This window comes from Crocuta crocuta, unplaced genomic scaffold, assembly GCF_008692635.1.
Source record: "Crocuta crocuta isolate KB4526 unplaced genomic scaffold, BGI_CrCroc_1.0 scaffold31, whole genome shotgun sequence".
NCBI classification, from domain to species: domain Eukaryota; kingdom Metazoa; phylum Chordata; class Mammalia; order Carnivora; family Hyaenidae; genus Crocuta; species Crocuta crocuta.
This window is the reverse complement of record NW_027528362.1, coordinates 6,192,140-6,312,626: the sequence shown is the minus strand read 5'-3', so window position 1 is coordinate 6,312,626 and position 120,487 is coordinate 6,192,140. Positions and strand designations below refer to the sequence as shown.

The window sequence follows — 120,487 nt, the reverse complement described above, 5'->3', positions numbered from 1 at the left end:
GGCTCTGAGCTGGCAGTCAGCACAGAGCCCGACGCGGGGCTCGAACCCACGAACCGCGAGATCATGACCTAAGCGAAAGTCGGACGCTTAACCGACTAAGCCACCCAGGCGCCCCATTGTGACTTTTTTCTTTCATAGTTGGGTTTTTATCAGTTGTTCTGATACCAGGAAGACATTTCAATTTGTACACAATTCTTAACATACGTACCAAAAATAAAAAAGTCGTATAGCTGTGATCCTTTTCTAAGTTATTCCAGTGACTTTCCAGCTTAAAATCTGGAGGCAGATTTTCCTTAACAGTATACCAAGTACCAATACTTCAAATGTTGATACACTGTTAGGTTATTATGTCACATTAATTCACAATTTAATATCATATACACTACAAATACAGATTTACAATCCTGCACAGCACATTAACAAAGTTACTAGGAAAACAGACCAAGGTGTTACAGAATGTACAAAATTCTCACAGGGAGAGCCAAGATCAAGGAGTGATTTTCTTTAGGAAACAATGTTTTAAATGTTCAAGACATATTAAAGGCATGACTGACTCCTTACTGCCAGTCAATATCCTTGTATTGTAGAATAGAAAAACCACCCCATCTATGAACGGTTGAGCTGATACCCAAGATAGTCAAAGCCTCCCGTATCTAATACCCCAATATTTTCTGATCGTTACAGAAATAAATAAATAAATAAATGAGCAAATGATTCCACCTTTAAAAACAAAAAAGCCTTGACACTTAAAAAATGGGATGAAGTCTCTCCTTCTTAAAAATGGTTCTAGGAGCACCTGGGTGGCTCAGTCAGTTAAGTGTCTGACTTCGGCTCAGGTCACGATCTCATGGTTTGTGGGTTCGAGCCTTGCATCAGCTCTGTGCTGAATGCTTGCTCAAAGCCTGGAGCCTGCTTTGGATTCTGTTTCTTCTTCTCTCTCTGCCCTTCCCCCGCTCACACTCCGTCTCACTCTGTCTCTCAAATATAAATAAAAAAAAATTTTTTTTAATGTTTCTAGAGCTGCTAATAAACTTGCATTTACAAAATAGTTGATAGGAGTGCCTGGGTGGCTCAGTCGGTTAAGCGTCCGGCTTTGGCTCAGGTCAGTTCTCACGGTTTGTGGGTTTGAGCCCTGTGTTGGGCTCTGTGCTGACAGTTCAGAGCCTGGAGCCTGTTTCAGATTCTGCGCCTCCCTCTCTCTCTGCCCCTCCCCCACTCATGCTCTGTCTCTCTCTCAAAAATAAATAAAATATTTAAAAAAAATTTTTAAATTACTCTGGATTGTGCAAGGAGGGAGCCGGGGATGACTGATAAGACATGGGATATATGATATTAATCAGACTTGGCTTCTTTCTCTCCTGCTTCCTCAGGGGTGGGACTCTGCTCGTTTTTAGTTTCTCCATTTTCTGTAGGTAAGACTTCTTCTGTTTCTTCGTTAGCCACTTCAGCCTTGTTTCCCTTTGCTCCCCTTTCTCTTTGTTGCACTTTTTTGTCTGAAGATCTATCCCTTCCTTCTTGGCCTCATTTCCATTTTTGCAGAAGCAGATTGGCTAAAAACCTCCCCCATCTCCTTTTGGGCTCCTACTTTGCACCTCCTTGGGCTGAGCTGACCTTCCTCTTCCTGAGGGCTGGCTGGGCAGCACACAGAGAACCTTCTCCTTCTTGACGCCTAGCTGACTGGCCGCTGCAGCACCTCCTGGCCCAAAAAATGATGATATCAACATTGGTCTTTTCTTTAATGGCTAGTGCTTTTTGTAACTTGTGTAAGAAATCTTTCCAGGGCACCCGGGGGGCTCAGTTGGTTAAGTGTCCAACTTCGGCTCAGGTCACGATCTCGTGGTTTGNGTGGGGGGGGGGGGGGGAAGAAATGCTTCCAAATTGCCCCATCACTAAGTGGGTTTCCTATGTTATTTTCTGTGTGTTTCCTAGGGTTGCCGTGGCCAATTATTACAAACTTGGTGACTTAAAACAGCAAAAATTTTTCTCTCAGAGTTCTGGAGGCCAGAAATCTGAAATAAAGGTGTTGGCAGTTTTGATTCCTTCTAGAAGCTTTCTCTCTCCATGCCTCTCTTCTAATTTCTGGTGGTGTCTAGCAATTCTTGATGCTTCCTGGCTTGTAGACACATCACTCCCTTCTCTGCCTGGGCCTTCACAGTAGTCTCCCCTCTGTGTGTCTCTGTGTCTTCTCCTTTCCTGCCTCTTATAAAGACATTAGTCCTTAGATTTAGGTCCCACGCTAAGACCAGGATGATCTCATGTTTAGAACTTTAATTATATGTGCAAAGACCTGATTTCTAAGTAAGTACATTTCACAGCTAGGCATGTCAGGGCTTGGACATATCTTTTTTGGGCCACTAACTATTATGCCCACTACCTCTTCTAAAAAATCCGTCTTGAGGGGCTCCTGGGTGGCTCAGTCAGTTAAGCATCTGACTTTGGCTCAGGTCATGATCTCGCAGTTTGTGAGATTCCCCCCTCCCCCCTCCCCCATCAGGCTCTGTGGTGACAGTTCAGAGCCTGGAACTTGCTTCAGATTTAGCCTCTCTCACTCTCTCTCTCTCTCTCTCTCTGCCTCTACCCTGTTCACATTCTGTTTCTCTCAAAAATAAAGAAACATTAAAAAATAAAGAAATAAAAAGAAAAAATAAATAAAAACATTCTTTTTGAAATTAAGAACAAGAGGATTCCCACTAACACACATGTTCAACACCATTCAACATATTGCTAGAGGTCTGAGCTGGCACAGCTAATCCAGAAAAGAAGTAGAAAGTAAATAGTAAATAAAATTGTCATTAAGAGCATATAACCAGCTTTAGTACACAGAAAATCCAAATGAATCTACAGATAAATTGTTGGCATTAACAAGAGAATTTTGCATTTACTAAATATAAAACCAACATATAAAATTCAATTGCATTTCAATATACCAGTTCCTAACAGAAAACAAAATAAAAATGTTTAAGATAAAATTACAATAGCTTTGAAAAGTTATGAAGCACATATTTGAGGAATTGAATCTAACAAAAAATGTATGGGGCTTGGGGCGCCTGGGTGGCTCAGTCAGTTAAGCCTCCTACTTCAGCTCAGGTCGTGATCTCGTGGTCAGTAAGTTTGAGCCCCGCGTCAGGCTGTGTGCAGACAGCTCAGAGCCTGGACCTGTTTCAGATTCTGTGTCTCCCTCTCTTTTTTTGCCCCTTCCCTGTTCATGCTCTGTCTCTCTTGCTCTCAAAAATAAATAAAATATTAAAAAAATTTTTTTAATGTATGGCCCTGAAAAGTACAAGAAAAAGTAAACGCTCTTGAGGACGGAGGAATTGTAAGAACTTTCCCCACTGTGCAGCAAGACTTTTTATAATACTATAGTATTTATGACCATGTGATATTGGTGCGGGGATAGAAAATACAGAACAATAACAGGATTGTGATGCATAAACAGACCCAGACCCATATGTATGTGGAAACTCAATCTGCAGTCAAAAAGTACCAAAAGGTTGGAGAAAGGTTGCACACTGCAGTGCAGAGAGCTGGGATAGTCGGGTGTTAATCTGGTCTGGATCGCTGGCGGAAGAACCAAGCGGCACTCGGAGATCTTGGAAAGGAGGAGGTTTATTTTACACTGGTGCGCTCAGAGATCATTCTCCAGAGGTCTGAGCCCAGAGCATCAGCAGAGGGGATAATTTATAGCCTGTTATTTTCACATTCCTCATTAATGCATGTGACAAGCAGGGTGGGAAAAAGAACCCCGAAGAGGGAGCCTTTGATCAGGGACAGGTATTTCATCAGTCCTGTCGGCCACCTTATAGCAGATTTTTCCCTATCAATTCTAGTGCAAATTCCAGTGGGGGGGGGGGAGGTTCTCCACACCACCAAGCAATTCTTAGACACCAGCTGCGCGTCTTACAATTCAACTCAATTCTGGCACTAGCGACCTGGAGACAGCATCAGATTCCACAAGTTAAGAGCTCAGTCCCATAGGACTGCCCTCCACTTCAGACTGCCATCCCAAATCCAGGTTGTGACCTGTGCTTCTGACCAACTGGCTGTCTATAAATCGTAGATTACTATGATCCCTTCTTTGGGTTCAATTAATTTGTGAGAACGCCTCACAGAAATCAGGAAACCGGTTTACTCACTAGATTACTGGTTTGTTACAAAGGATATCAAAGGATATGAATCAATACCTAGATAAAGAAACACACAGGGTGAGGTCCTCAACAAAGGAGCTTATGTGCTTGGGCCCACTGGCCCCTGATTCTGGTTCACCAGCCCAGTAAATCTCCTAACCCAGCACTTTTGGGTTTTTATGGAAGTTTTATTTACAGAGGCATGATTGGTCAAATCATTGGCCATTACTGACAGACTCAACCTCAAACCCCCTCTTCCCTCCCAGGGAGATTGGGGCTGGGGCTAAAAGTCCCAACCTGCTAAGCACAGGATTGGTTCCCTTGGCAAGCAGCCCCATCCCAAGCTACTTACAAAAGTCACCTCATTGCCATAACAAAGACACGTTTATCACTGTCTTCGAAATTCTAAGGATTTTAGTAGCTCAGTGCCAGAAATGGGAATTAAGACCATTTCTGGTCTATATTTTTCTTATTAAAATTCACAACATCACAGGTATCCATATATGGAAGAAAAGCAATTGGATCCCTAGCACACAGCATACCCAAAGGTCAATTCCAGGAAGATTAGTGACAAAACATAAAACAATATTTTTAATCATCAAATAGGCCATCTCTATATTATACTAGGAGTATAAACTTTAGTGGCTGAAATGGCTGAAGAATTATTATTTCCTTCACTTTGTGGCTCAGATGAATAAAGCCTTCGTAGTCATTACTAAAAAATACCAACCCTAGAAGTTTCTGAAACATGTCTCTCTCATTGTACAAATCTTTTTTCCCCCTCAGTCTGAGAAGATTGTCATTTCAATCTGTCACAATGGCACTGCTGCAGATGACCTGTGTGTGTTCCCTGGGCCTCCAATGACACGTTAGCATAGCAGGAATTCCTCTTCTGAACACCGTGTCTAGCTGTAAAAATAAAAGAGAAGTAGGTGCTGACAGGATGGCTTTCATAAAACACCTCTGCTTGTCTTAAAAATCTTTCGTTTATGTGTCCATGAGGAGACTTGAGATTACATCAAGGAATTCAGGAGGACTGACTTTGATTGCTGAATGCAGAATGTGTGACCCGTTGACAGAAGGTAAACTTGGCAAGTTTCACAGTTCTCTACACCAGACTTTCAGTTTGAACCTTTGAATTAGGGTATGAGAAAGTGAATCAAAAGCTTCATATGCTCATATAAATGTGTATACATTTTTCCCTCTCCAAAAAACCATTTCTGCAACTTACTTTTTCCCTCAACAATACAAGGATCGTGGGAATATATGCCTGTAGTTATAATGCTTCATGCAGTGTGAGGGGGAGAAGTTTGGCGTGTCCCCAGATTTACCCTGTCCATCGAGGACTTATAGTAAAATAGTCCTGCTGTTGACCTCACAAAAAAAGAAGAAGAACAACAAAAACAAATAAGAAAACGACAATACATCATGGATCTCCTTCTGAAGGAAGACTTGCACTACTTCCATTTTGAACTCAAACTTTCTTTTTTTTTTTCATTTATTTATTTATTTTGAGAGACGAGAGAGAGAGAAAGTGAGTGAGCATGAGTGAGGAGGGGCAGAGAAAGAATCTCAAGCAGGTTTCACACTGTTAGCATGGAGTCCAGTGTGGGGCTCAGACCCATGAACCATGAGATCATGACCTGAGCAGAAACCAAGAGTTGGATGCTCAATGGATTGAGCCACCCAAACACCCCTGAACTCAAACTTTCTAATTGATTAAATTCTTCTTTCCAGCTTTCTCTTCACTCAGGAAAAAGACCCTGAGGGCAAAGTATCCCCAGATGTGAACCCAAAGTACTCCCTCAGGCAATAAGGAGTTCCCTGAGCCAAAATGGACCCCAAGTAATTGACTCCAACATGAAGATCTACAGACCTTCACTGCCCACCTGCACATACCACTGACCTTTGCCCCACATTTTCTCATATAAGCCTGAAAATATTGTTGGCACTTTGGAGACAGCCTTTGAGCCATTAGTCTGTGGTCTTCCTGGTGTTGGCCTCACTGAAATACATTCCTTTCTTGCTTCACCACTACTTAGCCTGTGCCTTTGGGTTTTGTCAGTGGCGAGTGGCTGAAGCTGGTCTGTTTGGGACTCCCCGGAGCCAGCTGCTCCTGCAACCCGACATGCCAGCTACATTTCCACAGTCTTACATTACATTTTTCTTGGAAGGAATCTTGGAGATGGAGAAAGGATGTGGTTATAAAGGGTAGTGTGAGGGATACTTGTGATGGGTCGGTCCTATATCTTGAGTATAGTGCTGGTTACCTGAATAGACCACGAGATCAAACTACATAGAACTCCACACACATGTGCATGCACCAATGAGTGACAGGAGAGAGACCAGTTACCATCTGTACTGGGCTTGGGGTAGATTTAGTCATTCAAGAAATACTGATTTGCCAGGCATGATGCCACACAAATGATATTTGACATAAAACAACAACAAAACACCAAGCCTTTATGGAGTTTACAGTCCAATGAGGCAACAGCTACATTCACAGTATATTAGGGAATAAGAGGAGAAAGATAGGAGGTATGGGTGAGGTGGTTACGGAAGGCCACAATGAGAAAGCGACATGTAAGTGAAGACCCCAAGGAGATTTAGGGTTAGCTACTGTGAGGCGGGGAACAAGGCAAGAAGGAAATGGTAGATAAACTTCCTTATAACCTGCGGCCCATTGAGAGGCAGGCAGAGTATGGCTTCTTACTTCTCAGCCTTTTGGCTAAGATCAAGTGAGAGGCAGGCAGAGTAGACCTTTTCTCCAGAACTCCCCACTGTCTTCATGTTAATGCTTTGCCAGAGGGAAAAACAACTTTAGCTTGACAGTAGCTACGCCTCCAGGATCCTGGATCCTGTGAGTCTTCTTTAGCATATGAAAATTCTTTTGGAAACTTCCCCTTGCCTCTACCTCCCCCAACTACCCCATATGTAATCCATCACTCCTCACAATCTGAGGGCAGCTCTTTCTACCCATGGGTCCTTTCCCTGTGCTTTAATAAAACCACCTTTTTGCACCAAGGGCGTCTCAAGAATTCCTTTTTGGCTGTTGGCTCCAAACCCCAACACTTCAAACGTCATCACCTGGAGGATGAACAGCCAGGACAAAAGCCCTATACCGGGGCCATGTCTGGTGGGTTCGGGTGTGAGGATATCAAAGAGGCCTGCGTGCAAGGAGCCAGGGAAGGTGACCAGTAGGAAACAGAAAGCTAAGAAGTGATAGGAATGATCACATTGTTAAAAAGAAAACTACAGTCCCCAAATGGAGTCACTGACATTAAGACCCCATGTCAGCAAGCCAAGACTTAATACTAACTTAACCACAGTTTCAGTCCCTGATCACCACCAATGTAACCTTTAACCAGTCAACACAGAATTTCCTGGTTAGCACTACAGCACTAGGAAGTTTACTGACAGACCCCTCCCATTCCCCTTAGGAGGAGGACCTTGCCTAAAACAATACATTACTAGCCAATAATTTCCTTCTCTCCAACCCCCCCTCCCACCTTTAAAAAGCTTTCTTCTTCCATAGCTTAATGGAGCTCTTTTTTATTTGCTAGATGGGATGCAGCCCAATTCATGAATCATCCAATAAAGCCAATTTGATCTTTTAGGGGCCAAGGACAGACTACCTTAAAATGTGCCACTTTGGCATATTGATTATTTTAAATAAATTTACTTACTATGAGAAATAAGACCACTGACCCAATCAAAGGAGGGATGCGGAGACACAGAGTGCAGTGAAGGGAGGCTTTAATCAACACTCTTTCAAGAACGGGCATCTGATGGACAGGCACACTCAGGGTACAGTTACAGGGGAAAAAGGGCCCAGACACAGAGAGGGTGAAAACAGGGATCTGAGGAACACCTGAGACACACAACTGGAGGTTGTTCCCTTTTCTGGGAGAGCTTCCCAGACAGTGGTAGTCACAAACTCCCCTTTCTGGGGAGAGGAAGTGAACTGGTGCCATTTCTTTCCCCAACCCTTCAAGACAAACTAACTTCAATAAATAGCACATTGTCAGTTCTGGTGGCCTAAATAGCTTACACCAAACCCAGTCCCCTTACGTTCTGCAGCTGCTGCTTTTCTCTGGTAAGTGTGTCTGAGAACCAGTGCAACAGGCCCCTCCCTCAGAAGACCAGCACAAACACCTCCACATGCACCACATCTACTGCCTATAGAGTTCTGCAAAGCTTCAGCTTTAGTGGAAATAGCATCAGGTTTCTTTTAACAAGCAGACCAGAGCACACCTAGTTGAAACTCACCACATTCTGGCCATGATCCTAAAATAATTCCTCACTGTAGGCAAGGAGAATCTCTGCAGGGGACTAACCTGAGGGAAAGAGCAGCCAAAACACAGCGGCAGAGTGCACACAGCATAGGCCAGAGACACTTCCTGGAGTGCCAGGCCCTCCCGAATGTATGACCTCTTCTATATAAGGCCATTACTCTTAGGAGCAGGAAACATAAACAGGCTTTCCTAACACAGAGAAGAAGGCAAAAACTAGACAAAATGCTAAGATGGAGAAACTCATCCCAAAAGAAAGAACAAGAAAAGGTCACATCCAGGGATCTAATCGAAACAGATATATGTATACGTCTGATCCAGAATTTAAAGCAGCAATCATAAGGATACTAGCTGGGCTTGAGGAAAGCACAGAAGACATTTGGCAGGGCCTTAATACAGACTTAAAAAACTTAAAACTAGGCAGGCCAAAGTGAAAAATACAATAACCAAGATTTGAAACATACAATAACCAAGATTTGAAACTGACTGGTGTAATGACCACAAGGATGGAAGAAGCAGAGGAATGAGTAAGTGATGTAGAAGATAAAATTATGGAAAATAATGAAGCTGAAAAGAACAAGGGAAGAAAATATTAGATCACGAATGTAGACTTAGAGAACTCAGTAACTCCATAAAGTGTAATAACATTCATATCATAGGACTCCTATAAGAAGAGCAGAGGGAAAAGGGGGCAGAAGGTTTAACTGAGGAAATTATACCTGAAAACTTCTCTAATCTGGGGGAGGAAACAGACATCCACATCCAGCAGGCACGGAGAACTCCCATCAAAACCAACAAAAGTGAGCCAACACCAAGACATATTGTAGTTAAATTTGCAAAATATAGACATAAAGAAAAATCTTAAAAGCACCAAGACAAAAGAAGTCCTTAGCTTACAAGGGAAGACAAATAAGGTTAGTAGCAGATATTGCCACAAAAACTTAACAGGCAAGAAGGAAGTGGCATGATATATTTAATGTGCTGTATCAGAAAAATATGCAGCCAAGAATACTCTATCTAATAGCAAGGCTATTCTTTAGAATAGAAAGAGAGATAGAGTTTCCCAGACAGAGAAAAACTAAAAGTCTATGAACCAAGATATAAAGATATAGGATGCCAGAATGGATAAAAAAAAACAAGACCCATCTATAAGTTGCCTATAATAATAATATAATATAATAATATATAATAATATAATATCATATAATAATAAAAGGGTCTCTCCAATAAGAAAAATCTAACAATTGTAAATATTTATGCCCACAACTTGAAAGCACCCAAATATATAAAACAATAAGAAACATAAAAGAACTCATTGACAATAAAACAACAATAGTAGTATTGTCCACTTACATCAATGGACAGATCATCTAAGCAGAAAGTCAACAAGGAAACAATGGCTTTGAATGGCATACTGGAACAGATGGATTTAACAGATATATTCAGAACATTTCATCCTAAAGCAGCAGAATACACATTTTTTTTTAGTACACATGGGTCATTCTCCAGAACAAATCACATACCAGGTCACAACTTGGGCCTCAACAAGAACAAAAAGATTGAGATCCTGCCATGCATATTTTCTGATGACAACAACAGTATGAAACTTGAAGTCAACCACAAGTCCAGAAATACATGGAGATTAAAGAACATCCTATTAAAAAGAATGAATGGATCAATGAGGAAATTAAGGAAGAAATAAAAAAACACATGGAAACAAATGAAAATGAAAACACAACAGTCCAAAACCTTTGTGATGCAGCAAAAGCAATCATAAGAGGGAAATATATAGCAATACAGGCCTACGTGAAGAAGCAATAAAAGTCTTGGGGTGCCTGGGTGACTCAGTCAGTTAAGCATCCAACTCATGGTTTTGCCTCAGGTCATGATCTCACAGTTCATGAGTTCAAATCCCACATTGGGCTCTACGCTGACAATGCAGAGCCTGCTTCAGATTCTATCTCTTCCTCTCTCTCTCTGCAACTCCCCTACTCTCTCTCTCTCTCTTAAAAATAAATTTTAAAAAAGAAAAATCTTAAGTATATAACCTATTAGCTTCACCTAATGGAGCTAGAAGAAGAACAACAAATGAATCCTAAAGCCAGCAGCAAGAGGGAAATAATAAAAATTAGAGCAGAAATAAATGATATGGAAACAACTACAGAAACAACAAAAACCACCGTAGAACAGATCAATGAAACCAGGAGCTGGTTCTTTGAAAAAAATTAATAAAATTGATAAACCCCTAGCAGACTTCTCAAAAGAAAAGAGAAAAAGACCCAAGTAAATAAAATCATGAATGAGAAAAGAGAGATCAAAGTCACCCTTCATAAATACAAACACTTATAAAGAGAATATTATAACAAATTATATGCCAACATATTGGGCAATCTAGAAGAAATGGTTAAATTCCTAGAAATATATAAAGTACCAAAACTGGAACAGGAAGAAATAGGAAACTTGAACAGACAGATAATGAGAAAAGAAATGGAATCAGTGATCAAAAATATCCCAATAAACAAAAGTCTAGGGCCAGAAGGCTTCACAGAGGAATTCTACCAAACATTTAAAGAAGAGTTAATAACTATTCTTGTCCAAATGTTACAAAAAACAGAAATAGAAGGGAAACTTCCAAATTCTTCTACAGGGCCAGCATTACCTTGATTCCAAAACCAAAGACCCTACCAGAAAAGAGAATTACAGGCTAATATTCCTAATGAACATGGATGCAAAACTTCTCAACAAAATACTAACAAATCGATTCCAATGCTACATTAAAAGAATTACTCACCACAATAAAGTGGGATTCATTCCTGGGACTTAAAGTGGTTCAATATTTGCAACTCAAATAACGTGTACACAACATTAATAAAAGAAAGGATAAGAACGATATGGTCCTCTTAACAGATGCAGAAAAAGCATTTGACAAAGTACAGCATCAATTCATAATAAAAATCCTCAACAAAGTAAGTATAGAGGAAACACACCATAACATCATAAAAGCCATATACAAAAGACCCAGAGCTAATATCATCTTCAATGAGAAAAAACTGAGAGCTTTTCCCCTATGGTCAGGAACAAGTCAGGGATGTCCACTCTCACTACTGTTATTTAACATAGTAGTGGAAGTCCTAGCCTCAGCAATCAGTCAACAAAAAGAAATAAAAGGCATCCATAGTGCCAAGGAAGAAGTCAAACTTTCACTATTTGCAGACTACATAATACTCTATGTAGAAAGCCCAAAAGACTCCACCAAAAAATTGCTAGAACTGACACACGAATTCAGTAAAGTCACAGGATACAAAATCAACCTACAGGAATTTGTTGCATTTCCATATACCAATAATGAAGCAGCAACAAGAGGAAACAAGGAATTGTTCCCATTTACAATTACACCAAAAAAAAAAAAAAGATAGATAGATAGGAATAAGTCTAACCAAAGAGGTAAAAGATCTGGACTCTGAAAACTATAGAACACTTCTGAAAGAAATTGAAGAGGACACAAAGAAATGGAAAAGCATTCCAGGCTCATGGACTGAAAGAACAAATTGAAATGTCTATAATACCCAAAGCAATCTACATATTTAATGCAATTCCTATCAAAGTACCACCAGCATTTTTCACAGATCTAGAATAAACTATCCTAAAATTGGTATGGAACCACAAAAGACCTTGTATAACCAAAACAACCTTGAAAAAGAAAAGCAAAGCTGAAGGCATCACAATCCCAGACTTCAAGTTATATTACAAATTTATAGTTTTCAAGATACTATGGTACTGGCACAAAAGGATACACATATCAATGGAACAGGATAGAAAACCCAGAAATTGACCCACAACTATATGGTCAACTAACATTCAACAAAGCAGGAAAGAATATCCAATGGAAAAAAAGACAATCTCTTCAATAAGTAGTGTAGGAAAAACTGGATAGCAACATGCAAAAGATTGAAACTGTAGCACTTTCTTACACCACACACAAAAATAAATTCAAAATGGATGAAAGATCTAAATGTGAGACAGGAAATCATCAAAATCCTAGAGAGCACAGGCAGCAATCTCTTTGACTTCAGCTGTAGCAATTTCTTACCAGACATGTCTCCAGAGGCAAGAGAAACAAAAGCAAATATGAATTACTGGGACTTCATCAAGATAAAAAGCTTTTTGCACAGCAAAAGAAACAATCAACAAAACTAAAAGGCAACCTTTGGAATGGGAGAAAATACTTACAAATGACATATTGGGAAAAGGGTGAGTATCCAAAGCTAATTAAATGCAACACCCCCAAAATAAATAATCCAGTTAAGAAATGGGCAAAAGACACAGCCAGCCATTTTTCCAAAGAAGGCTAACAGACACAGAAAAAGATGCTCAACATCATTCATTATCAGGGAAATACAAATCAAGACAAATGAGATATCACCTCATACCTGTGAGAACAGCTTAAATTAACAACACAGAAAACAACAGATGTTGGCAAGGATAGAGTGAAAGGGGAACCCCCTTGCACTGTTGGTGATAATACAAACTTATGCAGCAACTCTGGAAAACAGCATGGAGGTTCCTCAGAAAGTTAAAAATAGAATTACCCTATGATCCAGCAATTGCACTATCAGGTATTTACTCAAAGGATATATAAATACTGATTCGAAGAGAGACATGCACTCTGATATTTATAGCATCATTATGAACAATAGCCAAATTACGGAAAAATCCCAAACGCGTAGTGACTGATGAATGGATAAAGAAGATGTGGTCTATGTATATTTGATGGAATATTACTCAGCTGTAAAAAATGAAATGTTGACATTTGCCATGATATGGGAAGGATCTAGAGTATATTATGTTAAGCAAAATACGTCAGGTCAGAGAAAGACAAATACCATATGGTTTCACTCATCTGTGGGATTTAAGAAACGAAACAGATAAACATACGGGGAAAGAGAGACGCAAACCAGAAAACAGACTCTTAATTATAGAGGACAAATGGAGAGTTTCTGAAGAGGTGGTGAATGGGAGATGGTCTAAATGCGTGATGGGCATGAAGGGGGGCACTTGTGTTGAGTACTGGGTTATGTGCAAGTGATGAATCACTAAGTTCTAGTTCTGAAACTAATACTACAGTATATGTTAGCCAAGGAATTTAAATAAAAACTTGAAACTAAAAAAATATATAAATAATATAAAGCCTTAGTGGTCATTGTATGGCTTTGGCTTTGGTTACGAGACGGGGAAGCTTCTGGAAGGTTTGGAGAGAAGGTGTTTACATTTCACCAGGGTCCAGTTGGTTGCTGAGTTGCTCAAGCAGCAAAGAGGTGGAGGTAAAGGTGGAAACAACAGAGCATTTAGCAGATGATTTCAGTACTCCAGGCCGAGTGCACAGCACGGGGCGGGCTCAGACCAGTCTGGTACAAGTATGAGGAGTGGTTGGGTTTTGTATATATTTGCAAATAGAGTCAACAGGAATGAACAGATTGGTGTGAGAAAAAGAATAATCAGAGTTGACTCCACCTTCATGGCCTGCGCAACTGTTGAAGCGAGGGGGAAAAATAGTGGGGGAGAAGGAGGGAGGCAAACCATGANCGCACCCTGGGCTGCAGCTGGGTGCACGAGACGGGTCTCTCCGGTGCGGGGGGACCCCAGAGCCCCGGGGGGAGCCTCGCCCCGGGCCCGCGCGCCGTCGGCCGTGCCCCCACCCGGCCAGGTCAGGGACCCCCGGAAAGACGGGAACTCCCCCCGCGCGCGGCCGTGGGCAGCCTGGCCGGTGCGCAGGCGGGTTCCCGCCTGCAAGTTGGGGTGGTCGCGATCCCTTCTTGCGCCCTGAGTGTTAGCGGTCGTCGGACGAGCCCTTCTGGAATGCTCGCGAAGCCCCGAGACCACAGATGCCTCCTCCGGGCAGCCCTGTGGGCGCTCCTTTGACAACGGAAGACCCCGAGGCAGGGATGCAGAACCCGAGGTCGGAACGCAGGCTGTGGAGACCGGGCTGCGGCGGGATCGAATCCCGGAGCGGGTTCGTGGTTACGCGGAGTAGCCCGTGGGGAAGACGTGCACGCGCGGTGAAGAGTGGGCTGTTCGTCGGGGAACCTGGAAGGCCCTAGAGTTTTCCTGTTTCGGGATAATCCAGCCTGTTTCGGGATAGTAGCGCATTCTAGGCCAAGATAGTGGATTGAGTACGTGTATCTCCCTTTATTCCCCGCTGGAATCTCACTAAAGTTACGGGAAAGGGGTTTTTCAGAAGACCTACGCTCAAATGGTGGAGAGCCCGGGACCGGAAACAGTAGCAGTCGGAGCGTGGGGTTCTGGAACGTGTTCTTCGCAAACCTGAGCGTGATTCTAAACCTGCAGCGGGGAGCGTTGGGGAACAGCTCGCAGGACACACAGAAACCGGCGGCGCGGGGCGCCTTGGGACCCGCCAGTGAAGGGGGCGCGTTGGGGGCCGTGGGTGAAACGTGTTGGGGAGGGAATTCGATGTCCGCGTCTCCTTCTGTGCTGGCGTCTGGAGTGGTTCCTTCTCCCGCTGCAAGGTGGGGGCTGCTCCCCCGAGAACATAGAGCGGAGCTTTGAACCCCGGGACCTCAGGCGCAGTTAGTTATGGGGCCACGTTTGTGAAAGCAGGGGCGCTGAAGGCCGAAGTCCTCTCTTCTCCTTCGCCCACTGAAGCCCCAGAAGTTTTGGAGCCAGACTAACCCCCCTCAGGCTCAAGTAAGAGAATTTTTCTGCGCACATACACACGGGTGTGGAAAGATAGTTGGTCACAGTCGGGGCACCTGCCAGGCTCAGTGAGTTAAGTGTGGGACTCGATTTCGCCTCAGGTCGTGACCTCAGGGTCAGGGGATGGTGGAGCCCTGCATCAGGCTGTATGCTCAGCGTGGAGCCTGCTTGCGATTCTCTCCTCCTCTCTCTGCTCCCTGCCCCCACCCCCTGCAAATAAAGAAAGCTTAAAAATAATAAGTTGCTCATAGTGGTTATTTCTGGGAAAGGGCACGCGATGGCTGGGGAAAAAGAATGTGAGGAGAGTTAACTATTTACATTTTTGTTCTTTAAAAATTTTGTGCCGTCAGCATATATTACCTATTCAGAAATCAAGTGTATTCCTTAAAAAATATAACCGCAAATGAATATACCCTTTGATACAGCAGTTCCTCTCCCACAAAATTATTATAAAAATTGGTCTACACACAGGAGAATATAAGGTGCGAGCCATTCATTGCAATCTTTTAGCAAAAGATTGGAAACAGTCTAATTGATGGTTGGTGAAATACATAATGCACAACCTTCCCTTGGAATATTCTGCAGCCCTGAAACACAATGAAAGGAGGTCATTGTCTAGGGAAAAGAGTAAACAAAAGATGTATGTTAGGTGGTGGGAGAGTCAGAAAAACATGAGTTTATTTTAAAAAGGGGTGTGTGTATATATGTATAAAATATCTGGAAAGATGTAAGAAGCAGATAATATTGGGTGACTTTGGAGAAGGGATCTGAGTAGCAAGGCAAAAGTGGAATGAGGGACACTTTTCACTATGTATTTTTAGTACTTTTTGATCTTTGAACTCTTAGTATCTATTCCAGGAATGAATGAAAAATGTTAACAGGAAAAAACAGTTGAATAGTGGAGATCTTGATGTTGGTAATACCTTGAATAATAAGAGTTCTCTTCCATAGGAAGGAAGGCTGTGTAACAATCCCCAGATCTCAGTGGCTTAACGTTTCATGCTCTTGGGTTCTTCAGGCCAACATTTCTTGGCTTTTCAGTGGCTTAGATCTTGGCTGGGCTAGGCTGCACTACAGACTTTAGATTTGGGTTCATATCTGCAACATGTATCTTTGTTCTGGGACCCAGGCTGAAAAAGCAAAAATAGCTGGAACATGCTTTTCTGATGACTGAAGGTGGGAGTTCAAGGGGGCTTCTGGAAACTTGCCACGTCTTGGCTCAGAAGTGAGAGGAAAGGACAATTTACAACTTTTACATAAATTTCATTAGTTAATGTAGTGTCACATAGTCAAGCCCCAAATCAGTAGGGTGAAGATGTGTGTACACTACATACTGGGGCGCTCTGCAAAGTCACCTGACAAAGGGTGTGGATATACACTTCTCTCACAGAGTAGGAAGAAGAATTGGGAATGCTGATGAGGAAATATGTCAGTAGAAAGATACTGTGAAATTAAGTTAAAGGTAGTTGGCTGAGAATAAAGATGCTTGGGAAAAAAATACATATATGCCAAGATACAACATTCTACTTTGATATGAACTCTACCTTGATATGAAATCTTAAGGGGCGCCTGGGTGGCTTAGTCGGTTAAGCATCCGACTTTCGCTTAGGTCATGATCTCGAGGTTTGTGGGTTTGAGCCCCGCGTCGGGCTCTGTGCTGACTGCCAGCTCAGAGCCTGGAGCCTGTTTCAGAGTCTGTATCTCCCTCTCTCTCTGACCCTCCCCTGTTCACGCTGTCTCTCTCTATCCTAGAAATAAATAAAAATATTTAAAAAAAAAAGAAATCTTAAGAGATACATATCAAGGTATCATATTGGCTTTTCTTATATAACATCTGCCATCCCCACACCTGGCCCTGTAACCAATTCTGTGTGTCCATGGTTTTAGGAACCTTGAAAGTAATTAATTAAGCAATGCATACGTAGAGGCACCAGTTCTTAGAGAAATGGTTCTATATGTGTTTATTTCAGCTACTGAATGTGTTCATTCATAGTTCTTATGTCATATCCATGTCTGCCAACCCACCTTTCACAACAGAATCTTCTTTTCAGGGAGATGTCCTTTGCTTCTCAGACGTAATGCACTCTAAGTTTGTTATTCAGCAGTGAAAATGAGTCATACAGAGGTAATACATGTTTTCATATATTCTGCATCTTCAGGGTTCTTTTTTTTTTTTTTTAAGTCCTGTGGCTCCAGAGTAATTTTCTTATTTTCAGCTTGTACTGTGGTAGACAGTATAGCGTTAGTGATTAAGAGTAAGGTGTTTTGGAGCAAACTACCTGAGTTCGAATCCTAGCTAGTGGCTATATAACCTGGGCACATTACTTAACCTGCTGTGCCTCAGTTTTCATATCTATAAAATGGAGGTGATAATAGTGCTTGTTTTATAGAATTATTAGGAAGGTTAAATAAGTTAATACATACTTGACACATAACCAAGCACTTAAATATTAGCTATTGTTAATAGTGCTTTTTATTTAGAGGCCATGTGAATCATGGGTCTCACAAAACAAACATAGTTATTCAGTTGTCTGAATAGGCAAGGAAGTAATTTTTGATCCCTTTATTCTCTTGAATTCCAGGTTAAATTAAAAATACCTTTTGGAAATAAATTACTAGATGCTGTTTGTTTGGTACCTAACAAGAGCTTAACATATGGAATAATTCTTACACATGGAGCGTCAGGAGATATGAATCTTCCTCATTTGATGTCACTGGCATCCCATCTTGCATCTCATGGGTTTTTTTGCCTGAGATTTACCTGTAAAGGCCTTAATATTGTACATAGAATTAAGGCATATAAATCAGTTTTGGTAAGAAAATTTCTTTATATTTACTTATAACAATTCTGTTTTAAAATTCTTAATAAATTTAAGACAAATTCTATTAGCAGTCATTTGGTTTATCTTAAAAAGCTTTTAATGAATATTAGAAACTTCAACAGAACATGAAGGCTGTATAATAGATTCTCTTTTTTGCTGTCAGTTTCCATGGAGATGAATGCTCACATCATAATATTCTTCTGTGGTACTGCCAAGGGAAGCTATTTATGATGTAATTTTCTTTCTGGAATTATATAACTTCAGAGTATAGTTCTGAATATTTGCCTACCATACCACAAGTATACAAATATAGCACAGTTTGAAACTAAAATCACTGGATAAAACAAATCTGAAATTTTTTTAGTCCAGATTATTTCAAACTTGATAAATTTTTCAGGGCTTTAAATTAGACATTAGTATTATTAAATTCTGTATTAGTTGGAAGCTTTTAGTAGCTTTTTTGAAAAAATGTAATTCTTTAAAAATATTTAACTAGTAGAATCTTGAATTTTATAGACTGGTAAAGTGATTTTTTTTTCTCATTACTTGCTTATATTACGCAGGATTTGATTTGATAGTGACAGCATGACTGAAAGTGCAAAGAACTGGTTACCTCTTTCCAGAAGAATCCCTTAAGATTTTATGGTTGTCTTTACAATGATTTTCATACATTTCAGTAATGATGAGAAATATATGTTGGTTTTCCAGTGGAATATTTTATAGGAGAAGAATTGATCATTTTTTGGTTGGTTTTTCTAGAATTACCTAAAGACCTTAGGAGAATACAAATTGGCAGGTGTTTTCCTTGGCGGTAAGTTATAATACTTGCTTTTAAATCTACTAATATTAATATAGGAACAGGTAATCAAGAATTAAAATTAACTGATGACAAGGAACTACTTGAAGGATTTTTTGTTTTGTTAAGTCACTTTCTTGTATAACATCAAGGTACTTTATATGTTTAAAGCAAATTTAAACCTGATAGATACATATTGTAACCCAAAGATCTCTCCTTTTATTTATATCTCTGAGTCACCCTCTTTAAATGATTCCTTCACAAGGATCTTTAAGTAGTCTTCAGAAAAATAATTCCTTTTTTTTTTTTTTTAATTTTTAAACGTAGGATCAAGTTTTAGCTCTTTATGAATCCATAGATGTCCATTATGGGTATTGCAGCTTGTTAATTGCCACTTTTTGGAGTTAAGTGATACAGTTATATGGATGAACAGTAAATGAAATCTAAGTTGCCATATTATCACCACTTCTTTATATGAATGTTTATATATCAAACTGAACTTAATTTTAATTGATTTTAGGTCGTTCAATGGGGTCAAGAGCAGCTGCTTCTGTAATGTGCCATAATGAGCCAGATGACGCTGATGATTTTGTTCGAGGTCTCATTTGTATTTCTTACCCACTGCACCATCCAAAGCAGCCACATAAGCTTAGAGATGAAGATCTCTATCGTATAAAAGATCCTGTATTGTTTGTGTCAGGCTCAGCAGATGAAATGTGTGAAAAGGTGATTTACAACTTGATGTTTGTGTAAATGAGAGAGTGAATGAAAGAATTATCTTGGGAATAAGATGTTACCTGCAGCTTTCAGGCTCTTTAAAAGGTGCTGATTAGTCTAATGCTAGTTTTGTGACTTAGTTACCTGTTGCTTTGGAGAACCGAGAAATATAAGCATGCTAACATAATTCATCTCCCTGGAAGAGTGGCTAAATGGTTTGACTCTTACTTGGAATGAAAGATTAATATCTGAATCTCGTGGTTTGGGGATTACTAGACTGTACGTTTGTTTTTATTAATTCAACATTCAAGCAGCTTCTTCAATTATAAAATTGGCTCTTGAGGAAGAGTTAATAACTTGTACATGTTACTATATACTGTCAGTAATGAGTACTTGCTCTGTTCTGTGGTATTGCTGTATCTGAGAGACGTAGACTGCCACTTCTGTGGACATTTATTTGCATATTCCATTGCTTTGAAAGTTGTCCTTAGAGTAGGTATTTAATGAATATTTAGTGAATGGATGCTAGTATAGGCGGTACAGGAGGGGGAGAGAGAGAGAGAGAATCCTTAGTAAACACTAAAAGAGCATTAGTCTAGTATCTTCTTCTTTTTTTCCATTAGAGCTTGTTGGAGAAAGTGGCACAGAAAATGCAAGCTCCCAATAAAATCCACTGGATTGAGAAGGCAAATCATTCCATGGCAGTGAAAGGACGTTCAACAAATGACGTTTTCAAAGAAATAAATACACAGATTTTGTTTTGGATCCAGGAAATCACTGAAATGGACAAGAAATAATTGTATTTAGCTAAAAGCCTTGTTATTTTGAATACAAATATAGTGCATTTGATAAAGAACAGCATACCTCTCGGCATTATGAGAGATTTCAGATAAATTTAATGTTCCCCCATTTTTAAAACATGTTTTAATTGTGAAATTAATGTCCTTTACAAAATAACAGTCTTTTGAAAGCACTGTTATAGTTGTATAAAGATGATGTACAAATATTGATGGTGGTCTAAATATAATTTATTTTCATTAATATAGTTAAGTTTTGAAAAAATTAAACATTTGAATTTTGTTACCGTAGAACTTTTGTCTTACTTTCCATACAGCTGAGAACGTGATTCTGCAGAGCAGTGTCTTTAAAACGGGAAAACAACTGTTACTTCACTGTGGTAAATGTAGTCCATTTTCTACACTGTACACACTCATTCATCTAATCTGTTAATCTCAGTTTAAGAGCAGGAGGGAAGATACGTTTTCATGTATGGGGACCCTGAACCTTGTTTTTCAAATGAAGTAACAACTTTCATTCAGGAAAGGTTTACTGGGGGCACCTGGGTGATTCGGTTGGTTAAGAGTCTGATTTTGGCTCAGGTCATGATCTTGCGGTTCATGAGTTTGAGCCCCGCATCAGGCTCTGTGCGGGCAGCTCAGAGCCGGGAGCCTGCTTCGGATTCTGTGTCTCCCTCTCCCTCTACCCCTCCATTCCCGCTCTGTCTCTCTCCCTCAAAAGTAAATAAACATTAGAAAAATGTTTGGGGCGCCTGGGTGGCTCAGTCAGTTAGGCATCCGACTTCGACTCAGGTCATGATCTCACGGGTTTAGTCCTGCGTCGGGCTCTGTGCTGACAGCTAGCTCAGAGCTGGGAGCCTGCTTCAGATTCTGTATCTCCCTCGCTCTGACCCTCCCCATTTATGCTGTCTCTCCCTCTCTCTCTCTGTCTCAGAAATAAAACATTTAAAAAAAATAAATGTTTACCGAAGGCCTATTACAGGCAAAGCTTGATTGGGCTTGCAGGGATGAGTAAATACTTAGAGCTTAAATATAATGGAGAAACTCGATGTCTAGACCTCTCTCCGAATAAGGGGAGAATGAAATAAGGACTAAATAGTAGGACTAACATCTGGGATGTATCTAGGAAGAGTTAGGGCATTTCATTTTGGCTTAGGAAGTTCAGTTAATACCTCAACTTGACTTAAATAGTGTTGAGTTCTATATTAAAAACATAAGTGTCTATGTTTCCTACAAAGGGCACAAAATGTGATGGAGCTGATGATGCAGAAGTTTGTAGTGAAGGGTGGTTTTCTATAGTAAGATAGTAACTCATTTTTCTGCCTTCTCTACTGCTCTAATACTAGGCCCTTCAGACAGCCTCAGGGTGGACTGGGTAGTTTGCAGATTTTTGAGTTCCCTCATTCTTCTCTGGTGGAGTCCATGGATTTTAATTACTTTTAAATTTTTCTCAATAGTGCACAAAGAACAGAAACCTAGGTAACAGTATCCAAATCATTTATATTGCAGAATGAAATTATGTACCACTATGCAATCAAAATTTCAGTGTCAGTGAATAATACCTTTTGACTAAATTTCTTGAACAAGGCTTACATTTTAAAAAATAGTACATAATCATTGTTTAACATTTGAAACTTTAAAAAACAGTTCTGATATCAAGATAGTATAAACACATAAAACACATCCAGAGCTGACAAATACAATTATGGCCTATAAACAAATATAAGTCAATTGGGAAATACTAATATTACAAATCAAAAATAAAACTAATGGGAAAATAAAAAGGAGAACTTTAATTATAGAGCAGACCATAGTATAAAAAGTACAATGAAGAAATAGATTTAAAAGGTTACTAACCAGGCTATGTATGTAGTTACATTTGTTTGCAAATTAAACGGTGGGTATAACATAAGTGACCAAAGATACTACATCAAATATAGAGATGACCTAGAAGGTCACTGAAAGTTGATTTTTCCTTGAGTTACTTGTAAGAAACTTCCTGACTGATGAAATCGCTTGTCATTTGAGAGCTGTGTACCAGTGCACAGCTAGGGGATGTATGGCTCCTGGAGATAGATGAGCGATATGTCAAAGGCCGAAGTGAACATTTGTGAAAAGGTCCCAGCTGCTCCTCACAGATGGGCCACATCTTGCAACAGAAAAGTTTGAGATTATGGTTAAAGAGCTGTCCTGGCGCCTCCTGTGGCAGACACCCTCCTTAATGGCACAGCCACTACTGAGACCAGTAGTTCTCCACTAGGAGTGATCTGGCGCCCTAAGGGACGTGTGACAATGTCTGGAAATTTCCGGTTGTTAACGACTGGGGTGGCCGTGCTACTGGAGGAAAGGGATGCCGCCAGCAGTCTGTAATGTGCAGGGCCGCAGCCGCAACAAAGCAGGATCTGATCCAAAATGTCAGTGGCTTCCATGTTGAGAACCTTGTGATCATCTTGAAATCCTTTCTCCGTCACCATTAGCTTTCCTCTGCCTTCCAAATCCATTTGCTTCCCGTTAGTTGCCAGATCGTGAGTTTTCAGCGTCTGATTCTGTTATTTCTCTCATTTATGCTGCCATTACTCTTAATCCAGGCCTTCACCAATTTCTCGTCTAACTGCAGTCACCCAGCTGATGTTCCTATTTTGTTGTCTCCTTGCTTCAACAAACCAATGGACACTTTCAAGTCAAAGACTGTGTTGACGGATCTTCAAATGTGACTACTAAGGTTGAAGTCCTTCGTTCAAAGCTCTTCACAGTAGGGCCTATCAATGTTTTTAGCCTGATTTCCCCCACACCGTGGGCCTGTGTAGCACGGTGCTTCAGTTCCACGGACGACACAAAGTTTTGGAACAAGGCTTTCTGCCTCCCCTTCCTGGAACTTTCTTGTTAGTCCTTGCCTGTTACCAAATCCTCCTCATCCTTTAAAATGCTTAAATTCTTTTTCCCCCTTCACAGCTTTTTTTAAAATTACCCCAACCATGTAGCCCTCCTTGGAACCCATTTAGTATTTTCCTCTCTTGTCAATCACACTCTGCCTTTTCAGTAAGTGGTTGGCGTAGTTGCACCATGTCACGAATACTCCATGTCAGGGAATGGTTTCCACTGATCTTTGTATCCACAGAGCCCTTTTTAGTTAGTTGTTCAGTGTCTTAAGTAGTCATTATTCAATATTAGTTGTATTGAACTAAGATATTTACAGAGGAAGAATTTCTAACCATTATGACCAATCCCTGGTTTTATATCGCTGTTTTATATGCCTATTATTGGGACTTTTTCCTGATACATAAAAAAGGAAAATCCGGGGTGCCTGGGTGTATTAGTCGGTTAAGTGTCTGACTTTCGCTTAGGTCATGATCTCGCGGTTCATGGGTTTGAGCCCCGCGTCGGGCTCTGTGCTGACTGCCGGCTCAGAGCCTGGAGCCTATTTCAGAGTCTGTGTCTCCCTCTCTCTCTGGCCCTCCCCTGCTCACGCTGTTTCTCTCTCTCTCCTAGAAATAAATAAAAATATTAAAAAAAAAAAAGGAAAATCCTAGTTTCACAATGTCCAAATAGTGTGAAGAATGTGACATTGGTACATATAATAAATATTTTACAACTTGAACAGAGTTTTTTGGAGTGATCTCTTGTGTCTATGTTCCTATTAGTAATGGAATTTCTCTGGTGTTCATTATTTTTATTTTTTTATTGCCTTCATAATTTTAAGAAATAAACCGAGCTTAGTGCTTTACTTTTTATGCAGTTTACTTGAGATTGACACAAGAAGAGGTTTTTGGTATAAAGGACAGCAGTGTCTGCACTGAGAATTAGGTGACTGTATTTTTCTTTTTTAAGTTTCTTTATTTTTGAGAGAGAGTGTGTGAGTGGGGGAAGGGCAGAGAGAGAGGGAAAGAGAGAGAATCCCAAGCAGAATCTGTGCCATCAGTGCAGAGCCCAACTCAGGGCTCGAACTCACGAACCATGAGATCATGATCTGAGCTGAAACCAAGAGTTGGATACTTAATCGACTGAGCCACCCAGGTGCCCCTAGTAGGCAAGCCCGTAAGTAACAAACATGAGAAAGCCCTGAAGAAGGATACTCTTTCCCTCTTTGCACATTTCCCATCAGCACGAGTGGTTCCTTTTCAGTTCTTACAGAGCTAGTCTGGGGCACACTAATCAGGGATTCAGTGCCATAAAGCTTTGCAGGGTCTCAGGAACTGTAAAGTGTTAAAACATTGAATACCTTTTATAGTAGTTCACGTTAAATGAATTAGAGAATGTCTGCTGTCAGGCAAGAGAAATTGAGTATTTGCCAGCTGCATTACTGGCAGAATAAAATCACCCTGAATTGTGTATGTGGGTAAGGGGGTGGTCAGATAGAAGGATATACTGTATCCTGGAATATCCAGAGGAATTGGCTAAAATTTCTTGAAGAATTAATGAATGCTGGTCCTGCATGCTGGAAGGCTGCCCTTTGCAAAAACAAACCCCAGTATCGTAGGTAAGCCTAAGTGAAGATTATAAATGCCTGTAGGCTATTCTTTAGTGGACTGGAAGGCTATAAACCCTGATGCTTAGGATGTGGCATTGAACTCATTATTTCGGATACTCCAGGAAGGTAAGAGCTCAGTAAATCTTTTCTTGCGTTCAGTTATACTTCTGTGACAGAAGAGACCCGAACAGTTAACTCCAGTGTAAAAGAATATACCTCTTTCCTCAACCGACCTTGAATAAGTGAAGACAAAGTTAATGAAATCTTCAGAGAGAAAATGCTCTAAATCCAAAGTGGGGTTAACATTTTACATGAATAGTCCAGACTGTCTTGTATTTGCTCCGTAAACTTAAAAGCCCACTTTCTAGACTGTGAGGGAAAGGGAGCAGCACATAAACCTGACTCTTTAACTCTGACATCAAGAAGCTTCACAAGGAGTTGTTCCCTGAGGTCACTACAGACAGGATAAAAAAGGAATTCACTGCAAGACCATTCCAAAATCTACCTCTAGTTTTCAGAATGTTACAGCAGATTGTTGTGGAACATTGCTGACAGGACCCTCTAGCAAAAAGAAGTATAAAATGAGATGTTCTATCTCAAGAAAACAAAATCAGGCAGACCCGTAAGAGACAAATAACATCTTACCTAGTGACCGTAAGACATTATAAAACTAAAAAATGACTTGATATTTATCTGAAACTGAAAATTTCAGTTTCAGCATTTCTTTTATTTTTTTGCTTTTTTTTTTTCTAACAACACTACATTCATATTTTCCTAATCAGAAGCATAAAATACAGTAATCCTGGTGGTACTAGGAAATGGTTATGCCCAATTCAAATTTGTTCTGTATTCTTTGAATTACAGGGTAGTAATCACTTCGCTAAGGGATTGTTTATAGAACTATATTTTCTTTTTGTGAAATTAATAAAAGGTCATTTACAATTTTTAAGTTAAAAAAACTACTAAAGCGCCGTACATGTCCCACCAGTGAGCTTCCGTTATTGCTATGGAAAGTTGATGTGAGCCCAGTTGAATACCCTCTATGACACGTACTGCACTTAGGCCCAGACCAGTCCCTGCAGCACTTGATCAAGACACTGAGCAGCACTGGAAAGTTTTTTCTGGCAGAGCATTGCATGGGGTTATGAGATGGACAAACCACCTTTTTGTGTTTTGGAGCATCCAAAATCGAAGACTTCAGAATGAAACATCAGTCTATTTCACATATTACATAAAAATGTCAAGGGAATTTTATTTCTTTAAAAGAGCAGTGCGGAATAGACTGGAAGATGATACATTTTTGACACTGTGGGAACTTGTGGAGTCCTGGACTCAAAATGATTGGATGACAATATTTTTTATAATTTTCCTAGGAATTATTTTTGAGATCATACTCATAAAGGTTTATACATCCTTTCAAAAGAAGCCTGCACTTCCAGAAAAGGGCAGTTCAGGTGCCCAGAAGGTAAGAGCAAATGTTGGGTTTCTTTCTCCTCTATTTTTCAAAGTCACATGAGAATAACTTGTAAAATTTAACTCTGGCATTTGGATTACTCCTTTAACATTTATTTTATTGTCTCCTTGAAATAGAAGAAAGACAGTTGCCTGAAAAGCATGAAATTTGGTAAATATTATATAATTTCATATTTTAATAGGAAACTTGTTCAACCAGAGTTGTTTCTATTAGTGTCCTGACTTCTTTTTTTTTTTTACTTCCCACTTCTCTCTAGATAACTGGTCATTTCATTCCTCATCTTCGGAAGAAAGGTAAGTGACACATTGTGACATTAAATTTAATTTCAGGTTGGTTTTGTTCTATTCAAAATTGCATTTGCATCTGCGTTACAGAAAAGGGTTTTCCCGTATGTATAGAAGACCACAGCTCTCTGATGTCATAATTCAATGTAATGTTGATTTTAATGGCTGCTCTGTTACAAGCTGTGTTAGTGACTTTTCGTGTACTGTTAAAGTTAACCTTTCAAGTAGCTAGTATCACTACTGCTCATACGAATAAGGAAAAAGAAAGTTTACAGAGGTGTAGTAACTTGCTTCCCTATCCAACCTCTTTCCCCAGTACACACACACGGAGAAATAGTAACACCAGTTCTGATCATTCAGTTGAAAAAATATCGGTTAGCACCTTCTGTGAGCCAAGGAACCTTAAGCTAGGTACTGCAAAAGTGACACTCTGTTTCTGCAATCCCAAAGCATCCCAAAGGGTCCTGGGGGCCAAATATGACAGCACTGCTCTTATTGCTCTTAATATGTGAATTGCTCTTATCAAAATCCATTCAACAATCATTAGATATCTCCTCTACGATGAACATTGTGTTTGGTACTGGATTACAAACAACAAGAGACTGTCTGTTCTCAAGAAGCTTACTTTCTTTTTTTTCTTTTAATTTTTTTATGTTTATTTTTGAGAGAGAGAGAGACAGGCAGAGCATGAGTGGGGGAAAGGCGGAGAGAGAGAGAGGGAGACAGAGAATCTGAAGCAGGCTCCAGACTCTGAGCTGTCAGCACAGAGCCCGATGTAGGGCATGAACTCAACAAACCTCAAGATCATGACCTGAGCCGAAGTTTGACACTTAACTGACTGAGCCATCCAGGCACCCCAAGAAGCTTACTTTCCTGTGGAGGAAACATACACATAAAGGGTGATTGCCTTGCAGGTTGGTAACAATGAAAGAAACATTAGAATATTTAGGAGATGCCTAAGCCAGCATAGTGTGTTGGGGAAGTCTTCATGAAGAAGGTTATGCTGGAGCTGAATTGCATTTATTTATTTATTTTAAGTTTATTTATTTATTGTGAGAGAGAGAGAGGAAGAGAGAGAGAGAGACAGGGGGAGACAGAGGGAGAGAGAATCCCAACCAGGCTCTGCAGAGCCTGATGTGGGGCTCGAAGTCACAAACTACAAGATCATGACCTGAGCTGAAATTGGTCCTTTAACCAACTCAGCCATCCAGGCATCCCTGAAGCTGAATTTTAAAGGATAAGTAAAAAGTAGTCAGAAAACGACAGCAGGGGGTGCCTGGGTGATTTCCACTCAAGTTATGATCTCATGGTTCATGGGATCAAGCCCCGCGTTGGTCTCTGTGCTGACAGCGTGGAGCCTGCTTGGGATTCCCTACCTCTCCCTCTCTGCACTTCTCTCTCTCCCTCTCTCTCTAAATAAATAAATAATAATAAACTTAAAAAATAAGTTTAAATAAATAAATAAACTTAAAAAAAAGCAGTTTAGGAGGGTAAGGAGAGCATTCCAGGACATGAGTAGATGAAGGAAATAAGAAAGAGCAGGGCACGTACAATCAATGATGATGATTATAGTGCAGAGATATGGCTCCTACGGTGGACAGCATATTGTAGTGAAGAACCACAAATTTTGAATTTAAAGTAGTCAAGGTTTATATCCTAGTTCTGCCTCTTAATGATACTGTGGCCTTGGCTTCAACCCACTGATACTCCATTTCTTTGCTTTCCAAATAGCAGTTAGAAGAATTGCTCCTTAGTTGAAACAATAGGTGTAACAAAGCACAAAGCAAAAGCACTTTACCCTGGTGCCAGAATTGTTTTGGGGACAGAACTATATTTACGAGGGCACTTCACTTATCCTGAAGTGAAACTGCTTGAATATTACTGGAAGCCCATGCAGAACACTGGTCAAAGTGCATCGCATCAGACACTGAGTGAGTTCTGCCTTGCTTATGAGGTGGGAGAGAAGAGAAAAGTGGAGGGGTGGGCAGAGAGGAGGGAGGAGCAGGGGGGGAAAGAGGTGACTGAATGGCATAAAGGACACTGAAGGGTGAGGCCACCACTCAGTATGTGAGGGCCCTGCTGGCCAGGCATAGTCTTGCCCATCTTGCACCCATCAGGTTTTGGGGAATGGTTTGTTTCAAGGTTGACATCAGCCTTACAAATGTGTTCCTGGGAGAGTCTGCCACCATTATATGACTTTCAAAGCTCGGAGCTGTCACTGACCTGTTGTTTTAGAAGCGTATCTCCCAAAGGGAGTTATCATTGATAAAATGGTTTCAAAACAGATTTCGTATTTGTTACTCTGACTATAGGACTGTCCTGTGACTACAGTCCATTGAATGATTTAATGGATTTACATTTATTGGTATTTACTTGTTATCATGGCTATAGACCTGTCAGTCTTCTTAGGAGGGTGTGGATTTCTTTTTAAAGCTTCGAAGGCCAGTTGAGATTGCTGGGGAGAGGCCAAAGGACATTTCAAAAGTGGAGAGACATGCCTGATGTTCAAGTGGGTGTTATTTGTATTGCTGTAACCAACTTCCCTCCATTTCTGCCTTTAATTCTGAGCCACACTTATGGGTGGTTTGTGTGTGTGGATTTCCGCCCCCCCATCCCTACTTACTGAACTAAAAGAAGGGGTTTGGTTGTGTGTCTGGGTCAGCTTGTTGTGGAGGAGGGTTAGTAATCAGACACCTACAGGCTAAAGTGGTCACTGAGCAGATGCTTACCAAGTGCCAACTATGTGCCAGGCATTGCTATAGGCCCCTGAGATCTATTACTGATACAAAAGCAATGACTCTTGCCTTACATTTTATTTTATAAAGTTTATTTTGTTTTCTTTTTTAAAGTGTACTTATTTATTTTGAGAGAGAGAGTGAGCACACAGGAGGGTCAGAGAGAGAGGGGGAGAGAGAAAGAGAATACCAAGCAGGTTCCATATGCAAGGCTCGAACTGAGGAACTGTGAGATCATGACCCAATTGGAAATCATGAGTCAGATGATTAACAACTGAGCTACCCAGGCACCCCTGTTCTGTCTTATATATTTAAAAATTATTTTTAAGTTTGTTTATTTATCTTTAGAGAGATAGAGACAGCATGAGTAGGGGCGGGGGAGGGAGGGAGAGAGAGAGAGAGAGAGAGAGAGAGAATCCCAAGGAGGCTCCACACCGCTAGACAAAGCCTGATGTGGGGCTCAGACTCACAATACTGTGAAGTCATGACCTGAGCTGACACTGAGAGTCAGACACCCAACTGACTGAGTCACTTGGGCGCCCCATCTGTCTTATATTTTTAAAGGATTATTTTGCCTGTTGTGAATGGATTCTGTTCGGTCAAGGGTCTAAGCAGATGGCAGGCTATCTGAAAGTAATCCAAGTGAGAGATAAAGGTGAGTGACCCCAGGGTGGTAGCAGTGGAGGTGGTGAGAAGCGTTGGTTTCAGGGTATGCTTAGAAAAGTAGAGTCAACAAGGTATGGATGTGAGACAGAGAGGAGGCAGAGATGGCTCCTGAGAGTTTTGGCCTGAGCATGTAGAAAGATGCAGTTGTCAAAAACTCAGATGAAGGAAACTGTGGGTGGAGCAGGTTTTGATGAGGAGATCAGGAATTTTGTTTTGCATTTGTTGAATTAGAGATATCGATTTGATATCCAATGGAGAGAGTGAATAAGTGGTTTGGGAAAGATGTCTGGTCGAGTTAAGATTGGAGGCTGTTGGCATATGGGCAGTATTAAAGCCTACAAGAGAGGATGAGATTTCAAAGGGCCTGGGAGAGGAGAAAAGGAACAAGGACTGAGCCCTGAGACACTTCAAAGGGGTCAGGAAGGAGAGAGGAGCCATCGGAGGACGCCGAGAAGGAGCCAGCAGTGAGTTAGTAGGAAAGGGGGAGAAACGATGGCCTGGGAGCTCACCCAATGGAGAGTATGTAGGGCTGGTGTACAAGATAGGTATCAGACCTATATCCCTTATAAATAGAGGAGCAAAATCCCCAAAAACATACTAGCAACCCAAATCCAGCAGCATATTAAAAGGATTGTACACTGTGATCAAGTGAGATTGTTTCTAAGAAAGCTCGGTTGGCTCAACATATGAGAATTATCTAGCACTGTTTTATTATGTTTAAAAACACAGTATTTTTGCTGGAGTACTTGCATATAAGCTTTCCTCTTTTTCCTGAAAGCTGCAGAAATTAATTTTTTGTTTGTCTTATGTTTTCACTATTTGTTCTACTTTAAGTGACCATCACATTCTTGTCCTGATGAAATTTAATCCTAATTTTGTCCAGACACTGGCATAATTTATTGGGGTCACTTGATTCCCCAGAATGCTTATATAGCCTTCCTGTATCTGTTAGGATATTGTAATTCTCAGGAAACAGAAAACCATGATTCACACTGCCATGCTAAGAGAATTTATGATATTATATGATGGGAAATCCTGAGGTAGTCTAGGCTGCAGAATTGGTTGATAGAGTAGGCCACCAAGTTCATTAAGGTCTTGTATCTCTCCCTTTGTCTGTCTCAGTGTTACTTTTCTCTTGAGGTGGGTGGGAAGGTGGCTACCAGAGTTGCAAAATCAGAACGGCAATGTCCAGAGGAAGTAAAAGGCCATTTTTTTCTGTGTCTTTCTTAGGAACAAGGCAGCTTTCTCCATAAGCTCTTACAAATCTTTGTCCTATGCTAGGATTTGTTCATGCCCGTGCCTAATCTAATCCCTTGGAAATGAAAATGAGATGACTGTGTTAGACTTAGTCTAATCACTTGATGTAGAATAGGCGTTGGAGAGCTCACTTCCATGATCATTATTCCAATCCAAAATTGTACTGAGAAGCACTGGCCTAAAATGTAGGCTTCTCTCTCCGTCAGACATAAACAGCTGTTAAAATAATCAGGACTTATATATAGAAAGCTGCAGTTTATGGTATTGAACATTCTTCTGTTGTATCTACTAAATTTCCATAAGAATATTTTTAATCTTGGGGCGCTTGGGTGGCTCAGTTGGTTAAGTGTCCAACTCTTGATTTCAGCTCAGGTCATGATCTCAAAGTGTGAGAGATTGAGCCCCATGTCGGGCACCTCACTGACAGTGCAGAGCCTGCTTGGGATTCTCTCTCTCCCTCACTCTCTTCCCCTTCCCTGCTCTCATGCACGCATACTTTCTCTCTCTTTCAAAATAAATAAATAAACTTAAAAAAAAAAGAACATGTTTATTCTTGTCAAAACTTTTCATACAGAGAACCAAAATAACAGGTATTTCTCGTAAAAGGTTATACAGTAAAACCTTGGATTGTAATTTGGTCTATGAGTGTTTTGCAAGATAAGCAAACATTTCTTTTTTTTTTTTTTTAAAATGTTTTATTTATTTCTAGGAGAAAGAGAGACAGCATGAGCAGAGGAGGGTCAGAGAGAGAGGGAGTCACAGATTGAAACAGGCTCCAGGCTCTGAGCCGGCAGTCAGCACAGAGCCCGATGCAGGGCTCGAACCCACGAACCGCGAGATCATGACCTAAGCGAAAGTCGGACACCCAACCGACTAAGCCACCCAGGCGCCCCAATAAGCAAACATTTCTAATACATTTAACTTGATAAATGAGTGATGTCTTGCAATACTAGTAGTACTGCACACCAGTGTCACATGAGCACAGCTGAGCCAATGGTCCTTCGGTCCTTCTCTGTCTCTGTCTCTGTCCCTGTCCCTGTCTCTCTCTCTCTGCAGGATTGTGGGTGATCATCTCCCATGCTTGGATGCTCAGTCTCAGGCTGCAGTGTTTGACAGAAAGCAGTGATTTTTCAGAACGTTGGAAGGTGCCCACAACGGGCACTAGTGTATTTTTTGTCACTGCAAAGCACCTATGGACAGTCCTTTGCTCTTCCATACAAGAGTGAGCTTAGGAAGGCTTTGCTTCATTCTAGGGTAGGCTGCCTGCAGGTAGAGACCCTTTCCTCTGCTGCCTTATTGCCAAGTACATTCAATACAGTCTATGACAAGAGTTTATTAATACTGTACTGTAGGCAACATCCACGTGAGCATATACAATGGTCTCCATGCAGAAAAAGATTCCAGTGAGCCAATACGTAGCAGTGATTCCATCAGTGATAGTGAAAGTCATCCTACACAGTAACTAACCTTCCTCTTGTCTCCCTCATACCAGCCACGAAGGTTTTCAAAGGTAAGTGCAGGTTAATTTGTTTATTTTTCTTTATATTTTGTATTTCCTTTATTATTTTGTATTATATTACAGTATTGTAATCATTTTTAGATGAATAGTTTTGGGTTGAGGAATGAATCATCTGAGTTTCCATGATTTCTTATGGGGAAATCTGCTTTGATATTTAAGTGCCTTGGATTACAAGCATGTTTCCAGAAGAAATTATGCTCATAAACCAAGGTTTTACTATAATCTTAACCTGCAACTTTGACTCTTTGCTGTCAAAAGTAGACTTTGGGAGGTGCCTGGGTGGCTCAGTTGGTTGAGCATCCAACTTTTGGTTTCTGCTCAGGTCATGAACTCATGGTTTGTGAGTTCAAGCTCCGTGTCAGGCTCCATGCTGACAGTGCAGAGCCTACTTGGGATTCTCTGTCTCCCTCTCTCTCTACCCCTCCCCCACTTGTACTCTCTCACTCTCCCACTCTCAAAATTAATTAATTAATTAAAAAAATAGACTTTGGGATATGTTTTTGAGGTAAAAATCCCTCATTCTCTGAGAAATGAAAATAATTTACTTCACTTTGTCAGTGGATTGATGTATTAAGTGAGTGGAACTAGGTTATGAATTATTCTGTAATAATAATGTTTCAATTCATCTTTATATTTAGCTGTGTTTTTCTTATACTATACAGAGTTACCTTAAATCTAGAAGAGAGTTCTTGTTCAAAATACGTCCTAAGTGATAACTCATTTACACACTGTTTTCTTAGATTCAGAGTTGATGACTTTTCAGAAAAAACAATAACTTCATCACTTAAAACTGAAGACAATGAAGGCAACTTTGAAGACAGAGTCTCACCAGCAGATGAAGTAATATGGTCAGGTACCAGTGAAAGTAAATATCAAGTAAGTTACGTTGGTGAAAGTCATACACCATCTTCAAATGGGACTAGCTCACTTTTGTCACTGTTTCATTCAGAAGTAAAGGATTTTTTTCTAAGCCCTAGAGGATTTCCAGAAAATGAACATAAAACAGGTCAATTTTCATCCAAGAAATTATTTTCAATAATGAAAACGAACAAAAATAAAAATCCAGAGTTTTCTTCTGACTTTAACTTTTCAAGAAGTTCTAGCATCTCCAGAGAAAGTGAAGATTCCAGAGAAGGTGAAGGTCTAGATAGGGCACCGTGTCCTCCTGCCCACTTATTTCTTTCCAGAGACCAAGTCAGACTTCTGGAAGAAAATGTGAGAAATCAAATTCCTTTAAAATCCAAAACTACATTAAAGAGTAACACTACTCATCCATACTCAATACCTCAAGAGTCCTTGATTCAAAATCAACATTCTGTTGAAATGGATACTTCTGCCCAAGCACAAGATTCTTTTCCAGTACAAAACGCAACTCAGAATCAAGGTTTCTATGAAGCCAGATTTAAGAGTCAGGCTCAACAATTTGTCAACAGCCAGCCTGATGATACGGCCAGATATTTTGCTCTGCCTCAAGATTTGACTAGGAAGCCATATTCCAGCAGCACACAAGACTCCTTTCAGACCCAAATTATGGGCAGAAGCCAACATTTGATCAATGTTCCATATTCTGTTGAGACTCAAGATCCAATCAAGGGCCTAGAGTCTGATACAAAACACTTACATGAGGCCCAATATTCTGTCTGGTTTGAAGATTTAAACAAGACTAAACATTTAATGCAGGGGGAAAATGCTATTTTTAAGAATGCCAGATTTCTAGTTTTAACTGTAAGTCCAAATTCATTTGCAGAAGAGCTACTCCAAATAAGGAGTGTAAAGCCAGAGGGCCAGAAACAAATTGCTTCAGAATTAAACCAGTATTCTGTATATACCTCATTGCGTGTTTCACCTACCCTTAAACGGCAGAAAAACAGGAGAAAAGCATTTCACAGTAGAAGTAAACTTAGTCTCAAAATTTTATCTCAAAAGTCGAAGAAACCACCAACTCCATGGGTATTTCAAATCACAGTATGCCACACTTCAAAACCTGGCAAGTTAGGGTGCAAGTATAATGCTAAGAAGAAAGAATTACATCAAAGAAAAGGTGTATCAGATATAACTTTGCATCTTCTTTATGTTTCCAAGCTTCCTCCTCCTTATATTAAGAAGTATTCCAGAAAAAAACTAGTAAAAGTCACGCCAGGTGTAACAGGATGTAGACATTCTCTGCTTATGCAAAATAAGTCACTGGATGCAGAGAATGTCAATTGTGTGGAGTCTGTTGAGAAAAGAGGAAACTTAGACAATGCTAAAAATGTAAAGCAGCATGGCAGAGAATATGAAGGGGAAAAAAGCATTTCAGCAAAACTTCCACCCCAGCTAGAACAGTCTTTCATGGTCAGTACTTTTCAACTAAAAGCACCTTGTTCTTCATTAATAGAAATGAACTGGAAGAATAAAGAGTCTTTTAAAGACCCAATTACACAAGAAAAAGAAATTGGTATTGCAGAGTTCCATGCCCCCAATAGTAAAAAAACATCTGACCTGCATATTCCAAAGCATGAGACACCTTTAGAAGAAGCTGTATCAGAACCTTGGCAAAAATTTGCTTCCTCTCGTGAAATGAAATCAAACAGAAGAATGGAAACACAGGAAGACCTAAAAAGTACAGAGAATTCCCATCTTCCACTTTCAAGTGGAGACGAGTTACCAACTAGTTTGCCAGAAACACAAAGGTGCTTTCCAAATAGAAATATACAAAAGCAAAAAGATTTTCTGGAAATTGTTCTGGAGACTTCAGAGGTCAATTTGCTTATCTCACTAGGAACTAAAGAGCAGAAAAGCAGTGAGCAATTAGCAAGTGTAAAAACTCAAGAGAGTACAGAAGATATAATTATGAAGGAAAGGAAACCGTTAATACTTCATGTAACAGAATGTGATAACCTAAGTGAAAGTGAGAGTCTGGCATGTAACACTAGAATCAACATAAATATGCAAGATAAAAGAATATTTGCTACATTTCACAATGCCACTAACACGACCATTTCTGAGCAACCTGATATGAAAATGCATAACAGATTGAAAACCAAGACAGATATATCAACAACAGGGTTTAGTCCTTCCGTGGTAGAGCAAGAGAAATTACCAGATGAAATGAAAGCATTAGATGCAAAATACATTGAGGAGAGATGTATATTTAAAAAGCCAGAAGAACATGGAAGAGAGGAAGAGGAAGAGACTTTCCAGGAAGCAGTTTCACAGCTGAAGCAGGATTTCAGGGTCAGCCTGCAGCTAAGGCAGAAGCCTAAATATGTCAGATTTGAAATAAAACAGAACAGTTCAGGTAGTAGAAAAACCCCAAATAAAGAGCAAGAGGTACAACCACAAACTTTTTCTATAGAAACCATTGTGGGGAGTAGTGCATGCCCCACAAAGGATCAATTTCAAGATCAGGTAAAGCAAAGCACAGACACACCTACAGGCAGAGAGACTGAAGATCCGAAGAATCCTCTCACAGTGCGAGAGAACTCACCAGTGGGTGAAGTTTTAATTGATACAACAGAGCGTAATGTCCCATTTGGTGGAAGCCCCAGAAAGATACCAGATGGTCATATTGCAGAGGAAAAGGAAAACTTAAAACGAGTTTTACCTGCAGCTGCCCTGGGGTCATTCATCATCCACATGCTTCCTTTATCATCTTTCAAAAGGCAGAAAATCAGAAGCAAGTTATCAGGAGGAAAAACCATACTCAGTCCCACACTTGTCATTATGAAAGTAAAGAAGCCAGCAAATTTACTGATGCCTTATATCAGTAGGCATGGTATGCCAAGTCTTAGGAGAAAACTGAGAGGCAATTTAAAAATCCTATTTAAACAGATACTGCAAGATAAAATTGTCACTCATGTGCTTGTGAATGATACTTACCCTCACGTGTCTACTGTGCCTCGTCTTACAATTCACAGCAGATTCAATGTGGAGAATCACAGTCATACCAAGCTAAACCAAGAGGAATCAGAGGAGGAAAGGGATGAAAAGTATTCTGCTTTTATTAAGAAAGGAAATGACTCCGGAAACATACTAGAAGAAGCTAAATTGCAAGATGAAGTGAGAAGAGACAAAGAAGCTCCACCAGAAGCAGTCCTTCGTGATCCCTGGAACCTTGGGCTGAATGCAAATCCAAAGAAGGAGCTGAAAACACAGGAAGAAATGCCTCAACCAGTTACATCCAGAGAAAGCCTTGTGGAGTCTGTATATATTCCGATAATGGATCTATTTCATGTTGAGACTATGAAGAAAAGCCTAGCAACACAAGCAGACTTAAAATGTACTGCAGATGCCAAAATGCCTCTTCCAGCATCAGAAAAATCACTGATTGGAGAAGCTTTAAACCAAACAAGAGAAAGTGATGTTGTAGATTACGGAAATGATGCAAAAGAAATGAGTTACTTTTTTGCAGACACAAAGGCAGAATTACCAAAAGATTTACCAGCAACTTATTCAGAGACATTGAGTTACTACATGCCTGTTTTAACTCATTCAAAAGTGAATAAAAACAGAGTAGGATTCTCACACACAGAAAGTCCGGTGAAGCCCAAGTCTGTACCAATGAATACAGTGAAGCCATCAATTTCACAAGTGTTTAATAGCACAGGAAAGAAATTGGACTCCAAGTTGAAGGTCAAGTCGGAGAAGATCAACCACGGTAATGGATTGGTATATGACTTTATAAGTAGCCTTTTTTCTCCCACACGTAGCAGATTACATGGAGAGACAAACAGCTTCTGTCACACTCAGTTAAAGCAAGGGCAATTAGCAGAGGAAGTGAGACCACAGTATGTTGATTTCTTTGATAAGTGTAGTACATTCCACGACCAAGAAGAAAAAGTGAAAGATGGAGAGGAAGTGGAGCAAAAAACTTTGCTAGAAGCAGCTTTGCAGCGTATGGAGCATCTCTGGCCCGATGCATTTCAAGGGAAGGAGACCCACCTTGATGAATGGTGCCCCGCATTGGACAGTTTAACACAGCAACTGCCTGTTAATGAGCAAGATGTGCAGCACCAAAGGTGGTTTGCACAAACTACTTTGCAGACTGGCCTCCACATGGCTCCTAGAGAAGCCGAGGAACTCTGGAAAACCAGCATAACCGAACATGCCCTAACACCCCCTGTGGGTCTGAAGATTCCACTTCCCAAAGCAGAGAACTCGTCATTTGATAAAAGTTTGAACACAGTGACGGAGTGTGGCTTACCATCTGGTGGAGACCCTAAAAGGGAACTAGATTCTTATTTTGTGGAAAACAATTCAGAGTTACCAAAAGATTTGCAGGTGACATGCCTGCATTCCTCTGGTTCCGTTGAGCCCCTTGTTTCTAAATATGAAAGAAAGAAAAACACATTAGAATTAGCAAGGAAGCAAATAACAGTGAATTGCAGATGTAGAGCTACTAGGGGAAAAACGCCATCAGTTTCACATGTGCTTGATGGCACGCAGAGCAAGGGGCTGCACTGCAATTTTAAAACAAAGATGAAAAAGCCACAGCAAAATAAAAATGCAGCAGATACATTTCTCAGTATCATTCAGTGCCTGGTGCCTACTTTGCCCAACACAAAAATGAGTAGCGGATTAAATGTACAGACAAATATGCAGAGGGTAACAGGACTTGATCATATGCAGCAAATACAAGGGAAATTGCTAAATGGAGGGAAAGTATGTTGCCCAGATCATATTGTGAGTTCCTTATCTAACAGTATGAAAGATGGGAAAGAGCAGAAAGGGGAACATGAAGTGTCACCAACTCCAGAGAATAGCCAAGGCTTCCTATTCAACACATATCAGAAAGAGAATGTTGACCTTGTCAAATCAGACGAGCAACCGAAACAACCAGGAGGTCAAAATCTTCAGGTACAACCACAAATACATGGTACACAAACCGTTTTAGGTTCTGCTTCATGCCCCATACTGGATCAGCTTCAATTTGGAAAGCTAGAGAATTACGCTAGGTTTTCACCTCCAAAGTCAGAGGAAGTGAAGAATGATGAGATCCTTTTTTCTGCAAGAGAATATGGTGTTCCATCTGATGCAAATCACCAAAAGGAACAGGCTGGTGGTATTGAAAAGAAAGACACAGTGGCTTTTGATTTCTGCCTATTTGCTTTATCTACACCCAAAAAGAAGAGAAATTTCAAGTATTCAGACAAGGAAATCTTAGTGAATACAAAATATGGACTTCTAAAAGCAAAGAAACCATCAGTTTCAAACATATTCAATACCAAGGTTGCATCTAGCCCAAACCATAGAAAAGAATTGGGATGTAACCCTACAACCAAAATGAACGAGGGGGATCATGGTGAAAAAATGGCAGCTAAAATGTATTCTTTCATGTCTATGACACCTGACATTAATATGTATGACAAGATAGAAAGAGAAAAAGATTTGTTAGGAGAAAGGAGTCTCAGTGCTCAGCCAGTAAAGCAAGCAGTATCAGCACATGAAGGGAATATTACTTCAGATGACACCAACGAAAGCAGTGCTCAGGATGAGGAGGAAGGAAACAGTGAACAGGAGACATTAAAAGTAATTCCACAGTACAGCCAGCATTTCAAATTCTGTTCAGACCAGAGGGAGGAGCTTGACCTTCATCAATCAGAAAACCACGGAAGTGGGAAAATTCTCTTTATTATAGACCAAGACATCCCACAACAAATGCAGCCTACAGATTCAGTGCAGGGAGAGAAGCCAGAGAAGAGCCACCAGGCACACAATGGTGCAGTGTCTATAGTAAGTTCAAAGCTGCCTCCTCCAAAGACAAAGCACTCACTAATTGGTCAGGTTTTAATGGATTCAATGAAGGACGGTGTCCCAAGCGTGGGTAGCCACCTGGGGGAACGGTACCGTCATGGTGAAGAGGAAAATACAGGGTATAAAAAGGATCTACAAGCAACTGTCTTGGAGTCTTTGAAGGTCTCCATACCTCATCTGTCTGAATCGAAAAGGCATAGAAAGACATTTACATGTAGAGCCTTAAAAAATAAAATGAGTCCCAAATGTCTAATTATGAAGGCAAGGAAAACGTCAATTTCACCAATATTTAATATCTCAGGGAATGGTTGTCTAAAAAACTTCCCTCCGAAGACCCTGAAATCACAGATTATTGACTTTTTAATTCATATAAAGTGCTCTGGGGTACTGGAAGATCTTATTGCAGAGAAAAAAGGATTAGCCCAAGAATTACCAGCAACTATTCTGGAGTCTTTGGATTTATCCACACTTGCTTTACCTGCGTTGAAAAGAAGGAGAAACAATTTAAAATATAGAGAGAAGAGAAATAAAATGAGTCTCAAATGGGTAACTTTGAAGGCAAAAAAAGCACCAATTTCCCAGACACTTAATATCACAAAACGTGGCAAACCAAGCCACAGAGGACAATTCAAATGCAACTTGAATTTCACGATGAAACCAGGTAAACCCATGGCAAACATAGCCCTAAATGCCATCACCTCTTCCATGCCTGTGTCACTTGACATGAAAATGCATAATAGAATAAAGGCAGAGTCAGATGTGTCGTGGACAATGAGATTTAGTCATGAACGGCAACAGCAAGAGCAATCACCAGATGGAGAGAGAGCCAGGTGTGCCATTTCCAGTGGCAGGAGGGGCCGTGCCTCCAGAGCCATGAAGGAGGTCAAAGGCCAACATGAAGAAGTAGCCTCACGGAGTTCTCAGCACTTCAGTTTCATTGCTGGTAAAATGGAGGAACCTCACTGTGTGAAATCAGAGCTAGAACTGGAGAATTCAGCAGAGAGAAAAATCCCAGAACCCCTTAACACAGCTCAGGAGCTGCAGCAACAAACACTTTTCACACAAAGCGTATTGCATTGTGTTTCTTGCACTATCTTGAACTCACTTTCACTTGAGAAGCTCCTAAAAAGAACAAAAGCACAGAAAGGCTTAAAATATGCAAAGAGCCCAAGAATTTTATCTCCGGAGCTAGGGAAATCCATTCGTGAATCTTTAATTTTTACAACACAGAGTGACATCCCATCTGAAAGAGGCCCTAGAAAGGAACGTGCACGATCTATTCCAGAGGGAAAGAGAAGATTGCAAAAGGATTTACAAGGAAGAACCTTGAAGTTTTTGGATTTCTCCACACCGGCTTCATCTGAATTTAGAGGGTGGAGAAAGGGAGCACAAATCCCCAAGTCTAGAACAGGGACAGCACAGATGGCATCAGGTTTAAAGATGATCCACATCACTAGGTCTTCTGCTCTTAGCCATGAAAAGGAACAGGACTGTGCCTTGGAAAACATGGCCACAGAAATATCTCAAGGTATGTCAGATATATTTGCAGATACCTTCCTTTCACCTATACCTGTTTCATCTGGCATCCAAAAGAATAAAAAAACAAAAGCAAAGAAAGACACATTAAGGAATAGAAGCAGTATTACACAGCTAGAACAACAGGAAGAGGGAAAACTGTGTCCATATTACTCTAATAAATGGAGCAACTCAAGCAGCACATCAGAATCAAGATGGCAAAGTGGCAAAGAAAGAGAGGGCGTTGGAGTTTTATTTGAGCCAGGTCTACCTTTCCTGTGTAGTATGGGAAGGAGAAAAGATCAAAATATGCTTATTACAGAGCAGGAAGTGCAGCGACAAACACTGGCTTCAGAAAATAAATTGGAGTCTACTTGTTCTCCTCCGATTCCATTTCATACTGAAGAGCTGAGGAAGAATATCCCACCACAAAAAGACATACCACATAGAATCGGTCAAAAGATTCCATGTCCAAAATCAGGGAATGCAGTTTCTGACTACTTTTCAACTGATGGAGCAGATTGTGGTACCAAATCCAATGCGAGCCCTGCAAGGAAGCTGGATGCTTACACTGCAGTTTCCCTACAACCTGAAGACAAGGGGGAAGGCATAAAAACTCAAAATATCCCATCTACCAAATCAGGGAATTCAGTGCTTGGAGATCCAGGTGATGAAAGCTCCAGGAGGAAAATGAGTGGTCACATTGCCAGCAAACATATAAAGTTGCAAAGAGATTTACTAACAATGTCTACAACATCTGTTTTCTCTGACTCTATCAGGCAGGAAAAGGTGTTAAAGTTTCCAGGAAGGAAAAATCTCACGGGACCCAAATGTGTGACCATAAAGGCAAAGAAGCCGCTTTGTTCACAGATGCTTCATACCACTGACCATGATAATCTCTACTGTAGAAACAAACAGGACTGCAACTTAGAATCTATAATAAAAGACGTGCAAGAAAATAAAAGTGTAGCTAATGCATTTTTGTCTCCCACACCTGTTTCAACTGATAACAAAATAGATCTTGAAATGCATAGCACATCAGAAGCAGAGATGAATCAACTAAGAGTAAATCTACCCTGCCAGATCTCTGCAAAGCTAAGGAAATCACCACGTGACAGGGAAGCATGGAAGGCCAGCTCAACTGACACACAAAACAGATCAAGCAACACAATGAAAACAAATGTGCAACATGAAAAGGAAGAGGAAAATATCCAAAGACTGGTATTGGATTCGGTTCCACACGATGGGCAACACTGCAGCTTCAGCACCCACCAAATGAAAAATCCTGGTTCTCACCAATCAAAATCTGAACTGAATAATTCAGAAGTCAGAAGGACTTGGAATTTGCCTTGTACAGCACAAAAGATGAAACAAGAAAAGTGCTTTAGAGAAACTATTTTGGAGCCTGTTTCTAGACACGTGATGAATTTTCTTCAAGTTGAAACAGCGAAAAAACGTCTTCTTTCTCAAGAAGGAATAAAATGTGTGGAAGTTCTAAAGACTCCATTGCCGAAAGCAAGGAAATCAGAGACTGGCTCAATACAATGTGGCCCTCTGTGGGATGGAAATCCTAGGAGAAAATGGGATAATCCTATTATGGGGAAAAAGGCATGGAATCAAAATGACTTAAGAACAGTCTTAAAACCTACAGATTTTTCTAGCCTTGATTCATCTGTACCCCAAAGCCAGAGCTACACGTTGGAGTTTGTAAGCAAGAGAAGTGAAATAAATTCCAACCACGTAACTTGGAAGGCGAAGAATCGACCACGTTCACAATTGCTTAATACCACAAGGTGTATTACAGGAAGCCATAGAAAGAAAAAGGGGTGCACATTTCAGTACAAGATGAAAAAGAGACAGTGGATCGAAAGTGTGGTGGAGGCATCCCTGTCTGCTGCTGAGGGAACTGATATTCCACCACCTAAGATAGTGACTGATAAACACTCATTCGATACAACAGCAAGGAGCACTCTATATAACAGAACACTTCACAAAAATCTGCAGGGTCATACTACAGAGAAAGAGGCAGAGTTAGCCGAAAACTCGGCCACAACTTTCTTGGGACCTTTAGATTTCTTCACACCTATTTTATCTGACTCTGAAAGCCAGATAAACACAGTACAGTTATTAGGAGAGAAAATCACCTTGAATATCAAATGTCCAGTTATGAAGAAAAAGGAGCCGGCAATTTCACAAATACTTAAAATCAGAAGGCAGTTTACCACAAAACACTGGACTAAACCTGGATCCAATTTAAAAACAAAAATGAAACAGATGAGGCAAGATAAAAATGTGGCTAATACATTTCCAAATACCATTGACTTCACACCGGATACCCCTGACATCGAAAGGCAAAACAGATTCAAAATAGGGATAGACAGAATATCAAGGTTCCATCACTCACAGCCAACACATATGGAGTTGCCAACTGAAAGGCTAGTGATTTCACAAATACTTAATGCTACCAGTCATGCTGCTTTAAGTAATAATGAGCAACAGGAAAAGAAGATAGACAGAAAGAGAGAGAAAACTGTATTATATGTGGACCCCAAATCCATACATGATTCTATGCCTATTTTTTCACACATAAAAATGGAGCCGTCACCTAGTACCTGGGGTATCTATGAAGAATCTTCTGAAAAGGGAAATGCCCTAAACAAAACAAATACTAGCTCTGCTTCTGTCTGCACACCTGTGTATCCTCAAATCATAAAACATACAAGTAAGGCAAAAACAGGAGACGTGAAAGACATTATACATACCAAATGGGTAAAATTGAAGGCAAAGAAGCCACCTGTTTCCCAACTGTTTCATACTATAAGATGTAGGACCAGAAGAAACAAAAAGGAACAAACACATAACACTAAGAAACAGAAGGAGTTCCAGCAAGATAAAACTGTAACAGATTCATTTCTGAGCACTATTTGTGATTCTAGATCTGTTTCATCTCAAATTAAACAATTTACAGAAGTAGAAAGGGAGAAAGCCAGGCCAAGAAATCCCATATACAATCCTCCGCTAGAGAAATCACTAAACAAAAGAAAAATGTCATCTTCAGCGTCCAATGATATTAAGAATACTGTATCAAGAAATATCAAAACACTGAAACAATGCATTAGAGTGCAAAAAGAAAATCGCCAAGCTGTTTTACTAGACGTTCTCCAACCATGTAGAGATCAGTTAGTGATTAGTCAAGAAGTAAAGAAGGAGCTTGACCAAGTGAAAATAGGAGTAACGTTGGAAAGAGAAGTATACCCTGGTCTAGCTTCCCAGAAGAGGGAAATCGATTACCCTAGGTTCGACATCCCAAGAATTAGAACACATACAGAATGTGAATTCCTTGTTGCACAAAGAGTGAAGGAAGAAGATGTAGATGCCATTGAACGTTTGGTTTCAATTCCGCGGGGAAGAGAAATATCAGAGAAAACCAATGCTTCATTAAGCTCAAAACGACAGAATATATTTCTTACAGAGTTGGATGCTTCTCAACGGAAGACTTGGAGGGAGCACGAATTGCCAAAACAAGGAAGTATTTCAATGACAAATCTGGAGTCTGTTGCCTACCCCATTATGAAACCTCTTCATTTTAAGAACACAGGAAAGATAGCTGAGGAAGATATGTACACTAACAAAAAAAATACTTCACATCTATTGAGAAGAGAAGATATAAAAGAAACTGATATCTTGAAAGGTTCAAAAGGACAGAAGTTTCTTTATACCAGTCTGGCAGCCAAGCAAAATATATCTGCAGTGCAGAAAGGAGAGGTGAAGCCAGGTGACATTCCTGAAAGTGTTGTGGATTCTGTATCTTGCCCACATAGGGATAACCATTTTCAGATAACACCGGCAGTAAATACAAGGAAAGGAGATGTAAGAATTTCTATAAATTTATATGTAAATCCATGGAGGAAAGAACAATCAAAGCTAACTGATAGTCCAATAAGATTAAATGAACAGAAAATGATTTTTTCTGAGAAACTGATGGCGAAGCAACTAGATAGGTCTAACCATAATAAAGAAAATATCCTGGAATCCATTTCTTCATACATATTGCATCAACCCCATAATGAAACGCTAAAGAAAAATGTGTCAGCAAAAGGAATGAATTCAAAAGTATTGAGTTCAGTGGTAGACAACGCATCAAATGAAGTGGATACTCCACTAGATCAACCTCCATGCTCAGGAGTTAACTTACATAGTAGAAGAAAAGAACCTCAAAAAGAAGGTACATGCAAGGCTCTTCCAACATCTGTTTCTTATTCCTCGACAGAAGTACTTCAGATTAAATTGCCATGTGTAAAGAAAGTATTAAAGGCCCCAATGTACGACACTTCAAATACAGAAGGAATTGGCTTGCCTGTTGAGGAAAAAGAAGAGCAACCAGAATGTATACACCAGATTTCTCCAAAGCCTGCTTCTCACTCTTTGAGGAATATATTTCAGAGTAAGATACTATGTAAAGAGAAGGCATCAAAAGAAGTAGTTAGCACTGTGGATTGCATTCCAAGTACAGAAAAAATTGGCTCACTCATTACAAGAAAAGAGAGCAAGGTGCAGATAGGTAAAGGTAAATCATGTATGAAACTGACAAGCTTGTGTGCTCCCTTACCATCTCTATCACAAAGTAATGTGAATTCAAGAATAAAAGTAGGGCAAGATAAGTCAGGAATACTAAAGAGCTGCCTTCCACCATTAAAGGCCAAGGTATCATCAAATGTCAGGGAAACACTATTTGCAGAGTCAATTAATAGAGATGGTTTAAGCAATGTAATAGAATCAAAACATTTAACACAGGAAGAAAAGGAAGATGGAGAAAATATCATATATGTGAAAAACATAATGGGCCTCAAATGTGTCACTCTTAAAGGAAAGAAAACACCTTTGAAATACATACTGCACGGACAAGAACCACAGGGGAACAACAGAGAACAAGAGGAAATGATGCAGAAAGATAAAAGTGATCTAGACATAGTTCAGAATAAGCGCCATGCTTCCATTCCTTCTTCACCACACCTGGAATGGATTCCTGAAATAAAGGAGGTCCTCATGCGAGGAATCATGGGGTTTTGTCTTCCATCACTGACACTCAAGGAATTATCAGATGCAATGGGAATATGTGAGGAGCCAACTGATGATATTTTAAGCAGTATTAAAAAAGCAAGATATATGCCACAGAAAGAAAGAGTAGAAATGGCTTTGGAAGAAATAAAACAACCCAAAAGAATAGGTTTGAAAGCGAAACAGTCTCTGATTGCACAAGAATTACAGTTGAACATTAAAGAAAACGAGAAAAACATGCAGGAAGACAAAGATAATCAAGTCGGGACTCGGAACACATCTCGTATTTCTACCTCTTTTCCATCTTCCTCAGAAGTGGACATAAATATAAAAGGGGAAGAAATGAGGCTAATAGAAACAAGGTCTTCTTTTCTACAACTAGAACTCCAGGAGTCATCAGATATAGAAAAAATAGCATACAAACAGTCTATTTATGGTGATATCTCAAACAGCATAAATAAAGCCAAAGAACATACAATGCAGGAAGAAGAGGAGCGAGTCAAAAAGGAAAAAGCCGTATTTTTTAGGGAAAAGAAATCACCAATTTCACAGGAAACCCAGCTGGACATTGAAGAGGAAGAGATAAAGATACAAAAACTTAAAGATGAGCCAAATGTCCTTGTGACCAATACCAGCACTTGCATAAGTGCTCCTTCTCATTTAAAACTGGATACAAGAATTAAAGCAGCAGACTCTCCAGCCAAAGTAACGAGATACCCTCTTCCAGAACTATCATACCAGAAATCATCAGATGCAGTGAAAAAAGCAAATAAAGAGTCCACTGATGATGATGTCACAAGTGATGTACAAGAAGCAAAAGAATATATGCCTCAGAAAGAAAAGAATGATGTACAGATATCAGCCGAGAGAGACGTGATGGATCCAAAAGATAAAGATTTAAAAAGAAAGAAAGCACTTTCACAGGACACAGCATTGAATCTTAAAGAGCAGGTGAAAGTGGATGCAGAAAGTGAAGAGCAAGGGGGAATGGATGGAGGAGGTAAAGGTGAACAGGAAGTAGTTTTGCCCACACATTGGGCTTCTGAATCTTCTCTAACTCACCGTGAATTGGGCACAAGAATAGAAGGAGAGGAAGACATCCAGGGAATAACAAGATCTGCTGTTGCACATCTATACCTACAGAACTCATTTGATGCAGGGAAAGTAGCATACACAAAGTCAACTGGTGAGGATGTCTCAAAGGATGTAAGAGTAGTACAAGAGTATGAGCCAGAGAAAGGAGAAGATAGAAGAAAAATAGTAAATATGAAATATCGAATGTATCCCAAGGGCACAGCTTCCAAGGAAAAGTTATTACCGCTTCCACCTGTGCTCCGTACCTCTGGGAGTTGTGGTCCCCAAGGTATAGTGCAGACAAACATGCAAGAAACATTAGGAAACATACGGGAAAGAAGTGAACTAGATAAACTTCTGACAAGAACTTCTCTACTTCAGTTTAAATTAAACAAAGGTATAGAAGGCAAGGAAGAGAAGGAAGGAATAACAAGACCCTTTCTTCCACCCTCATGGCACAAGGAATCATCAAGTGCTGAGAAATTAAAATATACAGTCCCACCTTTGAATGGCATCTCAAGTAATTCAAAAAGAACAAAAGACATGACACAGATAGAAGAGGATAAGGCAAATCGTTTTGAGGGAGACGTAATGCATCCCAAGTACATAGCTTTGAGAGCAAAGAAATCACCCCTTTTCCCTATACTCAAAAAGAAACTGCAAGTAAACCTCAAAGAACAAGCGAAAGTGAGGCAAGAAGATAATGAGGAAACCGTTGTGCTTCTGAGCAAAATCCATCCTTTTATCACGTCTTCAACTCATCTTAAGTGGGACACAGTAAAAGATGAGGGAGGTGAACCAGGAATAAGAAATGATGTGCCACATGTTGAGCTCCAAGAATCATTGCCTACAAGGCAAATAGCACCTGCACCCACAGATTCACCCGATAGCCATGTGAATAAAGGAGAACAACACCCACAACAGGGAGATAGGAACAGAGTACAAACAGAAGCCATGAATGGCTCAATGCAACCTAGTGACACAGATTTTAAGGCAAAGATATCACCACCTCCTCATGTGTTCAGTATTACTGAGCACAATGCTTTGAACAACAGAAAGGAACCACAGTGGAGCATGACAGAGAAAGTAAACCAGGAGCAGCAAAGAACAGGAGACCCCGATGTGGCTCTTACAAAGACTCCTCCTTCCACACCTTCTCCATCTCACCACAGTTTGGACACAAGAACCAAAGAAGACAAAGACTCACTTGCAATTATAGGAGCCTCTCCTTCACAATCACTGTGCCCCACATCATCAGATGCAGGAAAAACCCGACATGCAGATTCCAATGAGGGTGTTAGCTCATCCAATGTAGTAATAAAAGTTTATCAACCTATGCCATATACAAAGGTAAAGAACAGAGTAAAAATAAAAGATGGGGAAGGTAGAAGATTTCCCACAATAATCACTTTAAGAGCAGAGATATCCTCATTTCCACATCTACCCAGTAGAAAGAGACTACCTGTGAATATTAAAGAGCAAGGGAAAGAAGTGCAAGAAGGCAAAAGTGAACCAGAAATGATTCAGAAGGACGCCTGTGCCTCCTTACCTTCTCCATCTTACCTGAAATGGGACAAACAAATGAATGAAAAGGAACACGTGTTGGAAAAAATGCAATTCTCTTTTCCACCATTAAAGATCCAGGATCCATCCAATTCAGGCAAAAAAGCATATACTAAATCATTTGATGGTGAGTTAAAAGAGAAGGATAGACTCAAAATAGATAGTGAAGATAAAATGGTCCCAACATGTGTGGCTCGGAAGGCAAAGGAATTACCCCTTTCACATATACTTGGTACCAAAAAATTGCGGTGGAAAATTAAAGAGCAAGAGAGAAAGGTGCAGAAAAAGAAAAATGACCTAGTTAAAAATCTTGGAAACATGCATACTTCTTTACTTACTCTCCCATATCTTAAATTTGGTACTACAGAAGAAGAGGGGCACAGGGTAAGAATTACAAGTCTGCCTCTCCCACAACTACAGTCCAAGCAATCACTAGATGCAGTGAAAACAGAGTATGCAGAAACAACTGACAGAGAACTTTCAAATGATGTAAAAGAATTAAAAGAACACACGTTACAAAAAGAAGTGAAGGATGGAGAGAAAAACATGGATGTGAATAGTATAATGGACCCCAATGATAGGTATTTAAAAGCAAAGAAATCACCTATTTTACTTAGATACAATCTAAGTGACCATCAGTGGAAAACTAAAGAACAAGAGGGAATGGCTCGGGAAGGTCAGCATGAGCCAGATGGTACAATACTGACTAAGACTTGTAGAGCTTCCCTACTTCACCTTTACAAGAATACCAGAGGTGAGAAAAAGAGAACGCCCATATTAACAAGATCCTCTCTTTCCCCAGTCAACTTCCAAGAATCATCAGATTCTGAGGACATGGAAAGTGTAGAGCCAATTGCTAGAGATATTTTAACCAGCGCACAAAAACGAAAACATCATATACCCCCAAACAAGGAAGGGGATAGAGTAGAAACAGTAAACCTCATGTTCATCAAACATCAAGAAAAGAAGATGCAAGAGAGTAACGATGAACCAGGTGTGGTTCTGGCAAACTCTTCCTTGCCATCATCATCTCTCCCTCACCTCCAGTTGGATAAAGAAGTACAGGTAGATGATGAAATGCTAGTGCTTACAAGGTCTGTTGTGCAGAAAGTATCAAATGCCGGAGAAATAGTACATACAGAAGCAATTGGTGGTGATGTCATGCAAGATAGTCAAAATGAGAAACAGCATGTGCCACAGGAAGAGGAGCAGGATAGGGAAAAAATAATAAATGTGAGAAGTATGACGCATACCACAGGTATAATTTTGAAGTCAAAGAAATCACCCCCTTCACATATGCTCCATAGAACAGAATTGCATCTGATCATTGGAGGGCAAGAACCAAAGAAACATGAAGGTCAAGGTAAACTACCCTGTACAGTGCTCAGAAAAATTTATGTTTCCAAACCTTCAGCTAACCTTACATTGGATAAAGGTACACAAGTAGATGAAAAAAGGCTTGGAATTAGGAGACCCTCTCTACTTCCATGCATGCTTTCAGCATTATCGGGTACAGAGAAGAGAGCAGATACACGGGCAGTTTGTGATGTAAGAAAAAGGAAACAACATACGTCACAGAAAGAAAAAAAGTATGAAGTGAAAACAGTAGATATGAGGATCAGGATGCATCACAAAGAGGCCAGGATTTCGTCAATTTCACATATCTTTAACACAAAGGGATTTGTGTTGAACATTAAAGAACAAAAGGAAAATGTATGCAGAGGTAAAGATGAGCTACCTGTAGTTCTGACAAGGACTTTCCTTTCCATCCCATCAGCACCTCCCCTTTATCTAGACGCAGGGAGCAAAATAGTCAAAGATGTACCAGGGGCTACGGGATCCTCTCCTCTCCAGCAGAATCTCCAGGAGCCATCAGATACCCAGAAAACACCAAGCACAGAGGCAGTTGCTGGTGAGAGTGAAATCGTTGTGAAGAAAACCAAACACTCTCGGCCGCAAGAAGAGACACTGCAACAGTGGACCTCCAACTTCATGATCAGTGCGCAGCGAAGGAGTGAACCTCCACGAGTCAAATCTGAAGGAGACTTGAGGCTGTTAGTTTTAAATTCACGGCATGAGGACATTTATTTAACGGGATTTGGTAACATAAGTGGGAAAAGGCTGGAGTATTTCTTTACAGGGCAAGAGGCTCGACCAGAAAAATACAAAACAGAAGCTTTTACAACATTTCTCTCCTACCCCACAATGGATCCAGCTAAGATGGGAAACCTGAAGAAAGAAGCAGAAATAATGGATAATATAAACCATAAAATGAGTCTTGAGCGTTTAGTTTCACCACCAAGGAAACTATCCAAGGAAATATATGTCACATTTGGTACCCCTGTACGTGCAAAAGGATTTTCTGTTTTAGAGCAAGATGCCCACCAACAAAAAACTCTATCCAAAGCACCTCCAGGATCTTCAGATTCATATACATCTGATAAGTCAGAGACAGAGGTACAAAATCATGATAAAATGAGCAAAATGCTCTCTTCCAAAGCATTAGCCCCACAGACAAAGGGGTCTCTTGAGAAAATGAATATCACAGAGTCAGATACCCCCCCAATTGTAGACGGACAAGAGATTGTTGTGCAAAAGCAAGTGGTGTTACAGTCTGACAGTGGACATAAGACCTGCCTGGACTCCAACTTTTCTCTTAAATTCCCATTTAAAAATGGAAGGCAGAAGACACCATTGGAAACAGATGTACGCAAGCAAACTACAGTGTACCGCAAAATACAAATACGCCCAGGAACACACATGGATATATCAATATTTGATACCCTGGGAGGGAAAAAAGAGCAGGCATTGCCAGAGCCAGAACAAGAGGAAAGCATTCTAGAATCATTTCAGAACTCTCTTTCCTTCCACTGGACTTTTCCAACTCAATCTGAAGATCTGGAGGGAAAAAATAAAACGGACACTAGCACTACTATAAATCTGGAGCAAAAACCATTAGAGATGGAAGAAGGGGAATTAAAAATAGACACAAACATAGTTATCTGTCTGGAAAGGGACAAAACAGAAATGCACAAATGCATCATTGTCGATCTGGAGGAGAACATAAAAAGGGACGCAAGAAATACTGCAAACCAGAACACTCCATCTCCAAAGGCAGAGGAATCTCCAGCTAACACTCAGGTGATCACTCGTCTGGGAAACAGCTGCCCAATAAAACGAAAACATAAAAAAGACCTAGAAGTCCCTGGTGCAAAACAAAACATTCAGCCACAAAAAATGTTTCAAAAACATATTCTGGATTCATTTTATGCCTACATTCCTCTTTCTCTCAAATTTGAAGGCCGGAAAGGCAGATTAACAATAGCAGATTTGAAAAGAGAATTGAGCCCCAAATATTTAGCTATGAAAATCCAAAATCACCCAGTTTCACAGATTCTTAATAACACAGGACGTGGTACTCCAAGCAATCGAAAGAAATTAGAGTATGACTTCAGCAGACCAAAGAAAACAGTTTTGTGGCGTGAAGATACCTCAGGAATATGTATCAGAAGTCTTTCTGTTTCCCCGATGAGTTCATCTCAGACTGAAGAAACAGTAGAATCTGAGACAAACCTAGAAAGAGAAAAGATGCTCTGTCTTTCTGAATTCCAACAGAAATCACCAAACACTAGTGACATTAAGAGGAACAGCGCAAGCATTGGAAAAGAAGGGTGTCTTCCCTTCTTCCCACTGTCAGAATCAGGAGCAAACCTCAGCAGTGAAACAAAGGGAAACATTTTAATTCCACAAACAAAAGAGGAAACCGAGCTATCTGATCCTGATAGCTCAAGGATCAGAAACGAACCTGACTTGATTATGACTGAGGAAGAAGAAAAGGCACCCAAACCCATTCTGATGCTCACAGAGTGTCCACTCATGTCTGATGATCCAAAGGACAGTGAGGAAACCCACATGGAAAGTACCCTAAGTATGACTATTACCCCCCCAGGAGTAGAAGAAACACCACATGGGGCTGAGCTAGTTGATACCATGGAGTGTGCCTTGCGACCAGAACAGGGAGATAAGAGTGAACCCATCCAGGACACAACCCCACAAAAGGTCCAGCAACAGAAAGCTTTTCCAGGAACTGGGCCTGAACCATCCCAAGTTAAAAGTAATGAAATAAAAGTCATGGCAGAGAGTATAACTGCCGAAAGTATACTTCCTCTTTATGAAGCAATTAAAAATATCTTTGAATCTCAGATAAAACATATGATCCAAGACACAATTTGTGAGGATATACTGGAAAAAGTAAAAGCCCATAAAACTGATGCTCAGGAGTTACCATCTTTTGCAGGAAGTCCAGATATAATATCCACAATAAAACCTCCCAAATTGCAGCCCAAACCTATTTTAGAATGTCTTCCTCTGGAAGAAAACAATAAGCTCACTAATCATTTAGAGTCAAAAGCAGTTGAAATAAAACTGAATCTGATACCAGAGGTAGCAAAAAAATCTTTCCAAAAGTTCAGCCTTTATCTAAAACAGTCTATTTCAGAACAGAACAGTTGGAGGCTACATCGAAGACCTAAAAAAGTGTGCTTTTTGCCTCTAGAAGGGATTGATACTATAGAACCTAACTTGAAACAGAAATACCCCAAGGATTCACCTCTTGTCTGCTGTATGAAGACATCGATTGTCAATGTTTCAAGTGGCGACAAAGAGATCATTACAAACCAAAAAAGTGTTAGAAAGCTAGGAAGCGGGGCATTGTCAGTGACTTGTGCTAATGAGATGCCATTGACTCCTATCCTTCAAAACTATTCAGCAGAAGAAAAAGACAAACTTCTCATACACTTTTCTATAAAAACATTAGAGATTCAAATGAAAGCCTTTCCCAGAATTGTAAGAGAATCTTACACAATGGCTGGTACTCAGAATACAAAGAAACCTTTATCTAAATTTGTTACTTCTGATGTCAAAGCACCAAAACAAAAAAACAAAGTTTTGTTACTTTTTGAGGAAAAATCTCTTCATCAAATAGATCTTGATTTGCGATACAAATACCTTCATTTTCTACTGGGGCTTTCAGTCAAAAGTATGTTCTCTAAACCAAATGCACTTCCCAAACATATTCTTAAGTTAAACACAGCTGCAGTTTGTAAAAATATAGAGAACAGGGGAGAAAGTGGAGGTGGTCTTTGCACTGACACAGAACAACAGCACATCTCTTCCAAGAAGCAAAGTCCCCATGGAAACTCATCACTGATGAAAAAACTCCTGGAGCCTACCCATGCGTGTGCTTCTAACCCTAATCAACAGGGCACAGCGCAGAAAGATAGTAGTACAGTTCTTTCCGAGTTAAGATCTCATGTGACTCCAGAAAAAAATAAACAATGTCATGTGTGGTTTCAAGAAACAGATACATATAAATCTGTTGATCCAAAGACTCAGGAAAGTACTCCCAGTTTAGTTGATTCCCATTCAGTTCAGATTTCTGAAGATTTTACTGAGAGTCAGACAGATATTCAGAGTCCAGCCAACTTGGAGGAATGCTCAGCTCTTGACGTATATGGAAGTGAAGAATGTCTGTTTATAGAAGCCAGACCATATTTAAGTCAGGAATCCCAAAACATTCTGTTTGAATTACAGAGAGGCATTCCTTTGGAAAATTTCTACAAGATGAGAAAAAACAAAACTAATTTGAAACCATTTTACAGGGAAGATTCAGGTTCCCATCATCATATTAGAAGCTGTAGAAAACATTCCTCAAGTGTGACACCTTCTTATGAATCCCACAAAAGTGGGAAATATAGGTCATCTGACAAGATGCCATTTCCCGCCTGGTTGTGCCACGGTTCGTTAAGTGCTGTAGACATTCCATCTAAATCATCTTCCATTCCATTCAGTGAAGAGAAACCTTCATGGACCACAGGGTACAGAACCAGCTACTCCTTAGTCCCCTTAACGGAATCAAATATCAAATTACATCTTACAAAAAGCCAAGGCAAACCTTACAGGCATCTTGAAAGCAAAGAAAGAAAGAAGGCGAAATTGGATTTATTTAGAAAGAACAACATGCATTGGGACTGTGATTACAGTTATACACAGAATAAAGAGAAATGCACAAGAAAGAAAAATGTATGTAATTATGAGTTCGAAAAATCGAATCATTACCCAGGCAAACCTAAGTTACCATCAAAACCTCATCGAGAGGACCTCTACTTCCATTTTGAAAGAAAACAAAACCAGCCATTTTTTTATGCTTGTATTCCAGCAGATTCACTGGAGATTATGCCCCAAACCATTCGCTGGACTATTCCCCCAAGAACTTTAAAGAAGACAAACTTCAGAGTTCCTCTAGTGGCAAAGATTTCAAGTTCTTGCAATATATGGACTTCATCCAAAAAGCTCTTGGGGTCTCTCTTGGAGTCCTTCAGCCTAGTTCATCCAAATTGATAATACCATATCTAGATTCACCTGAAGTGGAAAGCTGGTTGTTACTGTGGTATTCTGTGAAAAATAAAATCAGATAAAGTCAAATGTTCTTTTCATGAAGTGTTTTCTCAACTGCTATGTTTTATTTCTGCGGTAGATTTGCACAATTGGTCTGGGAGGATGGGAAGCAAAAGCAGATGACTTTGGGGTTGATCCCACCATGCAGCGGGGTCTCCTTTTAGTTTATGCTGCCTCATAACCCCACAGGGGAGGAGCGGAGACCTGGAAGCCCTCTTTCCATCCCACACCAATGACTGAGGATGAGTTGAAGGAAATGGAGCCTATAAATGAGATTGGCAGAGAATAACAAGAATGTTGGGAGGGCATCGAGGGAGAGCTTTTTAAACAGCAGTGAGGGTTCAGTAATGCCAGACGTCACGAAATACAGAGGTAAGTACTGATTTTGAGAAGCTAGATTCCTATGATGACTTTGTCCTCATCATCTGATCCCCATCTGCCATCACGGGGTGGGGTGGGGGGTGAGAATCAAGTCATATTAGGCTCTCACTCCTGAGCACCTGCCACTTTGCAGGAACATCCTCTGGGAGGGGCAGGAAGTCATTCTGCAGCACCGCCAGGGGGAGGGACACTACCTCCCGGCGCACCTGTGCTGCCTGCCTTCTTACCACCACCACCTGCACACACACTTCCCTGCCCTGGGCCTCACGGCCCCTGGCTCAGGGCTGCAGCAAGCTCACCTGGTGGTAGAGGTGACTGAGCACCTGGAATGTGATACCAACCACATACCTTACCTTTGCCCTTGGGGCTGATGACCCCTGCTCCAACTCTTTTTTTAAAAAATTTTAATGTTTTATTTATTTCTGAGAGAGAGAGAGAGAGAGACAGCGTGAGCAGGGGAGGGTCAGAGAGAGAGGGAGACACAGAATCAGAAGCAGGCTCCAGGCTCTGAGCCGTCACCACAGAGCCTGATGCGGGGCTCGAACCCACGAACCGTGAGATCATGACCTGAGCCGAAGTCAGATGCTTAACCGACTGAGCCACCCAGGTGCCCCAACCCCTGCTCCAACTCTTGTAAGAGGTACAGAAAACCCGAGTCAACCCAGGGGCCGGCAGGAGAACAATACAGATCTGTGGGATTGGGCTGGGGGTGGGGCAGCAAGATTTTGAGCAACAAGTGAATATTTTAAAAATGCATTTGTGCCGGCTTATTCCTCGTATGTGAATAAAGCATTGGTCTCATTCAGAAAATAAATTTGGGGGGGCTCATAAATATTCCATAATGTTAATCATTTTATTATTAAATGACAAGACAGATGATAGCTTTTTATATCACCGTTACATTAATGCTAGGAATAACAATGCTTCCTTTATTATAAATGCTACTTGATCTTTTAAAAACATATATTTACTATATTTGGAATATTTGGGCATGCTTCATAACATAAGCAATTATAAAGCATTCCATTTTTTTTACTAAACAAAGTACATAATTTTATACAGTTTACACACAATTTTTAATGTTAGCAATAGAAATAGGGAAATTATTTCACTTGTTGATATTTAACAATAAAAAGACTTTAACTCCAAAGATATGTACTACAAGCATGAAGTAGACTTTGGCATCAATATGATAGTCTTGGCATCTTATATCAATTATGTCCATGGGGTTTGACAATCAGATTGAATATATTAATACTTTTTATTATAGAAAATTTTGAACATACACCACAAGAAGACAAAATACTATGATGTACTTCTATGTACCCTTCACCCAGCCCTCAAACTTTAACCTGTAGCCAAACCTGCTTTATCTACTTCTCATCTACTTCTCCATGAGTATTTTGACACAAATCACAGACATATAATTTTACCTATGAATATTTTCTATATCTCTTCAAGATAACTTTTTTTAACATAACCATCTCACATCTTAAAAACTAACATTGATGTTTTAATATCAAATAGTCAGAAGATTTCCAATTATTTTCTGATGTCATTTCCTAAGTTTGTTTGAACTGGGATATAAAGAAAGTGACGCTTTGTGGCTGGTCTTTTAAGTCTTTTTTTTTTTAATCTTATGTATTTATTTTGAGAGAGAGAGAGAGAGAGTGCGCTCAAGCAGAGAGAGGGAGAGAGAGAATCCCAAGCAGGCTCTGCTCTGTCAGTGCAAATCCCAGTGCAGGGCTTGAGCCCATGAACCGCAAGACCATGACCTGGGTCAAAATCAGAGGTCAGATGCTTAACCAACTGAGCTACTCACCTCTTTTAAATCTTTATTAATTCATAGGCTTTTCATTCCATTGTTTTTTATTTTTCCTGACAGTTTCTCAAATTGAAGAAACCAGGTTGTTCTGTAGAGTTTTCCATGATCTGTGCTCTGCAGATAGTGTCCCCATAGGCAGATTGAAATAATTAACTGGATTCCTAATTGTTCCAAAGAAAGGCCTTCAAATAGATTACACAATGTGCAGCATTTAATTTAAAAAAAAATTTTAAACATTTATTTATTGTTGAGAGACAGAGAGAGACAGCACGAACAGGGGACGGACAGAGAGACGGAGACATAGAATTTGAAGCCGGCTCCAGGCTCTGAGCTGTCAGCACAGAGCCCAACAAGGGGCTTGAAGCCACAAACTGTGAGATCATGACCTGAGCTGAAGTTGGATGCTTAACCGACTGAGCCATCCAGGCGCTGCATGCAGCATTTTAAATTCAGTGTATTGTTTCAGAAGATTGGCTGTCACTTGTGGCAATGCAAATTTGAAACTCTTAGAGCTACAGAGCTCTCTATTATGTTAAATGTTACATAGAGTCATTATATAGTTAGAGCTTTTAGAGCTGAAATGGTGAAATTTCCTGCCGTAAATGATAGGGACAGACTGAACGATTAGTTCTTACATCGTGAAGACATTTTGCATCATGAGACATCAAATGTCTATTTGTTCATAGAGAAATATTAGACATTTCTGAACGTAAAGGTAGATAGAAAAGGGCATATTTAGAGTAGGAGAAAAATCAGTACAGAGTTCAAATTTTGTAAAGCTGATCAAACCCAAACCGTCATGAATCCCAAAAAGTGACCTTTTTTATTAACTGCTTAATATTTTCTTCCAACATTTTTTTCGGCTACACACTGATCACTTCTTCAAAAAACAATGTAGTAGTAAGTTTTCATATAGAGATCAAAAGTAAACCAGTCTTCTAGTGGTTGGATCAAGATTTATTATTTATTACTGACTATTAAAAAGATTCAGCACTTTGCTGACTGAGTGGCCATTTTGCATACCATTTCCTCTAGAACCACAAGACTTCATTAGAGCATGACACATCAAATCAGTAAGATGAAGGCTGACAGGCTAAGATGTGTAAAGTCTGCTACTTTACATACAGGTGACCTTGCTGTTTGCGGTTCCAGTACAGGTTTGTGACACAGCAACAAACTGGTGAACTCTTTCAAAAAAGAAAGTAAACTAAATGTATCCTGTGTGCTCTGCTCTTTTGAGTATATTCTTGTCAGAAAAGAATATCCTTTTTGACTAGGTGTTGTAGAGACTGGTTTATCAGCTTATACTTTGACACACCTGATGGATGGAAGATTTTCTGCAGTTTTCTATACCTCCCTCCCATGTCCTGTTTTTCCTCTGTAATGGACATTCCTCTTGCCCTGGGCACGGTAGGAAGTTTTCACATGCTCTAGCCCTAGACCTTACCCCTGACTTCATGTCCCAACCTGGGATGTGTCCTTCACAGTGGGCAGAAGGATTCCTGGAACCTATTTCTACTCTGAGATGGTTAGCATAACTATAGACAAAAAGTCAATGTCAGAATGCCTGGTGACTCCATCAGTTAAGCGTTCGACTCCTAGTTTCTGCTCAGGTCATGATCTCACGGTTTGTGAGTTTGAGCCCCGAATCAGGCTCTGTGTTTGTGGCCTGAAGCCTGCTTGGGATTCTCTCTCCTTCTCTGCCCTTCTCCCCCAAATAAATAAATAAACTTTAAAAAACAGTGAATGTCAATCAAAGAGAGTTAGCCCACTGAACCTAAACTATAAGCATCCTAACTCCACTTCCCTGGAGACAGATCCCAAAAAATGTTTGCAGCCTCTCTGATCTCACCAAATATGAAGTCAAATATGGCAGATGGTAAGTCGAACTAGAAAGGCAATATTTTTAACTAATAACAGTTAAAATATCTCATTTATAAATCATTGGGGGCCCCACAGCTTAAGCTTCTTTAGCTTTTTTTGGTACATCTGCTTATGCAAATCAGACAACATTAATTTATTAGTTTCCAAATTCTAGCATCAAACATTTATTCAATGTCTGCCATGTGCCAGGCCCTGTCCTGGGTACTGAAACCTTGACTTCGGAAGCCCCCCATTACAGATCGAGAAGAGACCATCTCTGCAGAGCCGTGTAACCGGCTCACACACACACACATACATAAACATGCATACGTTCCTGTATCTTTGCTGGAGAAAACAAAAGCAGTTTTGAGGTCACAGTTATTTGGCCTGAGCCATCTATCAAGAATTACTCATTTGGAGTGGATTTTGGCAAAACAATGAACACCCAAGCCAAGTCTCCTGGTGACCCATATGGCCTCGTTTCTTTTAGATGCATAAGACTCTGCGGGAGCTGAGACTCGTGTGTTTCCTTTTGGCCTTAAATACCTGAGTTATAACATGCTGATGGTGCATCGATGTGCCACTAAAACTGGGGAGAGAAATTTAGGCTCCAGCTTTAAGGGAATGAGTAATCTTGAGAAGACGCAGTGGAGGAAGGGTTTTCATAAGCACTCCTGTGCAAGAGTTAGACTTAGGTCTGAGAAGTTCCTGGTCCTGCTGCATAGCCACAACCCTCCAGGGCCTTGACCCATTACTTGGAAGAACTAGAGAAAACAACAGGAATTCATCCTTAAGTCAGGGGTTCCCAAACTTTCTCAGTGCCCTCAGTGTCTCTGATTGTACCCCTAGACTGAAATAATAGTCAATCATTCTTCTTTTTAAGTAGCTTAGGTCCAAACAACTTAATTATTCTTCATCTCTTAAAAACTTAGCGGTTGTTTGAAAAAACAATGTAAGTTTACATTTTTTTAGTGTTTATTTTTTGAGAGAGAGAGAGAGAGAGTGCACACAAGCAAGGGAGGGGCAGAGAGAGAGAGAGAATGACAAGCAGATTCTGTGCTGTCGGTGCAGAGCCTGATGCAGGGTTCAAATCCACGAACCGTGAGATCATCACCTAAGCCAAAATCAAGGGTCAGACACTTAACCAACTCAGCCACCCAGGTGCCTCAAAACAATATATGTTTAAAAGTGTTTTATTTTAGAGGTGCCCGGTGGCTCAGTCAGTTAAGTGTCTGACTTCAGCTGAGGTCATGATATCATGGTTTGTGGGTTCGAGCCCCATATGAGGCTCTGTGCGGACAGTGCAGATCCTGCTTGGGATTCCCTCTCTCCCTCTCTCTCTGCCAATCCTCTACTCATGCTTGCTCTCTCTCTCTCTCAAAATAAATAAATAAACTTAAAAATGTTTTGTTTTATTTTATTTTTAAATAACCACAATTACTCGCTGAAGGGATGTGTGCCCATTGGGCACTGAACAACTTTTCAAACTTCAGAATCAGATTGGAAACTCCACACTGATTTTTGTGCAGTGTTTTCTTTTAATTCAGCAAAATCTAGAAAGCTCAGCTTCACAAATAAATCCAGGAATGGAGAGGAAAGTGTAGCACCATCTGATAAATCTGATAACCGTGAACCGCCTTGAGCTCGTAGTTCACACAGTGTCCAACAGATGTCGCCATGCTTCCCTCACAACTAAAAAATATTTCACATGGCCACAGGGCACATGTTTGGAACTGTCACCTCAAGTTTGTTGTAACACTCTATTTTTGTAGTTTGTTCAAGAGCAGGCCTCCAAGAATAATAGGACAGTGAGGGCGGTGTGAGTGAGGCGAAGGAACAGAGTCGTGAAACACTAAAGCTGGATGGATTCATTTCTTTCTCCAAGCAGATAAACCTACTTACACATAGTCACTCCAATTTGTGTCATCTTACTTTATCGGGAACAAAACTCTAGTGGGTCTTAGTACATTTCCATAATCCATTCACTCCCACGTCTCCTAGCTATGTCATATCTTTACTTCTTTCCTCAAACCTCTAATTCCTCCTACCCCATCCTCACAAGCAGATGACCTTGCTTTGTACTTCACTGAGAAGGGAGAAGACTTTTCACTGATTCTCTTCCCATCTGCACCCACCATGGATGGACGAGCCTCACTACCATCTCGAGCCAGTGCCTCTGCCCATTAGATCCCAGTCTTCATCTACTCAAGGAATGATTTTAACATTCTCCCCTCTCCCTACTGCCTTGTCATTTTTTCTCTGTCTACTGGATCATTCCCAACAGCATATATGCTATTATTTCTTCATATAAAAGCAATATACCAACAGATAAAAGTCCCCAAGCCATCTCTCACCCTTTCATCTGCCGCCAGCTACTTTCCCATTGAGTTTCTTTTCCTAGCAAGAAAAACTCTCAGAAGAATTCTTCACTCACTCTCTCATTCCTCTTTTTCATTGTCCTTTAAAAAAATTTTTTTAAACATTTATTTATTATCGAGAGACAGAGAGAGACAGAGCATGAGCATGGGAGGGGCAGAGAGAGAGGGAGACACAGAATCTGAAGCAGCTCCAGGCTCTGAGCTGTCAGCACAGAGCCTGATGTGGGGCTCGAACTCACAGACTGCGAGATCACGATCCGAGCTGAAGTCGGATGCTTAACCAACTGAGCCACCCTGGCGCCCCTCCATTGTCTTATAAATCCACACCAATCTCCTTTTTCCCACCGCTCCACCTAAACTTTTCTTACAAAAGCCACAAGTAACCTCTGCACTATGAAATTTAATCCTTTGAATCTAAATCACAAACATCTTCAATTAGCAATATCTGACCCAGGTGATGTCTCCCTGTTTCTTGAAACAGTTTACTTCAACTGGTTTCCATAATACCACAGACTTTTGGTTTTCCCCTTGCCTCACTGGCTCCTACTTCTCTGTTGCTTCTGCTCGCTCTTCCTCTTCCCTAATTTCTTAATGTACTTGATTTCCTTCCCACTCCCTTGGTGATCTCATTGAGCACCATGTCTTAAAAGAACATCTATATGTTTGATTAGCTCCAAATTTGCATCACCAACTCAAATATCTCTCCTAAACTCTAGACATAGTTATCTCATTGCCCTCTCAGTTTCTCCACTTGTTTGAGCAGTAGATACTTCAAGCTCAATATAACCAAAACTGAGGTGCTGATCTTCATGCAAAAACTGGTTCTGTCCACAGTCAGCCCCATCTTGATTGATGTCACTCTGTTCTAGTTGTTCAGGTCAACAGCCTAAGGTTTGTGTCTTCTGGTTCCAGATGAGATGGCGTAACACCTGCCACCCTATTTCTTCCTTTAGCTAAAAACTCTGGGCAAAATATGTAAAACAAATATCAGAAGGCTCTGAAGGGTAGAAAAAAATAAGGCAAATTAGCCAAGGACTTTAGGACACAAAGAAGGGGATGGAGGTGAGTTCCCGGTTTTATTTATTTATTTATTTATTTTTTCACCTATATATCCTGCTCTGGGGACTAGAGAATACCAGAACCCAGAAACAAAGAGCAGACAAAATAAAGACCTCAAGAAGAGACTTCTCCCTGTAACCGAAGGACCAGGAGAAGGGGAAGCTGAGCAGGACAGAACCCTTAGGACAATACCCACCCTACTCCTGACAAATACCACAAAAAATCTATACCTGCTCCTCTCTCTGCTGAGTACGATGGTCAGCATTGGTGTTGTGGACTGAGCCCCAACTTTCTTCTTGTCCTCTGGTAATGAGGTGACACATCTTCTCCTCCCTACCAGCCTGTGGGTAAGGTTTCCATGGAGACTGTGGGCGGCACCTTGACTTTCATTCAAGTAGAAAGTGGGGAAATGATTACTTAGAGAAAGGAGTGAGAGAAAAGAATTCCTTACGTTTGCATTATGAAGTACTGGGGAGACTCTCAAGCAACCTAGGCATGAAACAGACCAGAATCAAACAGCAAAATGTTTTAGAAGCGAATTAGAAGTGTGAAACGCAGATTGGCCTCTAAGTAGCACAAAAATGGGGCACACCAATATAATGCAGCAAAAGCTTTGAAAACTAAGTTGATATTTCAACAAAAATGTAAGGGGGAATAAAAAGCAAAAATAGTCCAGGATATATGTGCTAAAGCCAAGTAGGGTAACTACCTGCCAAGTTAGAGAAGAGTTAAAGACCTGGGTTCTCACAATATCCAAAACCTCCAGAGCACAATCAAATACTATTCACCACATCAAGAAACAGAAACATCTCATCTCAGTAAGAAAAGACAAGAATCTGTCAAAGACTTTAAAGCACTCATCCCCAAAATGCTCCAATAAGCAATTATAAACAAATGGGAAAAAAATGAAGTCTCAGAAAAGAAATAGAAGACATAAAGAGTCAATTGAAATTTTTAAGCTGAAAATTAAATAAAATTAGCAAGTTCATTGCATGTGCTCAATAGCAGAATGGAAATGATGAACAAAACAACCAGTGAACTTGAAGGTAGGTCAGAAACCTGAAAATTCCCTTGGGGCACCTGAGTGGCTCAGTTGGTTAAGCTTTCGGCTTTGGCTCAGGTCATGATCTCTCAGTTCGTGAGTTTGAGCCCTGCGTTGGGCTCTGTGCTGACAGCTCAGATCCTGGAGCCTGCTTCTGATTCTATGTCTCCCTCTCTCTCTGCCCCTCCCCGACTTGCACTCTCTCTGTCTCAAAAATAAATAAATGTTAAAAAATTTTTAAAATCTTTAAAAAAAGAAATCTGAGAATTCCCAAAGAAATTCATGCCAAGATATCATCATAAACATTTTGAAAATGAAAGACAAAGAAGAACATTGAAAACATTCAGTTCAGAGAGAGATGAAACATTTCCTTTGGGGAAGAACAGTTAGAACAGCAGTGTATTTCTCATCAGAAACCATGAAGTCTTAAGGTATTGGCACCATATTTCCTAAGTGCTGAAGAAAAAAAAGAGCTTTAAACAGAAGTCTATATTTAACAATGTCTTTTACAAATGAAGGTGAAATACACACTCAGATAAAGGAAAACTAAAATGATTTGTCACCAGTAAACCTTCCCAAAAATAATTGCCAAAGAAAATTCTCCAAACGGAAAGGAAATGATAACAGAAGGGAACTTGGAACATTAGGAATGAACAAACAACAATGGAAGAGATGAGTATATGAGAAATATAAGAGACTGGCCTTTGTTGAAAGCAAGATGTGAGTCTCACAAGTGTATTTTAAAAGGGGGACTTATAAAGGGACCTAAATGGCAAGGTTTCTTGTTTAAATATGTTTGTGAAATTTCAGGGAGACTCCCAAATGACCAGTGCATGAAACCAACCAGCACCGCACAAAAAAGGTTTTAGAAGTGACCTATAATGTTGCAAATACCCAGAATCAGATACTGACATCTGTGTGTGTTTTTAAACATTATATATACAATAATATATTTTTAAATTATATATGTGTCTATGCACACACAAACACACACATATATGATATAGTCAAAGTCATCTTCAGAGAAATCAGAATTGATTACCAAATATCTCTTAGGGAGTTCCCCAGAAGAATGCAGGAAAAGGGAAATGGGAGGGAAATAAACACAGAGGGAATAAACATTTAAAAAATATAATAAAATGGTGGCCTTAGGTCCTAACATGTTATTTCAGCCATAAAGCAGAATGAAATCTTATCGTTTGTGACAACATGAATGGATCTTGAGGGCGTTATACTGAGGAAAGTAAGTCCAACAGAAAAAGGTAAATATTGTATGATCTTACTTATACGTGGAATCTTTTTTTAAGTGTATTTATTTATTTTGAGAGAGACAGAGACAGAGCAAGTGGAGGGGGCAGAGAGAGAGAGAGGGAAGGGGAGAGAGAGAGAGAGAGAGAGAGAGAGAATCTTAAGCAGGCTCTGAGCTCCATGTGGGGCTCGAACTCACGAAACCACGAGATCATGACCTGCCCTGAAAACAAGGGTCGGACGCTTAACTGAGTGAGCCACCCAGGTGTCCCTATACATAGAATCTAAAAACACTCATCCCCCTCAAAATGGAGCTCACACTGGTGGTTGTCTGAGGCATGAGGTGGAGGTGGGTAATATGGGAGGGAGGAGTCGAAAGCAATCCGAAAGGGGAAGGGAGACATCAGGAGATGAACCGTGTTACCTGCAGCCCCCAGCGATACCTGTACACGATTTAACATGCCATTTCTTCTAGAATTCGTACCACCAAAGGTATATCTCTATATTTTTCCTAATTTCATTTTAAGATGTGTATAAAATTCATATTTAAGACATTTGCTAGTTTTTTTAAGACACTATCAAAGATCTATTCCCAATCCCTTCTGCACAACATATAAACAATTCCATCCATGGCTTTTCTAGCATCTCAGCTATGCTCCCTAAATATCTAGAAAAGCATAATACCACATCTTAGCCAGCTCATTAGTAGATTTAGAACATACATATCATCATAGAATTATAAGGATTATTACAAAATAAGCCATATCACCTCTCCCCGCTGACAGAAATAGACTAGAACTCTGGAAAGGAAAGCTTGTCCCTCATCTGATGGTGGGCACTGCGTGGTGCGTTTACCAGGCTGCAGCATTACTGTGTTTGTTCTAAGGTAATATGTCATCAGTCCTTCAAAACTCAGCTCCTGCTGGCATATCATTTTCCAAAGGGAGTAAATAAGTTGCAACATACTTTCTGAATATCAAATAATACTGTCCTAATGGACAAAGCAAAGCCATGGGGCCATATGTGAGTGGCCATTTCATTAGGGAGTTCTGTTCCCACACAAGCCAGGAAGAGCTCATCATCCAACACCTACTAAGCACAATGATCCGCATTATATCATGTATTCTTCACACAGACCTGGTATTACTACTCTTCCCATTTTACAGAGGTGGAAACTGAGGCTCAAAGTATCAACAACATGCCCAAAGGGACAGAGAACATGCAATTCACATCACTTTTAAAGATCAGGTATGAGATTTCAAAGGTGGCTGGCTACTTCAGGCTGGGGAGGCATTCGTGTGCCTCTGGTTAGAAAACTTTGGGGGGCTCTGGTCTCCTCTCTACCTCTCCCTGAACCCTGTCCCCCGACCTCTACACTAGTGTTTTCCCAGAGCTGCTGTTCCTACCAGGCCAGCTGGAGCAAACGGGAAAGCGGAGAAGCGTGGAGTTGGCAGCCAGAAGACGTGGGGTTGGGCCCAGTTCTGTTACTATCTGGGCTTTCTTTGATAAAATAAGCTAGATTTGTGATCTCCCCTATCGATGTCCAAGAGCCCTCCCTCCCAAAAAAAGATACTTGACTTTTTAGTTAGCATAATCTCAGCTGTCTCCTGTCAGCCTAATATTCCATGATTTGCAGTGAATTCTCGTGAAGTTTTTCTTGGCAGCTCACACCAGCCCAAGTGATTTCTTCCTTCTCTGAATTCACGGCTCATCATTTGCCGTAGAGTGCTGGCTCCTGACATTATTCTTCCCCCAGGACCTGAGAAGAATTCATAAGGAGACCTAAATACCATGTGTCTAAATATATAAAAGTTATAAATCAAACTAACAAGCTGCTATAAAAAATACGTTCTGTCCTTCTGCTGTGGCAAATAAATCTTCATAATACCCTGGAAGCCTGGGCTCAAATTTAGAATTCTCAGACTTCTTGGAGATCAGCTCTGGAAAGTGACAGTGCAGACAGGGCGAATCTTGGTCTACGACGCTGGCCCACAGCCCACCCCCCTTCCTTCTCAACCTGGCTCCATCCCCTCAAAGAACGTCATGTCCATGGGTGTGGACACATCAGCACACTTATGCAAGCTTCATCAAGCTCTCTACACACACACACACACACACACACACACACACACAGCTGTCCCTTGCCCAACCACTGGGTCCCGTCTTCTGTGTTCATTCCGTAGGGAACAGACTTGGAAAGAAACATGTTCAGACCCCATAAGTTGGCTCAGGTCTGTTTGCACGAGGTGTTGTGCAGTCCCAGGAACCCAGAGCACAGTCCAGAAGAAAGTGGGTGGGCATGACGCTTACTCCCTGCCTTTCTCCTCTTCCCGTTATTCATACTGGGCTCTCCTTGCCTGGAAGGTGGGCTTTGCATGGAACAAAGTTGGGTGCTGTAAGACCTGGGTGCAGAGCAGGGGACCCTCCTGTGAGCATCTAAGGGTGGTACTAACCTTGTGACATTGCTTTTATCTGTTCTTACTTTTATCTCCCCTATTTTCTTCTTGTTAGATAAGATCTTCAGACAGCTTTTCTTCCTGTGGGTCCAAGACTTCGTAACTATCACTTATATAAGATAATTGGATCTTTTACTTCCAGCCTGTTGGCGGAGTTTTCTTTGTACAATACCTTTTCTGTTACATGATTCTTTATTGAGCATTTATGCAGAATTCTAGAAACCTAAACAATCAACCATTTGGAGTTAACCACATATCTCTAGAGTCCGGGCTCAAAAGCATTTCTTCTTCACTTCATACTTCTCCATCTTAAAGTCGATTTTCTTTTTTTTTTTTAATGTTTATTTATTTTTGAGAAAGAGAGACACAGCATGAGCAGGGGAGGGGCGGAGAGAGAGAGGGAGACACAGAATCCGAAGCAGGCTCCAGGCTCAGAGCTGTCAGCCCAGAACTCACAAATTGCGAGATCATGACTGAGGCAAGGTGGGATGCTCAACCGACAGAGCCCCCCAGGTGCCCCATAAAGTCGTTTTCTAATTTATTTGTTTTTTATTGTAACTAGTTTTCTCTGGTATATTCATCACATGGACTATGAGTGTCACAACCTTGAAGCCATGCGTGTCCGCGGATGTGTTTCTGTTGCCACCTGGTTAAATGCTATTTTGGCTGGATATGGATCCTTGGATTGCAACCTTTTTTTAGCCGCATCATAAGCACTATCTGTTTCCTAACCTCAAGTGATGACAGAGGAGGCATTCAGCACTATTCTAAGTCTTTTTCTTCAGTAAGTTTATTTTTTAGTTTGGAAGCTTTTCAGTTTTGTCATTAGCCTTAGAGTTCAGAGATNTTTTTTAATTTATTTCTAGGAGAGAGAGAGAGAGACAGCCTGAACAGGGGAAGGTCAGAGACAGAGAGGGAGACACAGACTCCGAAATAGGCTCCAGGCTCTGAGCTGTCAGCACAGAGCCCGACAAGGGGCTCGAACGCACGAACCGCAAGATCATGACCTAAGCGAAAGTCGGATGCGTAACCGACTAAGCCACCCAGGCGCCCCCAGAGGTCTTCAGTCTTTTCTGGGGTAGCATGGCCCTTTCAATCCACAATTTGGGTCTCTCTCTTGTTTAAGAGTATCGATATATATTCTGCTGTCGCCCCACTATTTGCTTTTTGTCTCCTCTGGAGCACCTGTTATTTGCACAGAAGGGTTTTGAGGTATGTCTTTGATGTTTCTCTTCCTTCCTTTCATGCTTTATATTTGTTTTTGAGATTATCTTCCACTTGATCTCCTGGACCACAAATTTGTGCTTAGCAATGAATAACCTCTCCTTCAATGCATCCACTTATTTTTTAGATAACAGAAGGGTTATTCTTATTGATGGATTTTATAACAGTTTAATTGAAGGGTAACGCATAAATGTGCACAGATTATAAGCATCCAACTGAAACATTTTTGCAAGAATACACTCATTTAACCATCATCCAAATCAAGATATAGAGAGTTCCCAGCACCTCATGTACTTCGTGACCCCTTCCGGAAATTACCACTCCCACACCGAACCACTCTTCTGACCTTCATTGCTATGGATTTGTTTGGGCTTATTTTGAACTTTATACAAATGGAGTCATAGAAAATGTACTTTTTTTTTTTAAAGTATTCTCTACAGCCAATGTGTGACTTGAACTCACCACCCCAAGACCAAGAGCTGTATGGTCTACCTACTGAGCCAGCCAGGAGCCCCATAGAACATGTACTTTTTGTGGGTAGCTTCTCTTGTTCAACATGTTGTGACCTTCATCCATTTAGAACTGGGTGGTTTACTCCCATTGTTGTATAATATTCCATTGTACGAAGGCACCACAATTTATTTGTCCATTCTACTACTGATAGACAAATGGGTTGTTCACACTTGTTGGCTATCCACTCCTGTGAAATATGCTGTTATATGCGTTTGTGTAGGGGTACATGTATTTGTGCATGACTGTAGTGTATACTGTTAGGAAGGGAGTTGCTGGCACAAAGGGTACACATGGGCTCAGACACTGCTGATTGTTCAAAGTGGTTGTACCAGTTCACCCTCCCGCAGTATTTTATGAGAATCCCTGTTGATTCAGGTTATTGCTAGCACTTTATATGATCATGTTTGTCCTATTTTACCCTCCCGATGGTTATTAGCGATATGTTATTATGACTCGAACTTGCATTTCCACAATTGTTTGCTTAATAGACTGGTGTCCGGTAAACTTACTAAATTCAGTTATTAATTGTAATACTCTGCCTGTAAATTCTTTTGTTCCTTTCCCCCACATGCACAACCATATCTGAAAATAATGGTAGTTTTATTTCTTCCTTTCAACGCTATATGCTTTTTATTTATTTTTGCTAGAACTCTTAGTGCAATGATAGGAGTGGTGGTAGCTGGTCTCACTGCCTTGTTCTCAACAGCAGAAGGAAAGCCTTCAGTATTTTACTGGGCAGTATGATGGGTGCCGGAGGCTTTTTGAAGATGCTTTCATTGAGATGAAGAAGTGTCATTCTATTCCTAGTTTCCAACAGTATCTTTAAATCATGAACAGGTGTTACATGCTATCAAATGTGCTTTTCTTCATCGATGAGATGATCGTACAACTTTTCTCCTCCCCACCCCCTCTCTGCTAATGTAATTTTGAGTATTAAGCCACCCTTACACTTCTGGAATAAAACACATTTCGACATAATTGTATACTCTTGCAGGCATACCTTGATAGGCCAGTATTTCGTCTCCTCCAATTCACTACCGGTTTTTCAAAACTTGAAAACAGCCTTTTTTGGGTCTGTTTTTTAGTTCCAGCGTGAGTCTGTATGCCGTATTCGAGCCTCCCTGAATGTTCTTTTTATGCGCTTATGTCGGAGTTGCCATCTGTGCCCTTTTAGAAATAGCTCTGTCACTAGGCACTGCGGGCTCGGTGCGTTCTGCTCGTGCTTCCCATCTTCGGCTGCTGCACCCACCGTGTTTTCCTTTGCTCCTCCGTGGCTCTGGCCGTCCTGAGGGACTGCGATCCAGCTCCTGCTGTGCCCTGAGCAGCAGTTCTGGACCTAGCAGGAGGTGGAGGAGCTTCGTCCCCGGGGGCAGCTTGGCCCTTCCCTGTTGAGATGGAGAAATCTGTTTTGTCCTGCTCTTCTCAGCTGAGAGCCCAATGCTCCCCCAGCCTTGGGATTTGGGAGGGTTCAGCCCAGCTCTGCTCTTTCTCTGAAGGTCCTCAGCAGCAGAGGCAGGAGCAGGCAATCCTACGAAAAGCCATGTGTCTTTCCCGTCTCAGAAATGTGGATCTGCCCCAGCCACGCTCTTTCCATGAGCCTGTTTAAATAGACCATCTTGCATTCTCCCCGCTGGTCCTCCACCTCTCTTGTACACAGACCAGCTGGGGGGTGGGGGGTGGGGTGAGCAAGGTCCCTCCCCATCTGCACCCTGCCAGGACCCAAGTCCTCTTCAGCGAATCCAGGCAAACCATGGAAGTCTGGATGCCCAGCAGCTACTTTGCTCAAAAGAAGTAGTTGGTGGGGCGCCTGGGTGGCTCAGTAGCTTAAGTGTCAGACTCTTGGCTTCAGCTCAGGTCATGGTCTCACGGTTCGTGAGTTCAAGCCCCTCATCAGGCTCTGTGCTGACAGTACAGAGTCTGCTTGGGATTCTGTCTCTCTCTCCCTCTCTCTCTGGTCCTCCCCGACTTGTACTCTCTCTAATAAATAAACTAAAATAAAAAGTCATTAGAAGAGGAGGGTGGCGGGGCTACGTGTATGTCCCCATCTTCCCAGAAAGCCCGATACCAGCACTTTGTTAACGCCCCTACTAAATCTTGAAGGATTTGCATGAATCACTCTCCTAGATGCCGTTCCCTCTTCATGTTACCATAAACAATACATGGTAGTGCTTTCTTTCACACCCTCGCAATTATCACATACCATCAAATCTCTTAAGTTTTTTCCATCTTTTTTTAAAGGTTTTTTTTTAAACAGTAAAAAAATGTGTATTTATTTTTGAGAGAGAGCGAGGCAGGGGGCAGAGAGAGAGGGAGACAGTTTCTGAAGCAGGCTCTGAGCTGAGAGCAGAGTCCATGTGGGGCTTGAACACACGAACCATGAGATCATGACCTGAGCTGAAGTCGGACGCTCAACCAACTGAGCCACCCAGGTGCCCCTTAAGTTTTTTCCATCTAATGAATGTCAAATGGTATCTCATTGCTGTTCTTTAAATTTTTATTTTTATTTATTTATTTATTTAGTAATAATTGTTATTATTTTTAAAATGTTTTATTTATTTCTAGGAGAGAGAGAGAGAGAGAGAGAGACAGCGTGAGCAGGGGAGGGTCAGAGAGAGAGGGAGTCACAGACCAAAATAGGCTCCAGGCTCTGAGCTGGCAGTCAGCACAGAGCCCGACACGGGGCTCGAACCCATGAACCGCGAGATCATGACCTAAGCGAAAGTCGTAGGCTTAACCGACTAAGCCACCCAGGCGCCCCTCATTGCTGTTCTTTAAATAGCTTTATTGAGGGATAATTGAAGACACTAAGCTACATAGTCTTAAAGTATAACATTTTCTAAGTTTGATATATTTATGCACCATGGGCCGTGCTCACAAACAGGGTAACGGATATATGCATCACTACCTAAGTTCCCTTGTGCTGCTGTCTAACCCCTCCACTATGCCCTCCTCAGCCACCACCACCCATTCTGCAGGGAACCAGTGATCTCTCTGGAACTATAGATTAGTCTGGGTTTTGTAGAATTTTATATAAATGGCACAATTATTCATTCATGATGTCACAGTTATCAATCACTCACTCCTGCTTATTGCTAAGCAGTACTCTGTTGTATGGATATACCATAATTTGTTTATTCATTTACCTATTTCTAGGTAGTAAGTTATGTTCAGTCTTGGGCTACTATGAATAAAATTGCTATGAGAATTCACATACAAATCTTTGTACGGACATATTTTTTCATTTCACTTACAGAAATACCTAAGAGAACGACTGAGTCTTGTGTCAGACCTCTTTTAACCTTTTAAGAAACTACCATATTGTTCTCTAAAGTAATTGTGCCATTTACATTCACAGCAGCAATGAATGAGAATTCCAGTTTCCCCACCGCCTCAGCAACACTCGGTGGTATCAGTCTTTTCAATTTTAGCCATTATAATACATGCTTAGTGGCATTTCTTAGTTTGAATTTATATTTAACTAATGACTAATGATTTAGAGCAAATTTTCATGTGCTTATTTGCTATCAGTATATCTTTGGGAAACCGTATTCATTTCTTTCATGCATTTTTTATTTTGCTATTTTCTTATTTTGAGTTTTGAGAGCTGCATTTTGTAGAACATGTTATAGAAACGGATATGTCTTTTATCAGATATTAGCTTTGCTCATATGTTCTTTCATCCACGGCTTGTATTTAATTATTCTACAGTGTCTTCTAAAGAACAGAATACCAATAGTCCCACCACTTAGAATTAACTTAATCTTTTAGTAGAATTGTTCCCAGGTTTTAGTCAAGAGAGAAAGAGAGGAGGGCAGAGAGAGAGGAAGAGAGGATCCCAAGCTGCCTCCTCTGCACTGTCAACACAGAGCCCAATGAGGAGCTCAAACCTGCAAACTGTGAGATCATGACCTGAGCCAAAATCAAGAGTCTGGTGCTTAACTGACTGAGCCACCCAGGAGCCCCAGTAAAGGTTTCTTTCAACAGATATAATGTGCCAGTCTTGGACTTTCTGCCTCTGAGCTCCAAATCAATCTTTTCTTGAGTGCTGTGAAAATGTATGTGGGTCCTTCATAAATTTTTCATTTGTCAGCTGGAACAATACTGAGCTTTGTCAGCAGGGAGTGCAGGAGGAAAGGGTTGTGCCTCTGGGTTTGGATGTGGCCAGCAGCCCGGTGGACCTCCCTAGGGCCCAGCCCCCACTGAGCCCACAGCTTCCCAAGTGCTCTGCATACAGTGCAAACCCTGGAGCCTACAGTGAACTGGGTAGTTCATAGCTCAATCCTTCCCTACAAACAGCTTTCTGTGGCACCCTCTAGGACAGATTTCCAACGATATGACCAGCATAACAACACCAGGCCACTTTTCTGCCATCTAGTCACAGCCAGCGGTGTCTTCTCATGAAAATCTGGACTTCAGCCATATCGGTGCATGTGGGTGAGGAGCGTGGGAGGGAGTTTCATCTCAGCCCTCAGTGTAGGGGCTGCTCCTTACATTTGCTATTACTGTGTTGGTCAGAGTTCTCTTCTTACCAGCCAATGCCTTATTATCCCAATCCCCTGATACAGTTATTAATTCCTTACATTTAGCTTTCTTTGTGAAATTCCTGTGTGGTTTCTTTCTCTTTATTGGAACCAAGCAGGAATAGGTACTAGCAAATGTCCTTTTCAACAAGAATCTTAAATTTGCATTTTTCTTTCTCTTTTTTTAAATGTTTATTTTCGAGAGAGACAGAGAGAGAGAGAGAGAGAGAGAATGAGCAGGGGAGGGGCAGATAGAGAGAGAGGGAGACACAGAACTCGAAGCAGGTTCCAGGCTCCACACTGTCAGCACAGAGCCCAACACGGGGCTCAAACTCACAAACTGTGAAAACATGACCTGAGCCTAAGTCAGATGCTCAACCAACTGAGCCACCCAGGTGCTCCTCTAGTTTCATAATAAGGTATAAAGTTACTTAATATTGCTGGTGTAGCTGCATTCACATCTGGATTTCTGTGTTCTATCCTTGTATTTCCCATCCCATCAGTGCCAAAGGGCATGATTCTGACCAGGAAGAGCTGATGTAGAGAAGTGACAGTACTCTTGGGAACTCACCCTCCCAACTCCTCTGGGCTGTGTGTCACCGTGGCTACAGGTTATGCCCAGTGGGCAAAGGGACACAGCCCCCACTTCAGTGCACAACCAAAGGGTGGTGGACTTGCAGCTTCCTTGGTGTGACCGCCAAGCACACTCCTTTGGAAAACTGCTATTGACTTGCTCTTGTGCTCTGACCAAAGCCGCTCACCTGACTCATGGAGACCTTATGACTCTATTCCCATCATGGTGTGGGTAAACTCCGACTCAATGACTATCGGTGGGAACGACCCAACCAGCCTGGCTTAAAAAGTGGCATGCAGCCAGTCTGGCCCCAGCAGCATCTTGACCTTATCTTGATGGCTGCCAGCCCTCTGGGGGAAGTGGTATCTCCCAATTCCCTGAGCAGGCCTTCTGGCTCTATGGGGCTCTCAACTCACAAAGGGGCACAATTGCAGAATAAGAAACGAGTTCATTCAATTCATTTAAGAGTCTCATGCTCTGCCGACTGAGCTAGCTGGGCTCATTCTATTCATTTGATGAGTTGAATATATGGAAGAGAGAGAGACAGAGACAGACAGAGACCCAGCTCATTGGATATCTCCTGAAGTGCCAGGGCACCAATTTCTTTCTCTGGAAATTGGCAATTAAAAGGAAAGAATTGGGGCACCTGAGTAGCTCAGTTGGTTAAGTGTCTAATTCTTGATCTTAGCTCAGGTGTTGATCTCACAGTTCCTGAAATTGAGCCCCACACTGGGCTGTGTGCTGACAGTGCAGAACCTGCTTGGGATTCTCTCTCTCTCTCTCTCTCTCTCTCTCTCTCTCTGTCGCTCTCCCCTGCTCACAACAAATAAATAAACTTTTAAAAAAATGAAGGAAAAGAATTAAACACTCACTTTGCATTTTAGGATAATCAAATAGCCCTGGTTGAGGAGAGAAAGTTCTTACTTACAGAGGAATTCCAGCTAATAACTATGTAAGGAATGACAGAATGAGAAAACAATCACTTTGTCACCCCTAATGAAATAATTGATTCATGCAACAATCATCAAAGGTTAATAACACTTGGCCAATAGTTGGTGGAAACATATAATAGAGGGATCAGGCCGTCACCACTAACACTCTTTGATCAATCTTAGCATCACTAAAAATAGAAACCAGGTGCCTCCTGATGTAATTCAATATGAAGAACACAACACCAACTGTAACATATTCTTGCCAAAAAAAAAAAAAAAAAAAAAAAGTTAAACCTGAATCTAAGTCTCTAGGGTGAGCTAGAAGACATACAGGGGATAGATAATAAAGTTAAGTAAAGTCACAAGGACGCAAAGAAACAAATCAGAATGTGGGACATTCTATGGGACAACTGATTGAGCTTATTGAACAAGCCAGTGGCAGGAGAAAGGGTGGAGAGGAGTACCATTTGATTAAAAGAGACTTTAAAAAGCACAACAACCAACTATAATGAGTGTACCTTGATTCAATCCTAGTTTGACTACAACATCTGTACAGATATTTTTGAGACAATCAGGAGAATCTGACCATGGTCTGATTAGATGATGAGTCTGAAGAATTATTGCTAATTCTATCAAATGTGATAATGATATTGTGGTTAAGGAAAGTAAGGTTCTTATTTTTTTTAATTATTTAAGTTACATCCCAGTTAGTTAGTGTATAGTGCAACAATGACTTCAGGAGTAGATTCCTTAATGCCCCTCACCCATTTAGTCCATCCCCCCTCCCACAACCCCTCCAGCAACCTTCTGTTTGTTCTCTATATTTAAGAATCTCTTATGTTTTGTCACCGTCCCTGTTTTTATATTATTTTGCTTCCCTTCCCTTATGTTCATCTGTTTCATATCTTAAATTTCTCATATGAGTAAAGTCATATATTTGTCTTTCTCTGACTGACTAACTTTGTTTAGCATAATACCCTCTAGTTCCATCCACATAGTTGCAAATGGCAACATTTCAATCTTTTTGATGCCTGAATAATACTCCATTGTATATATATGCCACATCTTCTTTATCCATTTATCCATTGATGGACATTTGGGTTCTTTCCATACTTTGGCTATTGTCGATTGCGCTGCTATAAACATTGGGGTGCATGCACCCCTTCGAAACAGCACACCTCTTTCCCTTGGATAAATACCTAGTAGAGCAATTGCTGGTCATAGGGGAGTCCTATTTTTAATTTTTTGAGGAACCTCCATACTGTTTTCCAGAGTGGCTGCACCTGTTTGCATTCCCACCAGCAGCGCAAAAGAGATCTCTTTCTCCACATCCTTGCCAACATCTGTTGTTGTCTGAGTTGTTAATGTTAGCCATTCTGACAGTGATGAAGTGGCATCTCATTGTGGTTTTGATTCATATTTCCTTGATGATGAGTGTTGTTGAGCATTTTTTCATGTGTCAGTTGGCCATCTGGATGTCTTCTTAAGAAAATTGTCTATTCATGTCTTTTTTCTATTTCTTCACTGGATTTTTGGTTTTTGGGTCCCGAGTTTGGTAAGTTCTTTATAGATTTTGGATATTAACCCTTTATCTGATATGTCATTTGCAAATATCTTTTCCCATTCTGTCAGTTGCCTTTTAGTTTTGCTGATTGTTTCCTTCACTGTGCAGAAGCTTTTTATTTTGATGAGGTCCCAAAAGTTCATTTTTGGTTTTGTTTTCCTTGGCTCTGGAGATGTGTTAAGAAGTTGCAGTGGTCGAGGTCAAGAGGTTTTTGCCTGCTTTCTTCTCTAGGATTTTGATGGCTTACTGTCTTATGTTTAGGTCTTTCATCCATTTTGAGTTTATTTTTGTGTATGGCATAAGAATGTGGCCCAGGTTCATTTTTCCGCATGTTGCTGTCCAGTTTTCCCAGCACCATTTGCTGAAGAGACTGTCTTTATTCCATTGGATATTGTTTCCAACTTTGTCAAAGATTAGTTGGCCATATGTTTGTGGGTCCATTTCTGGGTCCTCCATTCTGTTCCATTAATCTGAGTGTCTGTTTTTGAGTCAGTATCGTACTGTCTTGATGATTGCAGCTTTGTAATACAGCTCGAAGTCTGGTATTGTGATGCCTCCTGCTTTTGTTTTCTTTTTCAAGATTGCTTTGGCTATTCAGGGTCTTTTCTGGTTCCATAGAAACTTTAAGATTGTCTGTTCTAGCTCTGTGAAGAATGTTGGTGTTATTTTGATAAGGATTGCAAGGAAGGTAAGGTTCTTATATGTTCTGCCATATATGGGAGGGAATTGAAACAATGGCAGGATTTTCTTGAAAATAACAAACAAATCTTGATAACTTGAATCTGGAGGCACAGTATATCAGTATTCATCATACCAGTCTCTGAAATTTTGTGCATATTTTATAATACAATGATTCAAAGCTTAGGCAATTGATTAAGTAATATGACAGAATAGAAATTAGAAACTTTGAAAATGAATAGCAAGGGAATCAAATATCAAAACTGGGGTGTGTGTGTGGAAAAATCTTCAGGGGAAAACTTGTAGCCTTCAATGTTTTTATTAGGAAAAAATAAAGAGTGAGAAAAATAAATAAACACTTAAATCAAAAACCTAGGAAAAGGCATTCTTCTGCATCTGGCCAAGATGGAGTAATGGGAGCTGGATTTACCGTTCTGCCTGAAACAAGAGAAACCGGACAGCATACAGGACAGAGCGACTCCCAAAATACTGAGCATCAGGCCACAAAGCCACAAGAGAAGCAATCCTGGACAGACAGCAAACAAAGAGATGTGCCCTATGCTTAGCCCAGCTCACTTCCTGCATCAAATGGCCAGACCATAGGGAACCAGGTGGGACACTCCCCACCCCCCCGCCTCTCCCCACATGGTCTCCATGAGATGGGAGTCACCAGAGGAGACAAGGCAGCTAAAGCCTAAAGAACAGAGTCACAGTGAGAAGAGATAGCTACATGGAGCTGGCAGGGGACAAATAGATAAAGGGCCCACATCCATTCTCACAGGGCAGGCAAAGAGGGGTGTATTTGGTGCCGAGGGGCAGAAAGCCCATGATCTGCACAATGAATCTGTTGAAAGGGACCTTTATTTGCATCTCTCTCTTGAACAGTAACTGGAAACAAATAAGATAAAAGGTAAAGTTAAAGTTCTAAGTGGTGAGACTTCTAGTGTGTGTTATATCAGCTTTGTAACTTTCTGTATATTTCAAGTTAAGCAAAGAAGTCTTTGAAAAAGGGATTCATATATTACTTAGGCTTGAGAAAAGTCGACTGGTAGTTCAATCCCCCTACATCTAAAGAAACTGATCTCCATCAACTTTTTACATTTCTATGACCTGAAATCTGTTGGAGAAATAAGACATTGTTCCCATGGCTCACTCGTATGTTCATTTATTCAATAAACATTTAATGAACATTTTCCATGCCTGTTATCAGATGAGGTATAGGCTCTCTACCCTCAAGTTTCTCACAGTCCAGCCTTTGTGCAAGACACAAACCTCACACAGTTAAAATGGATCATAAGGGAAGAGAATGTAAGTGGGGTATTTACTGGGAAGGGGTTCTGGTGCAGGGATGTCCAAGTTGTGCTGAAGGAGATAATATTAATTCTCCAGGTAAAGAGAGGCTGGAATGATTTTTCAGAGCTAGCAAATGTTTGGAAAAAAATAGAAAGTCTAGCTTAATTTTCACCTATAAAATAATTAAACCAAGAGAGTGGAAAAACTTATATCCTACATAAGAAATGTCTGTAAGAAAGAGCTAAATAAAATAATAATTTTGCTGGAGTTAAGACATTTATTAACAATCTCTGATCCTACAGCTCTCGTTATGCCAACAGAACTTTACAAAAGGTGGTATTTGGGGAACAGTTTTCTGGTTATCTGCAATGCTAATAGTTTGAAGTGGTTGAGATAACTCAGCATGCATTTCAGACTAGAATCAAAGTATTCTGGGACAGGGGACACAGATCTATTTCATGAAATGTGCATTTGATCACATTCATCTTCTCCTCAGTGAAAGTAAAATGGCATTTGCACATTTGCCCCTGTTTATCCTAGGTTTTTCCAAAAGATACTGCAAGGTAAGACTGCTGTTTTCCATGGATGTGTAATTGAGTATTTCCGATCTTATTGTCTATGTGTTCAGGCACGCTGCAATCCTTTCCTTCGGGAGAAGTCACTGTGTTGTTGCTCCAATACCTGAAGTGATTCATATGTCTGGAATGAAAAGATGATCCCATACCGGTGCCACTAACAATGCCATCGTTATTGCTGTGCTGGGCAGAGAACCAAGCCTGTAACTAAATCAGCTGGTCTTTGACACATGTGTAAAGCACTTAAGCTACCCTGCAATTCAGGGTTTCAACTTGCACTGACTGGACGATTGAATTCGGATTTCCATTCCGGGTTTTCTATTAACATCGTGAGAAGGGATTGGAAACGATTGACTTGTGACCTGCTTTCCACAAAACACACATGGAACCCACCCTAGTTGTGGCAATTACAGTTCCTCAAATAATGTTAAATCTTGAGGATTTTTGTTACCATTTACTTTTTTAAATTAGTAATTGAATTTTTTAGGATAGTATTAGGTTCCCAGCAAAATCAAGAGGCAAGTACATGGAGTTCCCATGTACCCCCTGTCTCCACACATGCGCTGTCTCCCCTACATCAACATCACCACGGAGTGGTACATTTGTTACAATTAATGAACCCACATCAACACATCACTGTCACCCAAAGTCCATAGTTTATGTTAGGGTTCACTCTTGGTGTTGTACGTCCTATGGGTTTCAACCAACGTACCCTTCATTATAGTATCATACAGAATGGTCTCACTGTCTTAAAAATCCTCTCTACTCAGCCTTTTCATCTCTACCGCTCCTGCAAACCCTAAAAACCATTGATTTTTATTTTTACTGTCTCCATTGTTTTGTCTTTTCAATAATGTCATACGGATGGAATCATGCGATAGGTAGTCTTTTCCGATGGGCTTCTTTTGTAATATACATTCAAGGTTCCTCCATGCTTTTTCATGGCTCGAGTAAGGTTCATTTCTTTTTGTTGCTGAACAGTATTTCGTTGCCTGGATGTACCACAGTTTATTTGTCCATTTACTTACTGAAGGGCATTTCAGTTGCTTCCAAGTTTCGGCAATTATGAGTTTATGTGTAAAGCTGCTCTATGTGTGTGCAGGTTTTGTGTGGATGTGTTTTCAGCTCCTTTGGGTTGACACCAGGGAGCACAATTCCTGGATCCCGTGGTAAGAAGATGTTTTGTGAGAAACACCAAACTGTCTTCCAAAGAGGCTGGACCATCTTGGGTCCTGGGTTCCTGATGCTCCGCGGTGTCTCCAGCACATGGTATTACCACTGTCCTAGATCCGGGCCATTCTCATAGATGTGTAGTAATGTCTTGTGCATAGCGGTACTGGTAGTTGTTCTAGCCATCACTTCCCTGATGACAGGTGTGTGGAGCATCTTTTCATATGTTCACTTGCTATCTATAGATCTTCTTTGGGGAGATGGCTGTTTAAGGTCTGTGGTTCATTCATCAGGTTGTATTTTTGTTGTTAAGTTTCAAGAGTCTCTTTGGAATATTCTGAATAACAGTCCTTTATCAGATATGTCTTTTGCAAATATTTACTTTTTTTTTTTTTTTTACAAATAGTTTATTGTCAAATTAGTTTCCACATAACACTCAGTGCTCATCCCCACAAGTGCCCTCCTCCGTGCCCCTCCCCCCTCCCCCCCCCATCCATCAGTCCTCAGTTTTTGTCAGCATTCAAGAGTCTCTCATGGTTTGCCTCTCTCCCTTTCCCCCACCATTTCCTCCCTTCTTCTCCCCCTTGTTCCTCAGTTAAGTTCCTCCTAATCCTCCTATACGTGCAAACATATGATATTTGTCCTTCTCTGCCTGACTTATTTCGCTCAGCATAACACCCTCAAGGTCCATCCATGTTGCTACACATGGCCAGATTTCATTGTTTCTCATTGCCATGTAGTATTCCATGGTATAGATAAACCACATCTTCTTGATCCATTCATCTGTTGATGGACACTTAGGCTCTTTCCATGTTTTAGCTATTGTGGAGAGTGCTGCTATGAACATTGGGGTCCATGTGCTCCTATGCCTCAGCATTTCTGTATCCCTTGGGTAAATTCCTAGCAGTGCTGCAAATATTTACTTCTAATCTATGGCCTGTCTTATTTTTGGACCTACATTTGTCTTTTGCAGAGTAGATGCATTTAATTTTAGCGAAGTCATGTTTGATATTTGTCTTTTTGACTCATTGTTTTTCTTTCAACTCTGCTGAAGATTGCTGTCCCTTAAGCATCCTGCTGCCTGGAAGAGATGACTAATTGAAATGTTCCTCCTGTTCTTTCCCCTGGTATCGATGCCAATGCCTTTTCTATAGATCCCACAAAATTACTATTTGCATTAAATAAGATAATGTTTATGAACAGATTTTGAAAACCGAAAGCAGCTGTACACGCAGGTGGCATTACCAGTCTCTTGATAGCACCCACATGGTCTCTTGCACACGCAAACACATGCACATTAAAAAGAGACTAATTTCTCATTACAATCGACAGTAGTCTTTGGCATCTACGAGATAAGAAGCAGCAAACATCATTTTTAATTCCAGAAGTTGTCACCTTCACTATCTTAGGGAGGGTGTGGGTCTATTTCAGTGTCTTTGTCTCTACAAGCACCAAGAATTATTTTGTGATTTTGCACGATTTCCCCAATTTATGTTCATCTCCTGATCCAGGGTTTTCTCTCCATTTACTCCATATAACTAAATAATTGGAAGAATTGGAAACAACAAGAGAAAACAGAGACAGAAACGGAGAGGGAGGAGAGGTAGAGAAAGACAGGGAAAGGGGAGAGAAGGAAGAGGGGGAGAGCTGGGAGGGGGAGGGGTGGGGGGGGAGAAGAGAGGGAGAGAGGAGAAGAGACTCTCCTTGCTGCAGATCTAGTCAACAACTATAGAAAGGAAGGTATCATTATTGGCAAATGTCATAACCAGGTGGTTTGTGAGCTCATGTCACCTCTATCTCCTCATGGTGGGAGTTTTGTTGAAGATCAGAGCCAGTATTTCCGGGAAGTTGGGACAGTTTAAATCTTGTTTAAGTGACTATGAGTGATTGGTCTGGGTGTTTGGGAACTGTGGCCTTCATCTGCTTTTCCTTTAGCAACATCTCCACTTCCAATATTTATACTGACGCGTGCACGCTCTTTCCCCCCATACATGAGTGTGCGCGCGTGTTCCCTGTGTCCATTCTCCCTTCGTCACACATGTCCCCTTAAGTGTATTAATGTTTTCTCTCTCTGCTTCCTGGAGTCCAAGTCCAAAGCACCTGGGGTTCAAGTCTTTAGACATAATGCTCTTACCAGTTAACAAAAAGGAATAGACAATGTGAACACACTGGGGGAAAAGATTACACTTACTTCTGTTTCATGTGAAACACTGACCCTGAAGAAGGACAAAAGTAAAACTTACAGCACGCTACAGAGACAAGGGCATTGGTCACATCCAGTGGGTGACGGTCATCAACTCGAACAACATTTATGGCTCGTCTCTTAATAAGAAAAATTTCATGCCCTGTGATCTTACAGCTCATAAGTGAAAAAATCAACTTTGACAACAATGCTGGAAATTCACATGACATTACCAAGTAGGGGTTGTAAAGATAAAAGAAACTTTATCAAAGTATCACTAATTATAATACACTTCAACAAATCATGACAGAAGAAAAAAAAGACCTTCATTTAATGGCTTATCTTTCCTATAGAAACAGGATAATATAGGGGTGCCTGTGTGGCTCAGTCGGTGAAGTGTTCAATTCTTGATTTCGGCTCAGGTCATGATTTCACAGTGGTGAGATCGAGCCCCACGTTGGGCTCCACACTGATCAAGGGTCCTGCTTAAGATTCTCTCCCTTTCTCCCTGCACCTTCCCCATATGTACATGTGCTCGCTCACTCTCTCTCTCTCCTCAAAAAAAAAAAAAAAAAAGGATAATAAATTATTATCAAATAAAATAATCAAAAAGTAGGGAGCCCGAATTTTAGGAAATAATATTTTTAAAGTGTTGCAGAAAGTTAATTGATATAATATCTAAAATACTATTATATAATAATTATATTGTCCTAATAATTATGTTATATAGTTATGCTATTTATTTGGTAATATATTATTCATATATTATTTTAAAACTACTTTATTTTTCATCTTTTAAAATTTTACTTTTGATGACTTCTCATTTTAAATAAATATTAACTTTTGTACCAAATTCTGTGTTTGTAATTTTAATTTTTTTTCCTTGAGGAGGATACTCCCTACAGGTTTGTTTAAACTTTAGGTTCTCAAAACCTGGATTTACTCCGGCCCCGGGTCTCATGTCCTATCAGCCCCAGGACATATCTTGTCCCTCACGTGCATCAAAACCCCAAAGCCTTTGGATTCCAGGGTCTACACCCAAATGTGATACACCCCAGGCTTGTGGTGCCATGAATTCACTTACTAATGTGACTTTAACCCCTCTTTGACGATATTGAGGGCCTTCCTCCCCATCAAGGTTGGACATGCATTTTTAAAGCATATTTAAAAACACTTTATCCAGTATCTTGGGGCACCTGGGTGGCTCAGTAGGTTAAGCATCTGACTTCGGCTCAGGTCATGATCTCACGGTTCGTGGGTTCGAGCCCCGCATCAGGCTCTGTGGTGACGGCTCAGAGCCTGGAGCCTGCTTCGGATTCTGTGTCTCCCTCTCTCTTGGCTCCTCCCCCGCTCATGCTCTGTCTCTCTCTGTCTCAAACAAAACAAAACAGAAAACTATAAAAACACTTTATCCAGTATCTTACATGTTCAGAACGGGAAGGAATGTCTTGTATCAGCTTTGTCAGCCGCGTGGCTGGAAGTGAACCCTTATTTTCTTCTGTAACTTAATTGATGCTCACATATCACAGGGTCCAAATTCCTCTTGAATAAACGAGCGATAACGACGACACAGGTCCTGTAATTTCCAACATGCTTTGCCTCACTTGACCTGTAAAAGAACCTGGGGGCATGTGAGAGGTGCGATGGTCCCTAACAGCCGAAGGAAGCAGAGCCTGGAGATGTGGGGTCTCTGAGACCCTTAGCTGGAGTCTGGGGAGGGCGAGCCTCCCACGCAGCTGCCCCTTCCTCTCCCGCTGCTTTCCACCCGGATCGCTACTGAAATAACTCGGCGTATCTTCCCTAATCCAGGACCGCGCAGCCGCAGATGGAAACACGTGTTTCTCCAGCTGAGTCCGCCCTGGACTGGGGGGAAGGAATGGAAGGAATTCCCCCATCATGGCACATCCCAGAATAGTCCCACCAGGTAAACATTCTTTCCTAATAGAAATCCGCTGGGGCAAAAAACTACCTTCCCCAAACGCGAGTCAACTGCTGTTACTAAAATCAGAGCATGATTAGTTGCCACTGAGCGGCTCTAAAAAGTGCCATTTCCAAGCAGCTGATGGCGATGTGGAAAGGACAGATGGCATGGGAGGCATCTGCCTCTCGGGGAGGGCTTGAGGGCTTGTCACGGTCATGGTCACGGCTGCTTCGGGGGCCTGGCCGGAGCCCTGGAAACCAGGGATCGACTCTCACCCCGAGTCTTCACGCTGAGTTAACTGTGAAGGGAGTTTTTTCCACACTGACAGTTTCGCTTGGTTCCTTAAGCCATCATTTATTAAATTTTAAATTAGGAGGAATGTCAGAATCTCTTATCTACACCCATTTCCCAAGCACAAGTCTCCCTGTAATTAGTAGCACAAGCTTCTTGCTCAGCCCCAGAGCGTTCTCTGCTGTGTTGATGACATCAAGCCTGGCAATTACCAAATGTGATTTATACACCGCTGCAGTTGAAGAGGCTTCTAAAATAAAAATACAGTTTCTTTGAGGGGAAGCCTGTTTTAGGAACTGGCTTTGGGGTGGGGGAGCGCCTGGGTGGCTTCTTTGTTTAAGCATTCGACTCTTGATTTTCGGCACAGCTCATGATCTCGGCGGTTTCGTGGGTTCAAGCCCTGCGCCGGGCTCTGTGCGCTGACCTTGAGAAGCCTGCTTGGGATTCTCTCTCTCCCTCTCTCTCTTCTCTCTCTGCCTCTCCCTCTCTCTCTCTCATAAAAAAAAAAAAAAAAAAGAGAACTGGCTTAGGAAACCATAGAGGGGCACCTGGGTGGCTCAGTGGGTTAAAGTCTGACTCCCACTCAGGTCATGATCTCAGGGCTTGTCAGTTTGAGCCTTGCCTCTGGCTCTGTGCTGACAGCTCAGGGCCTGGAATCTGCTTTGGATTCTGCGTCTCCCTCTCTTTCTGCTGGCCCCGCCCCCACTTGTGCTCTGTCTCTCTTTCAAAAATAATCAAGCATTTAGGGGCGCCTGGGTGGCTCAGTCGGTAAAGCATCCAACTTGGGCTCAGGTCATGATCTCACAGTTTGTGAGTTCCATCCCCGCATCAGGCTCTGTGCTGACAGCTCAGGGCCTGGAGCCTGCTTCAGATTCTGTGTCTCCCTCTCTCTCTGCCCCTCCTCCACTCAAGATCTGTCTCTCTTTCTCAGTCAAAACTAAACATTAAAAAATATATTTAAGGGGCGCCTGGGTGGCTTAGTCGGTTAAGCGTCCGACTTTCGCTTAGGTCATGATCTCACGGCTCGTGGGTTCGAGCCCCACGTCGGGCTCTGTGCTGACTGCCAGCTCAGAGCCTGGAGTCTGTTTCAGTCTGTGACTCCCTCTCTCTCTGACTCTCCCCTGCTCATGCTGTCTCTCTCTCTCTCTCCTAGAAATAAATAAAAAATATTTAAAAAAAAATATATTTAAAAATTAAAAAAAAATAGAAACAAACAACTATGTACATCTCTTCTTCCCCGAAATGCACGTAAGGCCATCGAGGCTACTCATGGGTTTGCAGTCAGAGCGACTCCACAAGGCAGACACTTTCGGGAGAGCTGTGCCTTCACATGTGGTTGAGAACAGCCCCAGATGCTGGGGAGCAGGCGTGCGCTTTTGTTAAGATGAAATGACTATCGCATCACTGGCCGTTTCCAAGTGTATTGGATTCTTTCCCTCATCTTCTTTCCCCTTCCCTGGCAATGTCTGTCATTATTTAAAAGGCATTTAAGATGCAACAGGAGTAAATTCTTCTACATCTGCAAGCCCGGTGAAACAAACATGGCTGGAATGGGTTTTGAACACCTGCGTTAACATTTCCGATGGCGGCCTCTCTCTAGCACGACAAGGAAGCCACCGTCTTGTGTCCCAGCCAAACCACAAGAAGAGTCCTGTTAATGTCACGCCATACAGCTTTGCCATGGCTGATGCTTCTGCACTGCTGGGGGGCCTGAACCCTTCCACCCCCACAGCCTCGGTGGACCCTCTCCCCTGCCCTCGCAGGGCAGCCCTGAATCATTCCAAAGAGGGAGATATGAACTCAGAGACACCAGATAAACGAGGGGGCAGAAACTATGGAATTACATTTCCCTCTGACTGTCTTCTGCATCACACACCGAAAACCCCACGCAATCTTGGGTGTTGGTTACCAGGGTGTCCAGGGAACATCTTGTTCTGCAATGAAACCCCATCTCTCTGGAAGGGCGTCGCACCTCCGTGTCCCCTGTGAGTATGGGGGGCATATCTTGTTTGTGCGGTCAGCAACCCTTCCTCTGTAGAATGTTGGCAAAGGTCATGTGAAAAGCAGTGAGCCTCTCGCTCACATCCTGGATGGATATCGCAGCCCACGGTAGGCGGTGATGAAATCGCCGATCTGGTTATTTTCTGTGGCCACCTGGAGCGCATGCCCACTGAGGGAGAGGCAGGAGACTCGTGAAGAAATGCACATCATCTGGAGGTTTCCAGTTGGCGAGGAATAGTTCTGTACCCTCTGGACGCAATAGCCGATGAGACTTAGGCTGTTCTCTGTTGTAGAGAAAAGGTGTCGTTTTCAAGTTGTATTTCTGGACATAAGAAAGTGAGTATACACAGGGTGGCCAGGAAGGGGAAGAGGCCTGTACATAACTCTTGCTTGTCATGGGGCCACCATCTACCCTCCTTTCAGTACCTAGCCCTACTCCTCATGATTTGGTGAGACGCCTCTCACGTCCTCCAGCCTTAACTATCGGGCGAGCTTACGACCAACTTAGACCAAATGGAACCTTTCCCCCAGATCTTGAAATTCAGCCACAGTGACTCAGAGGCTGGGATGTGATGCCTTTGAAGCCCTCAGCCCCCCTTTCCCCGACAGCTCTGTTCAAGGGAGAAGGCCCAGGAATCCCTGCTGCTGAAATGTCTGGGGCCCAAGCAGCCCTGGGGCCTTACTTCTCAAGCCCCACAACTCAATGTTTGCATTTGATTCAGTGAGTGAATCCTTCCAAAGGACCCTGCTCATTCGACCCTCTGCGGGAATGGCCTGCGATTTAATACAAGACATTTGTTTCTTGATGACCTTCTAGGCACCAGGCACGGCGCCAGGTTCTTTCAGACGGAAAACACGTCACCTTCCACAGTTGTGGGAAGGGATGCTAGCATCTTCCGGGCCACAGCAGGTGCTGCTGAGGCTTCCCTCGCCTCTCTCAGGTGCACCTACAGCCGCTGCTTTCTGCATCCGTGCTGACGTGCTCATGTGGAAGAGCCCGGAAGCCCTCTGAACCTGGAATGCGAGCATCCTGAGCTGTGTTCTATGTCTTCTCCCAGCCTGTCCCCAAGGCCGGAGCTTTGATTGCCCAGTGCAGCAGCCGGCTTCACAGAACACCTTTTGCTGGCTGCCGCCCTTTCCCCGAGTGATTCTTCCTCCCCGCCGTCCCCAGTCCTTTCTCTCAAATCCTTGTCTAGGTCCGCTCCTGGGGAACCCCGAGGAAGGCAGAGGGTGTGATGTTAGATCTACTAGACAGTCTGTAAATGCTACTCTACCCCATTTTATAGGCGAGGACACTGAGGCTGAGGAGGCAGGGATCACCGGGCGAGCAGCTGGGTGTGTGTAGGGTAGAAGTTAGAATCTGCCCGGTGGCTCCTGGCCGGCTCAGTCAGTGGACCCTGTGACTCTTGATCTCAGGGTCATGAGTTCGAGCCCCACATTGGAAGTAGAGTTTACTTCGAACAAAAAAAAATGCCTTCAGAATTCACCCTGCAAGTCCAGCCCCCCACCCAGACAAGGGGCTCTCAGGCTTGGCACTGGTGACACTTTGGGCAGGATTGTTCCCTGCTGTGAAGGGCTGCCGTGTGCAACACACAACGTCTGGCACCACCCGCGGCCTAGACACCGGGTGCACCGGTCTACGCAGTAGACACCGATAGCACCTGCCCTAGTTGTGACAAGCAAAAAAGATTCCTCCGTGGTGAGGACCACCAGCTGAGAGGGTTAGTTACAGCTGGGAAAATGCTGAGAGGTCAAGGGTCTACACTGCTGGAGAAAGCAGAGTGACAGCCCCCTCGCGGCCTGTTTATTGACCCCGTATAAACCTTTGGTCCAATCTCGTGTGTTCTGACTCCAAATCTGGCCCACTTTCCATTATGCTGGCTCCCTGAGATCAACTGTTCCACTGCTCTGCTTGTTAGAAAGTTCTTTCCTATTGAGACCACATGTGTTTGCCGGGCTCTTACTTCATCCGGGCTCTTACTTCATCTATGTGTCCTCCGGAGCCGTGCCGAAAGCCTAATCCCTAGTCATGGGCTGACATCTCAGCTGTGTGAAAATAACTCATGTGTCCCCCGTCCTATAGATTGGCACCGACTGTGTGCCAGGTGTTGTGGGAGCACAGGGGACAGCTGTGGACTTGGGGTTCAGACTTCTAGGCTCTTTCTCTGCCTTTGAGCAGGAATTTCCAGGGGCCTAAGTCTACGTGTTTTAAAGCTTCCAGGGAATTCTGTAGGGATGGTCCAGTGTTTTGGAACCTTGGACCTAACCCATTTCAGTTCTGGGCAATAGAATTCTGATTTCTTTTTTTTTCTTTCATGTTTACTTATTTATTTTTGAGAGAGAGAGAGAGAAAGAAAGGGAGCATGAGTCAGGGAGGGGCAGAGAGAAAGGGAGAGAGAGAGAATCCCAAACAGGCTCCATGTTGTCAGCACAGAGCCTGACACAGGGCTCCATCCCGTGAACTGTGAGATCATGACCTGAGCTGAGATCAAGAGTTGGACACTCAACCAACTGAGCCACTCAGGTGCCCCCTAATTAGTTTCTTTTTTAATTATCTTAAATATTTATTTTATTTTTGAGAGAGAGAGAGAGCGTGAGAAGGTCAGAGAGAGAGAAGGAGACAGAATCCGAAGCAGGCTCCAGGCTCTGAGCTGTCAGCACAGAGCCCGATGCGGGGCTCGAATCCACGGACCTTGAGACCGTGACTCGAGCTTAAGTGGAACGCTTAACCAACTGAGCCACCCAGGCGCCCCCTCCCTACCACCCCCTTGATTTGTTTCTTAAAGCAGCTACATAAACAATGGTTTTTGAAGAAAGTATGAAAAAGCAACTCTTGAAATAACAGGCTATTCCATACAAGAGCAAAGACATACCTGTTTCTGTCAAGTTTCTTGTCAGTAAAACAGCTTTTATAAAGTTTATTTAAAAAAGCCTAGAAGTTGATACCAAAAAGTGTTAGTCAGGCTTACTTCTCCAAATAGTGGGATTAAAAGAGATTTTAAAATATTTCTTCTTTGACCTTTTCTTCATGTTAAAGCTTATAGAATGACTCTGTGTGTGAGTACATATATATACATACATGTACATATATTCATATGCATTCCAATCAGTTTTTAAAGGTTATTTGTATAATTGTAGTGATGGCCACCTTTTTGCTATTTCTTATATAAAGGGGTATTGGGTATTGATTCTAGGGCGCCTGGGTGGCTCAGTCGATTGAACGTCTGACTTTGGCCTCAGTCATGATCTCGCCATTCTCAAGTTCAAGCCCCATGTCAGGTTCTGTGCTGACAGCTCAGAGTCTGGAGCCTATCTCAGATTCTGTGTCTCCCTCTCTCTCTCTCTGCCCTTCCCCCACTCGCGCTCTGTTTCTCTCTCTCAAAAATAAAAATAAAACATTAAAAATTACAAAAAAATAAAACAAAAGGGTGTTGACTCCCAGTGGAAACAAGTTACAGAAGGGCCGGACACAGTCAGAGACCTGGGCCACTCGGGGACTACGGAAGCATTGGAATGACCAATTTGGGCCAGACTCCAGGTCACCTCCCTCATTTCAGGGAGTGGGGAAGCAAACCTAACGGTCATGGGACCACAGCACATCCAGATAAAGATCCTGAGTTAAAAGAAATGTGTATAAAGACAAAGTGACAGTAGGAAAGAGAGCACCGAGCTTACCATAAACATGTCCCTCAAGCTAAACCATCATTCATTCGGCTCGCCAGCTAAACGTAACCCCTCATAAATGCAAGGGCTTGTTTGATTCCCATTTGCCCAAGGGTTTGATTTCCATGCCCTATATTCTATTTTAAGTGTTTCAGGCTTCCCAAATGAGCACACAATTTTCCTCCTTACTTTGTAACTGCCCCCTCCTTTTTCAGTGAAATAAATTGCTATGGCTTGCTTTTTTCTTGGAGTTTTTCTGATTTCCGATTCACTGGGGCCCCAGCTAAATACCCCGCATGCAATGTTTAACTCACGTCCCTTCTAGTTAGATGTTCTGTCTTCTCTCAGTGGATTCCCGTGTTGTGTCCAGCTGCTGGAAGTAAGGTCCGGGACAGTCCACTCCTCAGCCACAGGAGTTTGGCTAATGAGCACAAAGAAAGTTTGCAGGTCTGTACAAACCCCCAATAACCCACCCCCCACTTCTTTATAAAGTGAAATATGTCTACATTTCAGACTACATCACAGCAACTGGATACTACAGAGGACGGACTCTGTTCCACTAGAGGCATTTTCTGGATCTTTTGAGGTGATTCCATTTCATGTGGCAAGGATTGTGTGTGTGTGTGTGTGTGTGTGTGTGTGTGTGTGTGTGTGTAGGAGAGAGAGAGAAAGAGAGAGACAGACAGAGATGTGTCTGGGTACTGGTGGGTCATGCTACCCTAAATAACTTGGCCTTCCACTGGCTGGCTTTTGTTCATAAAATGCTAATGCTTTCAGGTGCACATCTATATAAAACATTGGGGATTAAAGGGTGCACAGAAATCTCAAATCTCTTCTGCGACATAAGGTAATGCTTAAACTAACAGTTTGAAATTATTCTGAGGGTACTAACAAGAAGTCATTTTAAAAACTTCCCAAATCTTTGCTAAATGCTAACACACGATATATATCACAGGCTACGCCAGTCCAATAACATTAGGTCCATTCCTGTAGTTATTCAACGCACAGCGCATAACTTTCAATGCACAGATGTCTGGGAAAAATTAAATTCTCATGTGAACTATCATGATGGGGGAGGGAGTCATTTCCTTCCATAAGGAAAAGTACACCTGGTATTTGGAAATAATTCTCCATTGCTTGCATGCAAAGTGGGGAAACGTCTTAAATTTAATGCAGAGAGTCTCATGGTGCTGGGTGAGTGTGTTTTGCATGGAGTGTTGGATTTATTGCACTACCACGCTCTGGCTTCAGACAAAACGATTGCTGTTGCAAGTGGGACGCTCTGCGTGTGAATTACCACAATCACCACAGGGGGTAGGCATCCCCATCAGCTACGTTTTCAGCAAGGAATGCACACGGCAGAGCCAGGATTCAGAGGCGGGCTCCTCACCACAGCGTGAGGCTTCCTCCCTGAAGACGCTGTGTGTGCTGATAAACCACCAGGCTGCTCCCTGTTAGGGGAACAGTTGACCTCCCAGAGTTGGGAAAGGTTGAAAGGAATAAATAAGTAAGTATCTGCAAGAAAAAGAACTCTGCGGTGAAGCACAGGCCAGGCCGGAAGAGCACTCTGGCTGGCGTGGGGAGTTGGGGGATTGGGGCAAATATTTGATTATTCGATTCTTGAGCCAAGAGGCATGCTAAATCACTTTCACAGGAATCTCATTTGTCTGAAACCTTGTCGCACATTGAGGGACACACAGCCCGTCCGGGTGTGCAGTGGAATCCCATTTGCTTCAGGGGCTGTGCTTTCTTGCACTTTGTCTATTTGCTCACTGGAGTAAGCTGGTGCCTGAACGGCTTTGGGGGCAGCCAGTTAGTAATGGTGTGGCTGGTGTGTCTACTGGCTGTCCCTAGCCCGCTGGGACGATAGGATGGGGCAGCTCGGGTGTGTGGAGAGGAACTCAGGATGGTCAACCCAGATGAGGAAAACCATCCACATTTTGTGCAAAAGACTAGAAAGTGTCACTGTGATGGCTGAGCATTATGGGTAATTTCAGGGCAAAGGAAGCAAGGAAGCCCAAGTGGAGCCTTCCTGCCAGGTAAGCATGTAGATTCTGCTGCCCCGCGTCCTGGGTTTGACTCTCAGATCTGCCCCTGCTCTCGGGCTGCTTCTCGGTCTGTCTGTGCCTGGCTTGCTCGCATCTGAGCAGAGGCATAATAATAGCACCTACTTCATAGAGGTTATTGCCAGGACTAAACGAATCAATGCCCTGCACCAGAACGGGGGCTTGGCAAAATATGCGTCCTGCTCTGGCATCACGTGTTACTATTTTGATGTCCATCAAGGACCCCAGGGGCCAGCTCAGCTTTTCTAAATCTGGTAGTTTTCCTCTCTGGGCGCATCGCTTTCAGCCTCCCTCCGGAGGCTTCTAACCATGGCCCTAGGAAGTAGGCAGATATTATTATCCCGGTTTTGCTGATGAGGAAGTGGCGGGCTGGGGATTAAGGGGGTTGCCAAGTGCCCCAGCGGGCAGCCAGCTCAGGCGCCTGGCTCAGCCCCCACGCTTTCTACGATCTTGCACTAAAGCCTCAGCTGAGGAGGGAGCGGCTCTGGGTTTGGTTCAAATCCTGCCTTCTCATCCATGATGTCACTGACCCTTCAACCCTCATGGTACCCGTGATGGTACGATGCACTGCTAGATCAGATTTTCTTCATGAAGGTTCGGTTTCAAAAGCGAGGAGAGATCCATCTTAGACCCCTGCAATGCCCGCCTGTCCTCCGGCTACGCTCGCTCTGTGTTTGCGTTTCTTGATGCACAGAACAGGTGCGGTGTGATGTCTGAATGGTCCCCCGCTCCTTCGCTCCTTCGCTCCTTTGCTCTGTGAAAGCAGGATGACAGCACCTTGGGCAGCTGCTCTGCTCACCGGGGGAGCTAAGCTGAGAAGCAGGGGTTCTTTGCGGCTCAGCAGATGCTAAGGCAATAAGCTGCACCTTCTGGGGCCTCTGGGAGGCTCAGCCAGCCTGGGCCGGTTCTCTGCTCTCCAGCGGCTGCCATCATGGACGTGTGTCTGAGCTCCGAGCAGCCCCCCTTGCACCTGCAGGACGCGCCGCGGACCCCAAGTGGCCGCTTCGAGCCAGCGCCAGCGGCGGAGGGGGCTCCCCGGGAGGAGGAGGAAGGCACCGGCGGAACTCCTGGAGGTAACCTCCTCCCAGACGGCGCACCTCCTCAGCGCTTTCCCTGGCCTTGGCATTTCCTGGTTAACTTCTGTGACAAGAGTTCCCATTTCCTTTTAACTAGATGGTTCCCATAGTGAAGCTTGGGAGAGAAGCGCCTTCATGGAGCAGAGGCATAGCATTAAAAGCAATCCTTATTTGCCTTATTATGCACTTCTCGAAGTCCACAAGTTGGTTTTAACCTGTGTACAAATCTCAGATGGTTGTATTTTTGTTAATAAGAACTCTCAAAAAGAAACAGAATCCTGATTCACTTCGGCTTTTCGCCAGAACGTTCTCCCCGGCAGCTGTGTCATACATGGGTTGCATTTCTGCACAGAGGGACTCCGTAGTCATAAATGTTAGACATAATGGTGAATGTCAGAAAAGCCAAGATACAGCATTTCCAAACTTTATAATCATTTAACATGGTAAAATTCTGTTCTAGCTCCACAAATCAGGACCGTTTATTTTTGCTAAGCTAGTTTATGGACAAAGGCAATTCTATCTCTAATTTCCGATCTCGCTAATGCTCTCAGACTAGCATCGATACAATGAGCGAAAATATTTAGTATGCAATAAACATAAATTATCTTTGTAGGATGCAGAAGGGTCTTATGGGAGAATATTTGTGTGCTGGTGTTTGTGTACAATGTTGGTTGGGAATACAGGACTTACCAGCTCATTAGCCTGTGAACCGCTGAGCCGTTCCAAATCAGCCCATTGACTTTTCCTGCAGTCAGAGAAGAGTAAGTCCCCAGCGTGTGAGATGCGGGATGAAGGGAAGAAGCTGTCTGAGCCACAGTGTCAGAGGGAAGCCTGGAGAAGCTGGCATGAGTCCTCGCCGGTCTGGTTGCTCTGAGTCACCTACTCCAGTGATGAAACCTCAGAGGGAAAAGGAGTCGCCCTGTACCAACTCCTTGTACCAGCTGGCCTGTCCCAGCTCCTAAATGTCAGGGATTTTTTTGAGGGTTGTTGTTAAACATGGCCATTACTGAAATTTAAGTTATGCAAACTTACCACTCAATAGATTATATAAAAGCCAAAGGAATATTTAAAGGCTAAGGTAATAAACAGAACTCATCCTGACTTATTTTATTACATTATAAGATGGTCTTTAAGACTACCTATGCACTTGAGGTTATTGATGTCCTTCGTTCTGCATGGTGGAAACACTCCTTCCCCGGCATCCGCTGGAGGCTGGCAATGGCCGCGGTGGGAGCATTGACACCATAGTAATCATCAGACCCTACAAGTGCTTCTGCCCCTCGCCCCACACTGACTGCGAAGCAGGTACTGGCACACCACGGTCTAGTGCTCTACCTCTTTAGCACCTCTGCAAAGCCCTGTCAGCCTCTGGCTCCCTGGGAGAAGCTAGTGCCGCTTTGGTCATTCACAGATAATGGATTGGTGGTGTTAGATATTAGGAGCTTCCCATAAAAAGAGGTAGGTGAGGGCCGCAGGTCTCCTTCCCCCCTACCTGGGTGTGGGACAGGAAAGGACAACATCTCAAGACTGACTTGGCCGCTATTTATTAGCAGGTTCTTATTATGTGAAGCCCCAGGTCTCTGGAAAGCTCACCTTTAAGTCAGGGCACAAAATTCTCCCCCGGGGGCTGGAGCCCACGCTCCATCAGAACAGAGGGGCCAAAAGCAGTGCTCGTGAAGGGCTGTGGACACCGTAGTCTACAAACCAGTCTACAAACCTAGTCTCCAACCTAGTCTCCAACCTAGTTTACAGCCTCATCTACAGCCTCATCTACAACCTAGTCTACAACGTAGTCTACAGCCTCGTCTACAACCTAGTTTTCAACGTAGTCTACAACCTCATCTATAACCTAATCTACAAACCTAGTTTACAACCTAATCTACAGCCTAGCCTACAACCTAGTCTACAGCCTCATCTACAACCTAGTCTACAACGTCGTCTTATAGCCTAGTCTACAACCTAGTCTACAAACCAGTCCCCGTGCTCTGCTGGGCTCTAAGACCATTTCTCAGTCTGCTGCACACTGACACTTCCTTGTAACATACAACGAAAATTAATTTCTAGAAAAACAAAATGAAAACACATGTGAAGACAAAATGCAAGCCTTGTTTCTTTGGGTTTTTCTCTGCTTATAATTGGATTCAACAGGCATGGTCAAATGGTTGTAAACATTTAGAAGAGCTGACTCCACATGTCTGTGGTCTTCTGTGAGCCTGTTCCAGTGATTGGGCCAGCACGCGCTCGTCAGGGTGAGGGAGGGTGCACTCCTCATTAGGTTTCTCCAAAGACCTTCGGCCCTTCACCTTGTATTCGTGCCCGTCCCTCTTCTTCCTCTTTCGCCTTCAGTGTAGATTTCTGATGAGAACACCTCAAATGTTAACCCACCCCGCTCCTTCTAGCACTTTCCAAAGGCCCATATTTCTCCTGTAGTGACAAATGTCCCAGGCGAGCCTCAGGGAGCAAAGGCAGGTTTCATGCAGCTCCTTGCTGCTAATTCCTTCTCACTGCTGGTACCTTCTCTTCTGCTGCGCACGCGCTGAGTGTCCTCAGTCCTGACATTTTCTCGCGCTGCTCTTTTTATTCTGAAACACTCTGCAAAATGTGCATGACTTGTGCTTCCATGATGTCAGTCTCGATCTGGTGCTCTTTTCCTCTCATTTTATAGGATATTCAATAGCTGCTTATGAGTTGAAAGGGTATTTAAAGCAATAGTAACTTAATAGCCAGGGCTCATCTGACACCCTCCCCCAGGACTGGGGAGCTGGCTCGTCTTTGGGTGGCCCATACCTTTTGCTGAGGAGTTGTAGGAAGCATTTAAGGAACACACTCCTGCCAACGTGCGGGAATGTTACTTCACTTCGAGACCTAAAAATAGTCAGGTCCGTGTTTGTCTAGGTCCTCATCCAGACAGCTCATTTGTGCCATTCTGCTGGTCAGCTCGCTTTCTCCTGCCATCAAAACAGAGGGGCAGAGATGGGGCTGTGCCTCTCTGTCCTCCACTGCATGGAAGAGGGGACCCAGGGCATCCGCTGGCATTTCGAATTATCACAAACACGTCACGTCCAAACTCCATGTCCCCATCATCCCAGATCATTCAGTTTTGGCTAGCTGGCAGCCACGGTCATGGGCAGCATCAGCCCCTCGCTGTGGAAAAAGTGCCCAATCCATTCCCTTCTTACCAGTTCTATCCGGTGTGCATTTGCGCTGGACACACACATCATGGAACCTATTTTATTTTCTGCCCCGCAGATACTAACAACATGGACCCATCCCTCCACGGCCTCCAGCAGTTCGTTCCCACAGACTACGAGAGCTACACTCAGGAGCACTATCTGTTTGCAGGTGCCAAGATTGTCATCCAGGAATCGATAGAGAGCTACGGCGCGGTGGTGTGGCCGGGGGTGAGACAGCAATTGTATTCGGGATGGTGGGGTTTGCGGGGGCGAAGTGGCGATTCCATACGCCGGGGTTGCCTTGAACAATGTGCCAAGAGCTCTTATGTCCTGTGCTTCCCCAGTGGGGGTGACTCATTGGCCCCCAGGGGGGGGCGAGGGTGCGTTGGGGCTCACAAAGGAACGGCATCTCCTGCAGGAGTGATTATATCCCTCCATTTATTTTCTCGTTAAGATAGGCTTGCACATTTCAGGAAGTAAGATGAAAAATTCATATGAATGTTGAGGGGAGGATGTGCTCGCTTCCCTTCGGCTCCAGGCCGTGGGTTTCCCAGGGGAAGCGTGTAGAAGCCCGGCTCCCTGTCCTCCCTGCAGCAGCCCGTGGAGGGGGGCATAGAAAAAGGGGAGACACTGCATTTCGAGCCGGGAGCCCAGCTAGTTCCTGCTGTGTGGCCCTGGATGCTCACTTCCCTCCTGGATCTGGGTGGGGCACCCAGCTCTGGGGGAGGGTCGTGCGCACTCACTGAAGCGACTGCTAAGGTGACGCTGCTTTCGCCAGACAGCTGGGGAGACGGGGGCTCAGAATGGCCACCTCTGGGAAATGCAGACCCGCTGGCTGAGCTCTGCGGGTGGAGGCGCCCTAGGGCTCCCTGGGAGGGGCGTCCTGGGTCCCGGGAGGCAGGTGAGGGGGTGCCAGGAGGGGGACATGGGAAGGGGCAAACAAAGGGCTGCTGGAGCCGCTGCCCCCCCGGATAAGGCAGCGCGTGTTCACCCCTGCGCCTGAGCCTGATGCGCTTCTGGAGGAGCCTCTTTGGCTAATAACCCGTTTGAAAACCACCGAAGGCCCCCGCAGCTTCGTGGTGCAGTATATGCGGTGAACGCACAGCTGGGCAGGGGTGTCGGGAGATCGGGGCCCGGAGGGCCTCTGCCCACCGGCCTGTTCTGTTCTCGGCAAGGCCTCCGCCGTTCACCGCCGGCCCTCGCCTCTTGGCACCCGGTTTCCTGAAAGCTGCCAAAGCAGGTGTGACGCCCGGTGCGGCTCTCTGCGGAAGAGACCCCTTTCGGGTTCCCAGGGCCGGGAAGGTGGGGGTGTTCACCATGCAGGGTCCATCGAGCTGGGTCTCCGGACGGCACCCCCGGGGGGCTGGGCCGCTCACAGGGCAGGGCGCGGAGGGAAGCCTGCAGCCGCCTCTTGAGAGGACCCCTCACAGCAGGTCCTCGCGATGGCTTGGGGTGACACCCCCTGATGTGGAAACCCCTGCACCACGAATCGCTATCCGTCGTCTTCAGCCAGAGAGCTCCCTTCCCACGCCCGGAACTCTGCGCAGTGTGCCTGCGATGGTGCTGTTCCACCTGCCGCTCCTCGCTGGACGTCCCCGCAGCCCTCTCCGAGCTCCTTCAGCACCTAGGTCCCCTCTCCCTGGCCCCCTGGGTCCCTGGAGTGAGCCTCCTTTACACCCCCCACCTGTCTTAGAAGCCGTTTACATGCCCCTCCCGCAGCCCCACCCCGTCCTAGAGAGGAGACACGGAGAGTCCCACTCTTCACCGGGGGGCGCGTCTCCCACGGTCCTGGCCACCCCCCTGCAGCCCAGGCCCCAGACAAAAGCGGCATCATAAGGAGCCCGGAGCAGCCACAGGAAGAAGAGACCTAACGCTGCTACTCGCAAACCAGAGTTCAATGTGCTAAGGAACTTCCTCTGTGGAACCTTCCTGATGTCTGGGGTCTGTGGCGTTGCTAGCGGAGACTCCTCCATGTAAACACCTTGCCAGACCGTGCACAGCCCATACCCTTTATGTCTTTGTAGAAGGTCAGGGAGGTGGAGGAAGAGGAGAATAAAGGAAGAAGGAAAGGACGTCTGAGCTTCTGGGTAAACAGTTGCCTGAATTCGTTCATGTGCTTTCTAGCATCTCATTGCTGCGACTCAAGGTGTGGTCCGAGGACGGCAGACAGGCAGTCTGGAGCCGCAGGTCCACCCCCTCCCCCCCACCAGCGTGGGCACCTGGCCAGGCCCCCGGTGACCGAGGGTGGTGACTTCGTCGGGAAGGGAGGTGTTGACTTCCTTGTACAGCAGTTGTCCCTGAAGCGGGCGGCCCGGCTGGACCAGACCGAGCGGGAGGTGCTGTTCTGGAGGCTTCGGTCCTGGACTTGGGAGAGCTGAGCTGATGTGGCCGCTGCCAGTTGGGGACACTGATCCAGCGTCATCAGACAGAGGCCATTGAGCAAGTGTGTCTCCAGCCCCTCTTATGCATGATGTACCTTTCACATCCCAGAGGTCCAGATATGGCACCGAATGCAGATGCTGATCCTTACGAACCCCTTAATAAACTGGAACTATTAACAACGTCTCTTTTGGTGTTTCGCAGGGGTAGGGAAGGGGGGGTTGCTATGGGTTTCCAACACTCCGACGTTCAGGTGATCACTGCAAATATTTTTTTTTTTTTTAGGCCACGGCTTTGTGTCAGTATTTGGAAGAACATTCAGAGGAACTGAATCTCCAAGACGCTAAAGTACTTGAAATTGGTGCTGGCCCGGGCCTTGTTTCCATCGTGGCCAGTCTTTTAGGTTTGTCTGTTTATTCCTGACTTGGTTTCAAAAACCCTTTATTTTGGCAGCAATGACAGTGAGTGCTCTCTGTCCGGCCAGCTGGGATTTAGGTGCTGGGCCATGATTTCACTCATCGAGTCCCCCCAAAATGTCACAAGCGAGGGGTGAAAACTGTTAGCCCAGAAAAAAGCTAAGTGCATCCGAGAGAGATTTGGTACCTCACCCAGTCCACCAATGACCGGGTAATGAAGTTCAAATTCTGGAAGTGCGACCTCTCCAGCCCCTGTTGTGAATATGTCTCCTGTTTCTCGTTGGAAATGTTATAACTACCCTTTGAAGAGAAACAAGTGAGTTAATCCAAGGTGAAGACAGATTTATGCCCCACATGCAGGTTGTGAGTTCCCGGGCACCGAGCAGGGGGTGGGCACAAATGTGGCATAATTCTGCCTACACCATTACAGTTCTGCTCTGTTCAAACCAACCTGGAAGCGTGGCGATGCATTTTGTGGACTCTCGTCACGAGCTTTAAGACGCCTAACAGTTAATTTAACAAATTTAGGTTGGGGAGAGTCAGACAAAACAGATCATCCTTTGTGGAAAGAAAACTGAATGTGCTGAATACTTCATATAAAAGAAAAAACCGAACTGCTTTTGTTTTTTATTTAACATTAATTTATTTTTGAGAGACAGAGCATGAGCAGGGGAGGGCAGAGAAAGGGAGACACAGAATCTGAAACAGGCTCCAGGCTCTGAGCTGTCAGCACAGAGCCTGACGCGGGGCTCGAACCCACAAACCGTGAGATCATGAACTGAGCTGAAGTCAGACGCTTAACCAACCAAGCCACCCAGGCGCCCCCACAAATCTCCAGATAAGGAGAATTTTAGAAAGAAAAACACTATCAATTCTTATATGAAGCAGCTAATTATCCTGAAATCTTCCAACACTGCACCACTGTTTCTTAAAAAATGCTAACATGATTCTATTTCGGTGGTGATTTTGCCCCACGAAGGGCATTTGGCCACATCTAGAGACATTTTGAATGCCACCCGTTGGGGTTAGAGGCCCGGGCGCTGCCTCACATCAGACTCAGCGCCGACTCCCCACAGGAAAGAGTTATCAGTGGGACTGGGTTGCCGATGTCCAGCCCGCATGTCAACGGGGGCAGAGCGGAGAGGCCCAGTTACATGTGTTGTGTTCTCCCTGAGGGCCCGTGTCCCCTGTGGCTGCCTGAATGTTTCCAGGTGATTATCACGATTTTTCTCTTTATTGCTTAGGCGCTCAAGTCACAGCAACGGATCTGCCCGACGTCCTAGGAAACCTTCAATACAATCTCCTGAAGAACACGTTAAAACGTTCGGCGCATCTGCCCGAAGTGAGAGAACTGGTCTGGGGGGAAAGCCTGGAGCAGCACTTCCCCAGGTCAGCGTTTTATTATGACTACATCCTGGCCTCGGACGTGGTCTACCACCACTACTTCCTGGACAAGCTGCTGGCCACCATGGCTCACCTCTGTCAGCCAGGCACGGTGCTGCTGTGGGCGAACAAATTCAGGTTCAGCACCGATTACGACTTTTTAGAGAAATTCAAGCAAGTTTTCGATACAACGCTCGTGGCTGAATTTCCGGAGTCATCGGTCAAAGTTTTCCAAGGGATTCTAAAATGGGATTAAGTGAAGCAAAATGCCTTTCAAAACAGTAGTGTGTATTTTGAGCGGTGTTAGACGTTGTCCTGTCAATAAAAGACCTTTTATAAGATTGAGAAGCGAGTGCAGAAAAATGACCTGTACGCCTAGAATAACATTGCAGCGGCTTTCTAAAAGAACCTATTTAAGATGATCTGATTAATCTAAATATCCACAAAGAATAATGTGAAAACGTAAAAGTAGCTTTGTTGGCGCCCAAAAGATCTCAATTGTTTAATAAACTTTATATGAATAAATTGGTGAATGGAATCATTTCATTTATTCCATGAATAAAATGGAAGAGCCGACTTCCCCCTTGTTATTTTAACTGCGAATCTGTTAATGCACTTCTGTCACGTGCCCTTTGAAACTGAGCCTGAAAGGGTCCTTCTACCTTCATTCTGAAGAATCTACTTATACAGATTTTAGTGGCAGCAAAGGGAGAGGATTTTGAGGGACATGAAGAGTTAGAGGCTTCACACTGGTTGAAAGTGAAAAATACTAGAATATGGGAAGGCATATTATCTTAGGAACTTCAGAAGATAATTTACAAATACCCTGCTTCTGTGCCAATTAATTGCCTGCAACCATTTCAAGTTACATTTCTGGATTGTCTGGGTTCCCCTCCCCCCCCCCCAGCTTTTATTTATGGTTAAAATTCCTAGAAAAGTAGGAAAGAATGGGAGTTTTGTTTGTTCTGATAATGGAAGGCTACAAAAAATCTAAAACAAACATCATGACTATAAAATGTTAAAGTTTCTTCTCTGAGATGGGGGAAAAATGAAAAATCCAGCTACCACCGTTTCTCAGCATTATACTAGAGGTTTTAGCCAATGAAATAAAGGAGAGGAGGGGCGCCTGGGTGGCTTAGTCGGTTAAGCATCTGACTTTCGCTTAGGTCATGATCTCGCGGTTCGTGGGTTCGAGCCCCGCGTCGGGCTCTGTGCTGACTGCCAGCTCGGAGCCTGGAGCCTGTTTTGGAGTCTGTGTCTCCCTCTCTCTGACCCTCCTCTGCTCACGTTGTCTCTTTCTCTCTCCTAGAAATAAAAATATTAAAAAAAAAGAAATAAAGGAGAGGAATAAAACAGGCACATTTAGGATGGAAGAAAGAAAAGGGACCCTATTTGTGGGTGACATATGATTGTTGATGTAAGCCAGGGTCAGCAGACATTTCTCTGGAAAGGCCGGTTAATAAGTATCTTCAGGCTACATACCATGTCTACAGAATATACACATAGTTTTACAACCATTTGTAAAAACTCAAGACTCACTCCTAGCTTGTGGACCCTGTGAAAAACAGGCTATAGATTCAGCTTGTGTAGGCCATGGTTTGCTGGCCCCGGAACTACAGATAATCTACAGTGGAATGATTGGAATTTATAAGAGTTTAGTAGGGGCACCTGGGTGGCTCAATCGGTTAAGCGTCCGACTTCCGCTCAGGTCATGATCTCGCGGTTTGTGGGTTTGAGCTCCGTGTCCAGCTCTGCGCTGACAGCTCAGAGCCTGGAGCTGCTTCCCATTCTGTGTCTCCCTCTCTCTGCCCCTCCCGGCTCATGCTCTGTCTCTCAAAAATAAACATTAAAAGAAAAAAAAAGAGTTTAGCAAGGTTGCCAAATGTTAACATATAACATTTGGGACCTGACCCCGTGTCTCTTCTTAGACTTAAAAGTGGAATTCTTTCAGATTTCTAGAACAAAGGAATATGATGATCATATGCTTATTTTATTATTTTCTAAATGGATACAAGTCTGCTCTTTTAGAAGAGCCAGATTGATGTAACATAAAATTTTATACCCCAAAATATGTTTGATGTAATATAACATTTTATACTAAATAATGTAGTACTGCATATTCATATGTTGAAAAAGCCAGTGTTCCAATTTCCGGTTGCCTCTTAAATGTCATGACATTTACTTTCAGCGTTTGTCTGAAGCAGGGAACGGCCAAGGTCCACAGATTTGACTCACTGACTGGCAGGTACCTGACGTCTCTTTCAACCTATAGGTTGAATCTCTTGCTTTTTCCTCCTGCCATTTATCTGCTGGAGCGTCTCTACCCGCTGCATTATGCTGACGGCACCCCGGGGTATCCCTTTCCTACATCCCTCTATCTGGTTCTTCATGCAAATTGTACGTTTTAATGACTCCGGTTGGCAGCCATCCAGGCCAATGGTGGCTTGGATCGCACTCCAGCCAAGTCCTACTCATGAGTGAAAAGAGAGGATTGTTGTTGGATGCTACTGAGTTTTGAGGTAGCTCAGTACATAGAATCATTGAAATATAGGTGAGGGGCTTTAAAAACCACTCATAAAAGGAGAATTGGGGAAGAGAGCTTCAGTTGCTTTATATTCTATTCACATTTTGGATAGGGCTTGGCACAGTCAAGATTCTAGAATCACTTCCCGTCTAGGACTGGGAATGCAGGCGGTCCTAACTGCCTAGTGGAAACTGACATCTGTCCCGGCCTCTGGAACTGCGAGGGTTCACGTGCGGCCCCCCGAGCGGACGTGGCTCCCGTCAACGATACACCTGCTTGTTAATCTCTGGGAGCCTCTCGGAAAAGCAGGGGCTCTAACTGAAACTAAAGTGGTACCTTTGGGGGAGCGCGCGGCAGGCTCGCGCCACATGGCGCAGGGGGCCGTGTCTGCCTCTCACCCGCCCGCGGTCCGTGGGCTCCGGGGAGGCCGCTCCTGCCCGCGACACCCCCGGCCCTGCCCCTCGGGGCCGCACACCCACCGCCCTCTTCTTTCCCGGCGCCCTCGTGCGTTTGTTACTAATGCGGTTTTCTCCTCCGGTTAATTATGTTCAGACTAACAAAGGCCAGAACTGATTCTTTTTTTTTTTTTTTCTTATTCTATATGAAATTCTCTGTTCGAGACGATTTTTGAAGATTGGGGGAATGAAAAGGCCCCCTCCTCTCCATCTCTCTGTGCCTGCTTCTCCGACTCGGATCCTCAGTGCCTGAGCCAGGGTGAGGGAGCAGAGACCCAGGCTGGGAGTCCAGCCTTTGTGTTTTGACACCTCACCGTCGGAGGGAAGAGGAGGAGAGGGACCCGGCCACACACGCTCTTCCAGGGCAAAGAGACGTTATCCGAGGAAGCGGCTGCTGCAGGAGGGGTGAGAAATCCCATGATGGCAAAGCTCCTGCCAGTGACAACTGGGAACGGTCCCTTAGCATTGGGGAGGGGCCACAGACCCAGCACCGAGCATGTGCTCTGTAGTTTTGAGAGAAAGAAAGCGAGCGGGGGAGGTGTGGCGAGAGGGGGACAGACGGTCCAAAGCGGGCTCTGTGCTGGCAGCAGAGAACCCAATGCGGGGCTCGAACTCACAGACTGTGAGATCATGACCTGAGCCCAAGTTGGATGCTCAGCTGAGCTCCCCAGGTGCCCCCTTCTGTTTCTTTAAAAAGTACCTCTTTCAACTGCTTTCAGTGGGTGTGGAGCAAAAACTGGCCACCATTACCAGAAATAGGAAACAGGAAGAGTGTACCTGCCCCCCCTCCTTTTTTTAAGTTGCCTTACTTCGAGGGAGAGAGAGAGAGAGAGAGAGAGAGAGATTGGGGGAGGAGCAGAGAGGGAGAGTGAGAATCCCAAGCAGGCTCTGACTTGACTGACAGAACCACCCAGGCGCCCCCTCTCCCTGGCTTTTTTTTTTTTTTTTCAAGTTTACTTATTTTGAGAGAGAGGGAGAGAGAGAGAATCCCATGCGGGCTCCTCACTGTCAGCGCAGAGCCCGACATGGGGCCTGAACCCATAAACCATGAGGTCATGACCTGAGCTGAAACGAAGAGTCGGATGCTCAACCGACTGAGCCCCCCAGGCGCCCCCTCTCCCGGGCTGTTTAAGGTACTGTTTTACCTCCTGTATTAACCGAATCACAAAGAAACAAGAATGACTTTACCGAGGCTGACAAGACAGCTTTGCAGGACTGCCCCCCTGGTCATGGTCACGGCCGCTCACCCAGGTTCCAGCGACAGGGCTGGTCTAGGAATCACACAGTTCAGAGCAGATTGGGCCAGTCTGTGGACGGCTCTCTAAACTCCTCAGCAAACTAACCAGTCATCATCATCATAACATTTTACCACCCGTGGAAGACTAGCTCCAAGAGAAGAAATAAGTAGGAATTAGATATAAAAGTTTTTGTTACAACTGAGAACTAATAAAAGGCTTATTGAGTCTTTAAAAAAACCAACCAACCAACCCTGGGGCGCCTGGGTGGCTCAGTCTGTTAAGCATCTGACTTTGGCTCAGGTCATGATGTCACAGTTTGTGAGTTCGAGTCCCACATCGGGCTCTGTGCCGACAGCTAAGAGCCTGGAGCCTGTTTCGGATTCTGTGTCTCCCTCTCTCTCTGACCCTCCCCCGCTCATGCTCTGTTTCTCCCTGTCTCAATAATAAATTTAAAAAAATTTAAAAATTAAAAAAAATAAAGGGAGGCTGGGAACTCACAGCATCACACACACACACACACACAGGCTGCCACTAACCGGCCTGTTGGGAGTCCCCGGCCACCTCCTGTGCCTGGAGCTCCACACTGTTTTTGAAGGTTAGGGTATCCAAAACCCACCATGGCTGAATTCTTCTCCCACATTAAAAATGTAGCAAAAAGACCCAAACCTGAGGGATAACATGAGAAATCCCAGAGCTCTAAAACGATGGTGTTTTTATGTAAAAGTAAGTCGTATTTGAAGGATCCTAGAATTGAACCTTCACATAACTCAGCAGGCAGTACTTAAACATACCACCAGGGGCGCCTGGGTGGCTCAGGCGGTTAGGCAGCTAAGCGTCCAACTTCTCAGGCTCAGGGCCCAGGTCAAGATCTCACTGTTGGTGGGTTCGAGCCCCGCGTCAGGCTCTGTGCTGCCAGCTCCGAGCCTGGAGCCTGCTTCTGTGTCTCCTCTTCTCTCAAAAAGAAATAAACATTAATAGAAGCTAAAAAAAAAATAAAAATGTACCGCCAGAAAGCTTCTAGCCTTAAATTTATATTAAAATTGGATTTAAAAAAATGTGAGGTCCATGAAAATAGGGGACCATTTGGTCAGTAAAAAAACACTTGCGAAGATTTTCTCTTTTACTAATGAGAAAACTGGCAAAACTTCCTTGAGGGGCAACTTTTTTCCAGAACTGTGGGATTAGCCAAATGCAGGTCCGGACCTGAGGTGTGCATCCTCAAAGACATGGCCGGATGTCAGAACAGCATACCTTGTGATGTGTCACGCTGCCCTGTCCCCATCGCGTCCCCAGCCACACGGTCGCCTTGCAAACCAGCAGCCTGGCGCTCACTGGACGGGGGCCGAAAAGGGTTGGGGGCTCCGCCAAAGCTTGGAACGCTTATTCCACAGAGACCCCCCACGCGCAAAGCCGTCAGGTTAACTGGGCTCAGATCTCGGGCCCAGAAGCCGTCTCCCCCGGGGAGGCGGCCTAGAGAAGTGCAGGCACCTGTGGGATTGTGCGGTGGCCTGAGACGGCCAGCGGCTGGCACGGGCTTTGGAGCCTGGTATGCAGAGGACCACACACATGCTACGGCCGTGCGCCTCCTCATGGAAGCCCTTAGAAGGACCCAAGCTTTCACCTGTGGCTGTGGCTGCCCCGTCCCCCGGGCGCGGCGCATGCAGGCGGCACTTACTAGGAATGGCAAAACCTGGTTTTTAAAACCGGTTGTCTGATAACCAACCAAGCAGTCAGCTACCCTCCCCTTTCCGAGCTGCTCGGTTTCCTCGCCCGGCTGAACGTGTAGACGTGGGCACCTGTCCATGTGAGTGAGGACGGAAGGACGTGTGTTTGGGAGAGAACATGTACGTGGCTGTTCGCCGACGGATGTTAAGTTCCAGATGGCTCAGAAATTGTGCGCAAAATGTGTGCAAGCGTATTTGTACTTCTCATGAAGGCTCCGATGTTTTTATCAGATAAAGGGGTCAACTGCCCCAGAACTGGCTGTGGGTGACTACAGCAGAAGAACTGGGAGGTCTTTCAGAGCAGGAAATGTACAAACCATAACCACACACACAAACACGTTTGCGTCAGTGAGTAGAGGCTTTTCCACATGGTCTACGTGTGTCTTTATTTTATGGAGAAATGAGAGAGAAGTAGAGTAGCCAGAAAGATAAATAAAAAACCAAAAATACACACAAAAGTTAGTCACAGAATAAGAACTGGCAATATATTCAAATAATTGCAAGCCTATAGGAAATATAAATTACCTCATGTTGTTTTTCTATTGATTTAATATATTATTTCTGCTTTAACCCCAAATTTCATTTATGAAAAATTAAGACCAACTTTAAGAAGCTTCAATATTCACCTTTATTATTTATAAAAAAAGAAAAAAAAAAATGAAGGTACCAGAATGCATATGGCAGATACTGGGATCTTGCTTTTGCACATTTATTCGCGTGTTTACATTATTTCAACGTTAATAAACATACCGTATGTGTAGCTTTACAATACCTGATAAATAACTGTCTGGCACTTACACATGTATTATTAGTTCATTCTGATGCTCTGTGCATCAAAGGATGTTAAAAATGATTCACCTGAAATAACTCCAAGACGAAGACCGATTTCATGAGAAGCAGTTATGCTCCCGCAATTGCCACACATTTATTTGTGTCAGTTTTATTTTTTTCCCCCTTAATCGAATGTAAATGTTTGCAAAAAGAAAAAAAATCTGGAAATGAAGTTCCGTTATTTTTTTAGTCCAATAAATAATTTTAGCTACGCTTAATGTAGCTTTTTAAGGCCTTCATACAATTGAAAAAATTAAAGTTGAGCATGTTAAAACCCTGTTCGTTTATAAAATAAAAAATAGAATTATACAGGTTTGCAGTTAAAAGTCATTGTTCAAAACCCATCATGCAAGTGAGATCTGCAACCCAACCGAAAGTCCTTGGTGCTGGCAGCCAGGGCACAGCCCGGTGCCAGCCGTGTGGGGCATTAGAAAAACACCATGATGTCAGAGGTCTAGATTTACATGGATTAAGCCACACGCCAGCAAATTCTCTGATAAATACACATCATTTTAATAATCAGTATTTGATAGCGGATGTAGACATGCATTAGACTAAAAATGCCACAAATTTGTTTTTATATCCATTCACTATAAAATTCTCGTTTTTAAAATTTAAAGTCTCGGTTCCTAGTTTAGAATACACAATAATCAGGAGGGTACATGATGGGAAGCCAGTTTTCAGTAAAAGATGCACAATGGGTCCATCCAAGTAACTTCATCAGCTAGAACAGAACACAAACATTTATTCTTAAGAAACCGATTCTTTCAAGCTCAATATTCAGGGTACATTCTGCACTAAGCATTTAATGATAATACGGTGGTAGCAGCACAGAGAACTTTCCTTCCATCCAACCCACCACCCATCGCCCTTCCTACCTGCTGGCCTCCCTTACCATCAGCTAACGTACTCACTTTCCTACCAACCAACCCAAACAGGCGACTATGACCATCCCGGCCAACCTTCCCTCTTTGCTGTCTTTCTAGTAACCTTTCTACCTTCCCTTCTTCATTCCGATGTACTTGTTTCCTTCCTTCCTACCAACCTAGCTGCCTTTCGTTCTCTGTCTGACGGGAGGTTAAACACTGTTCTAGACATCGGGAAAGCAGCACTGAACAAAGTCACTTCTCACTTTCAGGCAAGTTATGCTCTATTCAGGAAAACCGAAGAGTACAAAAGCAAATCCACGAGCAGATGAATAAGCGAGTCCATAGAGAAGATGTATGTGTCAGGTATACAATAAAGAAAACCTTGATAAGGTAACAGAGTGACTGGGAAGTGAGATGGTCACGAGCGGGATCTCCAGGGAGGCGACACGTAAGGGAAACTTGAAGGAGGAGGAACCTACTCTGCCAGTCTGGGGGAGAGCTCCCCCACAGCTGGACTAAGCTGGGTCCCAGGGTGGGCAGGGCCGTCCGTGGCTGCTTCGGCCACGCAGAGGTGACTCGCGGGATGGGAGCAGAGCCAGTCCGAGGAGGTGTGACAAGTGGCTGGGGAGGAAGGTGTGACAAGACGTGCCTTACGGGCCACGGGAGGAGTTTGGATTTTATTCTGCATGCGATGCGGCTTCAGCAGGAGGTGTCGAAAGCCATCTGTGCCGGCTGCGGTGTGGAGGACACGCAGTACAGGAACAGAGTGGAGGGCGCACAAGTTACGAACACCCCCGGTATGAACATCTGGGTGAGTCATGGGCTTTGCTGATGTGAGAGCTCACAGATTATAGCTGGTGTGACGAGAATCACACTACACACCTTAATGGTCGAGTTCCAGAAAGATTTCTCTTAGCCTATTCAAACATCTGAAGAACTGATTTAAAATGTCTTACAGTCTGGACAGATGGGTGAAGGTATACAGAGGAGCTCTAAGGGTAAAGGAAACCTAGGGTTTCCTCCAATTACAAAAAATTTCCCCAGGAACCTACGATTAGTTTCACATTCAAAGGACACCCTGGGTATGGCGAGCAGACCCTCGGCCACATTTGCATGACCAGGCTGCCTGACCCCAGATACCCTTCAGGCACAATGTGTCCAGAGACAAGACTGGGCTGCAGTGATTCCTGTGGAATTCAGTAAGCTTTATACTTGACAATTAACTTGTACAGAAAGAAGAGAATTTCTTATCTCATGTTTCTAATATCAACCACAGCATTTCTCTGCATATAATACAGAATGTGGTAAAAATCACAAAAAGGCCTATCACTTCACATGAAGAATAATATCAAATATAAACTCGGAAAGTTCAACCATTTTAGAACTGAGCCAACATGGATTTAAAAGGAATTATTTTTGTTTTCTTCATAAAGAAAACTGTCTTTTGACTACATGTCTAAAATTCGTAATGCATTTGCCTACACTGAAAATATCTGAGGCGAAGTATAGCCTTCTGTCCTTTCTGGACAGGATTTGTGGGGTTTTTTTTGGGGGGGGGGGTTATTTATTTTTGAGACAGAGAGACAGAGTACGAGCGGGGGAGGGGCAGAGAGAGAGGGAGACACAGAATCTGAAACAGGCTCCAGGCTCTGAGCTGTCAGCACAGAGCCCGATGTGAGCCTCGAACCCATGGACCGGGAGATCATGACCTGAGCTGAAATCGGACACTTAGCCAACTGAGCCACCCAGGTGCCCCTGGACAGGAGTTTTAAAAATTTAATAATATAGCTCAGTTGGTTAAGCCTCTGACTCCAGCTCAGGTCATGATCTTGCGGTTCATGAGTTTGGGAGCCCTGTGTCGGGCTCTGGGCTGACAGCTCAGAGCCTGGAGCCTGCTTCAGATTCTGTGTCTCCCTCTCTCTCTGCCCATCACCCACTCACACACACTCTCTCAAAAATAAATAAACATTAAAAAATTAAAAAAAATAATAAAGGGGCGCCTGGGTGGTTCAGTCGGTTAAGCATCCAACTTCAGCTCAGGTCATGATATCGTGATTCATGAGTTCGGGCCCCATGCTGGGCTCTGTGCTGGCAGCTCGGAGCCTGGAGCCAGTTTCAGATTCTGTCTCTCTCTCAAAAATAAATAAACATTAAAAAATTAAAAAAAATAATAAAGGGGCGCCTGGGTGGTTCAGTCGGTTAAGCATCCAACTTCAGCTCAGGTCATGATATCGTGATTCATGAGTTCGGGCCCCATGCTGGGCTCTGTGCTGGCAGCTCGGAGCCTGGAGCCAGTTTCAGATTCTGTCTCTCTCTCTGCCCCTCCCCTGTTCATGCTCTCAAAAATGAATAAATTTAAAGAAAAGTTTTTTTAAATTAAAAATAAGAAAAGTTTAAAAGATGTAAATAGTTTATTGGCTGTCTCTCATGCTCTTATTTTATAGTTTGCATTACGTTAATTAGAGCAGCAATCTGTCACGGTAAAGTCACTATCACTAAATCACTACCATAAGGCCCTAGCTCTCCTGTTGCTATGTGATATGGAGAGGACGCTTAACAGTGATGATTTTATATCACTTACTTGAATACAATTTTTCCAGTTTTCTTTTGTTGGTTTTTCTTCCACAAGTTTAGTTGCAAATTTAAGGCCTCTCCCATACATTTTATTTACTAATGCATGCTTGTATGCAAATGTTAAAACCTATAAGGTAAAACAAGATAAAGCTTATCTATGAAATATTTACATTTTGTGGCTTATAGCTTCAATAACGAAAAGATTAAGGCCTTAACAGGAGTGTAGCTTTTAAAATGAACATTTTCCACCAAGCCAATTTCAAAACTGTTTTGAAAGAACAAAAGTTAAATATTCCACAAAACAGATAACTTATGTTGGGGGAAAAAAAATGAAGCTTTGATGAATCACTAGTTCTTGGAATCCATACCAAGACACCTCGTTATGCAAAGGGGAGCTAACAGAAGCGATCACAAAAATGCAAATAAGAAGGGAAGCACAGAACTATGAAATCTCATTATAAATTACCAAAACTGCCAGAGTGGACAAAAGTACACACAAGTGTTATATTCTATAAACACACTCTTACTTTGTTAATCCCTCATGTGTACGCTGGTGCGTTTAACTACTGCATCTGTCAAATACACCTGTAACCATTTATTTACCTTCTTGGTCTCCACGTTTAGAATGTAGAGAATGAGCTCAAAGACAGGAACCCTATCACATTTATTTGTGTTCCAGAGCCACGCACAGTGTTCACCTGCTATGAAGGTGCTACAGGTACAGGGGACACTGTGCCTGGCCTGATACAGCTGCACTGCGGCAGATATGGGGTTCCTTATCACCGTCTTGTTATGAGGCTCGAGGCTCGTCAAGTGTTTATGCACCAGGCTCTTATCTTTTTCCAGCAGCAAGCACGGAGCTGGCTGTGGAGGGTGGAGGAGACGGGCAACAGGCGTGTGCCAGGATTAAGAGCAAGTAGCGCTGAGGCCCTTCCGTGTACTGACTGCTCATTCGGCAGGTTTCAGAAACTTGCCGAGGGTCATACAGATAAAAGGGGAAGAGGTGGGATTCGCACACCGGGGGCTGATTTCAGATCCCAGTTCTCAGGCTCGGCTGTGACACCGGCCCCTGCAGGTTCCTGCCTATGACCCCGTTTCCGCGACAGAAGCGCGGCCATGACATGGTGGGGACTTTTCCCGTCTTCGAGGTCTGCACTGCCACTCATCACAATGAATCTAGAGAAGAGCATCTGTCTAGTAAAACGAAAACAATGGCTTGTGCTGGGTAAGGAGAATTCCACGGATTTCATTTACTTTATTTTTATCTCCAGAAGGAAGGAAGACTGACAGAAACCCGGAGTTCTACAGTCCCTACTGGGAGAATTCTAGTCGAGAGCTCAAAGAGATTTAAGATGTTTTTATAACCCACAACCAACAGGTTCATCACTGTTACTTTTCTGAAACTGGATTTTAAAGTTGATGAGTTACAAACCCAGATGATAACTATTTAAAAGTCAAAGAGGTTTTGAGAAAAATAACATGTAAAGGAACCAGCACCCCTCTCTGCAGCCCTGACAAATCCACACACAGACAGATGTGGGAAGGCACAAACACGATCTCTAGATGCTCTCAGTTCTAGCTTCATACGTCACTGCCTTCACCGAAAGGCCGCTATGCACACAGAGAAGATAACGGCAGAACAGTTTAAAACGGGTAAGACAAATGAGGTCTCACTAAACACAGAGTCTTCTTCAGAGCCCAGCTTAGCCACATTCCATGCATTTTCTTCCTCTTCTGGCCAGGCAGCTGGGGGACAGCAAAGAGGAGGCAATGGGGCCCGGGAGAGGTTTGTGAAGCAACCCCCAAGAACTGAGCCCAAACAAGAGGCAGACGGGTTACCTTATTGTCAAAAAGATCAGTCCATTTTGTCGTTTCCCAGAACGTTTCCGTCAGAGAATCCAGAGTGTTCTCTCCTTCCTCCTCTCTTCCTTCCGTGTCACCTGAAACAGCCCCCTCTTGGTCTTGTGCGTGAAGCAGATGGTCAGCTAGGGCACAGCCTTTTCTACAGAGGGCGTCCACGAGGGTGGATTTCTGTTTGTCCATATCACTGTGTGCCAAACCCAAAACGATTCACAGGTCAGGAGAACGTTTTTTCAAAGTACGGACTTATCTGAAACTGAGTTCACGCCCCCTCTGGCTCACATCTACAGTGCAGATACCGTACAGCCGCGTGTTTGCATCCGTATCATCCATCAAATAAGGGTCCTTATTTCTAACAAACCTCAAATGAGCCACTGCATTACACACACAGATCAATGAGTCACGACAGCTGTGTCTGGCTGAAACAGAACGCCATGAAGCAACAGAAGTGAAGGACTGTTCAGTTCTAAATTCTATCAGCTAAATAACTCTTCGATAGATTTCTTGTAAACAGCGATCCTTACAGATTTATGTACAGATGCACACAAGTTCTTTCAGAAGCAGACTTTCATTTGTAAACTGAGCAAACACTGTATGAGGCTTACCCTGAACGTGCACTTGTACATGTTAACTCATTTACAGTCAAGAAAATTCTATGAGTAAGATACTAGTAATTAGCTCCATTTTGCAAAGGAGGAAGTTGAGGCACAAATGTTTCTTCAAGGTCCTACAGTCAGGAAGCAGCGGATGCAGGATCTGCAGCGACCTAGGAGGCTGCTTCTGCATTCCCTGCTCTTAATCCCGCCGGTGACACGGCCCTGCTGCAGGGCTGGGATCCGTGACCTTCCCATGTATTCCAAGTGCCCGGACAATGCCTGGCATAGACCAGAAACTCAATAAATCACCGCTGAATGAAATACAGTAAGAGCCTACTCTCCAGGAGACAGTGGGAGTCATTAGGATACGTGCTTCTCTGGGCATTTTGTCCAACCCACGTCCCGCGTGTGTGACGTTGAGGAGGATGAAAGGCACTGAGCGAGCGGCCCGAGGCACACGGACACGGGAAACCGTGCAAAAGTGAGAAGGATCCTGAAGGACCCGGGGTAGAGGGTGCGACACAGGACGTCTGCAGACACTCTAACATCAACAGGAGCTCCGGTATAAAGGACAATTAAAATGAGAAGCCACAACAACTTGCACAACCCAACAAAGTCACCCTCCTTAATACAACTGCAAAGAAGATACAATCATGCCAAAAAAGATGCCTGAGACGTTCAGCCAAGAGTTTCAAAGCTTAAAAGAACCAACTTTCTCTCTGTGGAAACGTGTCTGGGAACCGCTGGTTACTGGGGACTCAGGAAGAACAGGACGGAGGAGCTGCAGGGCACGGGCGTGGCTTCTCCTTTACCGGTGCCCCGCCAGCCGCCCCGCCAGCCGCCGTCTGAAACATCTTCCCGCCAGGACTGCACTTCTGCTTTGCGGCAGCTGAGGAGCGGGACACCATTCCGTCCCCATCTTGTGGCGGAGAAGCGGGGCCTTGGAACAGAAATGGATCGGCAAGGCAGGTTTGATCATTCATGGTAGTCCCGAGTGACTGGTCCTGGCTGCCCCGGGAAAGGCTGGAAGGAGCCAGAATTTCGGGGGTGACACGGGTGTGCTGTATTGGCCAGGTCCGGGTGAAATTACCTGCAAGCCCCCTATTTTCGCGTTCTCTGATCCAGTAACCTAGGTCCCACCTATCTAGAATATTCAGTCCCTACCCTCATCTAATTTAGAACTGACTACTTTATTCATCCGCGAGGCTTTCCCCACTCAAAACAAAGTCAGCTCTCCTTCCTAGGGGCTTTCACAATGTAAACTACGTATTAGGACTCCCAATCATACCCTACGTAATCGCACCCTACCCAGCAGCTCCATCTTCTGCATCAGAGTATACGCTTTCTACGAGTAGAAATTTTTTTCACGTTCCTCTCAGTGATGCTTTACCTGCAGTGCTTGCTCAGCAAACATCTCTGCATCAAATCTAGTTAGGAACCATCAAAGTGGTGACAGCCATTGTTTTAGGAAGAACTTCAATCAGATACTTCAATGGGCAAAATAAATTTCAGTTTAACTAAACCTTGATACTAGATTATCTATAGCAGCCGTAGGTAAATCTAAAAGCTCATATTGTTTTTAAGATTACAAAATGGCTATCACACTTTCTGACGCATGAGTGACCGCAGTGAGAGCAGTTACTCATGGACATGAGAAGCAACTGCGTGACTGTCGCCCCTGCTTGCCGGCCGACGCCTGCAAGAAACAGAAGACGCGTGGCCGCTCGTGAGGCCCTGACCCCAGGACAAGGAGCCCCAGCCTGGACGAGGCCCTCTGCTCAGCGCAGCGCGTCTGCGGGGCCCTTCGTGGTTTGGCCAAAGCAAGGCCTGGGGCAAAGACCTTAATTGTGAGCGTGGACAAACCGATGCAAGGCTGCCAAAGACGGACTAGCTTCTCTTAATGTTTACAACGTCAGACGGCTCGTTTCTAGTTTTATCCCAGCACGTGCAAAAGTCACTACCGCTACAATCTTTAAAGCCTGGGCCCTATCAGGTTGATATTTTTTGACGGTCTCTGGAGTCAGCATCTGAGACAAAAACTGTGAGAAAAAAGGGCCTAACGAGGTTGAAAACACAATACTCCGGGGCTCGGGGCTCGCTGTACCCAGGGACTAAGCGTTTCCTCCGTGGACAGGAAGATTCAGCAAAGACAGGCCGGAGTATCAGCAGGGATAAATGGACCTTAATATCTACTGAAATGTCAAAATGAGCCACACGTATGTTATTGCCTACACACATGAATCTGAAGAGATACTATCTTCCCAAATGAAGAAATAACAGATGCGAGAAGGCTGGCGGCAGCTAGGGAGGTCGAGGCAGCCTCAGAGGGGCCGCTGTTTCTGGCAATGAGCTTCTCACAGGCGATCAGGGCAGACACCTCCTGCAACAGGGTAAACATGGAGTGGAACTCAGGTAGGCTGCAGTGTAGACCACTCCAGCGAGAAGCCAGGGGCCCCATGGGAGACAGAGGACACCAGGATACGGCTGTGGGCTGAGCCGCCGATGCCTGCAGACCAGGAGAAAGGGGCTTGTCAGCAGAGGGCCGTGATGGAGACAGAGGGGAGGGTCTCGGGCTGACAAAGGTCAGCCTCTGAAAGGACCCCTCTGTCCCGTGACACAGAAAGGACAGAGGGAAGATGGGCACAGGCAAGGCAGAGCCGATGCTCTATTCTCCTCTGAGAAAGAAAGGAGGCGTGTCAATCTTCTCATGATTCGCAAGGAGCTGCTTATTAAGAGATGGAGGGGCCCGGGCTGGGGCGGGGCTGGCGTGTTGGGCTCGCCCGCTTCCGGCCCCGGCACCCCAGGCCAGCCACACAGCCTCCGAGCCTGTCTGCTCCTCTGCAGATACGGGCTACAAACGCCCCTACTCACTTTGTTCTTTAGAAGAGACTGAGTTTAAAGAAGGTCATGTATTTAACATGCCCCAAAGCTTTCCCTGTATGTACCCGGTGCTTCAGAAACGCACAACACAGCACCGTTCGAGACTGTTCCTCTAGAAGGTGGCAAAGGGTGCAGACAAGTCCGAGAGCCTAATGTGAATAAATCTCATTCTGCTTAAAAACTACTGCCTGTAACATACATGAGAGCGGCAACATTAGTGCTGCCAACAGTTGTAGCAGCCTAGAATGTAACGCAATGCCAGCAGTTCAGACTCGGGAACTTCACACAGAAAGAAGTATTCTGACCCACAGACGCAATCCTTGAGCATCACAGCACTCGCAGGGCGGCCTCCACACTCCCGCTACATTCATTCCAACAGCTTTAAGAGGAGGAGGGGTTTCTAACTTTGAACCAAAGTGACAGAGAGGGAAGTGGTACAGGAGAGTTCAGGGCAGGCAGAGGTGAGGCCGAAGACCCTCACACAACACACGGAGCCACACACTCGCCCATCAGCCCACGGCAATGCCCCTGCACTCTACGCACTGCACTGGGTTTTACTGAAGCTAAACTGCACCCCGCCTTCCCTTCACTGCATGGAATACTGTAAAGCCAGGTCCTGACTCGCGGGGCCAGGTGATGGTTTTGGCCTAACTTTATGTCCATCTGGGTTACCAGGCATCACAAACTAAACCTGAGCCTTTCACACTATTGGTCAATCGACAGTTCAGAAATTGATTCTGCAGGGTGTTATGTCTTTGCCTCTGCACACGCCCAGTTCACATCAACCCCAAGTGGGGGGATCACAGCTGCTTGAGTCTTTGCCAGCAGAGAAGGCAAAGTCCTTTTCTTCCACTTCATCTCTTAACGACTGGGGGAAATTCTTACCAACTATCTACAGGTGGAGTATCCACATACTGGTAATTCTAGGGACACAGCAATTCTCAGAAAAGAAGAATATTCTCCGTAATTTTAAAAAGTAACTAAGAAATGAGATGCAAGAAAGATTATTTACTGGTTAGGTACTTTTTTATAGTAGCTGCATCAGGCCTGGGGTCAGTCTTCATTGCAATATGAACTGCGAGGGCCGTCTGGTCTATGTGAGAAATCACGGCATTTGCAGCTTCAACAATTTCATTAAGTCTTTTCATTCGTTCCTAGGGAGGAAACAAAGAAGAAATCAGAAGAGAAATGGGCGTGTCAGTGAGTCCATCCAAGTCCCTTCACTTGTTAAAAGTGAGCCTCGAGGCTCGAGTGGGCCGAGCGCTGCTTCCGCCCGGGGCGTGTGCCGCCTCCGAGCGTGGGTGCTACAGCGTCGGCATCCCTAGAAACGACCTCCTTCACATTCCCCGCTGCTGTGACACGGGATAAGCGAGGTAAAAGGCTGTCACAGAAACGTCAACAGCTTTCTGCCAAGGCAACGCCCCTTCTGGGCCTCTCAGAAACGTGGCGGCTGTTGCCCCAGCCGCGCACCACGTGGAGGGAGGTAAAACAAAAAACAAAAAACCACGGGCTGATGAACAAAGTCTTCCTAGCTTATGATTCAGAGCGAAGGAGAGCAGCAACACGAGTGTGCCCGGGGGCTAGCCACGGTCGCCACGGCGCCCCAGGGGCTCTCCGTGGTTTGTTCCTCTCTCACTCTCACCGTCTCTTCTCAACACCTTCATGTTCACTCTGCACCTGGATAGTTTCCGATTGGCTACTAGCACTCTCCTACCGGCCATCATTACCAACGAGAGCCGGTCCGTGTTAAGACAGACTATGGCCAATCTTAAAAATGAACAGAGTTAATGCAAAGCAGGAATTCTTTTGCTGAAGGTGCTTGGGTTTGCAGCAGGCTCCTGATGTGAATGTCAGAAAAGCAGTCCTTAGGGTGTCTTATCTATCCCTCCTCCCGCTGATCGAAACTGTGAGCAGGGATCCTAGGCTGAAGTCACAGGGATGGCTACGCTCTGTAATTCCCTGAATGAAAATAGTTAATAGAACATTCAGTTTGAGGAAACAGGTTTTCATTTGGCAGGAATACAAAACAAATACAAAACTACATGTCCCCTAAACATACAAATCTTATCTCATGTTACAAATAAAAATGAAATACTTGTATTAAGATTCAATATGTCCAACCTTTTCAGCATCCAACTGATGAAGTCTTGCAACGTACAGAGGAAGATAATTAGGGTATGTTTCTTTCAATTCATTATAAATGTCACTCGAATCCAGCCTATGTATATAAGAAAGAAACATTATTTCTTTTAGAAACAACACAATTTGTCTTCCCTATTATTTAACATTATTTTCAAGTTCCAAGTCGTAACATAAGGCACTAATCTGAAATATAATTAGACAAGAATTATTATTTGCAGGTAGCATTAATAAAAATAAAAATTAAAAATAAAAAAAACCCTAGAGAAGCAAATCAAATTGAAAATTATTTCAATTAAGAGTTCAATAAGAAGGGCACCTCAGTGACTCTGTCGGTTAAACGTCTGACTCTTGATTTTGGTTCAGGTCATGATCTTGCAGTTTGTGAGCTGGAGCCCCACATCCCCACTGTGCTGACAGAGGAAACACCTTGGGGAATATGGCTCCGCAACTATGACCTACGATCTTTAAGAATGACCCAGCGTCACCTAGGTGGCTTAGTCAGTTAAGCATCTGACTCCATTTCGGGGAAGGGCAGAGAGGGAGAGAGAGAATCCTAAGGAGGCTCCATGCTGTCAGCGCACAGCCCGACCTGGGGCTCAATCCCATGAACTGTGAGATCATGACCTGAGCTGAGATCAAGAATCAGATGTTCAAATGACTAAGCCACCCAGGCGCCCTGTGAACATTTGTAGTTATTATTTTTTTAAATGTTTTATTTCTGACAGAGAAAGAGAAAGAGAGAGAGAGAGAGAGAGAGAGCGCGCGCGCGCAAGCAGGGGAGGGTCAGAGAGAGAGGGAGATACAGAATATGAAACAGGCTCCAGGCTCTGAGCTAGGTGTCAGGACAGAGCCCGAAACAGGGCTCGAACCCACGAACTGTGAGATCATGACCTGAGCTGAGGCTGGACGGTTTAACTGACTGAGCCACTCAGGCGCCCCAACATTTGTAGATATTCTTGAACAGATGGTGTTTCATCATTTGCTGTATGCCCTTATTATCATCTCCAGAGGTTTTAAAGGGCTGATTTTTAAAAAAGAAGTTTTGCTAGTTTCTGAGGGGAGTGGGTTCATGGGACTCCCACTCTGTGATTCAGGAGTCAATCTCTGCGATTGTGAAGGATTTACTGTTTACACCATCCTACAATCAGCCAGAGGCTGACTTAAAGACTTTGGCTTCTGGTGAAGATAGTCTAGTTTTTTTTTTTTAAACTTTAAAACATTTTTAAATTTATTATTGAGAGAATGCACACGCGCGGGCGGGGGAAGGGGGGGATACAGAGGATCCGAAGCCGGCTTTGACAATTCCCTTGTCGATAATTTTACTGATATTTCAGATTCAGAGCCAGATGCAGGGCTCGAACTCATGAACCGATCATGACCTGAGCTGAAGTCGGACACTTAACCCACTGAGCCACCCAGGTGCCCCTACAGTCTAGTTATAAGTGAAAAGGTAAGTTTGAATGTGGGCAGACAACCGTAACTGTTCAATCCTTGGGAATTATCCTCGCAACATGATGATGTGTGTTCTCCACAGGACCCCCTGACGGCAAGGATGCGCGCATATAGGCCAGCACGGGTCCCACAGAAACACAGCGTTAATGGGAAAAGCAATGGATGGGACCGCAGAGTATACATTTCTGCTGTGTAAAAAGTAAGCCAAAAGCCAAAAATCAAGCTGGGGTAAAATGTGTACAAGTACAGCAGAGCATTCATATCTTTTATGTTAAAAAGTTAAAAGAAAAATCCGCTGTCCCAGTAGAAAACAGTAAAGAACACGGTCAGGTGACAGGAGCTACACTACGAATGCAATGCTAGCGTTTAAAAAGCATAAACTTCATCAGAACTTCAGGGACGCAACTGAAGACGGTGATGATACAGGCGTGTG

At 43.1% G+C, this 120,487-nt stretch overlaps 4 protein-coding genes across 4 annotated transcripts in view; 3 read left to right on the top strand and 1 right to left on the bottom strand.

Moving 5' to 3' along the window:
• Nucleotides 1-17,158: 17,158 nt before the first annotated feature.
• On the top strand, nucleotides 17,159-20,553 carry TEX30 (testis expressed 30). Its single transcript, XM_077753983.1, has 5 exons — nucleotides 17,159-17,252; nucleotides 17,710-17,940; nucleotides 18,709-18,760; nucleotides 19,266-19,471; nucleotides 20,086-20,553. Exons 1-5 carry the CDS (start codon nucleotides 17,238-17,240, stop codon nucleotides 20,257-20,259), a joined length of 678 nt encoding a protein of 225 aa, XP_077610109.1. The 5' UTR covers nucleotides 17,159-17,237; the 3' UTR covers nucleotides 20,260-20,553.
• Nucleotides 20,554-25,964: 5,411 nt separating this feature from the next.
• Nucleotides 25,965-55,090, top strand: LRTM3 (leucine rich repeat transmembrane protein 3). The gene is made up of 8 exons (XM_077753967.1): nucleotides 25,965-26,192; nucleotides 26,318-26,351; nucleotides 26,458-26,494; nucleotides 33,409-37,803; nucleotides 38,407-39,591; nucleotides 41,692-48,215; nucleotides 48,264-52,505; nucleotides 52,620-55,090. The coding sequence occupies exons 1-8, from the start codon at nucleotides 25,965-25,967 to the stop codon at nucleotides 55,004-55,006; spliced, it is 19,032 nt and encodes a 6,343-aa protein (XP_077610093.1). The 3' UTR covers nucleotides 55,007-55,090.
• A 38,323-nt stretch (nucleotides 55,091-93,413) lies between these two features.
• METTL21C (methyltransferase 21C, AARS1 lysine) lies at nucleotides 93,414-101,388 on the top strand. Its single transcript, XM_077753982.1, has 4 exons — nucleotides 93,414-93,555; nucleotides 96,808-96,959; nucleotides 99,396-99,513; nucleotides 100,771-101,388. The coding sequence occupies exons 1-4, from the start codon at nucleotides 93,414-93,416 to the stop codon at nucleotides 101,163-101,165; spliced, it is 807 nt and encodes a 268-aa protein (XP_077610108.1). The 3' UTR covers nucleotides 101,166-101,388.
• A 6,104-nt stretch (nucleotides 101,389-107,492) lies between these two features.
• The window catches only part of TPP2 (tripeptidyl peptidase 2), a 65,168-nt gene continuing 52,173 nt past the window's right edge, over nucleotides 107,493-120,487 (bottom strand). Inside the window, exons 26-30 of the mRNA XM_077753966.1 lie at nucleotides 118,582-118,678; nucleotides 117,484-117,614; nucleotides 112,964-113,171; nucleotides 111,132-111,251; nucleotides 107,493-108,405 (exon numbers count right to left, since the gene is read on the bottom strand). Of these exons, the coding sequence (XP_077610092.1) occupies nucleotides 108,316-108,405; nucleotides 111,132-111,251; nucleotides 112,964-113,171; nucleotides 117,484-117,614; nucleotides 118,582-118,678 (646 nt within the window). The 3' untranslated portion in view covers nucleotides 107,493-108,315. The remainder of the gene's footprint in view (nucleotides 108,406-111,131; nucleotides 111,252-112,963; nucleotides 113,172-117,483; nucleotides 117,615-118,581; nucleotides 118,679-120,487) is intronic.

What these genes read in the sequence shown, in the direction of transcription:
- TEX30 (XM_077753983.1), top strand. An exon ending in AGGCATATAAATCAGTTTTG is followed by an intron (nt 17,941 to 18,708) that starts GTAAGAAAATTT and finishes TGGTTTTTCTAG; the next exon opens with AATTACCTAAAGACCTTAGG. An exon ending in GGCAGGTGTTTTCCTTGGCG is followed by an intron (nt 18,761 to 19,265) that starts GTAAGTTATAAT and finishes AATTGATTTTAG; the next exon opens with GTCGTTCAATGGGGTCAAGA.
- LRTM3 (XM_077753967.1), top strand. Translation starts at nt 25,965, where the DNA reads ATGTCAAGGGAATTTTATTTCTTTAAAAGAGCAGTGCGGAATAGACTG. An exon ending in GCAGTTCAGGTGCCCAGAAG is followed by an intron (nt 26,193 to 26,317) that starts GTAAGAGCAAAT and finishes TCCTTGAAATAG; the next exon opens with AAGAAAGACAGTTGCCTGAA. An exon ending in ACCTTCTCCATCTCACCACA is followed by an intron (nt 48,216 to 48,263) that starts GTTTGGACACAA and finishes TTGCAATTATAG; the next exon opens with GAGCCTCTCCTTCACAATCA.
- METTL21C (XM_077753982.1), top strand. Translation starts at nt 93,414, where the DNA reads ATGGACGTGTGTCTGAGCTCCGAGCAGCCCCCCTTGCACCTGCAGGAC. An exon ending in CACCGGCGGAACTCCTGGAG is followed by an intron (nt 93,556 to 96,807) that starts GTAACCTCCTCC and finishes TCTGCCCCGCAG; the next exon opens with ATACTAACAACATGGACCCA. An exon ending in CATCGTGGCCAGTCTTTTAG is followed by an intron (nt 99,514 to 100,770) that starts GTTTGTCTGTTT and finishes TTTATTGCTTAG; the next exon opens with GCGCTCAAGTCACAGCAACG.